Genomic DNA, 143,107 nt, shown 5'->3' with positions numbered 1-143,107 from the left:
CAATGTAATATCCGGCAGAAGCCCCCCGGCCCTTCCTGCAGCTTCCTGGATGGGGTCTCCAATAACGAAACCACGGAGGGAGCATCGAGCTAAAGTATCTCCAAAGAGTAAGTGGCGGCATTTATTTCTTTATAACCGGCAGCGGATCTTCTCAGCGTGTCTTCAGGGGAGTTCTATGTAAAAGCTTTTATTCTTGTTATATTATAAGCAGTGTCCCGGCCCCCTGAGCGGCTGATTTCTGCGCCTCCGTCTCTCCTTTCTCGAGGAACTTGGTCTGGTCGCTGAAGATGGGGTAGAAATGAAAGGAGATGAAGCCGAGGATCAGGTGAAACTCTTCAGCGGTTGTAGTGGTTGCGTTGTGCGGCTTCCCGGTGTTACCTTTTCTCCTTCCTTGCGGTTTCTATAGGATTGGATCCACGGTGTTAGAAAAGCCCCTTATCTGCTCTGTCGTTTGCACCATATGTAGAGGTTTCTGCTGTCAGAGGTACTGAGCTCAATCTTCTCCGGATATATAGAGCGCGGGATATGATATCGCATCCGGGCGCTCCGTGACTTAAATGTACGGCCTCCGGAGTGTAACGAGGCCAGAGATCTCCCTCGTAACCAGCGGCCCTGAGGGCACTAAAGGGGCGATCTGCGTCTGGGTTTGTGGCAGGGGGACGGGTATAATTACGGGGGAGACATAGTTTGTACGGCATCTGTCAGATATTTTTATTTTATTATTTCAGTGGCTGTTTGAATATTGAAGGAAATATAGAAATAACGCCGGTCAGACCCCCATCTTTGAGAGCAGTTCCTTCACTTGTCCGGAGTATGTTCCAAGAACGACTGAGGACTCTCAGAATAGCCTGTGAGCGCCACGATACAGCGTCATGTTCCGGGGCTCCCTGTGAACCGGCCGAGGCATGTACCGGTAGGCAAAGTGTGTGTGCTTTTTGTTTTGGGTGCCGTACATGACGGCAGGGTGGAATAAGTACAGCAGCTCTCACAGAGCATTAGAGCTGAAGTGAAGATGTGAGTGAGGGGAGCTGTGTGAGCGTAAGTGTGTGTTAGTGTATGTCGTTAGCACACATTCATACACGCTAACACCATACACACGCTAACCATACACCAGCACATGCTAACCATACACCAGCACATGGACAATCTAGTGCCGTACAGTCATCCCCACATCCCATCTTACCTCGCATGGAGCCACGAAGTAAAGTGTTGTATTAAAAATACAAACACTCACACTTTGCCTCGCGTACCCCTTGTTTTGATTTTACGGAATGAATTTTGAATTATTTTACAATGGATGCTTCCTTTCTATTCCTTGGTGTCAGCCGGCGACTTGTGATCCTTTGTAACCATCCAGCACCGTAGACCAAGCTGCTACCGGGCACTGGCCTTATAATCCCCCTAATGGAAGGACACACGATGCGCTGCCGTAACTGATCATCGTAGCGCCCCCCCCCCAAAAAAAAAACAACAATGTATGCTTCATTAATACTGTCCAGGTATCAGACACACAGTTATCTTAAGTCCTTTCCTCAATAATGCTCGCCAAGATGGTGAAAGCCGGCTGGGGAGAAGTGCCAACCGCGTCTTGTCCCTGGAGTTCACTGGGGAGGGAGGACGGGTTCCGCCGCTCCTGGAATCTGAGGAGATGGATGGGTTGTCTCATCCTCCTGCTGCCGCTGGGGAGATGTGCCAGCTGCGCCGTCTCCCAGGCACCCGCTGCGCTGTCTCCCAGGCATTAGCTTTGCCGCAGGAGAGTGACGCCACCTGCATCCCCTCTGTGGTGCTCCAGCTGCTGGATCTACCTGGATCTCTGCAGCCATTGCAGGTATCGGGCAGAAGTCAGAGGGTAAGGGATCTGCCGGCTCCGGTGCCATGTAGAGGCCGCCTTCCAGCAGATGCAAGTAGCCCATCTCCAGGTACCATTACCTGTAGCCCATTACTTCCAAGTCGCCTGCCAGGGTCAGATCCTGAGAAAGCGGCAGCATTTTCTCGCAGTCTGCATACACGTCCCAGAATCTGTAGCTCTCGGAGCTACCAAAGTCTTCCTCGTCTTCAAAAGCCTTCCGATCCAATTCAGGGACGCTCAAGTCCCCACCTTCTGGAGAATAGGTGGGGACCTCCACTCCTTCTGGACTGCAGCCAAATACAATGCTTGGTATATGGAGAAACCATAAACCCGGCGGGCAGTTTGGGGTGATGTGATGCAGGGCGATGGCTTGGGGGGGTGATGTGATGCGGGGCGATGGCCTGGGGGGGTGATGATGTGATGCGGGGTGATGGCTTGGGGGGGTGATGATGTGATGGGGGGTGATGATGTGATGCGGGGCGATGGCTTGGGGGGTGATGATGTAATGCGGGGCAATGTTACAGATCTGCTTATCCAATGAAGTCTGTTCCTCAGTTGACTTTCATTTGTCTGTGTGTCCGGGGGGTTATTAAGACCGGGCCATTGTATTGTTTACGGCAGGCAGTGCAAGGAGTCGGGGCAGCTGCCTAGAACCTTTCCATTAGCAGATTAGTCGCGCTGTTTTGGAAATGTCGTTTAATGTGATATTTAATGGCTTCTCGGATTTCCTCGTTAATCCGGAATATTTTGATGCGCTGCTTTCAGTGTCGGTGATATACAATACGGCGTATTTCTAGAATGACTGCCGGCAGCTTGGAGGCGTCACTCGGCACATTAGTGTCGTCTGGAGGGATGGATACACAGAAGGCCGCGGCGTATATCATGCAGGGCCGTCTCCGTTTGGCCGCCATACGGGGCGATACGCAGTAAGTACTCAAGACGCTTTGGGAGGAAAGTCGGCAGGTACACCCCAAAGCCGCCCCCCTTCAAGCCCAGGACTTACAGTTTAGGTAAAAAATCCCCTGCCTGAGGTTTAGTTGGGTTTAATGATCCTCCGGGGCTCTGCGATCCTCAGAAAGCTGCAGCGGCTGATAAAAGCATCACTTCTGTCTCTTAGTTTGGCCGCAGAAGTTCCTTATTTTAACCCCTTGAAGAACGGCCTGCCGGTCTGATCTCCGCTTTCTCCTCCCTGCAGCTCCCGGCTCTTCTCTTTTTCATCCGTATCGAGAGCATCATGGAGCGCTTCCCCTACGAGCGGCTCTACTTCTTTGAGTCGGTAAGCTGCAGTGCGTTGGTGGTGATTGCAGTTCTGCTCGTGATGTTCGGCCTTCGCCTTCACACCGAGGTGCCGCACGTCAGCCGGGGGGAGTTATTCTGTAACCTGCTGCCGGGGGGAGTGCGTGTCGGGGTTAATGGAATCGCTAATGTCTCCTGAAAGTGTTCCACGCGTCTCTGTAATCCAGCATTTCTTCCAGACGCCGGCAGAAAATGCCCCGGGGAGGGACTCGTTGGCTGATTCAGGGGCTCGTCACTCACTTTGCCGACTGCGTGTGAACCTGGCGTGCGCAAAACATTATCCTGCAGCCTCATGAGTAGAGAGGAAAGGGGTTATCCGTCCCACGGGGGCCTCCCGAGGCTTACCTGTACAATGACTCAGCTTCAGTCTGTCCGCCGACGGCTTCCTGCTTCACTCCGGCCCCTCAGCAGAAGAGACGCGTTCCTTTTAACTGCCTCTGAGGATGTAGCATTTATTATTACTAAAGACGGGGCTCCAGAGAACCCCAGAAATCTAGAGCCGTCCCCGTCCCGCTAGCGGCTTTACACGCGGCTTACAACTCCAGAGTCGCATTTTATCTGCTTGCTGCATCTCTTGGGAATTATATTAGTGCCGCTCTGATGCCGCGCGTTTTGTGTCGCTCTTTTCAGTGAAAGGAACATTGGCTTTACGTCCTCTAGAGCGGGGAATAATGTGCCGGCTTCACGTCCTCTACAGCAGGGAATAATGTGCCGGCTTCACGTCCTCTAGAGCGGGGAATAATGTGCCGGCTTCACGTCCTCTAGAACGAGGAATAATGTGTTGGCTTCACGTCCTCTAGAGCGGGGAATAATGTGCTGGCTTCACGTCCTCTAGAACGAGGAATAATGTGCCGGCTTCACGTCCTCTAGAGCGGGGAATAATGCGCTGGGTTCACGTCCTCTAGAGCGGGGAATAATGCGTTGGCTTCACGTCCTCTAGAGCGGAGGATAATGCGTTGGCTTCACGTCCTCTAGAGCGGAGAATAATGCGTTGGCTTCACGTCCTCTAGAGCGGAGAATAATGTGTTGGCTTCACGTCCTCTAGAGCGGGGAATAATGTGCCGGCTTCACGTCCTCTAGAGCGGGGAATAATGTGCCGGCTTCACGTCCTCTAGAGCGGGGAATAATGTGCCGGCTTCACGTCCTATAGAACGAGGAATAATGTGCCGGCTTCACGTCCTCTAGAACGAGGAATAATGTGCCGGCTTCACGTGCCAGTGATGGAGGGTTCCGTCACAATTCTCCCCCCTTCGAATTGGACTGACACAGGATGAGACCCCAAACGGGTTGACTCCGTAGTCAGTCGGTTTACTTGCCCTATCAATGCCCTCCCAAAATTGGTGCTCCTGCTGCTGCTGGGGAGATGGGCCATCTCCTGGGTACCGCTGGGGAGGGATGCCTCCTGCATCCCCTCCCTGGTGCTCCTTCTGCCGTTGAGGCGGGAGGTCAGGTTGATCCGGTCCCGGAATTAGGTTCTGCCGCTGGGGAGATGGACCGGCTGTTCCACCTCCCTGCTTCTGCTGGGGGGGGGGGCCGCTGTATCTCCCTGAATTCCTGCAGCTTTGGTAGGTGCTGGGCAGAGGCCAGCGATGCTCTGTCCGGTTGCCAGTGCTTCAGCTGGGGTTAGGGAATCTTCTGGGTCGGCCTGCCGCTGGGGAGGGAGGACCGGTTCCTCCGCTCCCGGACATGTGAGCTGCCGCTGGGGAGATGGGCCGGCAGCCGCATCTCCCTGGATCCCTGTAGCCATTACAGGTGTAGGGCAGAAGCCAGCAGCACTCTGCCCTGTTGCTAGCTCTTCAGCTGGGTGGGTGCTAGAGGAGACCGCAGTCCCATCCACTACACCCAGAAAACTTTCTTCCTTTCCCTGGGAAGGAAAGCCAATTGCAAGCCCTCCCGGACCAACTTCCTCAGATGTAAAATCAATTAGATCCACAATCTCTGGATCTGGTTGTGGTGTAAAGTCACATAGCTCTGGTATCGGATCTGGATTAGCTGCCCAGTATCCCTGTTACTCAGGGGTGGAGACCGCAGTCCCATCCACCCCACCTGGGTCAACATCCTCAGATGACCACTCGATAACATCCACAAAATCCTTGGACACTGGGGCATTCTGTTGAACGCGGTCGAACAGTTTTTTATATACCTTTTCCAGTTCCCACTCCTGTGTAATTAAAACGTCTAAATCACCTTTAAGTCCTAGTGCATCTGGGAGGTCCCACTCCCTGAAATCCCGGATGTCCTCAATCCGCCACTCCGCTGTACTGCCGAAGTCCGGATCCTCCTTTAGACTATCCCATAATTATCCCAGGCCACCGAAGTCATCGCCCTCTGGAGAACATTCTTTCGCAGTTCCCCAATATGCTTGCTCTGTATACCACTGCAGAGCCCTATAGTGATCTTCCAGCTCCACCTCCTGTTGGACCAGCATGTCCAATTCGGATACCCTTTGCTCCTGGGGTTGCTGTCCCAGGAATGACATCCGTAGTTCCCACTGGTCTCTAATCTTTTGTTCGGAGCTTGGAAGACACTGACCCCGTCGTATAACAGCCCTCTGCCATAGTGACCGTCGAACCAGTTGCCTCAGATTCTGGTATTGTTCTGTAGGCAGAGTAGTGGTGTAGCAGGAGAGGATGACCCGCAGCAGCCCCTGGAATTCTGATACCACATCCATGTCCTCGTCAAGGCGACCGAAGTCTGCCGTCCTGTCGGTCAATCCCGGTAGAAAGAAAGTGTACCTCAGACTAAGAAGCAATCCCACCGCTGCCACCAATGTCACGGAGCTGGCTAGTCCGACCGACTACCTCCGCTGACTTGTGCTCCCTTAGCCCGGGACACACACTTTCCCCGGTTCCCCAGTCACTAGCCCAGACTCAGTGTAGGGTAAAACCAAACGAAGACTGATTTATTTTGGACACACAGAGCTGGATATACCCAGCAAAACACACATTAACATAAAACAAGATATTGGGACACAAACCGCCCCCTTAATCTGCCTCCCAGAGACAACAGGGGCAGTAACAGGATTAACAATAAAATAGGGGGGAGACTGATTATATAACATTAACCTGAAACAATGGCGGTCACTCCCTGGTGGCAGATCCTGGCTGTCTGCTGGAGATAACCCCTCAGCCAGTGATGAGATGATACTGCTGGGGGTAGCCACAAAAGTCTTTACAAGCCCATAGTCAATAGGGAGGAGGCTGGCAGTCAGGCTTCTCCAGTGGTCCCAGTGATGGAGGGTTCCGTCACAGCTATATTATTATTATTATTATTATTATTCTGTATAATAAGCGGTTTGTTATATTATTATTGTTGTTGTTGTCATTATTATTATGTATAATAAGCGGTTTGTTATATTATTATTATTATTCTGTAATAAGCGGTTTGTTATATTATTATTCTGTATAAGCGGTTGGTTATATTATTATTATTATTCTGTATAATAAGCGGTTGGTTATATTATTATTATTAGGTCCATATAATAAGCGGTTGGTTATATTATTTATTATTATTCTGGATAATAAGTGGTTGGTTATATTATTTTTATTATTGTTATTCTGTATAATAAGCCGTTGGTTATATTATTATTATTATTCTGTATAATAAGCAGTTTGTTATATTATTTATTATTATTATTCAGATGTATCTTTTCCCTGCAGTCTCTGGTGACTCTAGTAGATCGGCTCCTCTGTACCTTAGATAGAACGCTCTAGGACTAATCGTCCGGTGATTTTCAGGGTTCTCGGTTGAGCCTGGTTCCCTGTCTGGGCTTCTGCTCTGCTGACCCAGCGGGTTATCTGGGACCCTTTTGGGGTCTGCAATTCTCTCCTCGGTCGCTCGCGGTGGTGGTGTTATGGGATGGGAGGTGAACCGGAGCGTCTGTCGTCCGTCCGTCTCTCATGGCAGCCGTCATCAGCAGCGGGGAGACGGGGCTGAGTTCTGAGCATTCGGTTTCTGCTCGTCTCGTACGTCTGGTTTGGGTTCCTCGTTTTAGGCGCTTGGTTTCTCTGCTGTTGCTTTTTGAAGGTGGATTCATTTGTTGGTCGGAGAGGATTCTGTTGTATTCTCTGCCTGTTTTGGTTTTTCGCAGTCTGGGTGCATCTTGTATTATATCGGCTTCTGATATTCCTGAACCTCTTTTCCGGAGGAGACGCCTAAAAAACCTTTTATGAAACCCAAATGTGCGCAATTCTCAGAATGTCACAAGTCCTTACAGGATGCCAGAAGGAAGCTTTGCCGGCCCGTCCTCAGTCTGAGGCCGACGCGGATCCTGCAAGGAAAAGGAATTAATGGAGCTGGGAGATGCGTCTTCAGAGAGGAAAGCGCTCTTTGCTTTTTCCTGTGCCGTGTATATTTCAGAAGATGTCCAACCCCTTATTTTTCAGGCCTGTTTTTTTGTGCATCGGGTGCGTTCTGATATCGTGCAGGAGTGAGTTCGACCCGAAAGGCGTATAAACCTGTCCACACATTCCAGGCGTTTGCTTCCCTTTGAGGAATCAGATTGGTGATGCACCTAAAGTGGATTTGGAAGTCATGAAAATTCCAAGCGAGACCACCTTGCAGCTAGGAGACGGTTCTCGTTTATCTGACCGGATGGAGGAGAAGGCAGAAGCAGTTATCAAGAAGCCTCCGGGGGTCTCCTCTGCTTCAGGGGGTAGAGCCGTCAGGTCTCGGCTGTCACAGATTGACGAGAACATCATTGCTGAGGCTTCTAACAAAGAGATTCTCAAGAGTAGCGCTGCTGTCAAACTCGCCGCAGACTTTCTGTGACGCTTCTATCAAAGCCATAAGTATGTCTGCCAGGGCTTCTGCTTTCTGTTGCTGCCAGAAGAGCTCTATGATTGAACGGGCCACTTAATTCCCTTTCAGGGGAAGACCTTGAATCCCAGTTAGAAAGAACTACAGGTGATTAGCAACGAATGCCCCAAAGAAACCCAGTGGAGAAAAGATTTCCGCTCCAGACACCCAAAGCCTCGCAGGGACCAAATCAGAGGCCATACCTTTGGAGAAGAAGGAAGCTCGGACAGACTCTCCCTTTCCAAAGTGCCCCAAGATCCTAACGGTTCTGCGAGACGCCACCGCTACTCCAGTAGGAGGAAGACTCCAGAACACAGCAGTAAATCCGGCGCCCGGGGTAGTCGCCTTCTATTACTCAGCGTTGTGTTTCTGATCGCACCGTTTAGAAATCTGCCCCATTCCCCACCCTTTAATCATTTGGATATTTATCGGGTCGCCGGGGGCTGCAGGTCGTTTCCTATCGAGAGCTTCTTCCCTCCCTTCATTATAATATTTTTGCATCTAATTTCCTTGTTTTGGGGTTTTTCTAGCAGTGAGGGCCGAGTTTAGGGTCCGATCTACTAGTATCGCCAGCGGTTTCCCCTCCAATACCCCCATTTATAGAAATGCCCCCTGCTGGGATAGGAAGCTGTGCCCTGCATCTGTGACTACAGGAATATAAATATTGCTGCAGCAGCAGAGATGCAGTTTCTCTGTAAAGCCGTTATGACGAGGCGGCTCCGCGTACAGCGCTGCGGATTAATCCTGCGGTTACCGGATAAACGGCAGAAAACCAGAGACCTGGAAGGAGCTTTTTCAGCGTCTCTGGCTGCAGATTATCGCGCCGGCCTTTGGGTCACGCTGTGAATGGGGTTTCATGCGTAGCAACAAAATTCATTCCAATACAAATGGAGGTCAGCTGGGGGGGCGTCTCCGGCAGACTGTCAGCTCTTGTGCTACTACGCACAGCACGGCCCTCGGCAGTTCTGATTACACAATGTATAGAATGGGGTGTGATGTATATAAAAGTACGTTACAGGAGCAGTGATGGGGCGGAGTTTAATGTATAGAATGGGGTATAATGTATATAAAAGTACGTTACCGGAGCGGTGATGGGGAGGAGTGTAATGTATAGAATGGGGTATAATGTATATAAAAGTACGTTATGGGAGCAGTGATGGGGCGGAGTGTGATGTATAGAATGGGGTATAATGTATATAAAAGTAAGTTACGGGAGCGGTGATGGGGCGGAGTGTGATGTATAGAATGGGGTATAATGTATATAAAAATAAGTTACGGGACTGGTGATGGGGCGGAGTGTGATGTATAGAATGGGGTATAATGTATATAAAAGTACGTTACGGGAGCGGTGATGGGGCGGAGTGTAATGTATAGAATGGGGTGTGATGTATATAAAAGTACGTTACGGGAGCGGTGATGGGGCGGAGTGTGATGTATAGAATGGGGTATAATGTATATAAAAGTAAGTTACAGGAGCGGTGATGGGGCGGAGTGTGATGTATAGAATGGGGTATAATGTATATAAAAGTAAGTTACGGGAGCGGTGATGGGGCGGAGTGTAATGTATAGAATGGGGTATAATGTATATAAAAGAACGTTACGGGAGCGGTGATGGGGCGGAGTGTAATGTATAGAATGGGGTATAATGTATATAAAAGTACGTTACGGGAGCGGTGATGCGGCGGAGTGTAATGTATAGAATGGGGTGTGATGTATATAAAAGTACGTTACGGGAGCGGTGATGGGGCGGAGTGTAATGTATAGAATGGGGTATAATGTATATAAATGTATATGAAGCGGACATGCGCTGCGCCAGAATCTCACGCGTCTTCTTCTTCTTTTCTCGTAGGATTTGGTGAATTCGGGGTCGAGCTCCATGTTTTCCTTCATCGCCGCGGTAACGTTGGCCGCCATCAACCACAAGTCCACCTCGGCGATCGCAGCACCGGTAAGAGAATCTCTTTACTAACCTTTCCCAATCAAACCCAAACTGTACTTTTAACCCTTTGGTTGCTGCGGGCCGAGTTGGTGAACCCGAGTGTCGGTATTATGATTAAATCTCGTAGCCACTAACCTCCTGCTTGTAGCCTGAGAGCCGCGTTACTCCGGCCGCGCAAAAAGAAAATAGCAACTTCTGCGGAAGAGTAATCGCCTTTTAATGGACGACCGTTCCGGAGAATCGACCTCCTTTATCAAGTCAGAAGCAGTGCTGACCACGGAGCGTGTGGGTGAGACGCGGGCGGCAGTCCGGTGGTTAAGGGGAATGATAGAGTCATAAGGGGGGGTAAGGGGAGAGATGTTTGGGTTAATTATGTAGGTTATGTATGGATAGAGAAGGGGAGAGATGTTTGGGTTATGTAGGTTATGTATGGATAGAGAAGGGGAGAGATGTTTGGGTTATGTAGGTTATGTATGGATAGAGAAGGGGAGAGATGTTTGGGTTATGTAGGTTATGTATGGATAGAGAAGGGGAGAGATGTTTGGGTTATGTAGGTTATGTATGGATAGAGAAGGGGAGAGATGTTTGGGTTATGTAGGTTATGTATGGATAGAGAAGGGGAGAGATGTTTGGGTTATGTAGGTTATGTATGGATAGAGAAGGGGAGAGATGTTTGGGTTATGTAGGTTATGTATGGATAGAGAAGGGGAGAGATGTTTGGGTTATGTAGGTTATGTATGGATAGAGATGGGGAGAGATGTTTGGGTTATGTAGGTTATGTATGGATAGAGAAGGGGAGAGATGTTTGGGTTATGTAGGTTATGTATGGATAGAGAAGGGAAGAGATGTTTGGGTTATGTAGGTTATGTATGGCTAGAGAATGGGAGAGATGTGTGGGTTATGTAGGTTATGTATGGATATAGAAGGGGAGAGATGTTTGGGTTATGTAGGTTATGTATGGATAGAGAAGGGGAGAGATGTTTGGGTTATGTAGGTTATGTATGGATACAGAAGGGGAGAGATGTTTGGGCTATGTAGGTTATGTATGGATAGAGAAGGGGAGAGATGTTTGGGTTATTTATGTAGGTTATGTATGGATAGAGAAGGGGAGAGATGTTTGGGTTATTTATGTAGGTTATGTATGGATAGAGAAGGAGAGAGATGTTTGGGTTATGTAGGTTATGTATGGATAGAGAAGGGGAGAGGTGTTTGGGTTATGTAGGTTATGTATGGATAGAGAAGGGGAGGGATGTTTGGGTTATGTAGGTTATGTATGGATAGAGAAGGGGAGAGATGTTTGGGTTATGTAGGTTATGTATGGATAGAGAAGGGGAGAGATGTTTGGGTTATGTAGGTTATGTATGGATAGAGAAGGGGAGAGATGTTTGGGTTATGTAGGTTATGTATGGATAGAGAAGGGGAGAGATGTTTGGGTTATGTAGGTTATGTATGGATAGAGAAGGGGAGAGATGTTTGGGTTATGTAGGTTATGTATGGATAGAGAAGGGAAGAGATGTTTGGGTTATGTAGGTTATGTATGGCTAGAGAATGGGAGAGATGTGTGGGTTATGTAGGTTATGTATGGATATAGAAGGGGAGAGATGTTTGGGTTATGTAGGTTATGTATGGATAGAGAAGGGGAGAGATGTTTGGGCTATGTAGGTTATGTATGGATAGAGAAGAGGAGAGATGTTTGGGTTATTTATGTAGGTTATGTATGGATAGAGAAGGGGAGAGATGTTTGAGTTATGTAGGGATGGAGAAGGGGAGAGATGTTTGGGTTATGTAGGTTATGTATGGATAGAGAAGGGGAGAGATGTTTGGGTTATGTAGGTTATGTATGGATAGAGAAGGGGAGAGATGTTTGGGTTATGTAGGTTATGTATGGATAGAGAAGGGGAGAGATGTTTGGGTTATGTAGGTTATGTATGGATAGAGAAGGGGAGAGATGTTTGGGTTATGTAGGTTATGTATGGATAGAGAAGGGGAGAGATGTTTGGGGTATTTATGTAGGTTATGTATGGATAGAGAAGGGGAGAGATGTTTGGGTTATTTATGTAGTTGATGTATGGATAGAGAAGGGGAGAGATGTTTGGGTTATTTATGTAGTTTATGTATGGATAGAGAAGGGGAGAGATGTTTGGGTTATGTATGGATAGAGAAGGGGAGAGATGTTTGGGTTATTTATGTAGGTTATATATGGATAGAGAAGGGGAGAGATGTTTGGGTTATTTATGTAGGTTATGTATGGATAGAGAAGGAGAGAGATGTTTGGGTTATGTAGGTTATGTATGGATAGAGAAGGGGAGGGATGTTTGGGTTATGTAGGTTATGTATGGATAGAGAAGGGGAGAGATGTTTGGGTTATGTAGGTTATGTATGGATAGAGAAGGGGAGAGATGTTTGGGTTATGTAGGTTATGTATGGATAGAGAAGGGGAGAGATGTTTGGGTTATGTAGGTTATGTATGGATAGAGAAGGGGAGGGATGTTTGGGTTATGTAGGTTATGTATGGATAGAGAAGGGGAGAGATGTTTGGGTTATGTAGGTTATGTATGGTACAAGTCACTAGTCAGACCACACATGGAATACTGTGTACAGTACTGGGCACCAGTGTACAAGAAAGATATAGTGGAGCTGGAGAGGGTTCAAAGACGGGCAACCAGAGTAATAAGGGGAATGGGAGGACCACAGTACCCAGAAACATCATAAACACACGTAAATTTACGTATAAAAGCAGCAGAGGATCCCGATTGGTCAGAAGCCTCGATTACAGTGCACGATTACAAATGGATCTGCATAGGTTGGAGGCTTGGGCTGGGATGTGGCAGATTAGGTTCAATACAGATAAATGTAAGGTTATGCACATGGGGAAGAAAAATCCAGGCTGGGAATATATATAATATGTATTAAATGGGAAAACACTGGGGACGACTGACATGGAAAAGGACTTAGGAGTTTTAGTTAACAGTAAATTTACCTGTAGCGACCATTGTCAGGCAGCTGCTGCTAAGGCAAATAAAATCATGGGGTGCATCAAAAGGGGCATAGATGCCCACGACAAGGAAATAATTCTACCACTGTACAAGTCACTAGTCAGATCACACATGGAATACTGTGTACAATACTGGGCACCAGTGTACAAGAAAGATATAGTGGAGCTGGAGAGGGTTCAAACACGGGCAACCAGAGTAATAAGGGGAATGGGAGGACTACAGTACCCAGAAAGATTATCAGAATTAGGGTTATTTAGTTTGGAAAAAAGACGGCTTAGGGGGGACTTAATTACTATGTATAAATATATAAGGGGACAGTACAGAGATCACTCCCAGGACCTATTTATACCCAGGACTGTATCTATAACAAGGGGACATCCGCTACGGCTGGAGGAAAGAAGGTTTCTGCACCAGCACAGACGGGCGTTCTTTACAGTAAGAGCGGTGAGATTATGGAACTCTCTGCTAGAGGAAGTGGCAATGGTAAACTCAATAAAAGAGTTCCAAAGGAGCCTGGACGTGTTTCTTGAAAGCAATAATATTACAAGTTATGGATATTAGATTACCGTATTTGCTCGATTATAAGACGAGGTTTTTTTCAGAGCAAATGCTCTGAAAAATACCCCTCGTCTTCTAATCGGGGTCGTCTTCTAATCAGACCTCAAATAGAGTCTGATTAGGAGACTAAGATCCAGATCCCCCGCACCGCTGCAGGGGACCTGGATCCTCCTGTCTCACCCCCCCCCCCATCATACACACACTTACCGGTGCTTCCTGCTGTATTGCCGGGGCAGCGGGTTGACGTCTACGCGATCCGCGTAGACAACGTCCGCTGCAGCCGGAAGGAGGTGTGGCTAGCAGCGGGGGTTGTCTGCGTCCGTCGCGCAAACCTTCCCCGACTGTCAGAGATCAGAGTTCCCCGCACCGGTGCGGGGAACTCTGATCTCTGACAGCCGGGGAAAGTATACGCGACGGACGCAGACAAACCCCCGCTGCCAACTCCACCTCCTTCCGGCTGCAGCAGAAGGCGACGTCAACCCGCTGCCCCGGCTGGAAGCACCGGTAAGAGAGGGCTGAGAGGGGAGGGGAGGGGAGAGTGTGTGTGTGTGTGTTAGTTAAATGGGGGTATAGGGTGTGTGTGTGTGTGTGTGTGTGTGTGTGTGTTAAATGGGGGCATAGGGCATTTCTGGAGTGGCGTTAAGGGGGCATTTAATAGAGCACTCTGCCTCCTGAAATGCCTTATACACCTATATGCCACTCTGCCCCATAATATGCATTTTAACCCCCTAAATGCCAGAGTGGCATATAGGGGTATAAGGCATTTCTGGAGGCAGAGTGCTCTATACAATGCCTTTTAACTCCCTTAATGCCACTCTGCCTCCTGAAATGCCTTATACCTCCCTATATGCCACTCTGCCCCATAATATGCATTTTAACCCCCTAAATGCCAGAATGGGATATAGGGGTATAAGGCATTTCTGGAGGCAGAGTGGCATATAGGGGTATAAGGCATTTCTGGAGGCAGAGTGGCACATAGGGGGTCAAAAGGCATACCATGGGGCACAGTGGCATATAGAGGGTTAAAAGGCATATCATGGGCCACAGTGCCATATTGGAGTGGCAAGCCTGGGGGCAGATGTGCGTAACTGGGGGACAGGTTGGAAAATACAAGAAATAAAAACAAAAAAAATATTTTTCTCAATCATAGCTTTTATTAAAAAAAATAGTTTACATGAATTAACATTTACTGGTAAAACTTTTTTCCTTTAGGGTCGTCTTATATTCAGGCTTTTTCTTTTTTTCCTAAGTTAATATTCAGATTTTGGGGGGTCGTCTTATAATCAGGGTCGTCTTATAATCGAGCAAATACGGTAATAGGGACAGAACGTTGATCCAGGGATTTATTCTGATTGCCATATTTGGAGTCGGGAAGGAATTTTCCCCCTGGTATGGGGCAATTGGCATCTGCTTCATAAGGGTTTTTTGCCTTCTTCTGGATCAACACAGTAGGGACACAATATGTATATAGGTTGAACTTGATGGACTTTGGTCTTTTTTCAACCTTATGAACTATGTTACTATGTTACCTGTATAGGAGTTTGCGCCTGTACGGTGTTGGTACTTTCCGGAGAAGGTTCTCTGACTGGTTGCCAGTGCTTCCCCAGCTGATGACTCCAGACAGATGACGTGCTAGCCTCTCGGTGATGTGAGGACATAATCGATTGTTCTGATCAGATCTGTGAATAATGGAAATCTATTAGGAATATATTATATATGAAATCTATAACATTATTTTGGTTAATATAATTGTAAATATGACACTATTAGTTAAAATATTAGTAAATCTATTAGGATTCTATTATATTGTATAATATATTGGTGAATATATTAGCAATATGTTATATTAAATTAGGAATATATTACATTATATTTAGGGCTGCAACTAAAGATTATTTTCATAATCGATTAGTTGGCCGATATTTTTTCGATTAATCAGATTAAAAAATGATAATTTTTCTTTTATTTAAAGTAATGAAGAAAAAAACCTAAAATTTACATTAACGTGTCATTAACACTTTCACTTTATCACAATGGCATTTCTCTATTCACCTTCTTATTTTACTGACATAATAAAAGCTACAAGAACCCAAACACAGTGTTTCTCAAACTAGGTTTTAATACTTTAAAAAGTTATTAGTAAATATTAATTCATATGTAAACTATTTTTTCATATTTAAAAAAAACTATGAGAAAAAAGCCTTCTTTATATTTTCTTTTATTTGCCAACCTGCCCCCCGTTATGCCTTATACCCCTTATATGCCAGTGATATGCAACTGAGCCCCCTAATATACCTTATACCCCCAGATATGCCACTCCGCCCCCCATAAATGCCCTACACCCCCTGCAACCCTGACATTCATTATACTCCCTGATTCACCACTCTGCCTCCCCAGATATGCCAATCTAAAATTCATTATCCCCCCCCCGCCCCCTCGCATACACCACTTTGCCTCTCTCCCCAACTCACTGGTGCCTTGTGGGGGGTGAACCTCCGTTGCTGGCTGGCACTTTCACTGGGGCTTCATAGAAGCCCCAGCGGAAGTGAAGGGGAGTAGCAGAGGTTGTCTGTGCACATCTCACAGGCACCCACCAGCTGACAGAGAGGATGATCCTCTGCAGCGCTGCAGGAGACCTGGATTCTCCTCTCTGTCAGACGGTGGGGGTCTGCACGATGTGCACAGACAACCTCCGTTACTCCCTTTTCACTTCCGCTGGGGGTTCTACGATGAAGGTCATGTGATGCTGGCGCTGGATCGTAGAAGCCCCAGTGGAAGTGGAGGGGAGGGGCGGAGGTTGTCTGTGCGCATCGCACGGACACCCACTGGCTGACAGAGAGGGGATCTGGATTCTAGTGTTATAATCCGATCTCTGTTTGAGGTCGCATTATAGAAGGAGAGGAGTTTTTCAGAGCATTTGCTCTGAAAAAAAACTATTTTTATAATCGATTCGACTAATCGATAATGAAAATATTTGACGACGATTTTAATTATCGATTTTATCGATTAGTTGTTGCAGCCCTAATTATATTGGTTAATATATTGGTAAAATATTAGGAATATTAGATTACATTTATTTATAAGGCAGATTCCGCAGCGCTGTTACAGTCAGTATAACAATATAGAAACACATACAATAACAAACTGGTGCAAAGGAGAAGAGGGCCCTGCTCTTGTGAGCTTACAATCTAGTCGGTGGCTGTGACAATAGGAGAGGACAGCTTGGATGTGGATGAGTTCCAATGATGTGTTGAAGCTGCTTTCTGCAATGGTATTCGGTATGTACTAAGTAACTCTTAGCTGTTCACTCATGAGGAGTCCACTTGGGAAGAGGCCACAGCAGCTACATTTCCAAGCAAAAAATATATTCTATTAAACTGGGAATATAAAACATTATATTGGATAAAATATTAGTTAATATATTAGGGATATATGATATAATCGAAATCTATTACAATATATTGGTTAATATATTGTTAAAATATTATATTAGTTTATTATATGAAATTGGGAATATATTATATTATTTTGCTTAATATATTTGTAAATATTACATTATATTAGTTAAAATATTATTAAATATATTAGCAATATTTTATATTAAATTATGAATATATTGGTAAAATATTAATATAATATATTACATTTGGAATATAAAACATATTGGTTAAAATATTAGTTAATATATTAGTAATATATTATATTGGTAAATATTACATTTTATTTTTTTATATATTGGTAAATATATTAGGAATATTTTTTCTTATATTCTGAATATATTGTATTATATTGGTAAATATGTTTTATTAGTGAAATTAATAGTAAACATATTAGGATTATATTATATAATATTGGAAATCTATTACATTATATTTGTTAATTTATTTGGAATATTTTTATTAAATTGGGAATATTACATTATTTTGCTTAATATATTTGTAAATATTACATTGGAAACATTATATTGGATAATATATTGGTGAATATATAAACAATATTTTATATAAAATTAGGAATATATTACATTATATTGGTTAATATATTACGTTACATGGAATACATTATATTGGTCAATATATTAGGAATATATTATATATGAAATCTATTACATTATATTGGTTAATATATTTGGAATATTTTTATTAAATTGGGAATATTACATTATATTGGTAAAATATTATATATGAAAACTATTACGTTATATTGGTTAATTTATTAAATTATATTTAATATATTCGTAAATATATCAGGAATATATTATATTTGTTAATATATTGGTAAATATATATTTAATTAGTTAAAATATTTATAAATATATTTGGAATATTATATTTGAATTATTACATAATCTTATTTAATATATTAGTGAATATATTATTTAATATATTGGTAAATGATCCGTTTCGTTACATCCGTCTCGCCATCTTGAATGTGGCATGCGCGTAAATACCCTTTATAAGGCAAGGTAATTTCCGCTGGTGCCACTAGAGGGTGTGAAGAGGAAGCAGAGGACGACGCATTAACGATGGACCCCGATCTGCCTCTTGTCTGCAGTGGTGGAGGGAGGTGCACCCCTTCTTCACAGCGGCTGAGTCTGTGAGTAAGAAGCAGGGGGTTTCCACCTCCTACACGGGTAGGTAACAATTATTTAATATATTGGTAAATATATTTGGAATATATTATATTTGGAGTATTACATTATATTGGTTAATATATTGGTGAATATATTATATTCTTTAAAATCCTCAGAAAGCGTTGTACTTCTGATGGTTGTGCCAGTTCCTCAGTACGCGCATCTGTTCGATTTCCTGTTGCTAACCCGGCTTGTTTCTTCGTTATTCCTGATCTCTGGTTCTCTGACCTCGGTTAGTTCTACGACATTCCTATTCTCTGGCACCATGAAATCAGACGAGGCGGCCATCTTTGAAAGCTGTTCCTTCATCTGCCTGCAGTATTTGGAGAGTTTTCACTCCAGGAACAACGTAGATGCAGTTTGGTCCTTTCCACAGGAAAAAAATACTGGGTTTGAAATGCATAAAGTAGCCATTGGGGTCTATTCACTAATGGGGGGGCTGCTTTCACTTCTTCATGGAGGAACCCAACAGGTTTTGGAACCATAACTCTCCTTTCAGTGAATAATTCTCTGTGGCAAATAAACCCAATCATAGGGGGATTCCCTCCCCACCACCCAAGGGGCCGGTTCCTAAGAGTATCAGATTCTCTAGCAGCCCCCTGATCCCCTTATCGCTCTTCTTCACGCCCTGAAGCCCTTACTATGTCATTAAACACACTTTCTCGCAGTCTGGGCTGGAGAAGAAGGTTTGGAGAGTAAGTGTCTCTTGTGTTCTATGACGGTCTTATTACTTATACATTCTTCTCCGTGGCACGAGAGGAACTTGGCGCTAAACAGCCTTTAAAACTTTAAATCTACTAACGATATATCATGTCACTTTTCTCAGTGGAAATCTGTATGTTTGTAACCCACCGATAATCTCCGCATCGTGTTTAATAAATGGAAACTTTATAGTTCTTTGTAGTTTTTAATGAAAAATTTTCAAAATACAACGATAGTTATTTAAAAAGTAATACAATATAAGAAGGGACAAAAACGGTAGAATGTGTGAAATTTCTCAACACGGGACAATACAGAAAAACCCTGAAACACAAACCGCAAGCAGGGAGAGTTAAAGACGCAGCATCACCCGCCGCAGGTATACACAGTGCTTTTTATTATAGCACCTGATGCATCGCTGGGAGTTTACGTTCCGCTGAGCGCTGTGGGAGCCCCGATCAGCCTGATGGGATAAAGAAAGCCCTGCATATTTTATTTAAGGTCAGTTGCTTAAAATTTATCCCCCCCCCCCCAATTGAAATAGACATGATACAGGGGAAGCCTGCCAGGGTTGGCCCTGTATCATGCCTATGTAATGTCTGTACCTGTGCTTTAACTTAAGTCACTAGCCCTGTATAATAAATAAGTCAATGTGCAGGCAGACTGAAGGAGTCCCACTGACTTTATTATACATTACACAGGGCCAGACCTTCATACTGAAACCACAGCTCTCATCACCTCTCCCTTTTGTGGCTAGAGCCATGTGTTCAGTGCTTTACATGTATGAGGGGGTAAGTCTACCAGTGCCAACCCTTCATCATGGATTTTATGAAAACATTATATAAGCGGAATGCAAGGCTAGCCTCGACAAGAACGGCTGAACCAGCCCTGCATTAGGGCTGGCCCTGCACCATGAATAGTAAAATTGACAAGATGGCATTCAGGAAAGCCACGTTTAATATGCATGAACCAAGGCCAACCCTGGCAAGCTTCCCCTGCATCATGCATATTTAACATGGCTTTCCTGAATGCTGCCTTGCCAACCATGGTGCAGGGCCAACCGTACCGAGCGGATCCTGCATAATAAATCAATATGCAGAAATGGGCGTAAAGAAGACCCTCAACCCCATAAAGGCTACTCCTGCCATATGTATGTTTAACATGCATCATCTTTTAAACGGAACACTCAAACTTGCTTTACTTGTTTAGTCTGAACTCAGCGACTTACGCTGGTCACTTAAAACATGTCGCCAACTTTACATAATACCCGGTGCAGGGTTTCTATAGCCAGATCCCCTAATAGGTTCTGCATAGGGAATAAACCCCATACGGCCAGCAGACATTGCAGATTTAATTATCCTGGGCCTCTATGTTTTTAAGGACAAAAAGGGTGGATTACAGTATGTGTGATGCATGTAGTCAGTTATACATCCTACAGGGCTGTTGCCTGGAACGTGACGACTGCCTTATGCTCTGATCTGCTGCCGGTTTGTTGTGTTTGTACCTCATTCTCCCAGTCGCTTACTGGAAGGGGTTAAGTGACATTATACGACAATACAAAGCCAGCTGAGTTATATGCCGGGAGTGCAGACTCGGATACCGCGCCTGCTCACTTCCATGTGTAGAGCCGCAATACTGCGTACAGACAGCCTTTATCTAAAACCCCCAGAATCCTCAGCCAGAATTGGGGCAGCCTGAGGTTTAGGAACCTGCTGTAGATAATAAGTGCAAATGACCCGTCTCCGTCTAGAGCCAGAAATACTATTAAGGCGCTAACACTCCAGAATACTGTGCCGGTGAAATATTTGCTCCCATCCCCAGGTTACCGCTGCTGTGTGTGGGACGTAGCAGTCACTGAAATTCTCACGGGACCCCCGCTGGACGTATCTTCCACATCCGACTACTGCAGCGGCCATCCGGTTTCTTCAGCCTGAGATGACGTTCAAGCGCTTGGAATGACCCAAAGCTCCCCCCAGATGGTTGCAGTAAAGTTCACGTTTAATCCGAGTCTCAATCCAATTCTTCATCTATGAGGGGAAAAGAAAGCGAATCGTGAGACGTGTCTGTACTTTCCTATACATTCTTTAAATCTGAGCCTTATTCTATTTGCCTTAGGGAGAAGCTGCAGATCTGGTAAGGTGGGGGAGTAAGTGAGTGTGCGTGTTAGCATGGATCCGTGTGTAGGGGGCACAGGGAGGCTGAAAGTGATGTGCATGTACTGGCTGCCTGAGCATGATAGGAGTGCGATTGCTAGCAGCTAACATCAGTTACACTCATACCATGCCCAGGCAGCCAGTACAAAAACTTTAAGGAGCGTCATATACTTGGGGAAATACGGTAATTCATTTTTTATTCTTGTTATATTATAAGCAGTGTCCCAGCTCCCTGAGCATCGCACTTCAACGTACCGTCCGATTTCTGCACCTCCGTCTCTCCCGTGGGCTCTCTATTCTCAAGGAACTTGGTCAAGTCTTTGAAGATCAGGTAGAAATCAAAGGCGAAAACTATTGTGGCGACGAAGCCGAGGACCTGGATAACAGAGAAGAAGGACTGTGTTGAACCCTCGATGCCAAGCGGCTCTAAGGCTGCATCGAGTGCTTTACGTCACAGCGAAGAACTGAAAGAGTTGACGGCTGAGACACGACCGTCGCCTCTGCCGCATTTCATGACTTTCACCTTTATTAAATAAACGCTGTATGCTCCGCTGTTTTATGCGACTACTCCTTTAAGGCCACGTACTTTTAGAATTATGTGCTTTCCACGCACAGCATTGTTTACTACATTAACCCCTTAAGAACAGAGTTCTTTTTTACATTTTTGTAGCCTTCCTGACAATGGCTGGTTTAGCATTTTTGCTGTGTTTCTTCTCATTTAGTGTAGCCACGCAAATCATATATTGCCGGGGATTTTTTTTCCCTTCAGGAAAAATAGCTTTCTTCAGACAGACGCTCTAGAGTCTAGACACTCTTATTTGGAATGGATGCCGCCATCTTGTGTGTGGCAGCACCCCTCTTCCACATGGCGTTTTTAAACTCTTCTAAGACCCATCGAACAGGGCCCCTACAATTTTTTTTGGGTGTTGACGAATGGCTTGACGTGAACAAAGTACAACTGTCACCAACTGCGTGCCATCAAGGGGTCAATACTCTCTTGGGGGTGATTAAATGACTCAGATTAAGGGTTAATAAAGAAAACATTACAGATGTTTGTTCGATTACAACTCCCACCATCCCCAGTGTGATGGTAGCCGTCTGAGACTTGTGGGCATACAAGGGTTAATGTGTATTTTGTATTTTCAAACTGATGTTCCTTCTTTGTATAATCCTGTTATGTTTATTGGTGCTGCTTCCTGTCTGTACTGCCATTATCTTGAGCTGATGGTATTGATCCTTTGTTGTGGCGTGAACTATTGGATTGTATTAATTAAATGCCTGAGTTAATTTCCTTATGTTAACTTTCCTTTTGTATACAAAGTACTTGGTTGTTTGTAGTGTTTTACCCACCCCTTGTTTTCCTATATAACCTTGTCTGCCTTGCAATAAACAGAGAAGTCTTCCCCAAGAGTTTGGCGAGCGTCCCTTTCTTGGGAGGGTTGCGGCAGAGTCTTTGGATCTGTCAGCATTGAGCTTAACACTTGGCAGCCTCTGTAAGGGCTGTACTTGGAGGCTGAGGGGTCAATACCTGCCTCCCTATCCAGTGGTTAAAAGACTCGATGCCTACCCCAGCTCAGGTCAAACCTGCTACCGTCTACTGACCCTTCAGCCTCGCTCCAGAAGTTTCCCTTATTGAGACCAGCATCCTGGGGGAGATATAGTCAGACTTGACCCCGGTCTCAGCAACGCTCCTTACTGGACGATAAATCCTGGGGGAGAGGCTGCTCCAGGTATCCGTATCGTCACACCCAGCATAAAAAGGCGAGTATGAACAGCATGCTGCTACTTACTGCGGCTGCTTTGGAAGCTCCACGCGTATATTTAGAAAACGCCACGAGCGAAACCACAAAGTATATGCCGGTGGCCGAGACGCAGCGGATAAAGTCCTGTTACAAGAAGGAGGAAGTGAGGATTAGTGCTGCGGCAGTGACGTACGGCAGACATAATGCCCTCCTGTCTAAATATTTATATATATTACAAAAACGTATACAGTATTTCTGACGAGCAGAGGGATCCTATATAGCGGTGGGTGGGTGAGGGAGGGACCCGGCCAGCCGAGAACATATATAACGGTGGGTGAGGGAGAGACCCAGGTGGCGGAGAACATATATTACGGTGGGTGAGGGACCCGGCCGGCGGCGAACATATATAGCGGTGGGTGAGGGAGGGACCCGGCCAGCGGAGAATATATATAACGGTGGGTGAGGGAGGGACGCAGCCTTGGCAATAAGTGGCAGTCCTGGGCATATGCCCTGGGCTGATTGGCTTGTGGTGGAGGAGGCAGAAAATGTAGAAACTAAAGGGAGCACAGAACTGAGGGTGGGTGTGGGCTGGAGAAAATACGAGCACTTGCAGGACTTCATATTAAAGTACAAACATTTTTATTAAATATCATCTATATTATATATCATATCATATATATATTATATATTAGATATATGTATGTTAGGGATTTTAATGAGACAAAATAGGTAAAACCAATATTTTATCACATACGCAAAATAATGATGCTATCAATTATTGTAGGACCACATCCACAATATTAATATAAAGAGATACCCTATATTTTATCTCCAATCCTAAATCCTTTCAGATTGCCAAAAATTATAATTCAAATTATATATATATCATCACGATAGTCAATCAAAAAATATTATTTATTGTATAAACCAATTTATAAAATATCTATATGAGTCACATAGTGCATAGTATAAAATAGAAAAATTCCTAAAACATGTCAAAATGAATTAATTTTAAAATACAGTATATTATCAATAGTTATCAATATGAATTATTACTTTATGAGTATAACACACACATTAAAAGTAATTTAATAATGTCTAAGAGTATTAGTGAAGTTTCTAATAGATGCAAATAATGTCAAACTTCATCTACAGGTAAAAATACCTTTTCATTATTGTCATTATCACGGGTTATAAGCTGCAGTCTCACAAGCCGTCATATACAATAACGTCATATACCATTTCCCAGAAACAGGGAATTCTATATTGAAGTAGACAAAATTCTACTCTATTCAGAATAATAAAACCATTATATTTACCACCACTTGTTGCTGTGGTCCGAATGGTCCTTGTAGAAATTAATCCAGGTTCAGTGGCAAGAAATTAAGTGGGAAGAAATAGAAATTTCTAAAAGTTATATATGTTAGAACTCCAAGTAACTCTAAGAGTAAAATATGGTGCCAGGATGTTCCAAAATTCCAATTCTCTGGGGTTAATTTGGTGAGTCCGTCAGGGTGTCCAATTTGTATAGGCGAGTTAGTTTTTCAGGGTGAGTCCCCAATTTATTAAAAACATAAGCTCTTAACCCCTTCAATCCCCTATGGACATACCGGGACATCCAAAAAACCCCTAGTAAAAAACCCCTATGGACATACCGGTACATCCAGCCCTTCGTTTGACAGCCTGGACTCCCCACTTACAGCAGAAGCCGGCATCGCCGGCTTTCTGCTGTCCGATCTGCTGTAACAGCTCCCAGGAAAGAAAGAAAGCTGTTAAATTTCAAACTGCCTGATTGCGCGATCGGGCATTCCCTTCCGGGTTGCGTCATTGCAGACCTAACCCGGAAGTTCATCGGAGGATGAGGCAGACGCTGCGATCTCTATGCACGTCTGTGAGGACCTGCATAGAGATCACAGTATGATCAGTGCAGGGGGATTGCGGGGAGGGGAGTGAGAAACCATGTCTCTCACCCCCCCCTCTCGTCCTGAAACAGAAAAGCAGGGGGGGGGGGGAACGTTAATTCATTTAAAAAATAGTAAAAAAATCATTAAAATAATAACATAAATAATACTAAAAAAAATTATAATGTGAGCTGTGATGTCATTGTGACATCACTGGCATGTTCAGGAGGTCCCTAAGAGGACCTCTAACCATTTGTGTGTAAAAAAAAAAATATATAAAAAAAAAATGCTACATAAAAATAAAAAAATATATATAAAAAAGATAAAACATTTTTTTTAAAAAAAAACCTTACATCCCATTGCCCCAGTATAACCCTCCTGCCCCCGTTCAAAACCCCCAAACCCGTTAAGCCATAGGCATAAAAATTATACAAAAAATGTACACCTTATAGCAGGGGCGTCCAACATGCGGCCCACGGGCCAAATGCAGCCCACGGGCCAAATGCGGCCCGCGTGACCTCGAGGTGCGGCCCGTGTGAGATCGGCAGCCAAGATCACAAGCCCTGCTGCTTACTTGTGGGAGGGTCTATTCTCTGCTCCAGTTCTGCTTCCTCTGTGAGGAGAACGAGGGAGGCCCCCTGCTGAAGGCTGTGAGCGGCGTCGAGAGCTGTAGTGAAGGTAAGGGAGGGAGAGGTTGTTTGAATGAGTACGCCTGTGAGGGAATGAATCTGAATGAATGAATTTGTGTGTGTGTGATAGCATGGATGTGTAAGTGCTGAAACCTAGGCATGATGGGACTGTGATTGCTGTTAACAATCCCACTCCTATCATGCCAAGTCAGCCAGTACATGCTGACACCTGGCTAGCTTCCCCCTTGTGTATTGATGCTGCCAGCAGTATGGGGTCTGCACTTACAGCCACCCTGTACCAGCATGTACTGGCTGACTTAGCAATCACACTCCTATCATGCCAACAGCTAACAGCAATCTGCTAACAGCAATCACAGTCCCATCATGCCTAGGTTCCAGCATTTACTGGTTGTCTGGGTATAAAAAGTGTGTTTGCTGTTAGCAATCACACTCCTATCATGCCAAGTCAGCCACTATATGCTGAAACCTAGCTAGCTGCCCCCCTTGTGTATTGATGCTGCCAGCAGTATGGGGTCTGCACTTACAGCCACCCTGTACCAGCATGTACTGGCTGACTTGGGATGATAGGAGTGTGATTGCTAGCAGCAATCACAGTCCCATCATGCCTAGGTTCCAGCATTTACTGGTTGCCTGGGTATAAAAAGAGTGTGTTTGCTGTTGGCAATCACACTCCTATCATGCCAAGTCATATTGTTGATTTTTTTTATCCAGTTCTGGTGTGTTACTTTTAATAAAAGTGTGGTTAACACTAAAATTGGACAAAAAATACAATGCCCAGCCAACCAGTACATGCTGGAATCTGGGTATGCCTGAGATTGCTGTTAACAATCGTAATATATAATTTTTTTGTACAATTTTGGTGTTTAACTTACTTTTATTTAAAGTGTGTGGGGGGGGGGTCATTTTCAGTTTCGGCTAAGTGAACCCTGAATTTTCGGTTTTGGTCCAGAATTTCATTTTAACTTATCCAGAATCCTGAATTTGTAGTCACAAAACTTTCTAGGCCCAGAAATCAGTGAGAGGAAAAGTAAAGGTTTTGTGTCATTTACTTTATTTTAATCTGCATATTTTATTAAAGGCCATATTTTCTCACAGTGAGAAAAGAGTGCGGCCCGCGCACGGATACAATTCTGATGAAGTGGCCCACTGCAGAAAAAACTTGGACGCCCCTGCCTTATAGTATGCTCCCTGGTGCTGGGAAAGTATGGAAAATCTATATAAATTAGGTATTTCTGAAATCAGGACACCTGAATTTATAAACTTGGAGGGGGATTTTCCATCACTTTACCTAATTTTGTGAGGATTCAGAGGGAAAATAGAAAAAAAAAAAAAAATTTATAACATTTTCGCTAGTTTTTACTAAATTTCTCCTTCTACATTTTCAGCTAATCATCCAACTATGGTATCAAAAGAAAGCTCTATCTCTCCTTGAAAAAACAATATATAGTTCACATGGGTACACTATTCACAGGAAAAGAGAATCATCTCTGAACCAACATGGCGTAAAAATGGCAAAATTGCTCCAGGCTTTGAGGTACCAAAAACCCCTGGGATTGAAGGGGTTAAAGACCGGGCTTATTATCATAGCCTCCACCTATTGACTGGAATTCTCCAATCATAATGGTGGGTTTTAACCATTATAATTAGGACTTCTTAGCATATTTACACCGCTGTAGTTTCATTATTTACCTCCAAGAGACGCTCTGGTCTAAAAAATAAGTTAAGACAAGGCTTGACAAATTTGTTGTGAATCTAGGCGCCAGCTACAAAGGATTTTTTGTGGGGGCTCGTTTTTGCGGTTGCTGATCTGCCTGGGCTTCCAAGCAGACCATCAGCAGCAGAGCCCCGTACAAAACGGGAATTAACCCCTAAAATGCGGCGATCACGGCATTGAAGGGGTTAACGCTGCACTTTCGCTCTCATGGAGCGATCAGACAGCAGGGGGATATTGTGTCAGGTCCCCACACTTGTGTGGGGACCCAATCAACACTCAACCCCCTTTCCTGAAGCTGCCTGTGGTAGCTGAAAACGCGATTGAAGGTTTTCCTGCAATCGCGGTTTTAGCCTACAGAAACACTCCGTGGGTGTGATCTCAGGCTCGGGCTGTGAGTGGCTGTGCTGTCTGCCCAGACTCCTGGGCAGACAGCAGCGCCCTCGCGATCACAGGCTGACAAACACCTAGACAAAATTCTGAGTCGCCATGGCGACATGGCGCCTGGGATTTGTCAAGCCCCGAGTTAAGACATTACATGTACGTTTGGCATTTATCCTTGTTCACCCTTATCACTAGACGTTACCTTCTAGGTAGTAAATCAGGTTTTGGTAGTCACCCATATCTCCAGACGTTACCTCCTAGGTAGTAAATTAGGCTTTGGTGGTCTTATGATGTATCCCCCATTCCATTTACATTCCTAAGGATATGCAGTGTCTACTCCTTAACTTTCTCATGTAAGATAATGCTAATTAGATCATATATGTTGAAGCATCTTTATACATGAATGCTTCTTTGTTCTCAATTATAGAGAGAACAAAGACAGAAAGAAGTAAAATTTTTTTCGGCCGAAAATATCTGACAATATTATAGTTCATATGAGTATATTAAAATATGTTAGATATATATTACAATATCATATATATATATCACTAATTATACATTATATTACATATTATATTAGTATATAAATTACAATATATATCACTATATTATATATATATATATATATATATATATATTACATTAATTATATTACATATTATAGTGAGATATATACCGTATTTGCTCGATTATAAGACGAGGTTTTTCTCATCTTATAATCGGGGGTCGTCTTATAATCAGACCTCAAATAGGTCTGACTGCAGGGGACCTGGATCCTCCTATCTCCCCCCCCCCGCCCCACTTACCAGTGCTTCTGAGTCCCCGGTGTGTAGCCGGGGCAGCGTGTAGATGTCTACGGTAAGTTTGGAGGAGGAGGGAGTGTTAAATGGGGGGCACAAGGCATTTCTGGAGGCAGAGTGTTCTATGAAATGCCTTTTAACCCCCTTAATGCCACTCTGCCTCCTGAAATGCCTTAAACCTCTGTATTTGCCACTCTGCCCCATAATATGCCTTTTAACCCCCTTAATGCCAGAGCGGCATATAGGGGTATAAGGCATTTCTGGAGGCAGAGTGGCACATAGGGGGTCAAAAGGCATATCATGGGGCACAGTGGCATTTAGAGGGTTAAAAGGCATATCATGTGGCACAGTGGCATATAGGGGGTATAAGGCATTTCTGGGGCAGATGTGCATAACTGGGGGGGCAGGTTGGAAAATAGAAGGAAATAAAACCGGGGGGCGTGGCTTGGATGGCAGCCTGAGCAGACGTGCTTAGAGAGAGCTCCTTGGCCCGGGATCTAAATCGCACGCCATCCACATCATTTTTGGACTCTTTTTTTTCTCAAAGTGCTCCCTACCTCATGGCGCACTCCCGCTCACGCAAATCTGCACTTATGCCCGGTTTTTTTTAACCTAAAACTCGGAAAAAGCAGTCATCCCGAGACAGCGGCCTACCACGTGCACCAGATGAAGACTCCGAGGCTTCCCAGGGTCCGCACTCACCATCCAGGTCGGATCCACCCTCACCAGCCACACACTTATCATATCCTACCCCAGACGACCAGGATGATCAGCAGCTCACCTCTCAAATCCTCAAATCCCTGCTTCAAGACATGAGGGAACAGCTCAAACGGGATTTTCAAGAGATTGCATCCTCTCTCCGCAAAGACATCGACGACATAGGTGAACGCACTGATCACCTAGAGAGGAAGATGGACGACTTTGCAGAAGCCCATAACGCTCTTTCCGACGGGTACACCACTGTACAGGCAGAGCTGGATGATCTCCGCACTAAGGTCATGGACCTCGAGGATCGGTCCCGCCGCAATAATATTCGGCTGAGAGGCATCCCGGAAGAAATCTCTACGGCAGACCTGCCTCAATTTGTTCAAAACCTCTTCCAATCTCTCTTGGCTGATGAATCCTCTTCACCTGTCAGGCTAGATCGCCTTCACCGGGTCGCCAGACCCAAATCAGTCAAATCCAACTTACCTCGTGACGTCTTGACCCGGATCCATTACTTTGATATCAAAGACAAAATCATGCAGGCTGCACGCCGCAAACCAGAGCTACCCGAACCATTTCGAGATATCTTACTCCTAACGGATCTCTCGCAGCTCACTCTCCAACGGCGACGGCTCTTTGCTCCCATCACATCCATCCTAAGATCTCGACAGATCTCCTACCGATGGGGCTACCCGGTTCGCCTCTACATCCATAAGGACGGTTCCACATCCACCGTTACATCGCCTGCAGACGGGCTCACTCTGCTCGCCTCCTGGGGTCTTCACTCAGACCAAACGCCCTGCACTTCATCTTTACCCACCTCGCCTCATCGCTCTTCATCGCCAAAAAAACTCCACAGAACGCGGACGACCCAAACGAAACCGTGATAATACCGAGCATCTGTGTCTTCCATCGCTTGCCTCCTAGCAACACTCCATCTTCGCAACCTGGGACTCTCCTGCGCTTGAACTTCCACCGGCTCCTTCTCCCACCTGCCCTGCGTACCTACAGCGCTAGATAGTGCTCGATCCCGGATTCGGCTGATTCCCCGTCTCCCTGCAAGACTGCTACGCGGCACATAACTGTATGGTGGATCGTTTGCCTTCGATCGTGTCTTCCGTTCCGGGACTCTATCCCTTCACCGCTCAGCTAAGTGCCTTGCCAGCTCTAAAACTGTACCTACTGTGTTTACCTCTGATGGGGAGCCTTACCCTACACATTTTATTCCTCAGGTTCACTCGCCTTAGTTCTCGGGCCCGATAACGGCTCTCTCCCCCCGACCCTTTAGTGCTACCCACAGCGCTGGCACTCACACTGACTCGTGAATTCATTTGTTTTTGTTTTCTCATGTTAATTTGTTATATGTATAGTTCTTTTTTGTTTTTGTTTTCTTTATCGCATCACACCAATGGCACACAACACACTGGTCAGGCGCAGCTCACCTCTATGAGATTCACTTTATACTCTCCTTTCCTTATTTATGTTGTCCTTCTGTATGCCTTTCCTGTGGGTCCTGAGCGTACATCCAATCCGCCTTGGCTTCACCTTCAATTTCCTGACTTGTCCACATGGCCAGTCTTAATGTCTTGTCCCTAAATGCTAAGGGCCTTAATTCTCCCCACAAGCGTCATCTTTTGTGGGAGGAAGCTAAATCTTCAAAAGCAGACATACTCTGTGTACAAGAAACGCATTTAAAGAAATCTCCCAACCCGTTTCTTTATTCAAAGTTCTTCCCCACACAATTTCACTCCATGGCTTGTTCTAAAAAAGCTGGAGTCTCCGTTCTCATTTCCAGACGCCTCTCATTTACACTCACTCGTAAGCTCCTGGACCCACGGGGGAGGTATGTCATCCTTAATTGCACTATTAATTCTGTTGAGTATACAATTGCCACATTCTATGCTCCAAACTCTGGCCAACTGACCTTTTTTCGCTCCTTCTTAGAAAAACTCGACCGACATACGAAAGGCCAACTTCTCCTATGTGGCGACCTTAATGCCGCTCTGCACCCCCCCTTGGACACCCTCAAACCCCGCAACTCTCCCCACACGCACCACTCTCTACGCCTGGGCCGCGACTTAACAAATCTGCTCCACTTACATCGACTCTTCGACTCATGGCGTGTTTTTCACCCTTCCGATAGGGACTATACCTTTTTCTCCAATCCACACAAATCATACTCCCGTTTGGACTATTTTTTTTTAGACAAGCTCTCCCTTCAGTTGACACTTTCCTGCCGTATAGGCACTATTTCCTGGTCCGATCATGCCCCAATAGTACTCACAATAAAACTGGACCACCCAATAGCAGGCAAAGGCTCATGGAGACTTAATGACACACTCTTACATTCTGACGCTCATAAATCGCAAATTCACTCCCATCTCACACAATATTTTCAAGAAAATCAGTCTCCTGACGTCTCTATCACCACCCTCTGGAATGCCCATAAGGCGGTCATACGAGGTAGACTCATTAGCCTGGCCTCTCATGTCAAGAAACAAGCCGCACTTTCTCGAGACACCCTTCTCCTACAACTTTATGACCTGGAAACAACTAATAAACTATGCCCCACAGACTCTCTCCTCGCTCAGATCAAACGTCTCCGGCTTCAACTGGCCGACCTTAACTCCCAACGCACTTCCTACATGCTTATGAAGCTTAAACAGAAATTCCATGCCAAAGGCAACAAGGCAGACACTCTCCTAGCCCGTAAATTACGCCACGTCCTGGCTCTGTCTAGACCCCCACACATACGTGATCGGACCGGACGACAAATCTCTAATCCAGCTCAAATGGTAGAGGTTTTCGCGGACTTCTACACTCACCTATACAACCTTCAAAACACGCCAACATCTCCTCATCCCACGCCCGCTGACATCACTTCTTACCTTTCCACAGTCACCCTCCCTTCCATATCCCCAGACGTAGCAGAGAGCATCAACACTCCCATAGAACTCCGCGAAATCGAAAGAGCAGTAGCCCAACTCAGGAAACATTCTGCCCCAGGCCCCGATGGGTTCACTTCCTTCTATTACCGCACTTATCTCTCCACATTAGGCCCTTTTATGTTGACCCTCTTCCGCTCTTATATGTCCTCTGGCTTAATTCCCTCAGAAAACCTACGTGCCCATGTTGTTACAATACCCAAACCCAATAAGCCCACAGACACTTGCTCTAGTTATAGACCCATCTCCCTTCTCAATAATGACGTTAAAATTTACGCTAAAATTCTTGCCAACAGATTAAGTCCTCTTCTCCCATCCCTATTACATACCGATCAAGTGGGTTTTGTCACAGGGAGACAGCCCTCTGACAATACCCGGAAATTCATCAATGTGATCTGGGCAGCTAATCGCCGCAAACTCCCCACACTATTAGTATCATTCGACGCAGAAAAAGCCTTTGATAGGCTCCATTGGCAATTTCTAGCAGCGGCCCTCAATAAATTTGGCCTTCCCCCCCTATTCATTCAAGCCGTCTTAGCCCTTTACACCTCTCCATCAGCCTGTATCTCTATGTTAGGCTTCCTGTCTCGCCCATTCCCAATCACAAACGGAACCAGGCAGGGATGCCCTTTATCCCCCCTCCTTTATGCACTCGCACTCGAACCCCTAGGAGAGCATATTCGTATGGACCCTCTTATATCAGGCTTCCCTATGGGCTCCGGTCCCCCTTGTACCCTCGGTCTCTTTGCCGACGACGTATTGGCCTCTATCACCTCACCCATGGTTTCCTTACCTGCGCTTCTACGCCAGTTTGATATTTATGCGGCGGTCTCCTACCATAAGCTCAACATTTCCAAAACACAAGCCCTATGCCTTAACATAGACCCATCCCAAACGCGAACCCTCTCCACACTTTACTCTTTTGATTGGCAGTCAACCTCCCTAACCTATCTGGGCATCCAATTGACCAAAACCGTAGAATCCCTTAACACTCATAACTTACTTTCTGTTTGGCGACAAGTCAAACTGGACATATTGCGTTGGCGGAGCTACGAACTATCGTGGCTAGGTCGTATCAACGCGCTAAAAATGACTGCACTCCCTAAACTCTTATACGTTCTACGCACTGTCCCTATCCAACCCCCCCCCTCTCTACTGCACTCCGTACAATCATACTTCATAGACTTTACTAGACTTAAAGGCAAATCACGCGTGGCAAACAACACTAGATTCTCTCCCAGACTTTGTGGTGGGCTAGGGATACCACACATCAAATCATATCATGAGGCATGTATTCTATCTCCGATCTTGATGTTTCATGCCTCCTCCAATGCACCAGCCTGGATCGCCCATGAGAATGCTTATACCTCCCCTCACTCCATTCCACAACTTCTGTGGACCAAACGTACATTACATCCTCCGTTGCCCCCGCTTCCCCCCACTACCTCATATATGCTCACAATTTGGTCCAGACATTTGCGACGATTTCCCTCCTTGGCTCTACTCTTTCCCTTCACCCCCTTAGAGATACTTGACCTCATGGTCCCTGATTTGCATATCTCCAGCTGGCGGCGCCCGACCCTGCGAACTCTGGGTGACCTGTACCATAATGGTAGCCTGAGACCCTTTGCACATCTCACTCAAACACACGACATTTCGCATCGCGACTTTTTCAAGTATTTGCAAATACGACATGTCCTTACATCTTCTACTTCCCCGATGGCACCATCCCAATACGAACTGCAACCTATTCTCTCCTTGTTCCGCTCGGCTCCAGAGATAAAAGGAGCGATCTCCCGTTGGTATTCTTTGTTAATTTCTAGTTTCTACGCCGACAAACTCCCACATATGCGAGCCTGGGAGAGAGAACTGAACCAAACTTTCCCCTCTGATTCCTGGCTGGAATCGGAAACGATGATGAGAGGAATCCCATTGTTTGAACCACTTAGAATTGCAGAAAAAGGTGAGCTGCCGTTGGTATCTAACACCATCTCGATTATCCCACATGATCGCTAATTACCCTAAATCCTGTTGGAGAGGTTGTGGTCAGGAGGGCACCATGCTCCATATGTGGTGGTCGTGCCCGCTGTTGGTACCTCTATGGCTTCAGATATTTTCCACCATACACTCTGTTCTCCGCATCCGTCTGGAGCCCAGTCCTGAAACCGCTCTTCTCCATATGTTTCCAGACCCTCTCCCTGCCTCCAAACGCAAACTGATAATACATTTTTTCCTGGCTACGAAATTATGCATTGCGAGACGTTGGAAAGCCATTAATTTCGATTATTGACCATCACAGTGTCCTGGAAAAGATGTCTCACAACGCCTCACACACGCCACTGCAATTCCAAAGGGTCTGGACGCCATGGCTCCATTATGACACCAGGGCGCTGACTGCCCCTTAACATTCTCTGCATCCATACTATACCGTGTCTCTCTGCCCACACATACATCGGCCGCGCCTGACCAACTTTCACCATTGCACATGCCGAGTCTTACCACTCGATGTACGCGTATTGGGGATCTTTTTCTCCCTTCGATGTCCTCTGCGACTATGTTGCCTGTGTGCATTCCGCTGCTCTCTAGATCTCCGTTCCTTTCGGACCTGCATCACGTACTTAATTGTGCCATTATATATGTTCTGTTGGAATGTACCTTATGTTTTAGGTTCTTGTTGAATTTTTATTTATTTTTCTTTTTTCCTTCTGTGAGCACTTTATCTGCATCAATAGAGGCGTTATCATCACGTCTTTATCGGCCTTCTTCCTAACGCTGCTCACTTGTTATACATAAACAGCAAAATCTCAGATCCTACTCTTTACATTGGTACGGCTTATACATTCTACGATTTCCAAGGTTTCTGTGTTTACCTCTGCCGGGTATCAACAAAGGACGCCCCCCGGGGCTCCGAGAAAATAAAATAAGGAAGTAGAGGTAAGCTTCAGCCTAACCGCTACCTGAGTAGGGCAGGAAACAACACTGGGGAGGAAGGGGGAGGTCTCCTTTTTTTATAGTATTTCCTGCCTTACCTGGTAGGCGGAGCCTTCTTCTCCTGTGCCACCTGGAATGGCAAGGAAAAAATAGTTTATATGAATTAACATTTAACGGTAAAACTTTTTTCCTATAGGGTCGTCTTATATTAAGGCTTTTTCTTTTTTTCCTAAATTAATATTCAGATTTGGGGGGTCGTCTTATAATCAGGGTCGTCTTATAATCAAGCAAATACAGTATATATATTATATATATATATATATATATATATATATATATATGATATATTATAATATTATATATACACACATCTATATTAGTATTTTATATATAATATAAAACAATTATATATCTCATCATAAACGCTCTGCGCGATGGCATGCCGACGAGCCACTGGCGGGGGTACACCTGCGTCAGAAGCCTTAAATACGTACCCCTGTGATATACATCTTCACTGTGCCAACGTGGTAGACGGCCGCGGTAGAGATCGATATCATATACAGCACTCCGATTACCGAATTCATGAAATCCTAAAGAAAAACAAGAAAAAACAAAGTATAAGTATGTGTGCGTGTGTGTGTTATATACGAGAGGTTTAAAGCAGGGAAGCTGCATTCACCGCGGCCCATCTTTCAGGCACACTAGCCATGTTCACTGGGCAGGTGCTGCCGACTCTCGGTCGAATGGTCTGCGGCACCTCCTTGGTGTTGGGATCAACATTTAGCAGAGGAGGAACAGCCGGTATGCCAATGGCACTCCGAGAAGAACTCTATAGAGCTTTTCACAGAAATGCCACAAACTATCCTCAAAAATAGTGGAGAATAAACAAACCTCTTATTCATACGCTCTGTGGGGGGGGGCTGGTTCTTCGCCCATCTTAGTCTTGGACAGGAGAACCAGGTGAACTTTTGATGGAGTTTGGTGACGTAGAGGAACGTGAGGGAGACGCTCATCAGGCTCTTGATAGAGACGATGGACACGGACAATCCACTGCAAGAAACTCCAGTGATGGCTGTGCAGGCCGCGACCTTACAGATTATCAGCGGAATAAAACACATTAAGATTATTTGTTAAAACAACCATTCTAACATTGCCAGGCCGGCTGAGCATTACAAGCGTTAAAGTCTCACAACAGAAGCTGCCTCATTAGCCTTTTCCCCATAAAAGTACTATGATGTCATACAGCCCCGCAAAGATCTTTGTATCTTATATAGCACCCCGATACCCAATGTCTGGCTCACCAACCCATCCCCCCACACTTACTGTACACCCAGCGCAGGCTCACCAGCCGTGTAAGTTTGACTACCCCCGGGGCCCCTGAAAGCAGACAGCTACCGCAGGGCAAGAGCAGGAATCTCCACAAGGCTTTACCGGCCACCAATCAGCACGCGCGTTAGAAACCAGCCTCACCAGCCACTCTTTGATGACATCACTGAGACTGCTAGAAGCCGCCATCTTGGAATATAAGGCCTAAACATAAAATAAAGACGATCAGGGTAGGATACATTGGCTTTATGAGGGGGGGGGGTGTATAGCTTTATTTAAAGTTCTATATAAAGCCATTGTAGAAAACTATTAATTACAATTTTCTTTACTAAGACACTTAAAAAGGCTCAATAAAAACAAAATTCGGATGGACAGAAGTAAGAATTTTGGCATTACATACGCGTTTCCCGATATATCCCGGCATCTGGGGGAAAGGCAGCAGGCGACACCGGTCCTGGTTACCCCTAGGGCTACACCGGGGGGGGGGGGTAAATACGCTGAGGACAAAAAACTTAAATGATGTACAAAAAAGTAATTTCCTAAAACATAAGAACGTCTGCTGTGTGAAAACGCATAAGCAGATCAAAGACATTGAAAATAGGCCATAAAATAAAAACCATGGCAACGCGGCGAGCTCTTAAAACAACATCTGACACAATTCATATAAAAGGTCTAAGAGTGATAAAAGCTAGTCCTGTTTTTCAACAGGTCGGCTGAGGATGGAAAGCGTACATTAATGAAATGTGCATCAAAACACAAAATTTTACACATTTTGGTTAGAATTTCATTTTTAGACATTTTTATATAATTTCAGCATCACACAAATGTTTTAGAACCACGAGGTGGAGACAACTTGTTTTCTGACAGATGTGATCAAAATGATTTAAATACACAACATTTTGACATTTGTCTGGAAACAGAAAGTGTGAATTAGTCTGTAACAGCAGTTTGCCACGCGGGCCGTTACCAGTGAAACGCATCAAAAACACCAAAACTACAGCAAACGCCATTTTACACAATATTTAACCACAACATCTGAAACATTTAGACAGACGCCAAATATTTCTTTGTGAACTCGCCATCACAAGATGAAAAAGGCTATTTCAGAATACATTCGCTAAAACAGATGTATATATTAGAAGAAAACCAGCCTTTAAAAACCACAAACACAGCCTTTAAAGACGATCATTTGACAAGAAGTTCAAAAAGATTTAGCATGAAATAACAATTTTAAGTAAAATGTAAAAAAGTGAGAAGTCTAAATTATAAACATACCAGCAAAAAACTACAAAAACCCTATTTTGCACAAAAAAACATTTTTATGTTGACTTAATTATACAAAATTGAAAAGACAGAAGAGCAGATAATTCATTATTTGAGCGCTTACCATTCGCAGTATTCTCTCCATCGGCAGCCGGCACAGCGCCGAGTACACCGCCTTGGCATATAGAGGCTAAAAACCAACTATATTTTTTCTCTTTGTACACAGGCGCCAACAAAAAAAAAAAAATACATTTCATTTTAGCCACATAAAGAACTTCAAAACGATTTCACAATTCAGCGCTAGAAATATTAGAAACCAGGAAAGTGGAAACAGCTTTTTGCTATTTTTTTATTTTATTTATAATTAAAAAAATATACATATTATTCAGTTGATAAAACCAAAGATAAGTATAAATCTTTCAAAATCAACTTTTTTAGACACTCCCTCTAACTCATGAAATACCAAAAATCGATCCTAAAAAAATACATTTTGAAATTTGAAAAAAAACAACAATTTAATGTTTTTATTTTAAACGTATTAAATTATTAATGCATAAAATGTAAACCTGGAATCCTTTAATAACTCTCGAGCGTCCCGGTTTGGACTTTTGGGTTAGTAACAGCCTAATTTGGAAAGTTTGAATTTTTCGCAACAGTTTTAGAAATCCTTTAAAAACAAAAACAAAACACAGTTTTCAAACAAACGTATATTAAGAGCCAAATTTAAATAAGGAAAACATTTAACCGGCTCATCAATTTACCGCGCGACTGAAAATAAAAACCATGTTCACTTCATTAAAATGATGTCAGAAGGATTTTTCTCCACAAGAATATTTTTAAACTCACTTTATTGTAGACAAACATTTCATAAGAAAGGCGTAACTATTCGCACAGCATGCGGACCGCGAGAACAGGACGGACAGCATCTAATCCCAATGTTTTATACATTATCAAGAGCTTCAACAGGTTAAATAACCCCGAGAAACAACCAAGAAATATTTCACCAAAATAAAACATTCATCAGAAATCCACCATCATTTCACTTCAATTTTCCCGGCTAACAGCCCAGACCACAAAATCACTTCAACAAATCTCAAAATTGGCAACAAATTGCTTTTTGTCACGTGGAGACATTACCAAAAACAAATAATATATATATATATTTCTTTAAAAAAAACAAAACATGCAAGATTAAAATACCGTATTTTTCGCTCTATAAGACGCACCTGCTGATAAGACGCACCTAGATTTTAGAGGAGAAAAAAAAGGAAAAAATATTTTGAGCTAAAAAATGGGCTAAAATATTTATTACAATAACTGAATAAGCTATGAACACAGTAAGACACACACAGTAAGACACACACAGACACAGTAAGACACACACAGACACAGTGAGACACACACACACACACACACACACAGTAAGACACACACACAGTAAGACACACACACACACACAGTAAGACACACACACAGTAAGACACACACACAGTAAGACACACACACACAAACACAGTAAGACACACACAGTAAGACCTCCCTCCCTAACCCCCCTTCTCAGTATCTCCCCTCTAACTCCCTAACCCCCCCTTCTCAGGATCTCCCCTCTAACTCCCTAACCCCCCCTTCTCAGGATCTCCCCCCCCCGCCCCGGTCACTTACCTTAAACTCCTGTGTTGGAAGCGTGAGGCGTTTGTCTCGGGTGCCGGCGCTTCACTGCTGAGCGCCGGCGTCTGACGTCATATGCCGGCGCCCAGCGTAAAGCGCCGGCACCCGAGACAAACGCTTCCAACACAGGAGTTGAAGCGCTGAGGCAGGCGGCGGTGGCGGCGGCTGCCGCCAGCAAAGGATTCCTGTATATCTGTCAGGCAGAGGGGCCCGAGAGTTGCCGAGCGGTTGTCTTCAGCAACCGCTCGGCACCCCTTGGGCCCCCCTGACTGGCAGAAATCCAGGACTCCTCTGCTGGCGGCCGCCGCCGCCTGCCTCAGTTGCGACCCCGGATTTATCGGCGTATAACACGCAGGTAGGGTTTAAGCTCCGGATTTTAGTTAAAAAAGTGCGTGTTATACGCCGATAAATACGGTATATCGTTGCCCCCCCTCCCTCCCTCCCTCCTCCCTGCCTGCCTGCCTGCCTGCATGCATCTTCGCTCCATAAGACGCGGCTGATTTTTCATCCTACTTTGGGAGGAAAAAAACTGCGTCTTATGGAGCGAAAAATACGGTAAATTCAAAATGAGAAATGTAAAAGAAAGAAAACCTTGAAATAAGGATTTAAAAAGGAAATGTTTCAGACAGAAGAGTTATTGGAGCCATTTTTATTCATGCAGTGGAGACGGACATATTATTAAGTGGTTAATAAAGAAATAATAATAATTGAACCCCTGCCTCTGCTCCGGTCTCCTCCTTACACCACTTCAACAGCAACGCAATAAAAGCTTTTACTCGCTTTTGGAATCGCACACATAAAGCCACATATTATGTACACAGTATCGGGGCTCCCGGCAGAGAACATTTCATTGCCTCTCAGCGATAACGTCAATTAACGCCGACGTAACAGACACCGATCAATACGTTTACCAATGACTACCATCTCCAGCGTACAGCGTACCCCGTCCTCCAACACCGCGACAAAAACGTGGCAAACAATGGCAGTCCCACTGAAGCCAAGAGTCCTTTTAATCAATGCCATCTAAGTAGAGATTCCTTCACAGGCTGGATTAACATTTATTTCAAACGCATCGCATGACATCACAGCGGACAAAGAAAGCAGAAAGCATTTTACTTCCCAATACGCCACCGCCAAGCGGAAGCCGTGGGATCCATTTGCACCAATCACACTCTAATTTACTGCCCTGTAATCTGGATTTCAAAACCACTTCACACACACACACACAATTTGACAACAGGTTGAAAATTTTATTTTTTAGTAACACATTTGGGTATTTGCTGTTTAAAAAACATTTAAGCCGTTGGATTTTTGAACACCAATAAGAAGAAAAAATAAACCCTTTTGTCTTACAAACAATACATTTCAAAAAACCAATTTCCGGAAGATTTTAGATATTTGGGGGGGGGGGGGCAAACATTTTAAAACATAATCTGTCATTTGGTTAAAACAGAGACCAGATTTAGTAGGAATTTCTTTAAATGTTACAATTTTAGACACAGTTTAAGCACAAATTCCAACAACAGGTACACAGGACATTATTAGGTTTAGAGATACAAGAGGTAAGACGGACCCCTGCTCCAAGAGCTTACAATCTAGAGGTAACCTGCATTATTATTATGGTTTTATATAGCGCCATCACATTCCGCAGCGTTGTACAATGGGTAAACAGAACATCATTTGATGTGAAACAAGAGGTAAGACGGACCCCTGCTCCAAGAGCTTACAATCTAGAGGTAACCTGCATTATTATTGTTTTATATAGCGCCATCACATCCTGTAGCATTGTACAATGGGTAAACAGGACATCATTAGGTTTAGAGATACAAGAGGTAAGACGGACCCCTGCTCCAAGAGCTTACATTTTAGAGAAGGGCTTGACAAATACGTTGTGAATCTAGGCGCCAGCTAAAAAAGTTAGGAGCCAGGATTTTTTTTTTTTTTTTTAAACTAACAGTTGGTTAGGAGTGATCTGATCATCAGCCCACTTACTAAACTCACAGCATTTGACCTGGAAGCACCCTGGACTTTCAGGTCAGTGCTGGTTTTTTTTATTTTTTTTTATTATTTTTTTAATAATGTTTAAATGTTGTGTTATACACAATTGTGAAATTGAAGGGGTTAACGCTGCACTGTCGCTCTCATGGAGCGATCAGGCAGTGGGGGGGGTGTTGGGGCTGGCCTCCACACTCATGTGGAGACCAAAGAACCCTCTCCCCCTGTCCCTGAAGCTACCTCTGGCAGCTGGGAAGCAATTGCTGGTCTATAGACCAGCCATTGCAGGGGGTAGTCTCTGATGACTGCTGTAGGCTTCCATGCCTACAGGAATCATCAAAGGGCTTGTGGGGGGGGCTCGTTTTTGCTAATGCTGGCCTGCCTGGAAGCTTCCAGACAGGCCACCAGCAGCAGAGCCCCGTACAAAACGGTAATTAACCCCTAAAATGCCGCGATTGCGGCATTGAAGGGGTTAACGCTGCCCTGTCGCTCTCATGGAGCGATCAGGCAGCAGGGGGATGTTGTGTCAACACTGAACCCCCTTTCCTGAAGCTGCCTGTGGCAGCTGAAAACGCTATTGCAGGTTTTCCTGCAATCGCGGTTTCAGCCTACAGGATCACTCCGTGGGAGTGATCTCGGGCTCAGGGGTGGGCTCCGAGTGGCTGTGCTGTCTGCCCAGACTCCTGGGCAGACAGCAGCAGCGCCCCCGCGTGGTGACGCAGGTAATTTGTTTTGTGGATGTAAGAGGCTGACAAACTCCTAGGCGCCTGATCTAGAGGTAACCTGCATTATTATTGTTTTATATAGCGCCATCACATCCTGTAGCGTTGTACAATGGGTAAACAGGACATCATTTGATTTGAAACAAGATGTAAGACGGACCCCCTGCTCCAAGATCTTACAATCTAGAGCAGGGGTGCTCAAACTGCGGCCCTCCAGCTGCTGCAGGACTACTCAGCCAGCCCCTTAGCTGAAGGAGCATTATGGGAGATGTAGTCCTGCAGCAGCTGGAGGGCCGCAGTTTGAGCATCCCTGATCTAGAGGTAACCTGCATTGTAAAATACAAGCAATTCACTTCAAATGTACAGAAATCAAATGATATGAAAAAGTCAGACCTTAAAACACGTTTATCGGAAGAGAAAACCCAATTTACGTCACACGAGTGATATACGGATTAATAATAGATTATGTCCGACGCTGGGATTAGAATTCTGGAAAGACCATCTGAAGTACCGTGTTTGTTGTTTTTACGACGTGGTAAAAGTGAACATTTATTGGCCGTTTCGATATAAAACCGGTTTGTTTGTTTTTGATAGAGCAGGAAGATGATTTTAAAGAGCGCTGAAAATACGCCGACGAGGATTAAGAACACCAACCCTTTCATCATTTTACGCGTTTGTCATGAACCCAAATCGTAGAAAATGTAGACATCGTGGTTTCCAAAACCCCCCACAATGTAAACCACTTTTGGATCACACATTTCTCCTTAAAACACCAGAATTTCACATTTATTCTAAAACCATGGTTTTAGACACAATTTTCAGACGCTCGAGCAGCATTTCATCCTATGACACGTACGAGGTATACAACGCCTCGTATTTAGATTAGGACGCGAACAATCGTTGGAACACGTGGAAACGCCAATCCTTTAGAGATTTGGTTTGGAAAGAAAGTCACATAATACGTTTTTCAGCAACTCTTGGACACAAATTCTTTAAATATGTCGTCAGCTCTTGGACACGTCATTTTAGACATTCGGTTTTCCTTTAATCTGAATTTCAATTAAAAAAATTGCAGATAATACAATTTTGCGGCTCTTTGAAAAATGGACATTGCTGATTACTAAGGATTTGTTGAAATCACAATTTTCAAAATAAGGTAACATTTGGATTTGCTTGGACTGGTAAAAACACCAAATTTAGACACCAGTTAACCCCTTGGATTATTATACATAATAATTTCACATTTCTTCAAAGACCATGGATTAGAAAGCAGTTTGAGACACTATTTGGACAATTTTCAGACGCTCGAGCACCATTTTTCCTATCACACGTACGACGTATAAAAGTTTTTTATTTTTGGATTAGGACGTGAACAATCGTTTCAATCTACAGAAATGTCAATCTTTTAGACATTTGGTTGTGAAATACGTAATCACGTAATACATTTTTTATATGTTCTTCAACACAAGTTCTAGCTAGAAATCATCAAAACACACAAAAGATTGAAAATGTAACAGGAAATAGCATTTTGTCTAATACACGGTAAAAAAACAAAACAGGTTTAAAAAGTAAATCAAAAAATATAAATATCAAGTCCAGATTTTAGACAGGCATAAAATAATCACTGAAAATGCAGTTTTATAACATTGAGATTGAAAGAAATATGCTTATGAAAAAGATGTTCTATATAATACACAGTATTATAAACACAGCTGACCCAAACATGCATTTATTCATCACTATTTGGGGATAAAAAGAAGAGTTTGAAGTAGAATTAGAAAGCTAATTCAATTACAAACCCGATACAAAACAAATAAAATGAACGTGTAAATATTTGAATGATGTCATACTAATAGAAAAGTACCCGATTCAAAACACACAAATAAAATGAACATGAAATATGTGAATGATGTCATACTAATAGAAAAGTACCCAATGCAAAACACACAAATAAAATGAGCATGTAAATATTTGAATGATGTCATACTAATAGAAAAGTACCCAATGCAAAACACACAAATAAAATGAACATGTAAATATTTTAATGATGTAAAAAATATCATGAAAGCGTAAACATTTAAATGATGTTATACTAATACAAAACACACAACGTCTAGCAACAGCTTAGGTGTAGAATTATTGGGGCAATTAAGTAACGGCAAACAGCCCAAACAATAATTGTGTGTATAAAATGTCCATACCTGGCCAAAGCCGTCCTTCTACAATTTTCTGCCGTCTGCGATACGACTTCCGCTTACAATTTCCGTTACCTGCGGTGGGTAAAATATAAAAAGAAAAATCACTATTACGGAATTAGATGATTTACTTCTTCACGTATACAGCGTGATAATACAAATTCTACACAGAACGTCAAAAAGGAACGACCATCCGATTATTATAATAAACGTCCGATTATTTAATTAGTGTCACAAAATATACTGAGAAAACAATATGGCAGGGGTGTCCAAGTTTTTTCTGCAGTGGGCCACTTCATCAGAATTGTATACGTGCGCGGGCCGCACTCATTTTTCACTGTGACAAAAAATATGGCCTTTAATAAAATATGCAGATTAAAATAAAGTAAAATGACACAAAACCTTTACTCTTCCTCTCACTGATTTCTGGGCCTTGAAAGTTTTGCGACTACAAATTCAGGATTCCCTAGATTTATTCTAGGGATTAACTAAAATGAAAATTCTGGACCAAAACATTCAGGGTTCACTTAGCCAAAACCAAAAATGACCCCCACCTTTAAAACTAATAATAAAAACTCACATGTTTAATAAAAGTAGCTAACACACAATTGGACAAAATTAGCAATATGACTTGGCATGATAGGAGTGTGATTGCTAACAGCAATCACACTCCTATCATACCCAGGCAACCAGTAAATGCTGGTACCTAGGCATGAAGGGACTGTGCTCGCTGTGATTGCTGTTAGCAATCACACTCCTATCATGCCAAGTCAGCCAGTACATGCTGGTACAGGGTGGCTGTAAGTGATGTGCAGACCCCATACTGCTGGCAGCATCACTACACAAGGGGGGCAGCTAGCTAGGTTTCACCATGTACTGGCTGACTTGGCATGATAGGAGTGTGATTGCTAACAGTAGTCACAGTCCCATCATGCCTAGGTTCCAGCACTTACACATCCATCCAGTAAATGCTGGAACCTAGGCATGATGGGACTCTGATTGCTATTAGCAATCGCACTCCTATCATGCCAAGTCAGCCAATACACGCTGGTACAGGATGGCTGTAAGTGATGTGCAGACCCCATACTGCTGGCAGCATCAATACACAAGGGGGGCAGCTAGCCAGGTTTCAGCATGTACTGGCTGACTTGGCATGATAGGAGTGTGATTGCTAACAGCAATCACAGTCCCATCATGCCTAGGTTCCAGCACTTACACATCCATGCTATCACACACACACACACACACACACACACACACACTCATTTATTCATATAATCATTAATTCACAGATTCATTCCCTCAATCACACACACTCATTCAAACACCCTCCCCACCCCCTTACCTGCACTGCATCTCCCTTCGATGCCGCTCACAGACTTCAGCAGGGGGCGCGGCCTCCCTCTGCCTTCTCTGCTAAAGCACAGAGGATGTAGGATGTCACGTGAACTCCGCTTCCTCTGTGCTGTCCAGAAGACCCTCCCACAAGTAAGTAGCAGGGCTTGAGGTGCGGCTCGTGTAAGATCGGTTGCCCTGGCTGCCGATCTTACGCGGGCCGCACCTCGAGGTCTCGCGGGCCGCATGTTGGACGCCCCTGCCTTAATTAAAAAAGATTTCGGGCGGCCCCTTGGCTTGGGCCCCCCTGCCGCCGGGGCCCGGTCGCAGTCGCGACCCCGGTAGATCCGCCACTGAACCTAGGCATGATGGGACTGTGATTGCTGTTAGCAATCACACTCCTATCATGCCAAGTCAGCCAGTACATGCTGGTACAGGGTGGCTGTAAGTGCAGACCCCATACTGCTGGCAGCATCACTACACAAGGGGGGCAGCTGGCCAGGTTTCAGCATGTACTGGCTGACTTGGCATGATAGGAGTGTGATTGCTAACAGCTTCCAGCACTTACACATCCATGCTATCACACACACACTCATTTATTTATATAATCATTCATTCACAGATTCATTCCCTCAATCACAAACACCCTCCCCACCCCCTTACCTGCACTGCAGCTCCTCGATGCCGCTCACAGACTTCAGCAGGGGGCGCGGCCTCCCTCTGCCTTCTCTGCTAAAGCACAGAGGAAGTAGGATGTCACGTGAACTCCGCTTCCTCTGTGCAGTCCAGAAGACCCTCCCACAAGTAAGTAGCAGGGCTTGAGGTGCGGCTCGCGTAAGATCGGTTGCCCTGGCTGCCGATCTTACGCGGGCCGCACCTCGAGGTCTCGCGGGCCGCATATTGGACGCCCCTGCAATATGGAATGGTTTTCTCGGTGTAAGAACACAGTTTTTAAAGCAGCAGCACATGAGCCATTTGAATGTTTGTGGGAAACTATAGAATGACTCAGTCTTAATCACCCACAGTGACCCTCAAACCTAGAAGTGTAAACATTTGACATGAACCCAGAAAATCTGAAAGCCTATACACCGTGTTAACATGTGAAGTCCGTCTGTCGGCCAAACTAAAACGTCTCCTCCGCTCTGTGTGCCCTCTGGTGCCAGCCGCGAGCCAAAATAATAAGCGCCATAGACAGGTCACGTCATCAGATAAACACATACATGTCATCAGATACAAACACATACACGTCATCAGATACAAACGCATACACGTCATCAGATACAAACGCATACATGTTATCTAATATAAACGCATACATGTTATCTAACGTTCGCACAATCCCCAGAAATCACGTTGTCCTTGCGATAAAATGCTCAACTAGAAAACCTGAGCGTGGCCAACTTATTCTTGCCCCCAAAAAAAAACCCTAAAGAAGGGCTCCAGAAACCACGGAGGGGGAACCATCGGGAATCCGGCAGGCTATGTTTTCCTTGTGGTTTAGCAGGTGGTGGTACGAAGCACCCAGCGGGGTCAGGTAGCGCATGTTCTATGACCCTGCGAGGTAGCTTCACGGCACTCGCTTAACCACAACCCCACAGGAAAGCATAGGGTGCCGGATATAAGACCCCAAATAAACATCCTTTAACTTACTGCCAGGGGGGGTAATCTATAAAAACATGATTCGGAGGGGGGCGGGGGCCGGACTCCTAAATATTTTGGACATACACATTCAGATTCCGGGGTATATACATATATATACGTGATATGCAGGGTAATAATAGCCCCGTTATCATCAGCTATAGGGCTGCAAACGCATTACGCCTTCTGCTGCTCTCAATGCTCCATCAAATAAAGGGGTTTTTGGTAAAATTAAAAATTTGCCTTCAGAAATCATTCTCCCACTGACACCGAACACATCGAGCTTACGGAAACTACCGGTAACTCATATATATATATATATATATATATACACACACACACATATATACTCACATACACACACACATAAAGCAGAAGCACAAACACTACAAACATGTGGAAGCGTCTCGGGTGACAGGGAAAGCGACATGAGTGGGTTTTAAACAAAGTCTTTTAATCTCATAACCAGACGGCTAATTGGTCCCCAGATTTGATTGCTATAACAGCGTTAAATATTATTTCCAATGATAACAGCTGTCGGGCCAACACGGTCACCGCCACCACCAGCAACAACTCAGATCGCAGAGCCCGTTCGGAGGGGCCGGCTGCACTCACTCACATATAACTCACACTTACGCTTCTGTCGCTGGGGCACTAAACCACGGCGCGCTCCGCACGGGGAGGACTACAGATTCGGAACTTTTCACTAATCCAGGCTCTGGGTGCTTGCTGCTCTCTTATGGGGTGGAATAAAGATGTTCTTGTAAGGAGGAGCCATCTGCGGAACCCGGGAAGGGGTAGATTTGATCCCTGCAGGTGCAGTGATGAGGAGTAGGAATGGAGGTGGGGCACTGCTGCTCTGTTATTTGGCCTCGCAGTGAGCTGTAATGATGTCACCGCATTACATGCTGTGTCTCTGCGCTCACTATGCATTATACAGGGTGACCCCTGCCAATAATACCCCTCCATGGAGACGGAGGGGGCTGTTACCATCTGTTTAGTAAATAAAGCCCAATCACTGGGCACACAGTACTCCACGGGGGAATATCAAACAACCGTGGGAGCCATAACGCGAGGCAGATCCACGGTGGCTGAACTTGATGTTGGTAGCCGCGTACAGTCAGTTACAGTTGCCGACGTAACAGTTCGGCGTGCATTCGTTTGTGTTTCCGCCCCCTACCATTCACACTAAGGGGGCAGTGCTCTAATACTGCCCCCTCCCCCTCCAATCAACCATTAGGGTGTAGCGTGTCAACATGTCCCCGCCCCCTACCGTTCAAACTCCGGGAGCAATGCCCTGAGACTGACCCCACCCCGTCCAATCAACCATCAGGGTGTAGTGTAGCATGTTGTAGCTCCTCCCCCTGGCCGTCACACTCAGGGGACAGTGCCGTGTGGCTCCTTCCGTTGTCTCTTGGGCCAGCGGCCAGATGTGGGGGAACCTAAGAGAGGCTGAGGGGGACCTCAACATCATCAGCATCACCCTGCAACAACATGAGGAAGCAAGTAAGGCCACAGCAACCCTAGCAGCAGCCCACACACACATACACCTAACCCTATCTATCTATCTATCCCTCTTGTCCATGTCCCTCTTACCCTAAGTGGAGTCGTGACAACCTGGAGTAGGTGTGGAGTTGGGGCTGCAGGGGGCAGGAGGGTGGACAGAGGGGGACCTCAACATCATCAGCATCACCCTGCAACAACAAGCGGAAGCAAGCAGCAAGTAAGGCCACAGCAACCCTAGCAGCAGCCCACACACAAATACACCTAACCCTATCTATCTATCCCTCCTGTCCATGTCCCTCTTACCCTAAGTGGAGCAGCGTTGTCTAAGTGGAGTCGTGACAAAGTGGAGTTGGGGCTGGAGGGGGCAGGAGGGTGGACAGAGGGGGACCTCAACATCATCAGCATCACCCTGCAACAACAAGAGTAAGCAAGTAAGGCCACAGCAACCCTAGCAGCAGCCCACACACACATACACCTAACCCTATCTATCTATCTATCCCTCCTGTCCATGTCCCTCTTACCCTTCGTGGAGCTGCGTTGTCTAAGTGGAGTCGTGACAAAGTGGAGTTGGTGTGGAGTTGGGGCTGGAGGGGGCAGGAGGGTGGACAGAAGGGGACCTCAACATCATCAGCATCACCCTGCAACAACAAGAGGAAGCAAGCAGCAAGTAAGGCCACAGCAACCCTAGCAGCAGCCCACACACACATACACCTAACCCTATCTATCTATCTATCTATCTATCCCTCCTGTCCATGTCCCTCTTACCCTAAGTGGAGCTGCGTTGTCTAAGTGGAGTCGTGACAAAGTGGAGTTGGTGTGGAGTTGGGGCTGGAGGGGGCACAGAGGGGGACCTCAAGATCATCAGCATCACCCTGCAACCACAAGAGGAAGCAAGCAGCAAGTAAGGCCACAGCATCCCTAGCAGCAGCCCACACACACATACACCTAACCCTATCTATCTAGCTATCCCTCCTGTCCATGTCCCTCTTACTCTAAGTGGAGCTGCGTTGTCTAAGTGGAGTCATGACAAAGTGGAGTTGGTGTGGAGTTGTGGCTGGAGGGGGAAGGAGGGTGGACAGAGGGGGACCTCAACATCTTCAGCATCACCCTGCAACAACAAGAGAAAGCAAGCAGCAAGTAAGGCCACAGCAACCCTAGCAGCAGCCCACACACACATACACCTAACCCTATCTATCTATCTATCTATCCCTCCTGTCCATGTCCCTCTTACCCTAAGTGGAGCTGCGTTGTCTAAGTGGAGTCGTGACAAAGTGGAGTTGGGGCTGGAGGGGGCAGGAGGGTGGACAAAGGGGGACCTCAACATCATCAGCATCACCCTGCAACAACAAGAGGAAGCAAGCAGCAAGTAAGGCCACAGCAACCCTAGCAGCAGCCCACACACATACACCTAACCCTATCTATCAATCTATCTATCTATCCCTCCTGTCCATGTCCCTCTTACCCTAAGTGGAGCTGTGTTGTCTAAGTGGAGTCGTGACAAAGTGGAGTTGGTGTGGAGTTGTGGCTGGAGGGGGCAGGAGGGTGGACAGAGGGGGACCTCAACATCATCAGCATCACCCTGCAACAACAAGAGAAAGCAAGCAGCAAGTAAGGCCACAGCAACCCTAGCAGCAGCCCACACACACATACACCTATCCCTATCTATCTATCTATCTATCAATCTATCCCTCCTGTCCATGTCCCTCTTACCCTAAGTGGAGCTGCGTTGTCTAAGTGGAGTCGTGACAAAGTGGAGTTGGGGCTGGAGGGGGCAGGAGGGTGGACAGAGGGGGACCTCAACAACATCAGCATCACCCTGCAACAACAAGAGGAAGCAAGCAGCAAGTAAGGCCACAGCAACCCTAGCAGCAGCCCACACACACATACACCTAACCCTATCTATCTATCTGTCTATCTATCCCTCCTGTCCATGTCCCTCTTACCCTAAGTGGAGCTGCGTTGTCTAAGTGGAGTCGTGACAAAGTGGAGTTGGTGTGGAGTTGGGGCAGGAGGGTGGACAGAGGGGGACCTCAAGATCATCAGCATCACCCTGCAACAACAAGAGGAAGCAAGCAGCAAGTAAGGCCACAGCAACCCTAGCAGCAGCCCACACACACATACACCTAACCCTATCTATCTAGCTATCCCTCCTGTCCATGTCCCTCTTACTCTAAGTGGAGCTGCGTTGTCTAAGTGGAGTCATGACAAAGTGGAGTTGGTGTGGAGTTGTGGCTGGAGGGGGCAGGAGGGTGGACAGAGGGGGACCTCAACATCATCAGCATCACCCTGCAACAACAAGAGGAAGCAAGCAGCAAGTAAGGCCACAGCAACCCTAGCAGCAGCCCACACACACATACACCTAACCCTATCTATCTATCTATCCCTCTTGTCCATGTCCCTCTTAGACAACGCAGCTCCACTTAGGGTAAGAGGAACATGGACAGGAGGGATAAATAGTTAGGGTTAGGTGTATGTGTGTGTGGGCTGCTGCTAGGGTTGCTGTGGCCTTGCTTGCTTCTTGTTGTTGCAGGGTGATGCTGATGATGTTGAGGTCCCCTTCTGTCCACCCTCCTGCCCCCTCCAGCCCCAACTCCACACCAACTCCACTTTGTCACGACTCCACTTAGACAACGCAGCTCCACTTAGGGTAAGTGGAGTCGTGACAAAGTGGAGTTGGTGTGGAGTTGGGGCTGGAGGGGGCAGGAGGGTGGAAAGAGGGGGACCTCAACATCATCAGCATCACCCTGCAACAACAAGAAGCAAGCAAGGCCACAGCAACCCTAGCAGCAGCCCACACACACATACACCTAACCCTATCTATTTATCCCTCCTGTCCATGTTCCTCTTACCCTAAGTGGAGGTGCGTTGTCTAAGTGGAGTCGTGACAAAGTGGAGTTGGTGTGGAGTTGGGGCTGGAGGGGGCAGGAGGGTGGAAAGAGGGGGACCTCAACATCATCAGCATCACCCTGCAACAACAAGAAGCAAGCAAGGCCACAGCAACCCTAGCAGCAGCCCACACACACATACACCTAACCCTATCTATTTATCCCTCCTGTCCATGTCCCTCTTACCCTAAGTGGAGTCGTGACAACCTGGAGTAGGTGTGGAGTTGGGGCTGCAGGGGGCAGGAGGGTGGACAGAGGGGGACCTCAACATCATCAGCATCACCCTGCAACAACAAGAGGAAGCAAGCAGCAAGTAAGGCCACAGCAACCCTAGCAGCAGCCCACACACAAATACACCTAACCCTATCTATCTATCCCTCCTGTCCATGTCCCTCTTACCCTAAGTGGAGCTGCGTTGTCTAAGTGGAGTCGTGACAAAGTGGAGTTGGGGCTGGAGGGGGCAGGAGGGTGGACAGAGGGGGACCTCAACATCATCAGCATCACCCTGCAACAACAAGAGTAAGCAAGTAAGGCCACAGCAACCCTAGCAGCAGCCCACACACACATACACCTAACCCTATCTATCTATCTTTCCCTTGCCATTCCAGGTGGCACATGAGAAGAAGGCTCCGCCTACCAGGTAGGGCAGGAAACACAATAAAAAAGGAGACCTCCCCCTTCCTCCCCAGTGTTGTTTCCTGCCCTACTCAGGTAGCGGTTAGGCTTTAGCTTACCTTTTTTTCTTCTTTTTTGTTTTCTTGGAGCCCCGGGGGGGCGTCCTTTCTCTCCGATCCCCGATAGTGATCCCGGTGGATCCAGGGTGATGCGGCAGCCTCGGAGGATGTAACTCCGCGTCCTCGCGGTTACTCGAGGCTCAGTCCTCGTTATATGCTGCCCACAGCCCAGGGGGCTCACTGGGAGGTGCATCCCCGGGCTCCGGTTCTCTCCGTCCCGGGGAGGAGGAATCCTCAGCGTGAGACACGGCAGGAGAGCGCTCCGGAGGCGCTGCGAGCGGGACTCTATAGCCGGCTGTGCCGGTTTCACGGCACCCGTTTTTTATTATTTCTCCTATCTGCTTTTCTTCCGGCACTGCGTCCGGGGTCACGAGAGGTCAATTGACGGGGAATTTCCGGATGTGACGTTTTCTGGGCCTGGGCGCCTAAATGCCGCTATAAAACCGCCAGAATGGGTAAGATCTTTCCTTGCTCTCGTTCCTGTACTGTATTATTGCTTTTTCTACTCCTTTTTTGTGCCTGCCTGTGCCTGAGGATTGTATATTGCCTTTTTCAAGTAGGTTTTCCCTCCTGGGTTGAAACCATTGCCTATTTCTATTACTTTCTGTGGTCTCATCCTTGTGTTTTTCTCCTCAGTCATGTCAGACAAAAATCCAGACATTCCTCCTGAGGCCTCCCCACATAGGAAGTCTGTGGGAAAAACGAAACACAAAGCCTGCTCTTCCTGTAAAAAGACCCTACACGACCCCACGGCCAAAATGTGCAGCTCCTGCTCTCGGCCTAAAGAAGTTTCCGCAACAGAATTTACCTCCTGGTTGAAGGGAGAACTTCAGTCTACCTTTGACTGTTTTCGGGCCATGGCAAGTTCCCCTCAGGCGCCGGTGCCTCAGCATCAACTTTACCAGCAGGGTCCACCAAATGTTCTTCCAGATGCCATGGAAGATTATTCGGCTCCTTTTTCGGAATATGACTACCAGTCGAATGACCCCCAGTCTTCGGATGAGGAGGGGGAAATTAAAGAGGAAACCTTTTTCTTCCCAATCGAAGAAACAGGGAAGCTCATCTCTGCAGTAAGATCTACTTTGAATCTACAGGATGACATACCAGTCTCAAAACCGGATCCTTTTCAGGGTCACTCTAGGAAACCGCAGACCTTTCCAGTTCACGATTCACTTTCAGCAATAATTACGGAGCAGTGGAGATATCCTGACCGGAGATTCTTCACGTCTTCAAGAATCAAAAAGCTGTTCCCTTTTGATGGTAAGAATTCCGATGCCTGGGAAGTTCCGAAAGTGGGCACCGCAGTAGCCAAGGCTACGAAGAAAACAGCCATTCCGATGGAGGACGCGTCCCATTTCAAAGAACCCATGGACCGGCGGGCTGAGAATGCCGCCAAGAGGGCTTTTGAAGCAGCAGCGGCGAACTTTCGTCCAGCCATTGCCATAGCGTCAACTTCTAGAGCCATTAAGATCTGGCTTCAACAAGCGGTGGAAGACCTGGCAGCTATTCCAGGGACTGAGCAGGTTGCAAGAAACCTGTCCGACACCTGCTTAGCAATTGACTTCATCTCCGATGCCTCCATTGAAGCTGTCCGTGCATCTGCTAAAGCTACGGCACTTTCAGCGGTTTCTAGACGAGCGCTTTGGCTTAAGTCATGGTCTGCAGATAATGCCTCAAAACACAAGCTGTGCAGCATTCCGTTCCAGGGGAATCACCTCTTCGGCAGCGACCTCGACACGATTCTAGAATCCACCACGGGCGACAAGCACTGGTTACCTCAGAGGAAAGGACAACCTCGTTTCAGGTCTAATTATTATAGAGCTCCAAGAGACAGGGAGTTCTACAGGCCCTCTACCTCCAATCAAGACTACCAGTCCTTTCGTGGTAAACCCTACGCAAGAGGTAGATTCCAGAGAGGCAGAGGCAGGGACGGTAAATCAGGAAGGTTCTGACGCCAGCAGGCTCCAAGTAGGGGGCAGGTTAACCGGTTTCTTTCATGCCTGGGAAGAGATCACCTCAGACCCCTGGGTCCTTCGCATCATCAATCAAGGCTATGCACTGGAGTTTACTCACCTACCTGCCCAGAAATTCCTGCTGTCCATGCCTCCTGCAGATCCTTGGGAAAGAGCGGGATTTTTTTCCACACTCAACAACTTAATTCACGAAAGGGCTCTAGTCCCGGTGCCTCATCTAGAAATAGGAGAGGGAACCTATTCCCACGTCTTTGTCGTGCCAAAACCGTCCGGGAAATTCAGATTAATAATCAACCTACAGTTGGTAAATGCCTGTATAAGATACAACAGGTTTCGGATGGAATCCCTGAAGTCCGCCACAGAGATTATTTCATCGGGGGACCTCATGGTCACTATAGACCTGCGGGATGCCTATCTACATGTCCTCATCAGGGAAGACCACCAAAGATTCCTCCGTCTGGCCGTTACACTGCCTCAAGGTGTTCGTCATCTTCAGTTTCGGGCCCTTCCTTTTGGAATTGCTTCAGCACCACGGATCTTCACGAAACTCATGTCAGTGGTCGTGGCCTTCCTGAGGCAAAGAGGCATCAAAGTGGTCCCATACCTGGACGATTGGCTCCTAATTGCAGCCTCGGCATCATTGCTCCAATCCCATCTAGAGTTTTCCCTCAGGACTCTCCACAACCTGGGATGGTTGGTGAACTCTCTAAAGTCAAAGTTACTTCCAAACAGACGTCAGACCTTTCTGGGAATGATCCTCGATTCAGAAGTACAGAAGACGTTTCTCCCGCAGGACAAAATCCTAAGATTACAGGAATTCACACATGCGGTCCTACAGAGCAAGTCAGTGTCCCTCAGATCCGTCATGTCTTTGCTCGGTCTAATGACCTCCTCCATCTCGGCGGTTCCCTGGGCACTGGCTCACGCAAGACCTCTTCAACAGTTTTTACTGGATCACTGGGATCGCTCCAGGACGTCCCTATACAAGAAGGTCCAGCTTTCTCCCTTCGTTCGGGAGTCACTCCGTTGGTGGCTGTCAGCCAAGAAGCTTTCACAGGGACTCTGTCACGGACTGGGTCCAAGCTGATGGCAGAAGGACCCAGCGCGCCCGATGGTTGTTTGCAAGAGTCTCGATGCAGCAGTGGAGTCTGGGGCAGGGCCTGGTGCAGGGTGACCACACTCACCCAGGCGTTGAGCACCTAGGAAGTGCAGCCAAACACCAGCGCCCTGATATGGCAGCAGATGTAGTCCAGAATAAAACGAATCCTGCAGGCACCCAGGAGCAGGCATGAAGCATATCACACTGATCACGAGCAGGATGCTGCAGGCTGGGAGAATGAAGGCTAAGCAAAGGGTTAATGTAGCAGACACATAACACAGCAAAGGAAAGGGAGACCAGGCAAGAAACATGATATAGAATATACATGAGAAGTGGCTAGAAACAAGATATGAATAGAGCAAAATATAAACAGGCACTAGACGAGGAATAAACATAACTAGACAAGACATACATAGTACAGGGCACAACAAAGGACAGGGAAGAAGGCAAGGAACACAGGGGAAGGAGTGAGGAGCCGGAACCCTCGGACGCTTCTCCTATAAGCAAGGATAGGACATATTAACAGGGACATGGGGAGAGGAGAGAGGAACCGGAATCCTCAGATGATTCAAGGAAGAAGGGCAAAGGTACATAAAGACACACAAACATGACTACAGAAACTAGCCTAGGACTACAAGATAACTATTGGAGATTTCGTCACATGATATGGCCATAGTATGCTTAGCCCACCACTACGCCAAAGTACTCCAATGACGGTGGGTCCTAACGCTAATCCCTGCTGACAAGATACAAAACAAACCACACATGTAAACCAAACACAGCACAGAGACATACCTTAGACTGCAGACTGAGACAAACAGAACACAGGTGGGGCAAACCTAATAAAGGAAGCAGAGCTGAAGCAAAGAGTCGGAGCAGAAGCAAGGAATGGAAAATAGAACAAAGCAAAAGGAAATCCAGGAATGGATCAAAGCAAAGCAGAGAAACTAAAGCAGGACAGATATGCAGCTCCGCAGCCTGGGCAGACCGTGACAGACTCCCTTGGCAAACAAGAGATTGGGTGGTTATCTCCACCGACGCCAGTTTGACAGGCTGGGGTGCTGTCATGGGAAGCCATATTACCCAGGGAACCTGGTCTCCTCAAGAATCAAGCCTGCACATCAATCTTCTAGAACTGCTGGCGGTCTGGAGGGCTCTAAGGTTCTGGTCTCCAATCCTGCGGCACAAGTCCATCAGGATCCTTTCGGACAACGTCACCGTGGTGGCCTACCTTTCCAAACAGGGTGGCACCAGAAGCAGACGCCTGCAGACCCTGACTGCTCAGATCTGCCGATGGGCGGAGTTCAGTCACTGTACTCTCTCCGCGGTCCATATCAAGGGTTCACTGAATCAGGAGGCGGATTACCTCAGCAGGAACTCAGTACCTCCGGGAGAATGGTCCTTAAACAAAAAGGTCTTCGCCTTCATCACAAAGAAATGGGGTACTCCCCAGATAGACCTGATGGCCACGCATCTGAACACTCAGGTAAAGGAGTTTTTCTCTCTTTCACCAGTCGGCCGTCCCCGAGGCCTGGAAGCACTCTCGCAGACCTGGGATTTCGATCTCGCATACGTTTTTCCTCCGCTTCCCCTTATCTCCAGAGTGCTCCGGAAAATTCGGGAAAACCCTCAAAAAGTCATCCTGGTTGTTCCTTTCTGGCCTCGAAGAATTTGGTTCTCGGACCTTACCACCTTGTCCATAGACAAACACATGCTTCTTCCTCAGGTGAAGGATCTTCTCGTTCAAGGTCCTGTTCTCCACCCAGATCCCTTCCGATTCAACCTCTCCGCATGGCTTCTGAAAGGGAGATCCTGACCTCTAAAGGATTAGCTGCACCAGTAGTGAACACCATTCTCTCCAGCCGCAAAAATTCTACGACCGCCAAGTACCAGAAGGTTTGGGAAACATTCATCGCCTGGTGCAATGTGCACGAAGTATCCTCTCCATCTATCCGTGAGGTGCTGCGCTTTTTTCAAGATGGCTTTGATAAAGGATTCCAGCCTGCTACTATCAAGGTCCAGATCTCGGCACTGAGCAACTTCTTGGACTTCCATCTGGCTTCCCATCCTTGGATCTCCAGATTTTCTAAGGGAATGTGTAGACTTCGCCCTAGGCTCCGTCCGTCGGTCCCGCCTTGGGACCTTAACCTTGTGTTGCACCAACTCACCACGTCTCCCTTCGAGCCTCTAGAGGATACCTCTCTCAAGCTGCTCACCTACAAGGTTGTCCTCCTAGTAGCCCTCACTTCTGCTAGGAGGGTGAGCGAGCTCCAGGCTCTCTCCAGGGTAGAACCTTTTCTCAGGATTCTGCCGGACTGCATTATCCTTCGTTTGCCTCCGGAGTTTCTCCCTAAAGTAGTCTCTCCCTTCCATTCGGATCAGGAGATCGTTCTGCCTACTCTCTGTCCGGATCCCAAGAATCCCAAAGAACTGGAACTCCACTCGCTAGACCTGCGGAGATGTATCCTGTCTTATCTCTCACGTACGTCTGCCTGGAGGAAATCCGATTCTCTCTTTCTGTCCTTTGCGGGAACCCGCAAGGGCAGATCAGTATCCAGGGCTTCCGTGAGCCGCTGGCTTAAAGACGCTATCACCTTGTGTTACGTCTCTGCGGGAAGAGTACCTCCCTCCAGCCTGAAGGCTCACTCGACCAGATCCGTCTCGACTTCCTGGGCTGAACTCTCCGGGGTGTCTCCGTCTCTCATTTGTAAGGCAGCGACCTGGAGGTCGATTCATACGTTCGTAAGGCACTACAGGCTGAATCTTCATCTCTCAGATGAGTCTCAATTTGGTCGTTGTGTCCTACAGACTGGAATCCTTCCCTCCCTATCTTGCTAATTCTTCTCATGTGCCACCTGGAATGGCAAGGGAAAGAAAGAATTCTTACCTGGGAATTCCTTTTCCTTGTCCATTTCCAAGGTGGCACACTTTTTCTCCCACCCATTAAATTTACTTTGTTTGGTTTTTATTTGTCTGAGTCTTTCTTTTTAACCACACTGGGGAGGAAGGGGGAGGTCTCCTTTTTTATAGTGTTTCCTGCCCTACCTGGTAGGCGGAGCCTTCTTCTCATGTGCCACCTTGGAAATGGACAAGGAAAAGGAATTCCCAGGTAAGAATTCTTTCTATCCCTCCTGTCCATGTCCCTCTTACCCTTCGTGGAGCTGCGTTGTCTAAGTGGAGTCGTGACAAAGTGGAGTTGGTGTGGAGTTGGGGCTGGAGGGGGCAGGAGGGTGGACAGAAGGGGACCTCAACATCATCAGCATCACCCTGCAACAACAAGGGGAAGCAAGCAGCAAGTAAGGCCACAGCAACCCTAGCAGCAGCCCATACACACATACACCTAACCCTATCTATCTATCTATCTATCTATCTATCTATCCCTCCTGTCCATGTCCCTCTTACCCTAAGTGGAGCTGCGTTATGTAAGTGGAGTAGTGACAAAGTGGAGTTGGGGCTGGAGGGGGCAGGAGGGTGGACAGAGGGGGACCTCAACATCATCAGCATCACCCTGCAACAACAAGAGGAAGCAAGCAGCAAGTAAGGCCACAGCAACCCTAGCAGCAGCCCACACACACATACACCTAACCCTATCTATCTATCCCTCATGTCCATGTCCCTCTTACCCGACGTGGAGCTGCGTTGTCTAAGTGGAGTCGTGACAATGTGGAGTTGGGGCTGGAGGGCGCAGGAGGGTGGACAGAGGGGGACCTCAACATCATCAGCATCACCCTGCAACAACAAGAGAAAGCAAGCAGCAAGTAAGGCCACAGCAACCCTAGCAGCAGCCCACACACACATACACCTATCCCTATCTATCTATCAATCTATCCCTCCTGTCCATGTCCCTCTTACCCTAAGTGGAGCTGCGTTGTCTAAGTGGAGTCGTGACAAAGTGGAGTTGGTGTGGAGTTGGGGCTGGAGGGGGCAGGAAGGTGGACAGAGGGGGACCTCAACAACATCAGCATCACCCTGCAACAACAAGAGGAAGCAAGCAGCAAGTAAGGCCACAGCAACCCTAGCAGCAGCCCACACACACATACACCTAACCCTATCTATCTATCTATCTGTCTATCTATCCCTCCTGTCCATGTCCCTCTTACCCTAAGTTCAGCTGCGTTGTCTAAGTGGAGTCGTGACAAAGTGGAGTTGGTGTGGAGTTGGGGCAGGAGGGTGGACAGAGGGGGACCTCAAGATCATCAGCATCACCCTGCAACCACAAGAGGAAGCAAGCAGCAAGTAAGGCCACAGCATCCCTAGCAGCAGCCCACACACACATACACCTAACCCTATCTATCTAGCTATCCCTCCTGTCCATGTCCCTCTTACTCAAAGTGGAGCTGCGTTGTCTAAGTGGAGTCATGACAAAGTGGAGTTGGTGTGGAGTTGTGGCTGGAGGGGGCAGGAGGGTGGACAGAGGGGGACCTCAACATCATCAGCATCACCCTGCAACAACAAGAGGAAGCAAGCAGCAAGTAAGGCCACAGCAACCCTAGCAGCAGCCCACACACACATACACCTAACCCTATCTATCTATCTATCCCTCTTGTCCATGTCCCTCTTACCCTAAGTGGAGCTGCGTTGTCTAAGTGGAGTCGTGACAAAGTGGAGTTGGTGTGGAGTTGGGGCTGGAGGGGGCAGGAGGGTGGAAAGAGGGGGACCTCAACATCATCAGCATCACCCTGCAACAACAAGAAGCAAGCAAGGCCACAGCAACCCTAGCAGCAGCCCACACACACATACACCTAACCCTATCTATTTATCCCTCCTGTCCATGTTCCTCTTATCCTAAGTGGAGGTGCGTTGTCTAAGTGGAGTCGTGACAAAGTGGAGTTGGTATGGAGTTGGGGCTGGAGGGGGCAGGAGGGTGGACAGAGGGGGACCTCAACATCATCAGCATCACCCTGTAACAACAAGAGGAAGCAAGCAGCAAGTAAGGCCACAGCAACCCTAGCAGCAGCCCACACACACATACACCTAACCCTATCTATCTATCTATCCCTCCTGTCCATGTCCCTCTTACCCTAAGTGGAGCTGCGTTGTCTAAGTTGAGTCATGACAAAGTGGAGTTGGTGTGGAGTTGTGGCTGGAGGGGGAAGGAGGGTGGACAGAGGGGGACCTCAACATCTTCAGCATCACCCTGCAACAACAAGAGAAAGCAAGCAGCAAGTAAGGCCACAGCAACTAGCAGCAGCCCACACACACATACACCTAACCCTATCTATCTATCTATCTATCTATCTATCTATCTATCCCTCCTGTCCATGTCCCTCTTACCCTAAGTGGAGCTGCGTTGTCTAAGTGGAGTCGTGACAAAGTGGAGTTGGTGTGGAGTTGGGGCTGGAGGGGTCAGGAGGGTGGACAGAGGGGGACCTCAACATCATCAGCATCACCCTGCAACAACAAGAGGAAGCAAGCAGCAAGTAAGGCCACAGCAACCCTAGCAGCAGCCCACACACACATACACCTAACCCTATCTATCTATCTATCTATCTATCTATCTATCTATCTATCTATCCCTCCTGTCCATGTCCCTCTTACCCTAAGTGGAGCTGCGTTGTCTAAGTGGAGTCGTGACAAAGTGAAGTTGGTGTGGAGTTGGTGTGGAGTTGGGGCTGGAGGGGGCAGGATGGTGGACAGAGGGGGACCTCAACATCATCAGCATCACCCTGAAACAACAAGAGGAAGCAAGCAGCAAGTAAGGCCACAGCAACCCTAGCAGCAGCCCACACACATACACCTAACCCTAGCTATCTATTTATCCCTCCTGTCCATGTCCCTCTTACCCTAAGTGGAGCTGCGTTGTCTAAGTGGAGTCGTGACAAAGTGGAGTCGGTGTGGAGTTGGGGCTGGAGGGGGCAGGAGGGTGGACAGAGGGGGACCTCAACATCATCAGCAGCATCACCCTGCAACAACAAGAGGAAGCAAGCAGCAAGGAAGGCCACAGCAACCCTAGCAGCAGCCCACACACACATACACCTAACCCTATCTATCTATCTATCTATCTATCTATCCCTCCTGTCCATGTCCCTCTTACCCTAAGTTGAGCTGCGTTGTCTAAGTGGAGTCGTGACAAAGTGGAGTTGGGGCTGGAGGGGGCAGGAGGGTGGACAGAGGGGGACCTCAACATCATCAGCATCACCCTGCAACAACAAGAGGAAGCAAGCAGCAAGTAAGGCCACAGCAACCCTAGCAGCAGCCCACACAAACATACACATAACCCTATCTATCTATCTATCTATCTATCCCTCCTGTCCATGTCCCTCTTACCCTAAGTGGAGCTGCGTTGTCTAAGTTGAGTCATGACAAAGTGGAGTTGGTGTGGAGTTGGGGCTGGAGGGGGCAGGAGGGTGGACAGAGGGGGACCTCAACATCATCAGCATCACCCTGCAACAACAAGAGGAAGCAAGCAGCAAGTAAGGCCACAGCAACCCTAGCAGCAGCCCACACACACATACACCTAACCCTATCTATCTATCTATCTATCTATCTATCTATCTATCCCTCCTGTCCATGTCCCTCTTACCCTAAGTGGAGCTGCGTTGTCTAAGTGGAGTCGTGACAAAGTGGAGTTGGGGCTGGAGGGGGCAGGAGGGTGGACAGAGGGGGACCTCAACATCATCAGCATCACCCTGCAACAACAAGAGGAAGCAAGCAGCAAGTAAGGCCACAGCAACCCTAGCAGCAGCCCACACAAACATACACATAACCCTATCTATCTATCTATCTATCTATCTATCTATCCCTCCTGTCCATGTCCCTCTTACCCTAAGTGGAGCTGCGTTGTCTAAGTGGAGTCGTGACAAAGTGGAGTTGGTGTGGAGTTGGGGCTGGAGGGGGCAGGAGGGTGGACAGAGGGGGACCTCAACATCATCAGCATCACCCTGCAACAACAAGAGGAAGCAAGCAGCAAGTAAGGCCACAGCAACCCTAGCAGCCCACACACACATACACCTAACCCTATCTATCTAGCTATCCCTCCTGTCCATGTCCCTCTTACCCTAAGTGGAGCTGCGTTGTCTAAGTGGAGTCGTGACAAAGTGGAGTTGGTGTGGAGTTGGGGCTGGAGGGGGCAGGAGGGTGGACAGAGGGGGACCTCAACATCATCAGCATCACCCTGCAACAACAAGAGGAAGCAAGCAGCAAGTAAGGCCACAGCAACCCTAGCAGCAGCCCACACACACATACACCTAACCCTATCTATCTATCTATCTATCTATCTATCTATCTATCCCTCCTGTCCATGTCCCTCTTACCCTAAGTGGAGCTGCGTTGTCTAAGTGGAGTCGTGACAAAGTGGAGTTGGGGCTGGAGGGGGCAGGAGGGTGGACAGAGGGGGACCTCAACATCATCAGCATCACCCTGCAACAACAAGAGGAAGCAAGCAGCAAGTAAGGCCACAGCAACCCTAGCAGCAGCCCACACAAACATACACATAACCCTATCTATCTATCTATCTATCCCTCCTGTCCATGTCCCTCTTACCCTAAGTGGAGCTGCGTTGTCTAAGTGGAGTCGTGACAAAGTGGAGTCGGTGTGGAGTTGGTGTGGAGTTGGGGCTGGAGGGGGCAGGAGGGTGGACAGAGGGGGACCTCAACATCATCAGCAGCATCACCCTGCAACAACAAGAGGAAGCAAGCAGCAAGTAAGGCCACAGCAACCCTAACAGCAGCCCACACACACATACACCTAACCCTATCTATCTATCTATCTATCTATCCCTCCTGTCCATGTCCCTCTTACCCTAAGTGGAGCTGCGTTGTCTAAGTGGAGTCGTGACAAAGTGGAGTTGGTGTGGAGTTGGGGCTGGAGGGGGCAGGAGGGTGGACAGAGGGGGACCTCAACATCATCAGCATCACCCTGCAACAACAAGAGGAAGCAAGCAGCAAGTAAGGCCACAGCAACCCTAGCAGCAGCCCACACACACATACACCTAACCCTATCTATCTATCCCTCCTGTCCATGTCCCTCTTACCCGTCGTGGAGCTGCGTTGTCTAAGTGGAGTCGTGACAATGTGGAGTTGGGGCTGGAGGGCGCAGGAGGGTGGACAGAGGGGGACCTCAACATCATCAGCATCACCCTGCAACAACAAGAGAAAGCAAGCAGCAAGTAAGGCCACAGCAACCCTAGCAGCAGCCCACACACACATACACCTATCCCTATATATCTATCTATCTATCTATCTATCTATCTATCTATCTATCTATCCCTCCTGTCCATGTCCCTCTTACCCTAAGTGGAGCTGCGTTGTCTAAGTGGAGTCGTGACAAAGTGGAGTTGGTGTGGAGTTGGGGCTGGAGGGGGCAGGAGGGTGGACAGAGGGGGACCTCAAGATCATCAGCATCACCCTGCAACCACAAGAGGAAGCAAGCAGCAAGTAAGGCCACAGCAACCCTAGCAGCAGCCCACACACACATACACCTAACCCTATCTATCTATCTATCCCTCCTGTCCTGTGCATTTATATGCAATCAACGGTTGCTGCTGTATTTATAAACAGGTCTAGGGCAGCAAAGCCCATAAATACATCACTGACCGGTTGGCCTTTCGCTTGCCGAGTACACTCATTACAGCTTAAGTGTTATAAATAAATGCTTGCTAGACAGAAGTAAGCATTTTTAAGCACCCTCCACCTTGTGCAGAGGTGAAAACATTAGTCAGTGCGACTAGGACTGTAAGGTTTCCATTCCTTTCTACGATGAGAAGTGATTTTCTTAAAGCATGCCAGCTATTTCAAGGTAAGGGGCTCAACGCATCTTTGTGCAGCGGCCCCTTGGCAGAATCCAACCCTATGGGAAAGGGCATTTAAAAACGTAGGGAGTATTTTACATTCATTTACGGGGTGGAATACCGCGAGAAGGAGTAACACTGACATAGAGCCATCTTCTTTACCTGCAGCTCATAGACATGAACAAATTTATCCAAGCAGGCTGTCACCATGACCTTCCCCAAGATATTGATCGCCGTCACGGCATTATTGTGCCCTTTATAAACGTGCACCAACTCCCCGGTCTGAGACAAAAAGAAGTGGATGAAAATGAGGATGAAAAGTCATCTAATTATAGATGCCAGCAAATGCCACAACTCATCGGAGATCCGTTCAGAAGGAAGAGGAGCACTTGTCCAAAGGCTCATATCAGATGTTAAAATTTCATCTTACTTACGCAGTTCAAGGTCAAAAAATACACCCACGAAACATTACCGAAGCCAGCCCTTACAAAAAATTACTGCAGTTTTTTGGACATGAAAAAACTGCAATACTACACTTTTACTGCAGTATTACTGCACATTTACTGCAGTTTTTTTTTTATATTGAAAACCTACAGTTGTACTTCAATGTACTGCAGCTTTATTGCATTTGTACTTCCGTACAAAAATAACTGCAGTAAAACTGCAGTACAGTGAAGTACAAATGCAGTAAAAGTGCAGTATTGCAGTTTTTTCATGTCCAAAAAACTGCAGTATTACTTCAGAAAAACTGCAGTAATTTTTTCGTAAGGGACATAGCTTGTAATAATATTTGGCGTTCATGTTATCAGTAAAGCTGCTATGGCATTGTCATTTCTTATCCTATATCGCCCTCGTGTGGACGTAGCTTGTAATAATATTTGGCGTTCAGGTTATCAGTAAAGCTGCTATTTCGTTGTCATTTATTATCCTATAGCGCCCTCGTGTGGACATACTCTGATTGCACCCCGTTTTTAAAGCGCTGCTGCACAGGGTGTAGATTTAGTGTAATCTGTGTCTAGGATGGCTTTTGTGACATTTAATGAGCAGCAATGTCCTGCATATGTTTATTTAGCTGTAATATTATTACCTCACAGACCCGACAAGCGAAATAAAATGAGTAAGCCACGTATATATCATCTTGGAACACTCAGCTACGATCCACCACGTCCAAACAATCAGATCCCGTCAGCCATCTTGGAACACCTAGTTGCGATCCGCCATATTAGAACACCGAGTTCCCGTCGGCCATCTTGAAACACCTAGTTGCGATCCGCCATCTTAGAACACCGAGATCCCGTCGGCCATCTTGGAGCACCTAGATGCGATCCACCATGTTAGAACACCCTGATCCCGTCGGCCATCTTGAATCACTTTGTTCCCGTCGGCCATCTTGGAACACCCTGATCCTGTCGGCCAGCTTGGAACACCTAGTTCCCGTCGGCCATCTTTTAAAACCTAGTTGCGACCCACCATCTTAGAACACCCTGATCCCGTCGGCCATCTTGGAACACCTATAGATTATTTATAGTGTTAATGAGGTTAAGTGTTTGTGTATTTTATTACCTCGCACATACAATTTGTTTGGAAAATTCAATAAAACACAGGCCCCAGTGAATTCATATGAAAGCCTTTGTGCAAAAGTAATTTGTGTGAAAAAAGGGTTCGGGTTAGAGGGTTAGGGTAATTGAAATATACATCATACAGGGAACAATTTGTGCAAAAACAATAAAAAATTCCTCTATAATTTTATATTTACTGATTGATATCGCGCTCAGTTGGTTCTGCTTTTTGTCCACAGGGTGGCAGCATATCACACATCCAGCCTGCAGTGCAGACTTTCCGCCAGCAGATGGCGCACATTTTTTGGAGCTTTACCTTGAATACTGCGTCTGCGTGTGATTTTCAGTTGATCTGTACCTCCTTGGGATATTTATTTACTTTATACCTGCAAATACATGGTGGAGGAGTCCTGGTGACACCTGAAGCTGCCAATCTCCGGTGACCCTGACCAGAAGTGACTGACTGTGTGTGTATGATGATGTGATTTGGCAGAGTCTATCGCAGTCCATGCGGTGTCAAGGTAGGGGGAAAATGGTCTGGTAGGTGCAGGATTAGGTTCAGGATAAAAACCCTTCATGAGTTAGAAAGGTCAGGGTTAGGTTAAGGTGTAGATGCAGATGGCTGTCTGCTGCAGCTTTAGGCTTCATCCTTGATGGCAGCAGAGACTGGCAAGATGGCAACGGAGTCTGGGAGACAACAGCAGAGTCTGGGGACACTGACAGAACGTGGCGGGGTGTGAGAAGACTGGCAGAAGGCTGCAGAGTCTGGTGAGCCTGGCAGAAAGCGGCGAAGACAGAAAAACGGCGGTGGAGTTTGGGGAGACAGGAAGGTGCCATCACAGTCTGGGAGACAGCAGCAGACGCTGGCAAATGGGAGTGGAGTCTGGGGGAGACTGGCAGATGGCGGGGGAGACTAGCAAATGGCACCGGATACGTGCAAATGGCAATGCAGTCTGGGGATGCCGGCAGATGGCAGTAGAGTCTGACGAGACTGGCAAAAGATGGAGTGTGGGTAACCTGGAAGATGGCATCAGAGTCCAGGGAAAAGGCAGCGGAGACTGGCAAATGGCAGTGGATTCTGATGAGACAGGAAGATGGAGATGGAGTGTGGGGAAACTGCCAGGTGGCAGCGGAGAATGGGAAACAGCAGTGGAGTCTGGCAGATGGCAGCAGAGTTTTGGAAGACTGGCAAATGGCAGCATTTGTGTGTGGGGGGGACTCTCAGAGTGCAGCGGAGATGAGCAAAGGCACCGGCTCGATTTATCCAGGGATTTTCTACTCACACAGCAATGCACGCGATCAGGAGCCATAACAGTTTTGTCTTCAAAGGTCTAGCACGACGTCTGGATCCGGGAGACCACGTGATGAAAAAGGCTGATAACACAGAAATAATACACAATGCACTGGTTACACACATTAACACTTCCCTCTCTGGGTTGAAGGAACACTTTAGGGCCCCACCAATAAAAATGCACATCAAAATACTTTGGGTAAGAAAATACATTTTAAATTACTTTCAAAGGAAGAAGAGAAAAAAGCTGTGCTTGCCTACTGATGAAACTATACATCATACAGGGTTGACTCACAAATTGAACTATACACCCGACCTGGCTGGCTCCTTCATTAAAATATACATTATAGAGGGCTGGTTAAACTATGTTTTAGACAGGATTAGGTCACTAATGGAAATATACATCATACAGGGTACAATTTGTGCAAAAACAATACAAAATTCCTATATAATTTTATATTAACCGATTGATATCGCGCTCAGTCGGTTCTGCTTTTTGTCCATAGGGTGGCAGCATATCACACATTCAGCCTGCAGTGCAGACTTTCTGTCAGCAGGTGGCGTACATTTTTTTGAGCTTTACCTTGAATACTGCGCCTGCGTGTGATTTTCAGTTGATCTGTACCGCCAATGCTGTGTTTCCTTGGGATATTTACTGACTTTATACCTGAAAATACACTGTGGAGGAGAAGAGAGATGCGTCACTGTGATGGAGGGGACAGACGGACGCAGGGGGATTGCACAGGTAGCCTGAACACTTAAAAGCCGGTCCTGGTGACACCTGAAGCTGCCATTCTCCGGTGACCTGACCAGCAGTGACTGACTGTGTGTGACTGCGTGTGTGTATGACAATGTGATTTTGCGGAATCTATCACAGTCCATGCGGTGTCAGGGTAGCGGGAAGAGGGTCTGGTAGGACTCGGTGCAGGAATTGATTCGGGATGAGGCAGAAAGGTCAGGGTTAGGTTAAGGTGTATGTGGATGTGGATGTAGATGGTTGTTTGCTGCAGCCTTAGGCTTCTTCCTTGACAGCAGAAGAGACTGGCAGACAGAGTCAGAGAAGACAGTAGTTGAGTATGGGGAGACTGGCACAAGGCAGCAGATTCTGGGGAGACTGGCAGATCGTAGGGGACTCTGAAGAGACCAGCAGAAGTTAGTGGAGCGTAGGGGGCTGTCAAACGGCAGCGACTCCTGGGAAACTGTCAGGCGTCAGCGGAGACGAGCAAATGGCAGAGAAGTCTGGGGAGACGGCAGCAGAGTCTGGGGAGACGGCAGCAGAGTCTGGGGAGACGGCAGCAGAGTCTGGGGAGACGGCAGCAGAGTCTGGGGAGACGGCAGCAGAGTCTGGGGGACGGCAGCAGAGACTGGGAGATGGCAGCAGAGACTGGGAGACGGCAGCAGAGACTGGGAGACTGGCAGACAGCCGAGAAGAGCGGGAAATGGCAGTGGAGTCCGGAAAGACAGTAGTTGAGTCTGGGGAGACTGGCACAAGGCAGCAGAGTCTGGGGAGACTGGCAGATCATAGGGGACTCTGAAGTGACCGGCAGAAGTTAGTGGAGTGTAGGGAGACTGTGAGACGGTAGCGGAGAAGGGCCAATGGCACTGGAGTCCGAAGCGACTGGCAAAAGGCAGCAGAGCGTAGGGGGCTGTCAAACGGCAGAGACTCCTGGGAAACTGTCAGGTGTCAGCGGAGACGAGCAAATGGCAGAGAAGTCTGGGGAGACGGCAGCAGAGACTGGGAGATGGCAGCAGAGACTAGGGAGAGACTGGGAGACGGCAGCAGAGACAGCAGAGCATGAGAGTAGAGAAATAGCTCTTAGATTACGAGACCCCGGGAAAGCAAACATGCCATGTCTGCCCAATAAAGAGCTCACCTGCTCAGTTTAACCGGGAATTTTCTAGTTACGCAGCAACGCACGCGATCAGGAGCGATAACAGTTCTGTCTCCAATGGTCTAGCACGGTGTCTGGATCAGGGAGTCTCCACGATGACAAAGGCTGAGAACACAGAAATAATACACAATGCAATGTTTAAACACATTAACACTTCCCTCTCTGGCAAACTACTTTGGAATTCATTTAATATGCATTCTCGTACCAAAAGGAAGAAGGAAAAAAAAACTCTGCAGGCTTCTGATTACTTATGTATATCTTGCAGGGCTGACTCCTATTAAAGTATACAACATACAGGGCAGGCTCCTTAATTGAACTATACATTGATAGTTAGGTTAGAGGTTTAAATGCAATTTAAGAAAGTTTTACCTCACTGCCTGAGTGGTAGATAAACGGAACAGCCTCCCAGCAGAAGTGGATAATTTACACATGCATGCGAATGTGTATACCGCTCCTGAATCCGGTTTCATTATTGAAGCGGTTTCCGGTGCCGCCGGTATTTATCCTGCAGCCCCTTCATGCGGCCATAGCCTGTAATAATATTTGGCGTTCATGTTATCAGTAAAGCTGCTATGGCATTGTCATTTCTTATCCTATATCGCCCTCGTGTGGACGTAGCTTGTAATAATATTTGGCGTTCATGTTATCAGTAAAGCTGCTATGGCATTGTCATTTCTTATCCTATATCGCCCTCGTGTGGACGTAGCTTGTAATAATATTTGGCGTTCAGGTTATCAGTAAAGCTGCTATGGCATGGTCATTTCTTATCCTATATCGCCCTCGTGTGGACGTAGCTTGTAATAATATTTGGCGTTCAGGTTATCAGTAAAGTTGCTATGGCATTGTCATTTCTTATCCTATAGCGCCCTCGTGTGGACGTAGCTTGTAATAATATTTGGCGTTCAGGTTATCAGTAAAGCTGCTATGGCATGGTCATTTCTTATCCTATATCGCCCTCGTGTGGACGTAGCTTGTAATAATATTTGGCGTTCAGGTTATCAGTAAAGTTGCTATGGCATGGTCATTTCTTATCCTATAGCGCCCTCGTGTGGACATAGCTTGTAATAATATTTGGCGTTCATTTTATCAGTAAAGCTGCTATTTCGTTGTCATTTATTATCCTATAGCGCCCTCGTGTGGACATACTCTGATTGCACCCCGTTTTTAAAGCGCTGCTGCACAGGGTGTAGATTTAGTGTAATCTGTGTCTAGGATGGCTTTTGTGACATTTAATGAGCAGCAATGTCCTGCATATGTTTATTTAGCTGTAATATTATTACCTCACAGACCCGACAAGCGAAATAAAATGAGTAAGCCACGTATATATCATCTTGGAACACTCAGCTACGATCCACCACGTCCAAACAATCAGATCCCGTCAGCCATCTTGGAACACCTAGTTGCGATCCGCCATATTGGAACACCGAGATCCCGTCGGCCATCTTGGAACACCTAGTTGCGATCCGCCATCTTAGAACACCGAGATCCCGTCGGCCATCTTGGAGCACCTAGATGCGATCCACCATGTTAGAACACCCTGAACCCGTCGGCCATCTTGAATGACCTAGTTCCCGTCGGCCATCTTGGAACACCTTTATCCCGTCGGCCATCTTGGAACACCTAGTTGCGATCCGCCGTCTTTGAACACCCTTATCCCGTCGGCCATCTTGGAACACCCTGATCCCGTCGGCCATCTTTGAAAACCTAGTTGCGACCCACCATCTTAGAACACCCTGATCCCGTCGGCCATCTTGGAACACCTATAGATTATTTATAGTGTTAATTAGGTTAAGTGTTTGTGTATTTTATTACCTCGCACATACAATTTGTTTTGAAAATTAAATAAAACACATAGGCCCCAGCAGTGGCGTCTCCAGCTTTCATATTTAGGGGGGGCACATGGGGGGCCAGGGACCAAAGTAGGGGGCCAATTATAAAACAACATATACACTATATATATATATATATATATATATATACACACACACACGTTAGACGTGCATTTTTAACTACATAATATGTATTTATCTCTTTGAAGTAAAGACCGTGATTGAAATATGATTTCAAAATAACAGCTAAACTGGCAGTTATTTTTCATCCTTTAATATTAGCCCCTGCTGACAATATATATAAATATTAGACCCTGCTGCCGATATATATCATTTATTTATAGATAGTGTGTTCGCAGCCATGCCTTTTAAGCGTGTACGAGCATGGTGCTATATAAATCAATAATTTATAATCAGACTTCAACATCGCCGAAGAACCAGCCCGTTTCCAGACATCCGTACTCTTTAGTACAAAGCAGGAGTATTAAAGTAAAAACATCTTATTTTAATAGGTTTTCCTAGCAGGATTTACAAGATCAAAATAAAAATGCCCCCCCCCCCATGGCACGTGAAAAACATATTTTTGTAAAAAAATAAATTACCACCTTCTGTGGGACACTGTTCCATGAATGCACTATTCTTTCAGTGAACGTATCTTTTGATCCTGTCACTTCACATGCACCCGTTAATGTCCTGAGCTCTGTTATAAACTCCTGGCATGCGGTGCTTTCTACTGCTCTATCCTGCCGTGCGCCCCCTCTCTGCGCCATCCCTGCGCCCTCTCTGCATGGAACCAGATCCTCCTTTCCTCGTGCATTTCTAATCCCGCAGCGGAGATGTACGGTGGGGCAGGAAGGTAACTTACCCTTCCGCAGTGCGATGCTTCTTCATGCAGTTCTGCCACTTACTGCAGGATTGTGGTCCCAGGGGGGCTTTGGAGTAGAAGGTGTGATGGCAGCTTACATAGCGATGGCAGCTTACATAGCGATGCTGTTCCCATGGCATCAAGACTCTCCCGTAGTGGCAGTTTTGCACTGTAACCCCCGTTAGAGGTCATTGCAGATATATTCTGCCCCTCCTCTGGCTATCTGTAGCCTCTTATCTCGTTCTTTTTTATCCACGTTCCATCCTCATCCTTCACTTCTTGGCTCTTAAGCCCTCGTGTGCCATCAGCAGCGCCGCTTTCACCCTTACGTCCGCCACCAGGGTCATAATCCTCCCAGGGGGGTCCTCGGCTCGGGCTTCCCATACATTTAATCCCCCACGGGTTGGAGAAAGAGACTGCGGCCAAAAGTCTGGATAGAGAACAATTATTCTTCTCACCGACAAGAGTGATCCATGCGGGGCAGCGATAGAAAGTGACGGGGGCTACAAAGACGTAAAAAACCTTGCGAGTAAGCAGGAGGTTGTCATTGGAATGCTTTATTTATAAGATTCCCGGGAAAGGAAACAATGTATCAAATGTATCCGTAATAAAAGAAATACGTTTTTTATTTGGTCCGAGATATAAACAGAATTTCATTTATATCCGGATCCGATCGTATTTTAAGTGTAACAATTAAAGAAATTGAATGGGGGGGGTTTATGAAGCCGTTGACTATGGGAAATATCTTGAGATTTATGAGGGCCGTTGATTTAATTAGTTAATTATTGTATTGTAAATTATTGTGCATTCAAATATTCCAGAATGGGGCAGTCCCACAAAAAAAACAGATGGAAAGGTCACGCCGTCGAGCCACGGAGGCCGCTTATTCTCTTTACACGGGCCGTTATACCCGGCTTTGTGCGTCACCCCAATGTGTCCATCGTTTGTAGAAGGTAAGAGAAGTAAGGCCAGGGTCCCACTTAATACCCTTCTCCAGTGGGTCCTCAATCTCTGTCCCCCCATCATACGACCAACAGGAGCCGCAGCAGCCATGGGTCGGACACAGAGTCCTATGGAGAACAATGATGTGTGCAGGAAATTGACTCCAATGCCGCGGATGAGCTGTGCATCCAGAGAATGCTTCCCCCTGTGATGCGCTTACGGTTTAATCAAGCGTGTCTCTCCCATTCGTGTAACACCATGGCCCCAATCAATATTCTGCGCAGGAGCGCAGGCGTCGCAGGCGTTAACTGATGTAATGGGTTACAAAGATGTAAAAAGGAACTAAGTGAGCTGCCAATCAGGAAGGAGAGTAATAGTAAATCTATTTCTTATTGGAAAACATTGTGTTCATTTTTATTTTATTTTTTTTTACTTGATTACCTGCCACCTTTAACCCTTCGTTATCGTACCAATGAGTTAGATGACTCCCCTAGTGCACAACGGCGAGACTCTCCTGGAATCCGGGAGCAGTTGACTTGCTGCAATGTTTTTGTACGATTTGTACAATTCGGGTAAAATAAAGTCTCTCTTGACCTATAGGTACAGGAAATGTTTTAGGATAAGCCGTGCTGTGATATAGTCTAGGAGTTTTCAAATAGTTGACGTTTTGAACAATTTAATGACGCACATTTTATGTACTTTTTTGTACGAAGCTATTCATGTACTAAGGCAGATAGGTTTTGTTCCGTCTTGCGATGACGTGGTTATGAAAATGTCCTGTGCCATGTATCAAGTTCCTCTCGCTCCATTACCTTCATTTATTTGGAAGATTTATACCTCGCGGTGAGTCCTAGAAGATTACTTGGATCTGTGCTTCTAATATTTACGGCCTCCATACCCCATAAGACTACTTCGACCCAAATTCCCTCGATACGTCACTGAATGGTCCATGAAACTGGACGGTCACATGAAACTTTCTCCCGCTTTCTTCCGACAATCTTCACATTTCCCTGAATGGAGACCATGGCCAGTGACCTCCAGCTCAAATTTCCCAGAACCTCCCGACATCCCGCCTGCTGGCTTCACGGGCACAGCGGCGGTGGAGATCCTGAAAGACCCCGTCCCCAGAGAAGCCGTGTCGTTGTCCACTCCCTGAGTCGTGCATCGGCAAACCCTACTGATCTCCCGGCGAAAGTTGATGGTGAAGAGGCCGTAGATAATCGGATCCAGGCAGGCATTGAAAAGGCCAAAGAGGAAGAGGATGTGGCTGAGCGATGGCGGGACTTTCTCACGGGTCAACATATCTGGTGAGAACCAGTACCAGATTCCCAGGAGGTAGTAAGGCGTCCAACAAACTATGAAGGTCAAAACAATCACCAAAGACATCTTTAGCGTCCTCATCCGAGCCCGAGGGATGTTGTTATATGAACGCCGGAGATGAATTTCCCTGGAAGAGACTAACAAGAGTGAAACATTTTAGTACAGCTTTTGTAGTTCGTCTACTTGATGTGCTTGGTATACGCGTGTACACGCCACTTGTGTTGTCCATCGGCATACCCCATGTTCACATATTGAAAGCTAATTTGAGAAGGTTTATTACTGACCACAAGACTTCTTCATCTTCTGTGATATCTCCATCAGGATGCGGGAGTAGCAGAGGATCATGATAAGCAATGGCAGGAGAAACAGGCAGCAGAAGGTGAACATGTTGTAAATGGTTTCCTGCCAGTGGGCTCGGAAACTGCCCAGGGTGGCACACTGGACAAAGTGCATGGGCTGCGATCTGCTGACCGTGCGGAACACGAAAAGCTGAAACGGTTAAGTCAACAGTTAGTCAGGCACCAAAAAGTTACAAACAGAAACATGCAATCTGCCGGCGGATCCGACTTTTTCGGCTTGTTGGTCTCGTCTTAGATACAGGAGCCATATGTCTATCCCATTCCTCACTGTATTAGCCTCTACCACTTCTGATAGGAGGCTGTTCCACTTATCTACCACCCTCCCAGTAAAGTACAACTTACTTCCATTACATCTAAGCTTCTGACTTGCAGCTTATACAAAGGAGGGCTAGATACCTCCATCCATTTTATTACACTCATCATTATTTAGGCTCAGCGTAACGGAGTCTCCGCCCTGCGTTTCTTCCATTGGCTGCGTGGTGTTCTCTCTGAGAACTCACAGATTCTTCTACAATGATCTATGGAAATATACAAACCAATCCACCTGGGGTATGGCCAGTAAAAAACTCAGGACCCAGGCCACCGACAGCATGAGTTTATTCTTCTTCTTCGCATCCCCAATTCCCAGTGGGTTCAAGATGGCGGACTGGCGATCCAAGCTAATCACCACAGTAACAAATGCTGAAGAGTACATGGCCACCAGCTTGAGGAACATTAGGATCCGGCAGGCCACGTCACCCGCGTACCACTGGATAGTCACGTTCCACACTGCGTCCAGTGGCATCACGATGAAAGTGATGAGCAGGTCAGCTGTGGCCAAGTTGATGATGAGAATACGAATGTGAGACTTCTTTCTGTACTTGTGAGTGATGGTCCACAGGGTGGCAACATTGAAACACGCCGACGAAATAAAGAGGATACAAGTGATAGTCACACGAGCTTTGGCAGCCGTGGAGAATGTGGGGAGGATAAACTGCTCTTCGTTGAGCAGGGTAATATTAGGCCCATGGGACTTCTCCAGCTCATTGGTGTGGATGCAACTCACATTTAAAGTTCTCGGTGGGCAAAGTCCTTGAGGGATGAAGTCCACCTCTAGTATCTCTCCACCACTCAAGTTCATCTTGGGTCAGATCCCACAGCCACTTGATGTTGAGACGCAGTTCTTCTAAAATGTCCAGAGACCATGCTTCCCTGAACCCGAGAGAGACGTAGCATCTCCTTGTTGCATTAGATGATGATTATGAAACCTTGTCTGCCATAGTTTGGGTCAAGAACATCAGGACATTCATTTTCATAGTGGCTTTCTCAATCAGGGAACAGTTGCCCAATCTCTTTGTTCATTAAAGACCAACCACTAAGCCATCTTAATAACAATCAACTTTAGAGGGCGTTGCCCCATGTCTCTTGGTGGTCTTCATTGTGCGCTCTTCAAGATCTTCTTCCAGAGACACAGGGAAGAGGGTAATCCTCTACGGCTAGGATAACGGGAATTATATGTAACTGAGCGAGAGAGTTCGGATGGGAAACCCCATGCAATTCTTCCTTAAGAGGAACGATGGAAATTACTCTTTCCCTGTCCGAGTCCTGCTTCTGTAAAGGATACCAAAGAGACGTTAGTATTACTGGGTCATTAAAGCCAAAAAGCAAACCCAACAAAATCTTTAGTGACTTAATAATCACCTTAAGGTTTCATATCTAGACGCCAAGAGGCAAAGACCTAAGCTGGAGAGCGGTACTAGCATAGGTATTTACATTGTTTGTTATGGCAGGTTTTCCCCCCAGACTTTTTATGTGGCTTTGTGCCCCTTTGCTGGGGTATTTGTGTATCTGAGTGGGGCATTTAGAAGAATAATGGGGTTTATTTCCCCCGTTTGATTTATAAAGCCGTTTCCTGCTGTTTCTATACACATTATCGGGGCTTTTAGGGCTGTAGAGCCCTGCGATCCCCTCATACCCAGCAAATATTCTGACCTCCTAGAAGAGAGGAGCATCAGGGGAGGAGAGAGAGGCATCAGGGGAGGAGAGAGGGGCATCAGGGGAGGAGAGAGGGGCTGTCCAGGCTCAGGTTTGCCGCGGAGAGACATCCAGCCTGATATATATCCCCACGAGACGTTTAATATTAGGTTGAATTTTCTGGTGACGAGGCTCTGATCTGCCTCCGGTCGGGGTATATTTAGCTCGTCTCTCTGTAGGGGGGGCAGATTACGGTGATTAATGGTGGAGAAGGCTTGATGTTGGCAAACAGTAGCTTGGCAGAACAAGACCCCCCCTCTGGGCCACTGAATAATTATGTTTCATTCTACCTCCTAAGCCAATTGGGCTATTAATCATTGGCACAGAACAAAAGCCTGGTGCTTGGAGCGGGGCCATTATATACAGGGTATATTCACCCTTTGAGCGCCAGTTGTGTGAATAATCCTTTGCACACCAACGGGTTTAAAGGTTCATTCCGAGTGGAAACTTTAAGCAGAATACAACTTTGCTTAAAGAGTAGTAATTCCTTGGAACAGCTTCCCAGCAGTGATAACATTGTGTTTGAGATGCAACCCTGTCCTGGACAAAAGAGGAGACTTTAAGACGTTTTCTCCCCACTGCCAGTGAAAGGGTTAATGAATACTTTTTCCCGGCCGGAATAAATCAATATCCCCTCCATTCCTTGAACCTGACAAATATCATTTATTTATAGATGGCGTGTTCGCAGCCATGCCTTTTAAGCGTGTGCGAGCGCGAGTGCCCGCGCATGTATGGTTCTGCGTTATTCCGTCTATTTTTCCCTTTGGAGGCATTGGGGTTAAGTCGTGTAAACTAGTTTGAGCAAAGCCTTTCTCATATTTTATTCCTTGAGTCCAAATTGTTACGTGGCGCTCTGCTTATCCTGTCCTGTTGACCCGTTGTACAGCGCTGCGGACTATGGCGGTGCTATATAAATCAATAATTTATAATCAAACTTTAACATCGTCGAAGAACCAGCGCGTTTCCAGACATCCGTACTCTTTAGTACAAAGCAGGAGTTTTATTTTAATAGGTTTTCCTAGCAGGATTTACAAGATCAAAATAAAAATGCCCCCCCCCATGGCACGTGGAAAACATATTTTTGTAAAAAAATAAATTACCACCTTCTGTGGGACACTGTTCCATGAATGCACTATTCTTTCAGAACGTGTCTTTTGATCCTGTCACTTCACATGCACCCGTTACTGTCCTAAGCTCTGTTATAAACTCCTGGCATGCGGTGCTTTGTACTGCTCTATCCTGCCGTGCGCCCTCTCTGCGCCCTCCCTGTGCCCTCTCTGCATGGAACCAGATCCTCCTTTCCTCGTGCATTTCTAATCCCGCGGCGGAGATGTACGGTGGGGCAGGAAGGTAACTTACCCTTCCGCAGTGCGATGCTTCTTCATGCAGTCCTGCCACTTACTGCAGGATTGTGGTCCCAGGGGGGGCTTTGGAGTAGAAGGTGTGATGGCAGCTTACATAGCGAGCGATGCTGTTCCCATGGCATCAAGACTCTCCCGTAGTGGCAGTTTTGCACTGTAACCCCCGCTAGAGGTCATTGCAGATATATTCTGCCCCTCCTCTGGCTATCTGTAGCCTCTTATCTCGTTCTTTTTTATCCACGTTCCATCCTCATCCTTCACTTCTTGGCTCTTAACCCCTTGTGTGCCGTCAGCAGCGCCGCTTTCACCCTTACGTCCGCCACCAGGGTCATAATCCTCCCAGGGGGGTCCTTGGCTCGGGCTTCCCATACATTGAATCCCCCACGGGTTGAAGAAAGAGACTGCGGCCAAAAGTCTGGATAGAGAACAATTATTCTTCTCACCGTCAAGAGTGATCCATGCGCGGCAGCGGGGGGGGGGGGGGCAGCAAAGTGACGGGGGCTACAAAGACGTAAAAAACCTTGCGAGTAAGCAGGAGGTCGTCATTGGAATGCTTTATTTATAAGATTCCCGGGAAAGGAAACAATGTATCAAATGTATCCGTAATAAAAGAAATACGTTTTTTATTTGGTCCGAGATATAAACAGAATTTCATTTATATCCGGATCCGATCGTATTTTAAGTGTAATAATGAAAGAAATTGGATGGGGGGGGGTTTATGAAGCCGTTGACTATGGGAAATATCTTGAGATTTACGAGGGCCGTTGATTTAATTAGTTAATTATTGTATTGTAAATTATTGTGCATTCAAATATTCCAGAATGGGGCAGTCCCACCAAAAATACAGATGGAAAGGTCACTACGTCGAGCCACGGAGGCCGCTTATTCTCTTTACACGGGCCGTTATACCCGGCTTTGTGCGTCACCCCAATTTGTCCATCATTTGTAGAAGGTAAGAGAAGTAAGGCCAGGGTCCCACTTAATACCCTTCTCCAGTGGGTCCTCAATCTCTGTCCCCCCATCATACGACCAACAGGAGCCGCAGCAGCCATGGGTCGGACACAGAGTCCTATGGAGAACAATGAAGTGTGCAGGAAATTGACTCCAATGCCGCGGACGAGCTGTGCATCCAGAGAATGCTTCCCCCTGTGATGCGCTTACGGTTTAATCAAGCGTGTCTCTCCCATTCGTGTAACACCATGTCCCCAATCAATATTCTGCGCAGGAGCGCAGGCGTCGCGCTCATTTAAAGACCCCAGAGTGTAATACCCCGAGGGTGAGCTGGGCAGCCGCTGCTCTTAAGATAAAGAGGGGGTCCATCGTATTAAAATAATTCCCTTTACGTTTCGATTAATTGATGGCTTTTTGCTCGTTTTCTCTCTGAAGGCAGACGTCTTTATTAACAGGATTGATATTTTGAAGCGAGCCGCTGCAGATCTTACAGCAACTAGATCAAAGGGATCTACAACAGCCCCTAATTACCCCCCCTGCTCCTCACGCAGCCAGTGACAGGGATAATGCCCACTTAGGGGGTTATTGTAGGCAGGAATTGTATAGAACAATGGGATGGTGGAGAGATGGGGGCTGGGGTGACTTTTAAAATAACCCACGGATTTTTTTAACCCTTAGCTGAAAGCTGGTTATTTGATTTAAAGATGGGGATCTTATATGAACAGATCAACCAACCCCCAACACACGTACACTCATGCTCTCTCTCACATTACCTGACCTCTCTCACACTCCCAATGCCTTCCTACTCTCTCTGCTCCCTGTCTCCTTTCTAGCAGCTCTGCTTTTCTCTTGCCTGTTCTTCTTCTGTCTTCATTCTTCGTCCGCTTCTCCCCTGTATCGCCTCTGCTGATCCGGCCTTTACTCTGTCTCTCCCACCAAATGTGACCAACATGGTCCCCCTATGTCTCGGCTTCTTGCGTTAGGACCCCCAATCCTTCAATCCTTCATATCAAGACAGTCTCTAATGGCTTTAACGGAGCTGTTCCACTTCCATTTTTTTTCTTTCTCTTTAATGCTCTCTGTCTCTTAAAAACTGTGTTTAAAAGTTTATTAAAATACTACAGTTGCTCTAAAGCCCCTCCCCTATGTATTACATCATACCATACTGACCACATATTATAGCCACGTCCACCTGCCATGTCATACTAATCCATGTGAAACAGTGACGTTTTCCAGATTTACACACCGATGGCCAGTGAGTGTGACTGAGCGAGGTGTTCTGCGTGATAGGTGTGATGAGAGTGATTAGAAGAGCTAAAATCAGATACATTCCGGATTAGTGCATAAAAGTCTTGGACCGTTGGAAAAACATTATCTATATTAATCACAGCCCAGCGGCCTCCATCCATGAATAATTGCACATTTAATGTCAGATTATCCTTAGATAAGAGCTCCATGCGGCTCCAAGCAGTCATCGGAGAGCCCGGGTTCTTCTCCGGCCCCCTCTGCCGGTTCTGTGCGCTCCTATTATTAGCGTCCGTGCAGCCCATGAGGATATCAGTTTTCAGACAACGTGACTTCATTGTGAGACTCGTGTGTCCTTGCGCAAGGTGAGGCCAGCGGGCATCCTGAGGCTATTGTCAACCGCATCTCTCCATATGTCTCCTGCTAATAATACAGGGGGCGGGGTTTAAATATATATACTTTTATTATAAATAAGTAACTGGGGACTCAATAAAACAATGCCCGGTCTAACAAAAGTAACAAAGTATTTTCAGGATTTTGAAGAATACATTTTAAAAATAGTTTTTCCCATCATTAGCGGAATAAGAATCGATGATAACGCGCGGATTACACGCTTTGCCTGCCCTCTGGTGGACGCAGGTGGTATGGCATCAAGAGATCCTCCTGGAGACTCTTACAGGTATTTGGATTAAGTGGCAGCCTGTGGCAGAGCCAGCATTACCTGATCAATTTCCATTCATGGCTGCCTAAAGCCAATCACCAACTTAACAATAGGAGAGATATGATGTCATGGGGAGGACTAGTCAGTGAGTTAAGAGGCTGCCGGCATTATATACACATAAGCTGGGTCTCTAATACATATAAATAGCTAATTTTAATTTTACTAGATGCGTCTAGTGACAGATATGCTTTAATAGTATAATATAACCCCCAAAAACTACCCCCCCCCACTTGCCCTTTGGTCAAGCATCTTCCTGGACTCTCAAGGAGGGCTTCCCGGCTGGGATTAGTTGGAATAAGTTGATATCTTATGTTTCTTGTTGTCATTAGACCTTGAACAGCTCAAGCAAACTGATTGCCTCATTTTGACTCTTTGCCCCGTCCAGTAAATATTGACAATGGCTGTAAAAATTTAACCCCCCCCACGCGCCCCCCGCCTGCCCCGCGTTCAAATCCCAGCCGGTCACAGATACACAGAATGATTCATAGGGTCCCTGAACAGCACCGCTGATATAACGTGTTATTCTCTAAATAATACTGAAAACTGTTATTAACCCTTACAATGAGAGAGGAATTATTTCCATACACACTGCGTCCTCCCATTATACCGCTAGACTGTAAGCTCCTTGGCAGAGGGTCTGCCATTATACCGCTAGACTGTAAGCTCCTGGGACAGGGTCTCCCATTATGCTGCTAGACTGTAAGCTCCTTGGGACAGGGTCTCCCATTATACCGCTAGACTGTAAGCTCCTTGGGACAGGGTCTGCCATTATACCGCTAGACTGTAAGCTCCTTGGGACAGGGTCTCCCATTATACCGCTTGACTGTAAGCTCCTTGGGACAGGGTCTGCCATTATACCGCTAGACTGTAAGCTCCTTGGGACAGGGTCTGCCATTATACCTCTAGACTGTAAGCTCCTTGGGACAGCGTCTGCCATTATACCGCTAGATTGTAAGCTCCTTAGGGCAGGGTCTGCCATTATACCATTAGACTGTAAGCTCCTTGGGAAATGCTTTCACAACCATAACTGAAGCTTTCTGTAGTCGTTGTCCTTAGTTTGTTGGGTAAAGTCATCGAGTGGCCATAAGACTCTTTGATACTCGGCATTCTGTGTGACCCGCTGTGTGCTTCGTGCGTCCGTCCCACCTGGTTCTGTGAATTTTCTCCGGGGCATGTTGACACCGAGAGGACTTGATGTTTTCGTTCTCTAAGTGACCTCTGGTAACTCTCACAACAGCTTTGTTATTCTGACATCCGGAAACTGCGTTGGTCAAATTCTGGAGATAAACAAACAGCGAGATCTGACCTCATTCCTCCTCATACACTTCATTCACTTCATTCACACTCGCAATATCTTTGCACAACTTTTAATTCAAAATATCAGAAGACCTTCATAGATCCCTGGTGAGATCTCCCCTAGAGTATTGTGATCAGTTCTATAGAGCAGATCTCGAGGAGGACAGAGATCTAGTGATCCCACTTCATAGATAACGATTGATTGGGATCGCTTTTCTTACAATAATTAGAAATATGAGGTTGCGTTAGAGACTCTCGGGCGAGGAGAGGGTCACAGCGTCTCATGTCAGGGATCTCTGATGATGGATCCGCTGTGTGGACAGAAGAGAAACATAACAAAAACCAACAATCAATCAACCAGTAAAGACAGATAGTGGGGTCCGGGGGGGGGTATCTTTTTTTTTTATCTTTGTTACTCATTTGTGAGTTTGGGACGGAAGGTAAAGCTCCCATAAATCATCCCCTAAATACGCAGCTCATCAGTCACACGTCACATAAAGCCCATCTCGGCAGGCAAACCCCACCGGGGTGTCCTTCTCGTTGGGTCAAACATCAAACATGGGGTGAAGTGGACTCATTCAGTGTATTTTAGGCAGGGCTGTGCATTTTCTCTGCTAGGGCAGTTTTTTTTTGGGGGGGGGGTTCCCCTTTTTATTATCAGGACACACTTTCTAGGTTCATGAATGCTGGAACCTGATTTTAAGTAAACGTCCGGGGGTCAGACATGACATGTGGCGGGTTCCGGATCGGCGTTATACGGCCCTGGCGGCCCCCCCGTCAATAACCTTTGCTCTCACCGCACCTTTGGAATCGATCGCAGGATACGGAGAAAGAACGGTGATAAGTGTTAATGGGAACTTGCCGGCCTGACCCTTGGTCCAGAAGTATTAGAGATAAACGCAACCAAAGGACATGCGATAGGAAAGTGAGAACTGCCGGGGGAATTAAATCCATTGGGGGTCTCGGGGGTAGATTTACCCCAACTGGTAAAGCATAAATGGGACTCTTTCTCGTCCGTTGGGTTTTCTTGATGCTTTAAGAGCTGAACCCTCATGCGGTTCTTCCTCGTCTCCTTCTGTCTGTACCGGCAGAGCCATACCAGACCTCACCTACGGAGAACCCCATCTCTAGAGAGACAGAGATGGGGTTCGGAGGCAGGGCTTCGGAAATAGTCTACATAATAAAAATGATCCGACGGAGGGTCCTTAATATATCCGGCTTAGGGGAGAGAAGAGATAAGAGAGAGAGGGGATGAGAGAGGAGAGAGAGAGAGAGGGGATGAGAGAGACATTTAAATACATCGCTCTTCAGTATGCGTATGTCTGTCTCATACACAGTGACGGCTGTTAGTCTGTCCGTCTCCGCAGCGTGAGTACTGACATCCCCCGAGTACAGACAGCGATGCGCGGAATCCCCCGAGAGCCCTCTCCAGTGCACGCTCCGCAAACTGTTAATAAAGTGCTGTTTAATATTTAACCAAAACGCCCTGGAATTGTTGGGGGTGCCGACAGCCGCTTCCTAGAGAGATTTGGAATATACGAGGGCCAGAAATAACAGCGCGCCAGCCGCGCAGAGCGTCGCCGTTTGTTGTTCTTCGTGTTCTTTCTGTTTTTCTTGTATTAAACGTGTTATTCGCAGAGCATTCCTGCTGTGGAGAGAAGGACAGGGAGAGGACCATCTGGTCGCCATTGACCGTAACTCTCCCCATTCTCCACTAGCCCCGATAGTAGCCGCGGTAGATTAATAATCATCAACACCATTCATTTATCTCTGTGTCCTGGAGATCTGCTCAGAACCGATCACAATACTCCAGGGGAGATCTCACCAGGGATCTATAAAGTGGGACCACTAGATCTCTGTATTCACCTGGAGATCTACTCTGTAGAACTGATCACAATATTCTATCGGGGGATCTTACCAGGGATCTATAAAGTGGGATCATTAGATCTCTGTATGCTCCTGGAGATCTGCTCTATAGAAATGATCACAATACTCTAGGGAAGATCTCATCAGGGATCTATAAAGTGGGATCACTAGATCTCTGTGTCCTCCTGGAGATCTGCTCTAGAGAACTGATCACAATACTCCAGGGGAGATCTGAACGGGGATCTATAAAGTGGGATCACTGGATCTCTGTGTCCTGGAGATCTGCTCTATAGAGGGCTTTATTATTTTATGAAAATAATAAAGTCTACTATATTTCTTTTTTTTTATAAAACACGTGAAATTAAAGAGTACATAAATTCCGCAGCAGATTCTTGCAGTTCAATAAACAGGTTTTAGATAAAAACTCCCATGACTCTGAGCCAGCGTACCGAAAAATAAAATAAAATGAGTGGATCTGCTTCTTTCAACAGAGCTCACTCAATACCAAGGTTAGACAACACGACATCAGCAAATTCCCCGTGAGATAAAGCGGCCACGTAGGAGGACCTTTAGTCCTTCCAGGTAATCAGTGTGTGCTCTTCAGGAAGGTGGGGACCGGCGGGGATACGAAGAGGGGGGCCGGCTGTGCCCTGCCGCATATAAAGGGGGTCCGGGCACTGAGTGGAACACAACAGCTGGATTACTCAAGACACCCACAGGTAAGACTGCCTTTTACTTGTTACTTGTATTCACTTGTTTTCATGTAAAATGTTCAATTTATTTTTATTTATTTCTCTTTTTAAAAAAAAAAAAAAAAAAAAAATGTTTTTGTGGAAAACAAAAATCTCCAGGTTTGGAAGAAATTAAGTGTAATTCGTTCAGCTGTGGAGGTGGGGGGTTTATCTTTTTCACGAATATTTTCATTTTTTTAGACTAACTTGCGTGTAAGTTGGATGCTGCAGATGTGGCTTAACCAGGGAGGGCTGCCAAGTTATTTTTGTAGATTTAAGATAAAAATGTTGGTTATAGATTTTAATTCCAGCCAATAGTTAAAAAGTACTTGTACTCAGAGATCTATAACTTAATGTGGACAACATATACTTCTACAAGGTATTGAAGTCTAGAATGCAGACTTCTCCATTATACCATGTTCTAGAATGTACAGAACGCAGACTTCTCCATTATAAAAAGTTCTAGAATAAACAGAACGCATACTTCAAAATGATAGCCCTTAAGGACAGGACACCGATGGTTTATAACACCGGAGGGGTAGTGAGTGTTCCTCATGTTCCGCATCGAGTCGCTGAGTTGTTTTGAGGGTTCTGTAGAGCTGGAATGCGTTTGGTTTGACCCCAATCTAATGATAGTCTCTCTGTGTAATTCCAGGTCTTCTGATCACTGCTCACCTGTACAAACATGAAAGTCCTGGCTTTGGTCGTTCTTGTCATCGCCGTTAGTGGCTTGGAAGGTGAGCTTGGGGAATTGGTCTTTGGAGGCTTCTGGGGTGTTGAGTAACAATTAGTAAAATGGAAGCACCTAAGCAGCTTCTGCCTCCTACAGGTCATCTGTTACAGTCCATTCCTTGGTCTAGAAACTGACCTACATTCCTGGGTATTTCATTGTTCATGGGGTATTTTTTTTGTCCTCTGCAGCTGGTGTTGTCAAACGAGAAGTCCCCAATCTAGACCAGATCAGCCAACTCTTCCAGTCCTGGGCTGACACCCTAAAGACCAGCACACAGGAATGGGTGGCCAAGCTCCAGAACGGAGAAGTCCAAGCCCAAGCTGGGTAGGTCTCACACCAAGTACCCTGTCTTAAAGGTTCTTCATCTCGGGAGTACAGGAACCTCTGTTCCTGATGGAAGTCTTATCCTAACACATAAAGGTTTTATTTTATCAGAAAATATTGAATATTAAACAGATTATATGTATATAATAGAAATCCAAAACCTTCCGGCAGATCGGCCCCATCCGGCCCCCGTCTAATCGGCTGTTTCTCCTGCTTTAAAGACTCAAACCTTAACCAGCCGTTGGTCTCGTATTAGATTCAGGAGCTATATGTCCATCCCATGCATGTTTAATACCCTCACTGTATTAAACAATAGCGATGTGACGGAGGGTTACATAGGATGCAAAGAAAGAGAAGACGGTAAGGACAGGCAAGGTCTTGTAGTTGGACGTGCCAGCGCATGATGGGAATTGTAGTCATCGTGTGCTGAAGTGTCATAACAAGCCAGCAAGTTTGGTCCCTTATGAAGTAGAAAATTATACAGATCCACCATTGTACGATCCACTATATAACCTTTATTTCTCCCCTTCCAGGGAATATTTGGAGCAGACCAAAGCCCATGTGGAGCCCATCAAGACACAGCTGGAGAAACTGTTTGGCGACCTCATAGAAGCCAGCAAGAATGCCATTAAGAACTGAGCGGAACCCAATCACCCCGTTACCCGAGCTCGTCCTTTGTAATTATTGTCTTTGTACCAAAAAAATTTCTCCCCGACTTTTTACTGTCATCCCGTTCCTTATTTGTGGAAAATAAAACATTTGTGTCCACAACAGACACTGGTTTGGTTTTTAACAACCTGGACGCCCTTATTATATATATATTCAGTTTATCAGTCTGGATCCCCCACCACAAACATGCATGCAAAAAAAAACAATTGTTATGAAATATTCCATGTGTATCATAAAGATATTTGAAAAATATATATATATTGAGCAGCCAATCAGAAGCCAGAGCCAGGTGTACGCTGGTCGGTAGATCCAGTGCAAGGGAAACCTCTTAAAATCATATGAATAAATGCTCAATGTCATTTTTATCAATGGCTTTGTTTCGATAAACAGTTAAATAAAAAATACATAGAAAAGACAAAACAACGGCAAATAAAGGTGCTTCGTGGGGAGTAAGAAGGTGGAACCCGAGATAGAGCCTGGAGAAGCCAAATGTGATACAAACGTGGTGTAAATGTGATTAGAGGACATAATATGGAAATAGTATAACTAGTCCTTTGTATAGTGATGGGACCATTACACTGTCAACGTCCCACCATAGTTCCTTGGCCACAGTTTATCTTGTATCTGTGTGCATGGTCTCCTTGGTGATGGCGTGACGTGATGACGTGGTGGTACAAGGTGAAGGAAAGACTCTGATGCATCTCTTTTGACTGGCAGAGAACACATTGGTCTGCAGTGGGACTTCAGTTGGTCTATAGAGAGGCTCCAGTTGGTCTCCAGTGGGACTCCAGTTGGTCTATAGAGGGGCTCCTGTTGGTCTATAGAAGGGCTCCACTTGGTCTATAGAGGGGCTCCAGTTGGTCTTTATATTACCGATAATTACTATTCTATTCATGTCATTGGGTAACGATAGCGAGGTATCGGAGTACCCCATGTGCCATATGAAGTATTTCGGGGGGTACATATCACAGGCTTTAGACCCCTGTTTTAGGCATCAGGAGAGCAGATAGCTGTAGGACATCAATGAGTCTATGAGTTGTGCTCTCAAACGAGGGGTTGGTGCCTCATTGCACCTTCCAACTGAGTTAGGAGGTTGGTGGGTACATGCAGATGATTCTGGAAGATTGGCTATTGACTATGGGGGATGGCTAGTGCATGCGGAGGACTCTGGATGGATGGCTTGTGCATGCAGAGGACTCTGGATGGATGGCTAGTGCATGCAGAGGACTCTGGATGGATGGCTTGTGCATGCGGAGGACTCTGGTTGGATGGCTAGTCCATGCGGAGGACTCTGGATGGATGGCTAGTGCATGCGGAGGGCTCTGGAATGCTGCAGTGGAATTTATTTGATTTAATAAATAATTTATTTGATTTAATATATGTTTCTTGGGGGACTCGAGGTCATTTGTCACACCAGGAACTGGCTTGATCAGACCTGAGACCACTGGGTACACCACGGCTAATATGTTAATAAATGCTTAAATAGACTAGCACCTCAATGCAGGCAGTGACAGCCTGCCCACAAAAAAGATGGCCGCTGTGGCCTCCTAGTGACAAGAATGACAACCATTTCCGCTTGCGGACACTCTTCCCGTGTTCCAACATGGTGGATGAGGCCACTCGCCGGGTGGTGTCGGAGATTCCGTTGCTCAAGACCGGGGCCAGCCCCAGGGACAAGGATCTGTGGGTGCAGCGGCTGAAGGAGGAGTACCAGGCGCTGATTAAGGTCGGGGAGTTACTCGGTTATCTGGCTCCTGGAAACACGGGCTGCGCCTCTGGGGTTCCGCTGGTCTGAGGGGTCTCTGACTGGGGTATATGAGGGGCAACAGGGCTGTAGCGTAGGGAGACTGCACTTAGGGGGGGGCAGTCTGGGAATGAGGTGTGTCACATAGAAATGGGTCCGGGTGTGGGAAAGGTTGTGCTGACGTGTTAGAAGCTGTTCACTGATTGGCATACGTTTGTTTTATATGGAGATGTGCCCGGGGGGTGCCTGGCATTGTGAGCCCGCCTGTGCCTGGGGGGTGCCTGGCATCGTGAGCCCGCCTGTGCCTGGGGACTCGTGCCAAGTGTGGTGGGAATCTATGTGCCGGCTGTGCCCTGAGCGCCCTGCCAGTGACGCCTGTCCCCCGGAGCCCGCCTGTTAAAGCTCCTGTTCCCTCCGTTCTCGTTCACTAACCCCACGTCCCTGTCTTCCTTCACAGTACGTAGAAAACAACAAAAAGGCCGATAATGACTGGTTCCGACTGGAGTCCAACAAGGAAGGCACAAGGTACCGGCGTGCAGCCGCTAAACCCTTCCTGACGTCTCTGCCGCTAGCCCCCGGGCCAAAGCTCATCACCCGCAGCGTGTGCCCATCACATGTTTACGTCATAGTCACAGTAACGCGTCCGTCACATGACCTCCCGAAATACTGCGGCCCGTCCGTGCAGCCTGCGAGTAAACGCAGACGAGACTCGCCGTTGTGTTATACGATAATAATAATAATGTAACAATAGAACAATGTTTCCTGACTGAAAGAACGATAATAGCCTCTTTCATCCTCAATAATTAGGGTTACGTTTATTTATATAGCGCCGGCAGAGTCCGTAGCGCAGAGCGTCTCACGTGTTTGCTAACTAAATATATTTGAAAGTGTTTTTGCCTGGTCTGTAAGTCGCCGTTCTGGTGCAACAGACTACTGGTTGCTACGGTGATTGCACTATAAATTATCTTTGTACGTGACCCCTAGTGTTCCCCAATCCCGTTTTGCTTTCGTTTCAGGTGGTTTGGAAAGTGCTGGTACATCCACAACCTCCTGAAATACGAGTTTGATGTCGAATTTGACGTGAGTGTTCATTATTAACCCCTACGACTAGCCGATCTTTACGGCTACCCCCTGAGGGCACAAGGGCTCGCCCCAGCAGGGGCTGGAGGGTAATAACGCGTTGTTAACTGTCTTCTCTGCCTGCAGATCCCGGTAACCTACCCCTCTACAGCTCCTGAAATCGCCATTCCAGAGCTTGACGGCAAGACTGCCAAAATGTACAGGTATGGCCAGGCGACTGCTATTCCCATCAGCCAGCGGCATCGGGGACATCTCCGGGCATTTTCTACCCCCATTAGTTATTACGCTTTTAACTGATCTTCTTTTTTTCCCATCTCAGGGGTGGAAAAATCTGCCTGACAGAGCATTTTAAACCGCTGTGGGCACGTAACGTTCCTAAGTTTGGGCTTGCGCACCTTATGGCATTAGGGGTAAGTATAATTTCAGGAGCTCATGGATATTTTTGTGCTTGTTCATTAGTATGAAAGGTTTTAGGTCCCAAATAACCATTATTTTTTTATTTAATTTTTTACATGTTTTATTTAATATAAGTGAGAATACAATATTTTTATATGGAAATACAAGCACGAGGGCCCCGGGTGATTTTATGCCCTTTCTTTATGTCTCTCAGCTGGGTCCGTGGCTGGCAGTCGAGATACCGGATCTGATCAGCAAGGGGCTGGTGGAACACAAGGCCAAGTGATCGTCGGCTATCGAGAGATCTTTGCGCCAGTCATTATGGATTCGGAATAAACGGGGTCTCCAGCCCTAAAATATCAGGCTGTGTCTGGGGGATCTCGTCACATGTCACTGTTCATCCAATCTGAGTTCCATGACCAATCAGGACTGACAACACCATTATCTGATAAATATATTTATACGAAAAATACTTTCATTCTGAGTGTCTTTTTTTTATCAAATATGTATAAAACCACCATGCAAACCATAAGCTCGGTTATAGATAAGGACATTGAGCTGGTACATGCCCGATATGGGAGAGATATAATTTACTCATCGTGTGACTGCTATTTAAAGTCTGATCAAGAGTTAATAAATTCAGCATACGGTAATTGCTCTGGATCATTTGGCCTTTCGAGATGTTGGCTGGGGGTGATGAGTGTTGCAGGCTTAGGTGTACATGTTAAACACGTGGGTTTAAATAGGTTTGGTGTTGCCAAGGTCTTTACAGCAGTAGCAATAAGATGACTTGTGGGTGATCTGCCTTAATCAACGATGGCTACTGAGCTTTCTGGGCATGCGTCATCAGAAAAGCGTCCTTTGGGTACCATGGCAATGGTAAAGTGGGAGTGGGCGTGGCCTGAAGACCTCAACCACATGCGTACTAAAGGTGCTGAGGCCATACTGGGGAAGGGCAAGATGGCTACGGATGCTGCTGTTGCTATGAAGCCGAGGAGAGGAAGGCCCTGAAACCAATACAGCCCCGGGCCAGCAACACAACTGATACAGGTACGTGCTGTGGGGCAGCAAGGGGTGTGCCTTTATTACCGAATAATCATGGCCACCTATACTCATCACAGGGTGCCCATACCCGGGTCTGCCTCCTTATACTCATCACAGGGTGCCCATACCCGGGTCTGCCTCCTTATACTCATCACAGGGTGCCCAGAGCCGGGTCTGCCTCCTTATACTCATCACAGGGTGCCCAGAGCCGGGTCTGCCTCCTTATACTCATCACAGGGTGCCCATACCCGGGTCTGCCTCCTTATACTCATCACAGGGTGCCCAGAGCCGGGTCTGCCTCCTTATACTCATCACAGGGTGCCCATACCCGGGTCTGCCTCCTTATACTCATCACAGGGTGCCCATACCCGGGTCTGCCTCCTTATACTCATCACAGGGTGCCCAGAGCCGGGTCTGCCTCCTTATACTCATCACAGGGTGCTCATACCCGGGTCTGCCTCCTTATACTCATCACAGGGTGCCCATACCCGGGTCTGCCTCCTTATACTCATCACAGGGTGCCCAGAGCCGAGTCTGCCTCCTTATACTCATCACAGGGTGCCCATACCCGGGTCTGCCTCCTTATACTCATCACAGGGTGCCCAGAGCCGAGTCTGCCTCCTTATACTCATCACAGGGTGCTCATACCCGGGTCTGCCTCCTTATACTCATCACAGGGTGCCCAGAGCCAGGTCTGCCTCCTTATTCTCATCACAGGGTGCCCAGAGCCGAGTCTGCCTCCTTATACTCATCACAGGGTGCTCATACCCGGGTCTGCCTCCTTATACTCATCACAGGCTACTTATAGCCAAGTTACGTACAGCCGTTAATATACAGACTATACGCAGAACTGTCATATTATACGTTGCCCATATAACCCCCAGAGATGCATTTACAACATTGCCTACATGTATACGGATCACTTGCACCCCTATAAGCTCCTCTGAGATATATATATATATATATATACACGGTATATATATATAATATGAGGCTGTTTGATTAGTTTAAAGAGCATTCTTGGCTCACACAACGCTTTCATCCGTGTTGGATATGCACATGTGTATGTGGCAGGCGTGCAGAACACCTGGTCTCAGCTCCCACCGGAGCCACAAGGGTTAAAACAACACAGAGACACTAAATGGGTGAGGAATCCCGCAGGACGGGCCTTTTCACTAATTGTGTTTATTTAAATCCCGGTCACGGAGGAATACCTCTGCTCCTTTTACAGACCGGAGAAATGTGAGAGTGTGAGCGCTGTCCGGGAGAGGCTGTCTGCGGAGTCCAGGCAATGAGGTACTGGCCGGGGGTGCAAAGGGGTTAGCCGGGCAGGGATCTAACGGGGTATTATGTGCCGGTGCCCGGTATGCCTGACACTTTCCTCCTATTTATGGTATAGGTTTGTTGTTTTTACAACAATAATAAAATATTATGATTAACATACAATGTCAATGACGGGAAGTTACTATGGTTACGCTGCAGCCAGTAGGAAGATGAGTTCACGTCCGTGCTCACTGGAGCTCTGTGTCACCAAAAACAGCTTCCCCCAGAGATTGGTAGAGCAAATTTAGTCTAATCTATAAATAATAAGTAATGTAAAGTTTTGTCTCCTTGTAAATTGTCACTTAACCCAAGAGCAGGCGCCGGCAGGCTGTTCCCATGGAAACCATAAATGCTTTTCGTGTGATTAAATCTTCAGGGGGAGGAATAAAACGATGAACCGGTTTGAAATGCGTTGGCTCTGTCGCTCTCCGATACGGGGGGAGGCTCGGGAACTATACGGAAAGCTGGCGGGAGCGATCATCCTGCCCGGGTTCTCTCCCCCGGCGCCCTGTTTGTAGCCAACGTTCTAGGTGCTAGGTTCTAGGTGCAAGATCATTTACATTTCAATGAGCCGTGGGTCTGTTAGGTGCCGGCCCACCTACGGCCCAAGTGCTTCTTTTTCTCATTCTGAAGTCTGTTTTGGTCTATTAAGTCTGGATGCGTCTCTTCTTTTGGGAATGATTGTCACTCGATAATCGTTCTGCTTTTCCTGCAGAGCCCCCCTTTCCGCTAGACCCACAATGCCTCAAGCGTGCGACCCCCGGCTCGGAAGAAGTAGGGATACGGCCGTCATCACCACGCAGCCCGGCCCTGCCGGCAAGCTTTTGACTTCTTACCGCACCATAAGCCAGGACCGCCAGAGCTCGGCTTACTGCGCCAGCGTCTTCAGTAATGGAGTGTTGGCGGCTCCCAAACTCCGTCCCCTGCCCCCCAGACCCACCGTGGATGAGAAGGGCAAGACAGACCGGGGCCGCAGCGCTCCAAGGGCCGAATCTTCTGGGGCTAAGCGGGGGCCAGTGAAGGCCAACCATACGCTCGGGGTGCCCACCACAGCTGCCGCCACTAAAATATCGAACCAGACTCTTCAAAGCAGGGCAGGGACGCTTTCACGTTCCAAATCAGTGAGTCACGGAGACCTAAGTGCATTAACGGACAAGATGGAGGGGATGGGCAGGGGTCTGACTCGGGCTGGGGGGCGAGAACGCAGTGCCTCATCCAGCAGGAAGCCCCCTCTGGACCCCAACGTCTTAACGCGCAGCAGCTCCCTGAAAAGAGTTAATGTGCTGCCGGTGCTGGACACGCAGCCGAAACACAGCGGTCCCTCCTTGGAATTATCACGGAACGACAGCAATAATAAAACGGCTTCTCTCGATCCCAAAGAAGAGAAGAACCACTCTCAGAACCCTCAGGCCTCCAACAAGTCCCCAGTCAGCAATGGCACCGGCCTCCAAGAGAAGAGCCCGACTTCCCTGGTAAGTAGAGACCCCTTCCGTCTCCTGAGACTGCTTAAAGGGGACCCCCCCCAGTTTAATTTCCTTAAAGGATAAAGGGAACATGTATAAATTATACCGGGTTTTAGCTTATTGGACTCAAATAATGTCCATAGGTTAATAAATCTCACCGTGTGTGCTGCCGGGGGTTTGTATACATCTCCAAGGTCAGGCAGGATTAAGACGCAGCACACGCGGGGAGTACCAGCGTCCCGTGTTACCATGTCGGACCTCTCGGCTTAGTTCCTCCTCCTTCCCCGGCTCTTCTCCTTGGAGGAAAGCAGCGTGACACCGCGGCTAATTAATCCCCAGGAGATGATCTCGCTCAGCCACCTAGAATAGTCCAGAAAAAAAGCTGATGCTAGCGGATGAGACCGGGAGTCCTGGTGGAGGGGAGCGGGTGTCCCTTTAATCCCCGTCAGTGTCAGGCGGGATACGGGCAGGAGAGGACTCGCAGGTCCCCTCGGAGAGCCGCGTCATGCCTGGGCTACAGGGAGCCGCGTTGGCGGAGCTGCCACAGAAACTGCAGCGCAGTCTGGCGGACAAGAAGGAAGCCCAAGGGAAGGGGGCCGACATCTCCGAGTCGGTTGTGCACACCGCCATGATGGGCCTTCTGCTCATGGCAAGCGAGGTACCCGTCACTGAGCCGCCCGGGCCGGGTCCTCCCTAGTCTCCCCGTAGGATGTTCTCGCATCACCATCTGGGGTTCATGGAGATAACGCCCTTGTTTTTGTTTCTCGCAGCCTCCTCGAGTTCCTGTCCTCGGCTCGGGGCACGTGGGTCTCCGCAATCTGGGTAACACCGTGAGTATACTGACGGCGCAAGCTGGCGAGACGTACCTGGCGACGCTCACACTCTAGTGATAAAAGATGACGATATATAAATGTTTTTTTCTTTTAATCGTAGTGGGGGGGTTAGCGAAATGCGCGGGGAACTCTTGTGTGGTAAAGCCAATGCCGCTCTCGCCCCGCAGTGCTTCATGAACGCCGTCCTCCAGTGTCTGAGCCGCACCAGACCTCTGCGGGATTACGTCCTCAGACACGAGTACCGGCAGGAGCGTCCCGGCAGCTCCAGGAGCCAGCGGGAACTCACAGAGGGTAGGTGGGGGCGTACGCTGCATGCATAGGGTTAAACACGCCACTCTGGGACACGAGGTGTTAATCAGGTGTTGCCCCTCTTTCTGTTGCCAGCCTTCGCCGATGTCGTCGCCTCCTTGTGGACCCCCGAGGCCTCTGACGCCGTAAACCCGTCCCGGTTCAAATCCGTCTTCCAGAAATACGTTCCGTCTTTTACCGGCTACAGGTAAGGGAGGCGCGTGGATACGTAACGTACAGTGTGATACCGACTACCCAGCCGCTGCCGGGGATGGCCCGGTGTCTACACATCGCCGTAGCCAATGGGAGTCTGTGCTTGCGCAGATTACCCAGAATCCCCGGCGGCCTGGCGCTTTTACCCCCCACGCGTTTCTACTCTTCTTCCAGTCAGCAAGATGCTCAGGAATTCCTCAAGTTCTTCATGGACCGAATTCATGTGGAAATTAACAGGAAGTGCCGCAAAACTCTCAGCATCCTCTCCGACGCCAAGCGCCCCGTAGCTCTCGAGCCTCAAGACTCTTTCAGGTAACCAGACTTTGTCACAAGAGCTTGCGCTTTTGAGCCGGTAGCGATTGGGTCACGATGGTTATCTATGACATCATGAGTAAGGGTTCTTCCTCCCCCAGCGTATATTTAAGGTATAAAAGCCTTTTTGGATAGATTGCGGGTACAGCGGAATGAACGATGGAGCGCTCTAAGTGGGCGTGGCCTGGTGTCTAATGTGTATCCGCCCCTTTTCCGACAGTGATGATGACCGAGCCAATCAGATGTGGAAGCGTTACCTGGAGAGAGAAGACAGCAAGGTGGTGGGTGAGTGTTTGGGTGAACCGTTGGCTGTTACGTACCGCCAGGCCGGGGTAGATGCAGAGTATTATATGTTATACAGCGTGGGGTATGTGAGCTTTACATGGCAGATTAACCCTTTTCTATCCATTTATTGCCCGTCCAGATCTGTTTGTTGGCCAGTTGAAGAGCTGCCTGAAGTGCCAGTCTTGTGGCTACCGGTCGCCAACCTTTGAAGTCTTCTGTGATCTGTCTCTGCCCATCCCCAAGGTAGAGGATCATATTTTCCTTATGATGGGGGAAGTAATTCAGCGTTACACGGCGGCGCGTCCTGAATATGGTGCCAGCGGGGATCCCCATCAGCTGTCCCATTGCACGTCCGTGTAATGAAAGTAATTTGCACCTGGAAAAGGTCGTCAGCCAAAACTAACGCGTTTCACACTACTAAACACGCGTGAAACCTGTCACCCGGATACACGCACCTGTGAGCCAAGCCCCAGGGGGCAGCCATATCGACGCGCCATTGGCCCACCGGGTTTCTCGCACCTCGGGTCCGTGTATATCGGGCAGAAGCATGCGTGCTGGGGGAGACGGGGGCTATGTGCTAATGGTGACTGATCTGGCTGTATCACCATAACAAGACTTTGCCTTGGTTGCTATGGCGATACTGCGTATTTATTCTCCTCGGCTACGATGTAACGTCTCTTTTGCCCCCTCTCGCTCTCCGCAGAAAGGATTCACCAGTGGCAAAGTCTCCCTCCTGGACTGTTTCAGCCTTTTTACTAAGGAGGAAGAACTCAACTCGGAAAACGCCCCGGTAAGCGGCCCTTGGTGGTCCCCCCCGGCAGTTAAAGTAGATCCTGAAGGTTTTTCCCACGGTTAGATGGTGGAGTCTAATCGGGTTTCCTGATCTCCGTGTATCTGGTGGCGTAATAAAGAGCGGGTTTGACGGTCACTTGGCGGCTGTCTCGGCGTTGTTGATGAGAGCTCCGGACCATCGGAGAGAGTCTGTGTAATGCGATGGATTCCAAAAGCCTGTCGATTAGAGCGTGAATATCAGCAGTCTCCATGTTGCATTCCCTCTCATGCGTGTTTTTGTTTCCCAGATCTGCGACCGGTGTCGGCAGAGGACGAAGAGCACCAAAAAGCTCACCATCCAGCGATTCCCCCGGATCCTCGTGCTGCGTATCCTTTTACCTTTCAGATGCCCTTTTCCCGGGGGGGCTGGGGGGGGTAACTGCCGCGATTTCCTCCCCGTCCGCGTTCTCCTCTCCTTAACTCAACGCCATTCAGATCTGAACAGGTTCTCCACCACGCGATTCTCCATTAAGAAATGCTCCGTCTTCGTGGATTTCCCTCTGAGCAAGCTGAACCTGAAAGAGTTTGCCAGCGAGAAGGCGGGTGAGTGGCGGCTCGGCGCCCCCGCCGCGGGTGAACGCTGGGCGCGGGGGTCACAGTACAGCTGCTGGCTGAATGGAGCGTATGCGCAGCGCAGGCTCGTTCGCTGGGGCTGCTGTCCGGGGCTTTGGCTATCGCTGGCAGGGTTTGCCCCGATAGGATTAAGGGAAAGCGCGTGTAAGGTCACCCGACGAGTTAGCCGACATCGCAGCCGGCAGTACAGGGTAAACGGCGCGTGCGAGCGGGCGAGACCCCCTTACAGCGGCCGGCCTGAGGCTGGCTGAGCAGAGTGGGAGTCTTTTTTATATGATCTCTTTAGAAGGGTAGAAGCGGATCACGTGACCAATGGATCGTTTCCCTCTCTCTCTCTCTCTCTCTCTCTCTCTCTATAGGAAACCCCGTATATAATCTGTACGCCGCGTGCAATCACTCCGGCAGCGTCCATTACGGACATTACACGGCCTACTGCAAGGACCAGACGGGGTGGTCCGCCTACAACGACGCCAGGTGAGGCCAGCGGCGCGTGAAGCCTGCTTCCCGACGGGCGCAGGAAGGTGACGTTCGCTTTAACTGCCCCCCCAATACTTCTAATACCCCCCTCTCCATCCCCAGGGTGTCCGCCATCAGCGAAAGCCAAGTGGTGTCCAGCGAAGGTTACGTTCTCTTTTACGAGCTCGAAGACGCCTGCTGGAAGTAACCCTTTACACGACGCCTCGCTTCTGGGTTCCTCCCCGAGCTTGGCTACCATTAACCCCTTCAAGGAAGCGCTGCCCCGGCGGGGTCATGTAACTGCCTCTGATGGACGTTCCGGGGACGTAAAAGCCGCCTCGTTACCTCAAGGACAGCTTGGAATCAAAAGCAATAACGACACCAGTCGGTTTCACAGCTTTTCTGCTCCACGTTTCATTTTATTTATTATTTTTTGGGGTTTTGCGTCTCGCAATACAACCCATTAAACCGGTTGCAGAGACGGCGCGGCCGCTGACGGACATCGTGACGTCTCGCTTCTTCTCTGAACCCTTCCATGTTCATTTTTGAAGGCTCATTTGCTGAAATTAAGCGTGTTTTAGGGTTTAGCGCTGGTGATTATTTACATTTTCTGAAATATTTTTTCATTTTTTTAAGGTATATTTGTACGCGAGACAATTCCTCGCAGAGATGGTTTTGTAAATAACTGAAAAAAATGGAATTTTGATTCTATTAACAGTAAAAAATAAAATAAAATTCTTTATTCCTGAGATATAAGAGGAGACCCGGCGGGTACAAAATGAAGTCTATAAGTTCCCTACGAGTGCGCTGGAGACACAGGGGAAGTCAACACAGACTCGTAGCTCTAATCACTCTGAGAGGGTGGTAGATAAATGGAACGGCCTCCCAGCAGAAGTGGTAGAGGGTAATACAGTGAGGGGATTTAAACATGCACAGGATAGACATACGGCTTCTCACCTGCAATGTCCGCAGTATGGCGTTTGTCCGGTTGTAGGAAGGACGCTAGCCGGGTGAAGGGTTAATCGGGGTCTTCGGGACGAGAGCACGTGACCCACCATGGCAGGCACATTGTGCAGGTGCTAATCACACTTTGTCCAGCAGGGGGAGCACATCAGCAAAAAGCTGGCTCATTACATAGCATTCCATTTCTATGGCGCCCGCAGATTCCGTAGCGCAGTTACAACAGAGGCCTGAAAATATTTCACAGACAATGAGATAATTTCATGTCTGCAGCAGACTCTGCGTATAATGGTAGAGCGTACAGTGCCCGGGCCGCAGCCTGCCAACGGGGGCTCTCAGAAGCTACAGCCAATGGGAACTAGACTTTCCGCTCCGCTGAGGGGGTTTCTGTCCACTTTTTCTGTTACTGTGTCTGCCCCCCGGCCTTGGAAAGGAGGTCCCAGATGCATTCATCTGCCTTGATCCAAGGAGCTTACAGTCTAGCGGTATAATGGCAGACCCTGTCCCAAGGAGCTTACAGTCTAGCGCTATAATGGCAGACCCTGTCCCAAGGAGCTTACAGTCTAGCGGTATAATGGTAGACCCTGTCCCAAGGAGCTTACAGTCTAGCGGTATAATGGCAGACCCTGTCCCAAGGAGCTTACAGTCTAGCGGTATAATGGCAGACCCTGTCCCAAGGAGCTTACAGTCTAGCGGTATAATGGGAGACCCTGTCCCAAGGAGCTTACAGTCTAGCGGTATAATGGCAGACCCTGTCCCAAGGAGATTACAGTCTAGCGGTATAATGGCAGACCCTGTGCGCAGTATGGTGTAAAAGCTGCAGTTGCTTGCGCTGTTTGTTTTGGGCTGTCTCGCACGGTTTCATTTTCCTGTTCCGTTGGACGCGGTCTCTGCCGAGATTACAGAAATCGCATCCATTGCATTCAGTATAACCGTCTGTGTGCCAGAGCAGAATGCATCGCCCTCGTTCCCTATCTGCCGTGGACTATGACTCCCACAATCCTCATGTGCCAAGCCGGAGCTCTCAGTGCACAGCAGAATGGTTATTACTATTTATTGATTTATATAGCGCCATCATATTCCTCAGCGCTGTTGCATATACTGCTGCGCATTTGTTGGTGCAGCGAATCATATGCAATAAATACCCCGGGTCGCCCTGGGCCGAGTCACCTTTTGCCACTGGGCTGGTGTGCGTTATAGCGGCCGATCAGAAAATGTATTGCATTAATTTTATAGCAGGAATGGCAGTAATGCACCAGTGAGCATGCGCGTCGCATTGTATGTGCAGCAGGCTGGAAAACATCTGTCGCCTTTTTTTTTTTTTTTTTATGTATGATTTAACCCCCCCCCCCACCCCGCTTCGGGGTGATGAGATTGAGTGATATCTGGGGACAGGCAGAGTCCCTTTAACAGCAGAAAAAAAAGGATGAAGAGGAGGAGTAGTGAGGCTGAGCAAGGGGGAGGGCAGAGTGAGATCACCACGAGAGAGGAAGGGAGAGCCACGATGGAGCCATGACAGCCCAGATCTCAAGCGGTTTTTAAGAATTGAAAGAGCAGGACCCCCTCGGCAGGTAAGACGTTCCGCGTCCTGACTACCAGGGATGGGCCGGGATGGACGCCTGCTGCATGAATACAGGTGCCCCGACACACCTGTGTGCTGAGCCTCCTGCGGACTGGAAAGGGCTCCAAGTCGCCGGCTGAAACCCGATACCCAGATGTCACGGTGCCGAGGCGGCCAGCATCCTACCTGCACAGCCCTCCCGGGAATCTGGATTGCGGCTCGCTCTGCAGATTGCAAGCTCTTGTGAACAGGGGCCCTCTGGGCTTTTGCCAGTACCTATTGACGTCGTCGATCACTGTTGTACTCTGCGCCAGAATAGGTGGGTGCTTTACATAGAGAGAGAGGGGAGGTATTTATCCGGAGGGGGTGATTAGAAATGCCCTGGCTTATAGCCCCCTGTGATTGGGGCTCTATCCGCTGAATGGGATTTTACTAGCCCAGCCAACAAAAGGTGCTTTAACCCTGTGAGTGCTGGCGGGGGTTTACTGGGTAGTTCTAGGCTACCGCCAATCTTACCCAAACTGCATTTATGGAAAGGCAAAAAATAGCCCTTTTGTGTTGTTTTGGCTGTTTTGTGTGTTTTCTGTTAGCGGTTTGTTGCGATTTGGGCAATAATGTCCACAATTTGTTTTTTCTGCTCTCCTGCACCAAAAATTCAATATTTTAAGTGAAAAACACCCAGATAATTGCCTTTATTGTTGTTGTCGACACAACCGCAGGGCCCGCTCACGTATGCGGTGCAGGACGGGGTGTACTCGGTACTGCTGTACAGTAAGTGCCGGCGTTTAACCCCTCGGGCTGGAAGGGACGCCTGCGTGGATCCGGGGTGCGATCCGGGGTTACGTGGCAGGTATGAAGGGGTTAACGGTGTCATTTGCGTTGATAAGGAGAGGAACTCCTCTTTTTGGTGCACTTTGTGCTTTCTTTGGCCGGCTGTATGAAGGGGTCACGCTGTGCCGTGCGCTGCTCCCAGCTTTATTTCAGGACATGCGCATATAATATGAGTCCGTGCAGCGTTACCGAGCCGGTCCGGCACACGTGTTCTTGTCGTGTTGAATGCAAACACACGTTGCGCGAGGTATGCGAGCCGGAGACCGGTCGGGGACAGTCTGTATTGGGATGGAGAACATTTCATTGGGGGGGGGGGACATTCCTTCTGCCCTTAGCCAGGCATCGTGTCGGCTAAGACACATTGGAATAGGGTGCCGCTATAACTGAGAGTGAGCATGTGCTCGTTTTATATTTTCCTTTACTGACAGGGTGGTAGATAAGTGGAACATCCTCCCAGCAGAAGTGGTAGGGGATAATACAGTGAGGGGATTTAATGGAAGAGCATTATAGGGAGCAGTTGCTGGAGGTCTCTCGGCCAGCCCCAGACTAAGATTTCTAATGTATGTAATTCTCGCCGCTGATTTGCTGTGCGGTGTGGTTGTGGGAGGCAGAGGGTTAATCCCATCACACCCTGACATTGTTGTCCCCGGGTCGTGTTACTGGGCCTGACTTGCCCTGGAGAGGCACCTGTTGGGGGAGGGGAGGGGGCTGGGAGCCCCAGCGAGGGCTGCTGTAAACAGTACACCTGTCCAGGTAATCCTGCAAAAGTAGCATCAGAGGCCCTGAGGACGAGAAGACGCGCTAAGGGTTAACTGCAAACATACGATCATTCTTTCTTCTGGAGGTAAAAACCTGCAGATAATATACATTAACAACAATAACATATATAATAACACAGAATAACAAATGTAATATAACAACACATGATAACATATTTAATAACACAAAACATAATATGTAATATAATAATACACACTAACAACATATATAATAACACATAACAAATGTAACATGACATATATAATAACACCAAACTTAATATGTAATATAATAATAATATTATTAATAATAACAACACATACTAACAACATATATAATATAAAAACACATACATATATAATATAATAACAGATAGCAACATATATAACACATAACATAATACATACTACCAACATATATAATTCATAACAAATGTAACATAACATATATAATAACACAGAATGACAAACGTAATATAATAACATATTAACAAATGTAACATATATAATATAACTGAAAACAACATATCTAATAGCACATAACATAAAATGTAATATAATAATATAATAACAAATGTAACATAACACATAACATATTACGTAACATAATAATCATACATAATTATAACATATATAATAACACAGAATAACAAATGTAACAAAATAATTTATTATAATTGGGTCATATGTAGTAACATATATGATATATAATAATAATTGTGTAATATACATATATCTTATATATATTATTATGTATAGCACAATTATTGTTATATATGTTTTTATGTATATAATATGTGTGTATAATATGAATGCTGTGTGCGGCCCCATGTGTTTTGCGTGTAAACACCTCGCTGTATGTACTATAAACCTTGTCCGTTTGCACCATCGCACTTTGACTTTATACGGAGCATTCCACAGTCCCAGACAAAATGCCACCATCCTCATGATCCTCAGCCAAAGCTTGGCTGGGGGTGACCGGAGTGTGCCCTGTTTTCTGATCTAAGACAGATGGGGCTTCCTCTGTAGGGTCTTTGGGGGCAGTTACTTATCACGATGTTTGTGCCCTGGCTAGGGCAAAAAGAGTTTGCTGTGTGAAGGCCGTGTCGGTCGCTCTGCATTGTAGGAGAGGAGGCTCGGGGGTTAACATGTTCTACTTTACTGAGATGGTGGTAGATAAGTGGAACAGCCTCCAATCAGAGATGGTAGATGCGAGAGACATCTGTCCCTTACATATTCCAGGGAGAAAATTCACCAAACTTTAACCTTTCATCAGCATAAGGGGCGAAATGGTACGGCACGCCAAACTGCCGACGCGTTTTGTGGCCCAGACAGTTAATGGTCCTTTGTGGGGCTCGGTGCTGTTGTGCTGTGGAACGCGTTGGGTCGGTTATCGGGGACATCAGCGGATTCATCCTTCTCCGTGATGACTTTCTGCAGGTGAAGATGATCCGCCGTGCCTTAGAACGCCCCTGTACCCTGGCTATGCTGATTGGCTTCCAGTTCGCCTTCATGGTGTACTTCTCCTTCGGCGGCCTCCGAAGCCTGGCCTCCATTTTCGGACGTTCCCCGGAGCCCATGTTCGACTACTCGCGCACGCACGACGTCTACACCAACCTTACGCTCTTGCAGGGGCTGAAGCTTCCACCGGTGCCAGCAGGAGAGCGTCCGCGGAGGTGCCCAGAGAGGTCTCCGTACCTGGGTGAGTCCATGTCTGTACCTTCTCAACCCCAAACATTCACACGCTCTGCGCAGCTCTGATTGGTGATCACAGTAGGGACACAATATGTATATAGGTTGAACTTGATGGACTTTGGTCTTTTTTCATCCTTATGAACTATGTTACTATGTTACTAATATAACCACTCTTTTGCCAAATAATCCGATTTCTTCGGATTTTTCCTTGTCGTTTTCGTTGGCCGCTTATTCCCGCACACGGCTGTAGACGTTCCTAACGACCTGCCTTCTCCGTGTTTTCGAACAGTGGGTCCCATCACCGTGAGCTTCAGCCGAGCCCCATCCCTTCAAAAGATAAAAGAAAAGAACCCCTTCGTAACCCAGGGAGGCCGATACCGGCCCCCAAATTGTGAAGCCCGGCACCGTACGGCTGTGATCATTCCTCACAGGAACCGGGAGACCCACCTAAGGCACCTGCTCTATTACCTGCACCCGTTCCTCCAGAGACAGCAGCTTCAGTATGCAATCTACATCGTCCACCAGGTGAGGAGGACATGTCTGCTTGGTGTCTACCATAGATCTTCTCTGTCACCTTCCTCCGATGGAAGTATCATTGCTTTGTGGTTTGGTTGGGCGCTGGTGGACACGTGTGAGATGTCCCGTGTTGGTAGACGTGGTCGGGGGTTGAAGCTTGGTTGACCAGCGGCCTGTCGCTGCAGGAGTGTATCCACGCATCTCTCTCCTTCTTCTGTGCCTGCAGTCCGGGAACTCCACGTTCAATCGAGCCAAGCTGTTAAACGTTGGAGTCAAGGAAGCCCTTCGAGACGAGGATTGGGACTGTTTGTTCCTACACGATGTGGATCTGATCCCGGAGAATGACCACAACCTCTACGTGTGTGACCCTTGGAGTCCTAAGCACGCCTCGGTCGCCATGAACAAGTTCAGTTACAGGTACAGGTGGACGCGTCTCTGATATCCTTTCATCCCGTAATCCTTGTGGCCTCCACTCTGCGTCTCTTTCTTCTGCAGCTCCTGGACTCTGCCTCTGCTCCTGTCTCTCTATCTTCCCATCTGTCTCGTATGTTCTTCCGCTGTAAATCTTCATACCATCTGCTGCCGACACCACCCACCTCACTAGATTCCCCATCCTGCGTATTCAGATTATGTGACCGCTGTTTTCTCCGGCAGCCTCCCGTACCCCCAGTATTTTGGGGGTGTCTCCGCCCTGACTCCAGACCAGTACATGAAAATTAATGGTTTCCCCAATGAGTACTGGGGATGGGGCGGCGAGGACGACGATATCGCCACCAGGTGAGATATACCCATTTATCTGGTATGTTCCATCCCCGCTCCCCACCTCCTGCCCCTGGGGGCAATTCAAACCCCTCTTTCAGCACTCGTTCCTTTTCATTTGTGATGTGACCGCGTGTACGAGGCGTGACGGGACCGCGTGTACGTGGCGTGGATCTTTTTGGTTGTAGAAGTCTCGTGTCCGGATCGTATGTGTCTCACCTCTCTGTTTTTCTCTCTCCATGCTGTCGCTCCTCACGCCGGGACCCTGCATGCATCTCTCTTTCATCCGTGTTCATTTTGCATGATTTCGTTGTCTTTTATTATTTCTTTATGTTGTAAATCAGCAGCTGTCAACAGGTAGGTGAGCGCCACGAACGGGGAGCAATGCATTGTGGGTCCCCGTATTGACCGTAACTCACATACATAACACGTTGGCGATCCGTTAATTGCCCTTTTTCCCCTAAAAAAAAAAAAAAATACTTATAGCTGTTTTTTTTTGTGAGACGCATCATTCCAAACCCGTCACAAAAATAATCCTTTAATCCGGAGCGAAGGATTAATGTTACAAAGACCGGAATCGGGGCCCCCGATCTATCCGGAAATTCCGGAATATTCCCGGTTAAGGGGCCCGTGTAGTCCGGGCGTAGGTGAAACACGCGTCTGTTAAATATCTGAATCACGCAGGATCATCACGCTTCGGAGGCTGTCAGCTCCGTGACGCGGAGATTCTACCATCACGCCTGTCACTGCGGCTTTAATTGGCGGTTTCATGACGGCTCACGCGGTATATGCGACACGTATGTTGTAAGGGAGGCCACCGGGTCGCGCGTAAAACTTTTTCACAAGGTTGTAAAGTTTCTGTAAAATCCGCTAAGCAAACTCCACGCTTACAAAGGTTGTAATTGAAGACTTAACCCTTTCCCCGTACGCTACGGTTCGCTTCTATGCGCTAAGTTCACCCATGTAATATGAGAAAGATATATGTACGTTACGGGAGTGGCCATCTTTACTTCCTATTCTTTGGATCTGCTGAATTATTCCTTCCCTTTTAGGTTATCTCTTGTTAAGTTGCAGGTTGGTTCAAGCGGTCTATGGGAAGGGTGGGTGGCGGAGGAGAAGGGAGGGAGCTTGGTTATCGGATGAGCTGTTTACCCCTTGGCCGGGTGCAATTGCCCCTAGGGGCAATGCCCCTCTTTGTGTGTCGTCTCTGATTGGTGCATCTCTCGTTGTCGCGCAGGGTCCGTCTCACTGGCATGAAGATCACCCGCCCCCCCGTATCTGTCGGCCATTACAAGATGGTAAAACACAAAGGCGACCAGGGCAATGAAGAAAACCCCCACAGGTGAGAAGCCGCGTAAGGCTGGGGGGGGGGGGGATTGGGGGGGCGGTATCTGGGTAGGGGCCAGTGCATGTGTTGGGCCCCTGGGAGCCATTAGCTGGAGCCTGTGTTTGTATGAGGGGTGAGAGGCTCCATACTCAGGCACCAGGCTTCGACTGACCCATTTTGGCCAACAAAGAGAGAGAGAGTAACAAAGAATTAAACATCCTACACTGGTTTCTCCATCACCTTGCGATCCGTTTCACCAAAACGTTAACTTTTTCACCCAGGTTTGATCTGCTCATCAGGACGCAACGTATGTGGACCCAAGATGGGATGAACTCTCTGTCCTACACGCTACTGTCTCGCCAGCTGGAGCCTCTGTACACCAACATCACGGTGGACATCGGAGCGGACCCCCGGACACAGAAACCTCGGAGAATTCGTGGGCCCACGCCGCCGGCGGTCAGTCGCCACGGCAACGACTCCAGCACCGGCGCGGCAAAAAGAAAGGAAACCGCGCGGGTCCGGTCTCCATCGCAGCAGTCGGGTCCAGCAATGGCTGCGGCGAATCAGTTCAAGAAACCTGTCATGGTGGCCAAGGGAGAGAACGGCCCCGGCGGGAATGGAACAGGAACCGCTGTGCTCTCCATGGGCTCTAGAAAGAAAAGGTCCGGAACCTACAAACCGGAGACAAAAAGGGTATTAAGGTCGGATAGGAAGACCGAAGAGGAGAATGAAACCCCAAACCCTCTGGTCCAAGGTGGGGGGTCTAGGGAGCTCGTGGAGGGGAGACCTTCCAACCAAACCGCCGGGGTCAAGACCCAAGGCTTGGCGTGAGACCGAGGTGCTAGACTCCAAGAACTCCCGCCGGGCATGGGATCCGGAAATATCATGGCTTCTCCTTCCGTGGAATCCCCTCTTCTTTTGAGGTACAGAACGTGCCGCGTTCCTGTTGTTTTGGGCGGTTTCCATTCAGACTGAAGAGTTTGCGGTAAGTAACCGGACTCCCTTCCGTTAGGAGCTGGCTCTGCCCGGTGGGTCTTTGAGGGAACACCTCCCGGGGTCTCTCCTGGCCGTTTGGGGGATGTCCTGCCCCGTGGTCCCTTAATTAATTAACCATTCGATCGTCCACGTTGAAGAGTGCCTCGCTACTGGCCGAAAAGTCAGGATTTACTGTGAAAATTGCCATTAATCAAACCCTTCAACCAGTGGGATGGTGTTGCCTTTCTCCCCCCTCTTTTTCCTCCCCGGTGCAAAGCTCCGTGTGACTCCAAGTATTGTACATATACGTGTGGGTATATATGGATCTATTTTTTAAAGAAGTAATTTATTTTGCTGTGCTGTGCGCGGTTCTATAGAAAGATATTATGAGTGGAGAAATATTCAGCCTTACACCAATGTGTATATATATATATATTTTTGTTTTGGTTGCCGTGGATACCTGTGAAACGATTAAGGAATATGGCGTTTCCGAGTCAGTATTTAAATTCAACGATTCCAAGTGTTTAAACGCGTATTCACCCCAAACGCTCAACCGGAGATCTGCCTCATCGGAGCGGTCCTTGCGTACGCCCCGGGGTGTGAGACGTCACAGATCGCTCTTATTTATTGAAGGCGTGATTGGGGCAGAAGGAAGATTTTTCTTTGACTTTGTTTTAATGATAAAAAATAAACGATTGCTGACGAAGTCACGGAGGGCTGAACACGGCCTGTTCTGTGATACGGTTTATGGAAAGACGATCTGTCTCTAGAAACGAGGGCTGGGGTGGAGTCGCTTGCTGCCTGGCTGGACACCCCCCTGATCCCCCTCTCTCCTCCCCTGATGCCCCTCTCTCCTCCCGTTGCTCCTCTTTTCTAGGAGGTCAGAATGTTTGCTGGGTATGAGGGGATCGCAGGATTCTACAGCCCTAAAAGCCCCGATAATGTGTATAGAAACAGCTATAAGTTAAATGGGGTTACTAAACCCCATTCTTCTAAATGCCCCACATTACACAAATAACCAGCCGTAGAGGACAAAGTCACATAAGGCTGGATAAAGCCCCAGCTACGCCACTAATCCCCCCCCCCCCCCCCCGGCAAAACTAAACTGCCCCTTCCCGGCTGTATAAAGTGTTAGTTGACCTCTATTGAGAATACCCCTAACGTTCTTTTAGAGAGTCCGACCTGCCTGCCTCACTTTTTTCCACTAGGGGGCATAAATCCTGGCCCCGGGCTTCTTGCACAGACACAGGTGGCTCCTTAATAGTCGAGGTGTGCTGGCTGCTGATTGGCCCTCCTGTGCTTGTCTGAGGAGATCCTGAAGGCTCCACCGCAGGAGCACGAAACTCAATTTGATTTAGGATGTGCCTCTAACCAACTACAATAACAAACTGAGCAGCCAATCAGGATGAAGAGACCAGATGCATGCTGGGACAAAATGCCTGAACCTTTAATTATTATAGTTTGTTTTAAATGTACTTTTATTTGTGAATAAGTAACAGGGGAATGTTTTGTGGGTCATGGATCCCACCTTAAACCTGTGAAGACTTCCCGTTTCATTTTATTGTTTTTGGAATTTGGTGTCAGATGTGGAAAAGAATAACCGGTATGTTATATTTATACTATTTAAATCCGCTGAGTCGGCTCAATGTAACCGATCAGTCATCTTTCTCCGCTTAGTAGATCTCCCCCTGTGCGCTTCTCATGGAATTAAGGAAATGACAAAAATACCAAAATGTATACATTGCATCCTATGTCTGTGCAAATCCCCCCCCCCCGGGATAGTCTTCTGCCCCAGTACCACCCCCCCCCCCCCCCCCCCATTACACTCCTATACCTCAAACCAGTGGGACCAGCTAGCAGGACCTCTTTCCAGTGCATGGCGTCCTAGCAGCATCTCCACCGACACAGAGTCAGAGGGGCCACCGTCTGCGGCCTATTTCTAAAAATGTCATGTTTAAATCCTATATTATTATAGAATAAGTCTGCGCACGGACTGAGGGAGAGGGGGTAGGGAGCATTAGCCTCTCTTCTCAGCAGTCAGTCTCACTTATTTTGATGGTGAAAATCAGCCTGTAAACAGTTTTTTTCCATGAAATCTGTTAATTTGCCCGTTCTAATGAAATAAAATGCTCGACAAACAGGCCTGCAGAGCGTCCTTTTATTTGATCTCATATGGCATACGATGCATTTCTGTTATGCTCTAAATCCATCATATGTTCTACAATGCGGCAATAGTCTGCAAGGATCCTCCAGATCCCGAAGGATCCCATCCGTTGGTGGCAGCGCGTCTACCCGTCGGTTCGTTAGCATTAAACTGCTATAACGCCGCGCTAAGTCCTCCTGGGCATTGGGAGATAGCAGAGAAGTTGTTGGTGCGCATGACCCAACTGGGATATGCAGGCTTGAGGTCAGATGAGGTCTGCTAGTCCTCTTGCGGGGGTCTTAGCAGGTTCTCCACAGCCTTTCTGGCATGAAAGATGCAGTCGTTGACAGAGACGCCCTGGTAAGAAGCTCCAACGAGGCTGAGAGGCAGATCGTGCTGGCGGAGAAAGGCATAGATGCCCGCTGTGGAAGACATGAGAGTAAGCCACAGGATCGGAAAAGATTCACGTTGTCTCACTGATTTATCTATACATTACACAGGGCCAGCTCTGTAGGGTCAGCTCGGCTAAGCCGTACCTGTCCGCTTCCAGTGTCCCAGAGTATACTGCGGGATGCAGTCCTGCAAGAAAGCGGAGTTGGTTTGCTGGCGTCATTGGGTTCATACATTTGTATTTGATGTCGCCCCGTTAAAGAAACAGATTCCCTGCTCACCGGGTTGAGATTGGTGATGGCCCGGCTCGGCGGCCCCCGCACCCCGAGCTGTGTAGACGCTGCCTCTGTAGCCAGGCAGAGGAGCTTTTCCGAAGACACAGTGGCCGGATCGCCCAGGCTGCTTTCAAACCAGGCACCCCCCAGCATTACCTTCCGGGGCAGGAAACAACAAGGGCCAAATAATTAGCACTGATACCCAGGGTAATTAACCTACATTTACAGTCCACATCCAGCATGGATCCGATGGGGGGGGCTATTTACCGTGAGTCTGGTGGAGCTGGATCCGTGCCGGTCGTGTTCAGGAAACGCAAGGGAATCGTAGACTATCCCCAACACGGCGGGGTCCTCAAAAGACGGGATCAGGTGCCCAAAACCCTGAAAGAGAGCAACATGCCAAGGAATGAAAAACTATTGGGGGTAGATCTTTCCGACCGGTGTCTGCGGCCGTACCTGGCGTGGAGGAAGACCAAGACCAAGTACAAGAGGGTTGGCATCTCCATAAAGTACGTGCTAGCTGAAAAACCCCTGATCAACACAGACGCGTCGGTGAAAAAGGCGAAGGAAATTATTACCCCTCCAAGTTTTTATTAAATCACGAATGCAAAGCTGTCGGCTCAACATGTAGCTTTGGTGCCAAAAGAAAGCCGTTTCTTTCCTCCGGCACTTAAGGTACCAAAAGCACATGGGACTGAAGGGGTTAAGTTCTCCCCCTCCCTTAGCAATCAGCTGAATAGAGGAGAGCTTATAAAGGGGAGGAATAATGATGCAGGCGTCTAACACGTAGTCCACCCCAGCACAGGCAGTGAACAGCGAGAAGCACTCACCGCGATAGGCAACACGTCTCCGTCGTACTCCAGATTCACCACGGCCACCGTGGCGGAGCGGATCTGGCCGAGGATTTCCGCCATTGGCGCAGCCGATGATGGAAGCAGCTGGCCGAGAACTGGGAAGGTAAAATTTGTTTGGTTTTTAGGTACAACAGTCTTCCTCCTGAGGAAAGCAGTCCAGCATGGATATGCGAGAAACCACCGGGGCGGAATAAGCAGTGATTTAATGGTTTTACTGCCTATCTACCCGCCCTAGAGGGGGGGGAAAAAAAACCCAAATCAATGGCTGATTGAATAGGAACTAAAGTGGTCAGGGAGTTAAAGCCTCCCAGCGTCCCAGATTTCTCTGCTTTAGATTGTAAGCTGTAGGGATCAGGCCTTCTCGCTGAACAGCACGTGGTGGGGAAAGGTGGCAATAATATTATATTACCTGTAGCAGGGAGCGCGCTGATCACGTGATCAGCTGTCACATTGCCGTCCGAGAGCTTGATCTGAAACAAGAAAAGGTTACATCGATAGTGTTTGACGCACGGAGCGTTTAGTAAGAGCCCCCCCGTGACGTACCTTCCAGCGATTGCCAGGGGTCCGCTCTAGAGCCTGCAGGGGGGTGTCCTTGTGAATCTCGACCCCCTTCTCTTTAATGAAGGTCTCTAGGGCTTCGGAGAGCGTCTGCAGACCCCCGCGCAGGGACCACTGACTCCACTTCTCTTTCTTGGATCTCCTGATGAGCTCACAGTCGGCCTGAGGGCTCTTATCTGGAAACACAGGAGGTGTCAGAGCTCTTCTTTCCGTTTGCGTATAGACTATAACCGTGCTACGTAGCGAGCGGCTCCCACAATGCGCGGCTCCTCACCTCCGCCGGTTGCCATGCCGAGGATCACCGACCGCTTCCTGCGCTCGGCTTCGTACAGGAAGGGGAAACAGGAGCGCACGCTGAGTCTGCGGCAGTCGCCGGCAAACACCCCCCGGCACAAGCTGTCTATGACGATGTCGGCAAGCTGGAAGAGAGATGGTGTGTCACGTTCAAGGGTCACATGATCGCGGATAATATCCCATGGGACCCCATGATCACACGGCAAGGAGCACCCACTGCCCCTTAATTACCTACCCCAATCATAACGGGAGTCGTTGCGGGGTTAATGATAACGTAGGCAGAATTCCTCTGGTTTGGAGACTCTCCCCGCCCGGCTTTAATCTCAATCCCCGCCTTCACAGCCGCTGCCGTAAGCAGGGCCGCCGGTTATCAGTGCCCTGCCGGGGGCAGATAACACGAGCTCTGTGGGCCCCTGGTGTAAATTAAAATGAGCTCCCTTTACAAAAGTGAAATCTATTCCGCTTTACTCCACAGCCTCGAGACCGCCATGGCAGGCGCCGTATACATAGAGACCGCGTCACGGAGGAAGAATACAGAACGGACGCCATTATTACACGCGGTAAGCAATTTACGAGAGCGCTCTGTATTGGCTTCCCGGAAGTCACCGGCCCCGCTGACTGCACCGGACCGGTGGTCGTCATGGCAATAAGATCTTACCTCTTTCCCGAAGCGGCGGGTGACGAACGCGTGGATGCTTTCATCCTCCAGAGAACCCTTAGGAGACGCGAGGTCCCGCAGGCCGCAGAGGAATAAAGGTTCGGTGAACGGAGGGATGGTACGCAGGACCCCGCTAAACAGAACCACAGATAAAAAAAGCCAATTAATAGCAATAAACGGGAAAAAAAAAGCCGGCAACCAGAAGCAGAGCCAGGTGGATGAGGTCATCAAAGTGACATCACGTCGTCTGACTACAGGTAAAAACATTCAGCCCGCCCAGTCGGCCCTTCCGATAAGAAAGCTTTCTCTCTTATATGATAATTTACAATACAAAAGTAATTTGAGTAACGGAAGCTGCGAGTGGGGTTCAAACTCTCGTCTCAACAGTTTCTCCCGGTCAGTGGCCCCCTCGGTCACTTACCCCAGACTGGACGGCAGCTTGTGGAGGGTCTTGTTAACGTAAAGGTAGCGGTTCGTGGCCGCAGGGTGGCTTCTGAACACGGGGAGGATTTCGTTTTGTAAGCCCAGCTCTGAAACCTGGAGAAAAGTGATGTCATCGCTACTGTACAGTTACACATCCCCCTGTCCGCCCGTGGCCCCCATTAAGATCGGCGCGTAGACTCACCATACAGAGGGTGTTCCGGCCAACCACCCCCGCTGGGCGAATACCCCGGGGCCCATGTTCAAAGACGGCGCCATCGTCCGTCCGCGTAGAGCGCATCCATCCCCCCAGCCGGCTGCTGCCCTCCAGCAGTATGACCTGTGAGAGACGCGTTATATGCCGGGGTCGCCTTATATAAAGGGTAAGTGGAACTTTGCCACAAGGGAACGCATTAAGCACCGTCAGGGATCTCACCTTTGACGCAGCGGCATCCTTGACGAGGTGGTAACAGGCAGTCAGCCCGCTGATGCCCCCACCTGCGACCACCACTGTCCTCTGCATGGCGTCCACACGGCCTGCAAAGAACAGAATATTATTCCAGCACCCGGTCGGATGCGGTGTCACTTGTCCCATCAGTCATGTCTCCCCAAACACCTGCCTGGCAAACTTTCCCATCTCTGCTGGGAGTCTGCACAATGCCCCCACCACACACTATAAGACGATTCCCTACCCTACCTCCTGGATCATTTGGAATTCTTGCTCTTTCCTGTAATGTAAACCCCGTGCAGCGCCGGCACTACGCCTGAGTATGAGTATGAGTATGAGTAATCTACAAAGCTACTTTATCCGAGTTAACCTTACCTTCCGCAGAGAGGAGACCAGAGAGCCACACAGCACAAGCTCCTTCCACATGCCCAAGGAAGTGGCGTGAGGATGGGCGTGTCCAAGAGCAGACAGCCTATCAAGGAGAGGGTTTGAGAGACAGACATTTTATAGGGGAGGTGGCTGACAGCTGCAAAACAGGCCCACTTATCAGTTAACCGTTGCACTGCCTGAAGAGACGGGATTGTTGTTACTTAACCACTAGCACTCCTTCCCACTCCCATCTCCAGGATGTTACCCCCGCTGTACCCATTCCCTGCCCCGATCTGTCACACTCTACCCTACATGCCCATTCCCTGTCCCGATCTGTCACACTCTACCCTACATGCCCATTCCCTGCCCCGATCTGTCACACTCTACCCTACGTGCCCATTCCCTGCCCCGATCTGTCACACTCTACCCAGTGATGGGCACTTTCATCTAGGGGACAGCCTCTCCCAGTGATGGGCACTCTCATCTAGGGGACAGCCTCTCCCAGTGATGGGCACTCTCATCTAGGGGACAGCCTCTCCCAGTGATGGGCACTCTCATCTAGGGGACAGCCTCTCTTTGATGGTCACTCTCATCTAGGAGGAACAGTCTAATATATATATATAGAAAGGCTTGCTCTTGGATCTCTCCCAGTACCTTCTGACACTGTATCCATGACAACCCCTAACCGGAAGCACGCCTTCCGCTGTCAGGCTGTGGAGGAAGTGGCATAACCCAAACTTCCTGGGTATGGCGGCGGCTCCCTGATTGGAGAATGAGCCGTAGGGGCGGGTTGTGGGAACCGGAAGTGTCTTGCTGACCATGGCTGTCTGTGTCAGGGACCCCTGTGGGCTCCTGTGTATCCTGCTGACCTATCTGAGCCTGGGCTATGCCGACTATGTCATCCTCAAACATATCCTGCTGCACTCCTACTCGGAGAGGTGAGGGGCCCTGGGGACGGACAGGGGAGAAGGTAATATGAGGGATAGGGCTGGGCTGGAGGGGGTAATATGAGGGATAGGGCTGGGCTGGAGGGGGTAATATGAAGGATAGGGCTTACAAGAGGTGTGAATGTGGTCTAGAAAGCTAAGTGAAGGGGTGTAAAGGGTTAAGACGTGTGGGGTTAGTCATGCTGGGAGAATAATGGGTTAATCAGGCATGTGACGTGTGACGCCTGATCTCCTTCCTCCCGTGTACCCAGCATCTGGTGCCCGCTCCACGCCGCCGGATTCAATTTAGTCGTGTTCATGCTGCTCGCCTGCCACACCAGGGCTGTGCTCTCCGACCCAGGTAAGGCACGTATACAATCTATAGGATAGAGGTAATAGGGGACCCGTCCTCTGCGCTTATAAAACAGATCTTATAAACAGATCGGAGCCGTACGTTCCGGTAATGGTTGTAACGCGGAGACGGCTCGTACCCCTACGCTCTCGCCCGTAATGCCGAGGCAGGAAACGCTCGTAGAATCCCAACGATAACAAATAAAAGCTACAGCTGTCGTCGCTGCCTTTAATTTCTTCTTCTAGTCTGCGTGTAATGAGTTAACCCCGATATGTTTGCTTGGCGCAGGGACAGTACCGTTACCGGACACCGCCATCGACTTCTCCGACCTCCGTTCTAACACGCCGCGCAAGAGCGACCGGGTAAGAGGCTCTGATTGGACAGCCGTCCTCTGGAAACGCGAGCTCTGTCGGCAAGTGGAGGTTAAAGATAAGACTGAGCCCTGTCCTATTTACTGGGGCAGGTTTGAGTGATTAACCCTTCGTAAGAGCCCTGCAATGTTTAATAGAGGCTTGTTTCGTTTATTCCGACAGGGCAACGAGGATTGGACGGTGTGTAACCGCTGCGAGACCTACCGGCCCCCGCGTGCGCATCACTGCCGAATCTGCCACCGCTGCATCAGACGCATGGATCACCACTGCCCCTGGTACCATCTGATCTCCCTATTAACCCCCTCCCTTCCTCTCCCTGTTTCAATCCCTAATAGCTTTTATTTTTTTTTCCCCCCCAGGATAAATAACTGTGTGGGGGAATTAAACCAGAAATACTTCATCCAGTTCCTCTTCTACACAGGTATGTCCTTTTACTGACATCAGTCCATCTGTCCGTCCGTCTTAACTCTCTCCTGCCCCTATATATATATTTTTTTGGGACAATTAGCTGAGTGCTGTGGCTAGTAAACAGTAAACCGATCCAATATGTCCATTGTAGGACTGACCAGCTTGTATGCAATGTGCTTGGTTGCCGCCACATGGCTGTGGCCCCCCAAGAGAGGGACGGTGGACGATGGAGACAAGGAAGGCCCTGTTACCAACCACGTGCACATGTAAGCGAGGGCGCGGGGGGTCTGCAGCACACGTAGAGGAGCAGCTTTAGGTATTTTAGGACGGGCCGTGCTGTGCGGGGGTTCCGATCTCTGAAAAGCTCCTGTGGCCCCAGCTCCGATCGTTAGGGCAAAGTCTTTAGGAGCTCCTTGCGAGCGCAGAGGCTGGTGTTTCGTTGGTTATGGTGGCTCTGGGCTGATACCAGGAACCAATGGTCTCAGGGAAGGGCTTGGGGGGATTTCTGATTGACGCACAATTGTATTAATCCGCTAAGCCCCAGTAACCCCTTCTCTAACCCGTCTTTTAGAGCGCACTGCATCCTCCTGCTGGTGGAATCCGTCCTCTTTGGCCTCTTTGTAACCGTCATCTTTTATGATCAGGTAAGCCCAGCGAGCGCCATGTTTCTGTGTAACGTCCCGGAAGGCTAGGACTGCATGCAGCTCCCGCTCGTTTGTCTTTTTCCAGATTGTGTCCATCATTACGGACGAGACTCCGATCGAGCAGCTAAGGAACCGGCTCCTTAAAGAAGCCCGCAAAGAGGTCACTCACACTCGCAAACCAAAGATGGCCCTGCTCCGGGAGGTGTTTGGCAGAGGTGAGTCTCCTGCCCCACATCCCCAACTCCTCGCTGCGACCCATTCTGATCTTCTTACACTCATTTTTTTTTTACAGGTTACATGATCTTCTGGTTCTTTCCGTGTAACAGCCCCCCTACCTCAGGAGGTCCTGCCTACAGCTACCTTCCGGACTATGATGTCTGAAAGCGCACTTAGTCTACCAGCCCCACGCTGCGTTGCCAGGGGATCTGCGAGTATTATCTGCACACACGGCCCTCTCTAACGTCCTCTCCTCCAGCCTCGTTTTATCGTCTCTCCGACGCTGGGGCTTTTGGAAATCCTCGGATTCTCACTTCCCCTCTTGCAGCGTTTTAGTTTGGATCGGTGATGTACGTGGAGCACCTTTCCACCTCTCTGTGGCCTTCTGCACTCACCAGGTAACCCGTCTTCGTCTTGGTGGTGGCGGGAACGGCTTCCACCGGCAGACTTCGCGAGCCTCCCCCTGAATCCTAGGACTGCTCTACATCAAACGACTTAAAGCAACCTCGTGTCCAACAATATGGGACCGAGCCCTCCGACTAGCAGGTTGGATCGGAGCTGGTCGCCCCAGCATTGACTAGCATCACAGACATGGCATGATTCTGTTAACCAAAGCCCGTTCGGCAATAACCGGCGGACTTCAAACCACTCGGTACCGGTGGGGGAGCCGGCACGTCCCCGGCTGCACGGACGTTCTCTGTTACTTTGTTGCAATTCTTCTTTTGTGTGTGTTTTTTTTCTGTCGATATGTTGCGTTTTTTTGGGGTTTTTATCTGTAATTTGTGCTGAGGCTTTTTCGTTTCACTTCCCGTGTTACCCGTCTCGCACTCTAATAGGGAGATATGGCTGCGGCACAACCCATTCCGTTATCCGGGAGACTCTCGCTGGCAGACGCCGGGTCTCTACCGCTGCCGTCTCAGCTTTCCCTTTTCAGCAAAGTATTGAGCGACTCTGGTGCTGGCTTCTAGCACTTTATAAATCCGGTGTTAATGACCGAATGTTCCCGTATCCCTCCAGCAGGGGGCAGTACCTTCCACCCCTTTTAAATCACTGCAACTTAATCTATTTCCCCTACCCGCCTCCCGTGAATGTGTTTCATAGCCACGTTACACGTCTCCGGCAGTACGGCCTGTCAGTGTACGAAACACGGCGTGGCCTCTCGGGATGGCTCTACTCCCATGGCTCTCAGGCAGCCTCTTGTGCCTATCCCTCTTCCTTCTTTGGGTCGTATAAGGTATTGTACTGATTGCACTAAGTCGCTTGGAGTGTGCACTCATGCGCTGCTTAATCATGGAGACGTAATGATTTTGATCTCATGTACCCCATGCATTTCTATCGAAGGTCTAATGTAAGACGTTGTGGGTGTGGCTACAATTTTTTTAGCCACACCCACTCCTCATGGCTTTTCTGACCCTGGGGAACTTGGCCTGGAAGGTCCTTTGGAAATATTTTATATATTTTTTTTATTATTGGCTTTTAAGGGCCTTCCAATAATTTATTCTTATTTCCTCGATTTTATCCTCGGTTTTGGGTGTTCTTGGCTCGGCTTCTGTGACCCAATCCCTGACCCTCTCAGGTCTCCCCGTGCAACATATAAAAGGTCATACTGGAACTTGTTGCTGTAAATATATTTATTGCTTAATGGTTTTTAATGATATAAATACTGTACATTTCTGGTGTAAAATTAAACTAAAATGGTAAAATCAGATTCACTCTTTATTGCCTTTTGTATGGTTAGCAGACAGTTACAGTAACCCGGGGTAAGACCAGCAGGGTATAATGGGAGACCCTGTCCCAAGGAGCTTACAGTCTAGCGGTATAATGGCAGACCCTGTCCCAAGGAGCTTACAGTCTAGCGGTATAATGGCAGAGCCTGTCCCAAAGAGCTTAGTCTAGCGGTATAATGGGAGACCCTGTCCCAAGGAGCTTACAGTCTAGCGGTATAATGGCAGACCCTGTCCCAAGAAGCTTACAGTCTAGCGGTATAATGGCAGACCCTGTCCCAAGGAGCTTACAGTCTAGCTGTATAATGGCAGACCCTGACCCCAGGAGCTTACAGTCTAGCGCTATAATGGCAGACCCTGTCCCAAGGAGCTTACAGTCTAGCGGTATAATGGCAGACCCTGTCCCAAAGAGCTTACAGTCTAGCGGTATAATGGGAGACCCTGTCCCAAGGAGCTTACAGTCTAGCGGTATAATGGCAGACCCTGTCCCAAGAAGCTTACAGTCTAGCGGTATAATGGCAGACCCTGTCCCAAGGAGCTTACAGTCTAGCGGTATAATGGGAGACATTTTTCTGGCACACAAACTGTTATTGTTTAAACATCCTGTGTTTCCTTTAGCTTTCCAAGTTGTTTTATTTGGCAATGCCACCTCTGCTGTTAGGCGGGTACTCCCTGGCTTTCAGATTCCGTTTGAATTCCCAGCAGGCGGCGGGTGAGCTGGCAGCCGTGTGTACCCGTTAGCGGCACGGCCTGGCAGCGGGGATGGGTTTGTTTGGCTGGGAATCCTCTCTGTTTATCTAATGGGTCTGTCTGGGTCCCAGGCTCCCGTTTAATTAAACGCAGGGTATTGTCCGCCTAAATCCCTCCGCAGCTACTACTCTGTAAATTCAGCCGTTACTCGCACGGCGGCCGCAGCCAAGCATTAACCCTTTGAATGGAAATCATTTGTTATCGCAGATGTTAAGCACGGCGTGGTGGGTTTATAACGAAAGGGTTAAAATCGGTACTTTAAACATAAAGCACATGTTATGTACACGGGAGAGGCGGCCATATGTATGGCATTAAAGAGCATCAACTACTCCTTAACTCTTTGTTAACCGCATCCAATCACAGAGAGGGCCGAGGAATTTCCTAGTGTTTATTATATAGCGATGCATGTGTCTGAAAGCACTCATCGTCGTGTGCTAACCTCTACCGCTTCTGCTGGGAGGCGGCTCCGTGACTTTGCAGAGAAGGATTACATGCCACGTGTCGTCGGCGGTGGCGGCCTCTTTACAATCTGAGTCAGATGGGAAAAAAATACCTTATTTTTTCTCTCCAGCTTTTTTTGGCGCATGTTTAAAGTTCTCGCACACAAACAGAGATATGTCTTAATGTGCTTAGGGTTTGGGGCCCGTGGCATGCAGATCAGGGGCCGGTGCTTTGGTGGCAGGGCGTGTGGCCCGCGGCCCCGTTGCCTGTGGCTAACTGGCCATAATTAGTACACAATTAGTACTGAATAATTACATTAAGGGGGCCGTAAGCCTTGGCACGCAAACTTCTCACACTTCACTTGATCTGGACCACAACTCCCATCATCCTACCCCAGAAATGACTTACTGATTTAACCCACGATATATAATGGTCCATGGTTGCTATGGCGATAAGACCAGTTTCAAACCAGATTCATACATAGCTCGCCCCATTAATATACATTTCCCATACCATCCGGGAAAGACAAAACTCGCGACTTCCTCTTATATAAATAGCTTTAAATAGTTTTGTGCATTTTTACAAAAAAAAGTACATTAGTATAAAAAAAACCCAACAATATTAAACACAGAGCTGAGGGTTTATCTCCCAACCTTACAGAGCCACTTGGAATCCGCGTTCGGTCCTGAGATGCCGCCCCGGAGGCTGCGTTGTACGTTTGGGGTCACCGCGGTAGTTGGGTTACCGGGTGATTTGACTTCTCGTTTCGTCGTAGGCGGTGTCCGGTTCGTGGGAACCGCGGTGAACGCCGACGGGCGCTACAGGTATTTCTAGTGCTTTTAATGTGCTTTATTGAGCTTTTCATTTCACTACATTTTTTTTTCTAAATTTACTTATTGGGCATTCTTGATACTCCGGCCGCTAATTACCTAATTAATGAGCTATCCTGGAGTCTCGGTTTGCGGGAGATAGGTAATCAGTGGAGAAACTATATTTTGAGTTAAATTTAGGCTTGAATTCAAAGAAAATGTGTCCCGCCCTGATGATAATTAACAATTACGGAGCTTTCGGTATTTGCCACTAATGCCTCCTGGCTGCCCATCCGACTCTCCCCCAAAAATCTAATCCGTTACCCTTATTACACCTATAAATGAACCCCTTTAAAACGGGTCTTCCTGCCCCCCCTTCCCCAAACCCCCGTAGAGGTTCTTTGTCCTCATCCAAACTTTTCTACCGCCCATTAAGTACCTGCTGCCGCCGGCGCCGGTTATTCAGGGAGTTCTGATGCTGATCCTTTCTTAATTATCTTTTTTTTTTAACGTTTATAAAAGGGATTCGCACGATGCTCAGCGTTTCGATTAACCCTCTAATTGCACGTGACGTCCGATGGAGCGGTGGACTGTGGCTCATCAATGAAAAGCACCCGAAAATGACCGCGACCGTCTCTTTGCCGGAGCCGCTTCGCCACGGTATGACATGTCATGAATAAATAATAAAATAAATAGCGTCATACGATAACGTTATTGCTATTAGGAGGTCGCACGCGGCGGCTGGCCGGCGGCTTCGATGGGACGGGACATATCGGTAAAGCACCTCGAGCGGAGCTGGGCAAAGTCCTGTTTCTGTGCCCGGTTCTGCCTCTTATCGACGCAGATTTGTTGTGATAGCACCATGTTAAGAAGAGATTCTCCTTCTGATGTCATAATAGCGGCGAGACCGTGTTTGTAACGGCGCCAACGATATGCACTGAAGCGTGATTTGCAGCACCGTGTCTCCGGATCTAGATCTATTCTAATTCGATCTAGATTCCTGAGTGAAATGGTTCTGTTCTGTAATGAAGCCTCTTATCTCCCCGACGCAGCGCTGAACATAACGGGAGCTATTCCCAAAAGCCAGGCACCTCCTGTCCATCGGACAGCACCATGCCCTGAAAACTGTGCTCTTGGGCCTAGCTCCCGGGCATCATTTTCTGTAAGATTGTGTCAATATAATAATTCTATGTAATATTTGCATGTCTATATTAAATAGTTTGGGTTTCCAGACCCTACTTTCAGTCCACAAGGAGGGAGTCGACTCCTCCGCTGAGTTGCTTGAATGCCTCGTTAAAGGATGCTTGTTGAGCTCCAAAGTTAAGTACGTTTGGGGTTTTCTTTTTACCATGGACCCCATGAGGCATTTGACATTCAAAGTCCACCAGGAAGAGAATGGCTGACCAAAGAAGAAAACGATGGAGAAAGAAAGCCACCGGTGGTGGACCTGCCATCATCAGGGGCTTGTTTGAGACCAAGCAACGTCAGAAATGTCTAATCTGATCAAGGAACTGGCTGGAATCAGCCTTTGGCAGTCAAACGGCACCAGTTACCTTACTGTCTATTTACGAATAGTACCACGTGCGTCTTGTGGATTGCCCATCGATTTGACGTCTTGTTCCGGCCTGTATTTCCATTCCGTGGAGAATACGGAAAGCCGTTGGCAAACAAGTTCTTAATTGTTTCATTGTTCATGAAATTGGAAAACCTACGAGGCTTCAGAGAGGAGATGTCTGCAGAGAGTCTCAAATTGAGATCTGGGCTGCTTGAGAGATGCCCCCCCTCCCCAAAGTGCTTATACCCAGATCTCATATTTTTTATAAAGCTTAAGGGTTTCTAATCACAAAACAATTATTTGTAGCTTTTGCTGGTTCTCCTCAAAATTTCCAAAATCTGGGCTCTCCGCTTCATCCAGTCCTCAGCCGTTTTTTTGGGTTGGGTGGAACGGGTGGTGGGTTTTGGAACAAAAAAGGTGTATTTGAGACGTGGAGCTCTCTGGTCACTGACGACCAAAGCTTGGATGGTCAACGATTGTTTGAGAGGCCCACGTCCAACGATTGTCTCCGTGGATTTGGTGGCCCCGCTGTACCGCACGCTCACTCCTCCTCCTACTTGGACGTCCAGCTCCGAGGGCACCAAGATGTAATTGCCGTTGAGCGCATAAGACCCGTCTTGCCTCTTAATGGCCAGATAGACGCCGTCGCTGGTGGAAGATGAGCCGCTGCTCTGCCGGATCAGAATGTTGGTGGCTCCTGCTGGGATGGTGATCACGTCGTTGTAGCCATATCTGAAAGCAAATTTGGACAAAAGGTTAGCAACCCAGTAAACAACATTTTCAGATCCATAAACATAAAGGCTTTTAAGCTCCCCCCCCATATATACTTTGTATTTATTATCGCTGGGATGTTTGCTTTGCGGAAGGACAACCTCAGAGATAAACAGTTTTCCCTGTGAATATAAATAACGCTAAAAATATAAACATGCAATTTTATGGAACATTGTGGCACCCTGTCCGTACTCCTTGTGTTACTGTCCCCGTTGTGCTTTGTTGATCGTTCTAATGCACTTGTGTATTTGGCTGTAAAGTCAGATGGTAGATCCTGTAGCAATGAACGTCGGATCCAAACACCACCCAGAAGAAACCGGATCCACCTCAAGATTTATTACCTGGGTTTAGTGAAGGATCCATAGGTCTTTGAGCAGGTGGATCCATTCCCGCCGCATACCATACACTTATCAAACTTCTTCTTTGATCCGATGACCCGGTCGCACCCTGCGTGGACACAGCGACCTTGAACACACACCGAGGTCGTGTCTGGAGAACACGGAGTACCGTCTGCCACCTGCCGATAAGAGAAGAGAGGTCTCTGCATCAACGAGATATCATTACCTGGAGCCATTACATTTTATTAATAGAGTGCCAGCAGATTCCGTAGCGCTATCATAACAAATCCAGCATTCTGGACAGATTTCACTTTAGTTTTTTTGTGTCGAGACAACTTGAAGGGCTTTATCGCTCCTCGGCCTGGGATGTCTTAAAACTCAACTTTTCTTAGATGCGCGTATACGAAGGATTCTTTGGCAAAATGTGGACATTAATAAGAGGTCTGCTTACCCTTGGTTCCAGTACGTAGTAATACCCCAGAGGACGAGACTGGCAGGTAAGTTTACACTGGTCCTTCTCTGCAATGCCACTGTACCTCGGCACCCAGTCCATCGGAGATGGGAAACCCTTGAAGAGATCCGTTCTGTGGTTGTACACGGCACACTGCTGTTCCCGGTACGTCAGAGCTGCGTCACAAAAAAGGAGAACATTTGGTTATCTCTGAACGAGGATAATCTGCCAGTTATTACTTTGTGTCCTATGGACAACTTAGACCTTGTAGGTTTTTTGGGACATGTATAACGTGTATAGTGCTTTACATGCACTTTGTATGTTTATAGACATGAAGCGGTCAGCGTCCTCGATAGATCACTTTGGACCGCCATCCCAAATAGTGTTGTTATTAGACATTGGAATGGTACACATCCATGTATTGAAATTGTTTCTTCAGACTGACAACTGCTCGGCCTTGGAGATGTACTGGACCTTTGGAGATAGGACGCTAGACCAACAGATATCAAGCAACCCCTCTTGGTCCTAACTGTCCAGGCTTCGTAGATCATGAGAAACTCACCCGTGCTGCCAACACACTCCTGTGTGTTACAGGAACGGTACTGGGTCCTCTTCCCCTCGCAGTACTTCCCCCCATTCCTCGGGACAGGCTTGTTGCACTCACGATGGGAGAATTGCACTCCCCCTCCGCACGTCCGAGAACATTCTCCATATGGACCCCAGGAGCCCCATCCTCCGTTAACTGGAGTCTACAAAGGAATTCAAGTAGAAGATATTACAAATGGCATTCCCCTTGCCGTACAATGCTAGAGAACAAAGTAGTTGGGATACTAAGCAGAATCCAAGAGGAAGAACTCACGTTGAAGGCTTTCATCTCAACTTTGCTGATGCACCGTCCGTTCATACAAGTCTTTCCAACGCCGCACTGAGTTCCATCAGCCCAGGGGAAATGCTTGGTCTGGCACATGAAATGCCCGTCGATTCTACCCGTACACCACAAAGACGAGCAGGGAGTGTGGAGATTGGGGCAATGCCGAGAGTCTGGGCCAAAAGTCAGCTGGCACTGGCGGTCGGAGTCGTAATCGTTACCCGGGAAGGGCACGGGTAAACGCAGAGGAGTTCGAGGTTTGTCAAGAAGACAGTGACCTGTAGAGAAGGACATACTTGTGATAGAGTACAGAAAGTTTTGCCCAAACTTAAATATAACAAAAACTAAATACAACAATAATTAGAAAGGCTTTTAGCAAAGGTGTCTACGTAGGTTGCAAGTTAACAAGACTGTTAATAAAGTCTTACCATGCCCATTGTCCAAGAAGTCGGTGATAAACTTGGCGCTGCAAGGAGACCATAGCTCTTCAGGGTCTACATATGACATCACAGGTGCCATCATGTGTCTGGTGTTGCTGGCGGGCCGGTTCAGTTCCACACAGGGCTTAGAGTTGTCATGCAACATGTTAAACACGTGACCTACAAAGAACACATGGAAATGTTGTAATGATCATTCTCTCATGGACTATATGGAGGCCATAGATCATTATAGATTAGTATAGATTATGGATGCGACTCAAGTGTTTTATCTTCAATCTACTTGAAGCTCTTTGCAAGTGAAGGTAACCTGCACGTCTCTAAGCCCTGCCAGACTCCGATTCCCACCATCCCTGTAACACTGAAACATCTTGCGGGCTGGTTATTTTCTTACCAAGTTCATGTGCAGCTGTGAACGCAGACTGTAAACCATCATCTTCCACTATGGAGCAGCTCCGGGATGGATCGCAGACTGTGCCAACGTCGGCCATCCCGAGCGTGTCGCATGTGGACAGCCCGCATAGGTTCTGAAAATAAAAAATGACATGTGGCTTAGACTCAAAACGCATTCACGCAAGCTGGAGAAAACCATTGTGTTGGAAGGTTGGAACAAACTCCAGTCTACATACCTGCCTGGTGAAGAGTATGGCCGTGTCAAAGTGTTCCGAGTCAGAGTCATTAGGTTTGTTCAAGCCTTTCTGCCACTCGCAGAAGTTCCTCAGCATCTCGGCAGCGTTGGTGGTCATCTTCAGACCCGAGTAGTTGTTGTGTTTGTCAGCCTTCCCTATTACCACCAGACGAGTCACCACCACATTGACCGGGTTCTTCAGGCTTGGGTGGCGGAAAAACTTTGCCGTGGCGGCCATGACAGTCAGCAGGTAGCGTTTCAGGCCTGCCCCGTGAAATGTCGCCATGGTCTCGTCTGCCACCACCAATGTCTCCACGTAACGAGGGACGGAAGCAAAGCGCTGAAAGAAAAGGGGAAAAAAGTTGTGATTCTGTATATCAGACCAAGAAAAAGAAGACAACAAGTGGAGATTGACGGGCTCATTAGTGTAATAAAAAAACATTCCATGACATCACCAAGCCAAACTCCCAAAACGCGTCAAAGAATGAAATTCTCGCAGTCCGGCCGTGTTACTGTAACTGAGCTTTGAGATGTCTTTCATTACCTCCTTCGAGGCACATATGTGCGGATTTACGAATCACACCCTGGGCCTCTCGCTCGCTTTCTCTACATGCCGCTTCAGCCTCGCCGGTTCTTCCGATATCTGTGATATTCATTAATGTATCTTGGCCTCATCCATCATCCCGAAATGTGCTCACAATTTACCAGGTGAAACAAACTTCAAAAATGAACTAATAAGCGGGGTCTGCTGTGAATTTACGCCGGACTGCAATTGCCCTGGTGAGGTCCTTTGGATTTTTGGTTTGGGGGGAAGGTTGGGGGTTTGCGTAATCTATCCATGAACATGTACAATGTATGCTGCGTTCTGTCACAATGGCTGCAGTGTTTAGCACACGCTTGGCTTCCAGTAGCCTGCAACCGACCTGCAGACTTCGAGTCCGGATCGTGACTGCTGGACGATTCTAGGCCATTAACTCTACCTAGCTGCCCCGCAACGCGTCGCATCGTCCCCTCCGTGACTTTTGATGCGGGTATCGCTGTCCGAGAGCAATTAGGCTTCTGTGTGAAGACTTAGAAAGTTCCCTGGAGTGATCAGAGCAAGTTTGTACTCGCAGGGTTTTCAAACACTCACTAAGTGGAAGGATGTTATGTTTTTCAGCGGGCTGACGTATCGCTCTTACGGGGTGTTCGGTTACATAAATACGAGTACAAAAAAGCAAAAATATATATATAGTAGGGTTTGATGATCCCCGACTTATTAAAGGTTCTAAGTTGCAGAGATAATTTACAGAATACTTAATGCAGCCGTGTGCTGCTGACATTTTGCAGAAATGAGTTACGGTCGTGACGGAAAACCTCCTAATCCTGAGAATTTTAAGGGAGGACTTGGCTATCCGCCGGGTTCTTACGAATCGGTATAAAGGTTACTTTTCTGACGACGTGCCTTTCTCGTGCGTAATGAGTTCCGTGTACGTAGGAACGACGAGGGAAAAACACCCAAACAAAGGATGGTGTTTCCCGTACCGTCGCATCCCAGCGTTTTATGATGACAGCTCTCTGGAATGGTATCCATCTGGACTCTGGAGGTCTGTGTTTGGTTCTCTGAAAGCTTGCGCAAAGCCGGTATTAATGGGATGTCCTCCTCGTGCTGAATAAACTATGTGTCATGGACAGCAATGCGTCTAGTTTGTGTGTTTGTGTGTGGGGGAGAAGAGGCTTTAGAGAGGAACGCTACGTACCGAGTCAAAAATGTTCTCAGAAAAGCTCCAATAAACTACGCATTGGTTTGTGCAATATTCATGTATCATCGTCGTATGTGTCGGACTTCTAAGGATTGGGGCAAGATGGAAGGGACGGCGTTATTTTGGAATCCACGCTCATCTTTTCCATGTCACGGAAATCCCGGCTACACGCTCGAAACAACTCCTGAAATATGGGTTTTTATTTGAAGTCGTCTCAGTGAGAAACCCATCTGGCTGGAGAAAGCCGGAGATCCTATCTGGCGGCACGGTTACAGAGGCTCCCTCGTAGCCCTTTTCATTTCCTGAAGTATTCCGGCCCCGGTTACGCGGCATTGTCCCTCATCACAGGATTTCACGGGCGAGCGCTCTGGATGCCGTTCACCTATTGAGCATTGTGCTGTAAGCCAAGCCGTGCCAGTTCTACAAAGACTACATTCATTCATTCGTTGTCTGAGGGGGCAGCGTAAAGAACTCGGTGTCGGAGCCCTGTGTTTGGACCTCTCGAGTGATCCTTGGCGTGTCTCCACGCACGGTTGTCTTACCCTTGCTTTGTCTAACGCCAAGCCGGGCACTGGCACAGTGTCCGCCATCACGCAGTAGCAGCCCGCGTGCCGCGGGAGGATTTATCGGTGAGGGCTTCATGGCTTACGTGCCAAAGCCTCGAATGCTGTAGTGGGTTACTAATACAACACACGTTTGGGACACCAAACGGTCGTATTACGCTTGAAAGGAGATGGGTTTTTTTTCTCCGACAAAAGGGCATTAAGTGCCAAGGCGGTATCTTGGCTTCTCCGCTGCTCTAGACGGCGGCTCCGGGAAAATCTGTTGCCACAAATTTCCAACACCGTTTTACATTGTCAAGTCTTTGGGAGCGAACCAAGGAGCTAAACGCGGTCAGATCTCCAAGATCGACTGCCAAGGCTTGGGAGAAAAGGCTGTCGGCTTGTGCGATTCTTCCGCTTTTTAAAGGGCGAGGTTTGGAGATGCTTTTCGCTTACTTTTTTTCTTTCCAAATGAAACAGCTGCGGAAGACGTTGCATTATTAAAACGTCCCGAACGCGATGGGAGACACTGAAACCCAACTGATAGATAATATACCAGTAACTTAGTAAGTATCTGGTTACACTCACGCTGTTCAAACGACAAATCAGCGTTTAATTCCAAAGCAGCGCATGAAACCGGGTGATAAGAGAGCTTTCAAGCCTCTCTTTCCCCAGTCTACCTGCAGTGAGTTTTATGATGTCATTATTGATGACATCATATGTCCCCCCCAATTTGCTTTCTTGTTCATCTTTTGGTCCCAGGACGTCTACATGCGCCTATATCTGTATTAAATGCACAGAAGTGTTAGATGGCAGTCCTGATGTTTTAGGCACCTGTATAGAGTCTGTTAGAGTCGGTAGCAGAATGTCCGTGACGTTGAAGAATAGACCTGGTTAAAATAAATGAAGCTTTTCCACTTTGGTTCATATATCTGGACTTAAATGGAAAAAGTGTGTGATTGGAAAAAGGATGATTGTAGGGGAAAAAAAAGGTTTGTGGTAAAACCATTAGCCAGCATAACCTTGAATTCTTTGGCTGGGGACCAGAGAAATCTAGTCTCCTGGAAGCCGGTGAGATGTCAGATTTCCATCTTTTACCAGCCCCCACAGTTGGTCCAGACAGAAACCAGTGGGAGGCATCCATGCGTGGGTCTGATACCCGGCACAGTGGATATGCTTCTTCCACTCCTGAGTGGGATGTACACTTTACCATCCTTCCGTTAACAGAAACCTAATAGGGGCAACCCCCATTTACTTCCTCAAGTCTTTTACCATCTGCTTTAGAATCTCTACAATTAATCGGATATTAGAAAAATGTTACGAAGGTTCTACCGGGGTCACGTCAACAAAACGAAACATCCAGAGCCTTGACAATGTGAAAAGGCACGAGCTGTAATTTTAGCTTTTATGTGGTTTTATTTCGGAGTCATGTCTGACTGCCAGAATTTAAATATATAATGAAGCCAGTCATCGGAAGGTCGGAAACGTGGGGGATTAAATGCAAATATATTCTTGGGAGTCTGAAATGATGGATGAGAGTTCTAAAGCTTCGGAACACTAAATTTCCTTTCGGGTGAGGCATGTCCCTGTCGATTTATCCGTCCGTCAACAATTGTTCCTTGTTCAAGTTTGGTTTGTTGAGGGCCCGCTTGGTTCGGCCGGCTCGGGGCGTACAGTATTGAAATGTAAAGGGAGAATTTCAGCGGATTCGATATCAAACGGAGCGTGGCCGGAGCCGGCAGTCATGCGTTCCACCGTGTCATTACAATGACTGGCTGTTCCTCTCGTACGTTAAACTAAGTCATTCGGGGACTTCAGAGCCTCCATACATTGTAACGTTTGACGTTTGAAACAGCTTCTCGAGGAATGTAGAACAGGTTTGGACAAGGAATGAGAAGGTTTATTAACATTTAATCGGGACTGGATACACTTTTGCTCAAATATAAATCTACCGTGGCCCAGAACAAGAGAATTCTCAATTCTTTACCTCATTTATCTCTCCGTATGAGTTTCTACTAGTGACAATAGAATATCATAGGGTTACGCTGCTAGGATCAGCTGCTAACAAATTACATTTTCTGTAAAGTGAGTTTCAGGGGGTCCTGTTGTGTATTTCCGAGTGTCGCCTGCTCCCCTCCCAGTCTGGCACTCAAAGGGTTAGATGATACGGCGTGTGATCCACATTAACCTGATGAGTGCCGGGGCAGAGTTCACACCTCTGGCTGGTAATGGCCTTTGCCATAATGGACCTCGTCGTTAAAGATCAGATGAAGAATACACGACCTACGAGCTTCGCTGGGTATGATGCCAGTATGCTGGGCTGCCCCGTGGATCTCCCCAACTTGACCCCCAGGTAGGCGCGGGGCCCCAAACCTGCTAACGTTGGTCACACATTGCCATATCTTAAAACTGGGAGCCAAGGTGCTTTTATTTTCTACCACATCTGCCGGCAAACGAGAAATGACATATCACGCGTAGTGAAAGTGATTTAACACCGTCCTCGTCACAGTTTAACGCAGGCAAATGGTTTGGATCATTTTTATCAGCGACGCAGCTTGCCTTTCCTATCTTAGTTCATACTAAACGGTAATGATCATTGGCCGTGTTTTAACAAAATTTTGACATTTGTAGTGCAAATTCTGGTGGAAATGAGACTTCCTTGCGGTGTCAGGTGCATGGAGTGCGGGTCATTCATCAAGCAGAGAGCTGTTTGTCGGGGACACAGAGGAGCCATCTAGAATATCGGTGTATTTTGCTTTTCAAAGGTCTGGGACTTAATGGGGAAAACTATAGTTGGTTAATTAATCAAACCATCCAAAACCAATAGCTTTGTGTGTGTGCCAGTTTCTACTGTGAAATATGACATTTAATTTGGGGAATTCCACGTCATAAATGTGCCTGCCGACCATTATTAGAACTGTTACTTTATTCTAATGAAAAACATTGTTTCCGAAACCCTCCCCTGGTTCCTACCTTGGTTCTTCTGCTTGAAGTGGCTCTGTTCTTCGCGTTGTTGTCGTTTTCGCCTATGTTCCCCGGGACCGTGACGGAAACCTGCGGGCCCACGTTGCACATAGGTCCATTGGTCTTCTCTGGGACCTTCCAGCGGATGATGTGCGCCCCGACGCCCTCTGCGCTGTTTTGACCTCCGCCTTCCAACGGCTGTATGTGGTATTCAGCTCCCCGGTAGTGCAAAACGCCCAGAAGCGAGGCTCCGTTGTAGTTCACGGCTGCGATGGATTCGGGGTCGGAATTGACAGCTCCCGTGAAGTAACTGCCAGATTCGGAGAGACCGCTGGCATCTGACTGTCCATTTCTGCCCAGATACTGCACCGTCAGGTCCTCTGAGAGGAAGCTTGGATCCCTCTCCAAATCCAGTACCAGTTCTTCACCAAACGCACGGAACCGGAAGATCAGGTGGCTTTCGGAGGGTTCCCCGTAACCATCCCCATGCCCGGCACGCTGCTCCTGACTCAAGCTGGAGTTTAGTCTTTCCGGAAACACAATTTCCTCCTTGTAACTGGCTTGGGATCGCTCTCCAAGAGTAATTACCACGTGCACCCAACAAGCAGCAAGTGCAGCGAAGCACAGCATCATTCTAGAACAGGACATCTTCGTACAATAATCTAAGAGTTCACAGCGAAAAGTCCCAGTGTCTAAGTAGAATTACAAACACATTTTGAAATTCTGAAAAAAAATAATAAAAAAGTATTCCTTCCAACAAAATGTCGGGAATTCTTCCTTCCGCCTGAGCCGTGGCACAATTTCCTAGAATGTCACAAAATCGCGTTCCAAAAGAAAAATGAATAAAGTTTCTTGCTCTTAAAGTCTAAAAACTTTTCTGAAACGACGTAACTAGGTAATTCTTTCCTAGAATCCAAGAAAGCGAATGTCCGGGCGGATTTTATTTTCCCTCTTTCCTCCTTTCCTTTCTTTTTTCTCTTTTCTTAGAAATCAAGTTCTTGCTGAACTTCTGCCACGCTTATTCTTTTTCTTGTCTCCAGGATAATAAGTTATTCCAAACCAAACCCCCCCAAAAAAGACCAAAAAAAAACAACCAGCAGAAGAATTCCAAAAGGAATAATCCAGATAACGTTCTGATCAGCGTATAAATTCTCTTGAGGTAAAATGACAGAGTCACTGGAAAATATTTCTGTTGCTTTGGCTTTTCCTCCTTCTTGAAATGTTTCCTCTTTGATAGCTTTCTCTCTCCCTTCTCTCTCGTCCCCTGAACTGACTGTTCATTGAAGCCGAGTGCTGTATTTAACAGCTGTCCCAGCTACTCAGAGATTGGCTGGATTTCCTTTTTTTTTTTTTTTTTTTTCTAAACTCTTGTTTAACTCAATTGTCGAGCTGCTCGCTCATTTTTTTTTTTTTCTCGAAAATCGTTATTATAAATATTTTTCCTCCTCCTTCCCTCCCTGCCCCCCCCTAGAGGAGCTGGAAAGAGGCGCTTTTTTAAATTATTTTTTTGATTATTTTATTTTCTTCAGATTGAAAGTTTAGAAGTGGCAGCAAAAAAAGAAATACAAAATTTCAGCCAACCGGCCAAATTCTGACACAGCTGTTTTATGTATTCCGCGTCGCTGGTTTATCAGCTTTGTTTAAATACAGTCATCCAACTGTCCATAGGTTTGTTTTGCAAATACTTTATAGTGACAATTTTAGAAATGGGGGAAAAAATACACATGGGAAAAAAATTATATTATTTTATTTAATTAGAATGTTGATTCTGCTCGTGAGGTACCGCGGGCAGCTTTTGAATGAATGGGGTGTTATGATTTGGGTGGCATTATTGAGGACATATTGAGATTTCTGCATATAGAGCTATAATTTAGTTTTTCACCTGTAGTAACACAACAAAGATTGGACCCGTTGTCCTTCAATGGCAACAGAGAGTTTCTGGACCTTTAATCACTTTCATTAACGACAACGGTGACTTGCAAGGCGAGAATAAAAATTCAGCAGAAGTTCTAAGGGTAAGACACGATGGGAAGCCGCTTGGGAATATGTATTGTTTGGTGACAAACGTGTAAATCAGATCTGGCAATTCCATTGTGCGTGGACTGGTCTATTCACAAAGGCTTGTTGGGCAGAATCAGTTTCACCCCACAGGAGGAGGCAGGTTAACCCAGAACAGGGTCTGTCCGGCTTAAGGACCGGCTCCACTGCCGGCACGACTGCCAGTTCTACTAACAGGTCTCACCCACTGACTCGCAGTCAGCTCGAGGGCAGCCAAGCTCAGCTCTTTGGCAGATCGATGGGAGACGCGCAATGCGCTACTCAGCAGAAACTTAACGTAAACCTGGGACTTGAGCCTCGTTTCACCAAATAAGGGCCTCTAATATGAAAAACTTTTATTAAATGCAACTCCGGCTTGAGTGCTTCTTCTCACATTACCGCTGCACCATTCCGAGAAATATTTTTACATCACGCTAACCTTTTGAGATGGATGTGAGACTAAACAGCCAAGGAGCTTACACTCTAGTGGTATAATGGCAGACCCCGTCCCAAGGAGCTTACACTCTAGCGGTATAATGGCAGACCCCGACCCAAGAGCTTACAGTCTAGTGGTGTTATAGTAGACTCTGTCCCAAGGAGCTTACAGTCTAGTGGTGTAATAGGAGACCCTAGCCCCGGGAGCTTACAGTGTAATGGTAGAATGGGAGCCCCTGGTCATTTCACAATAGTAGTACAGTACTCAGTCTAGCTGAAGGTACTCACAGTATCGCTCAGTATAGCTATGTGTCACTTTCTCCACTAAATGTGTAAGCTCTTGCTGCACTGTTACCTCATGTCACTTCCTTTTTTTTGGGTGGTTTTGTGTTCTAATCGTTCTGTAATATACGCTGTAGAAGAGACAGGTGAGAGTGTTGATCACACCGCAACATACACTGTTGCGTCCTGAACGGGAAATAAAGTCTACAATGGAGCCTTTGAGATAAAAATGTCCACCGGACAGTTGGTCTCTACCTGCCTTCACAGCCCACCTTTCCATCCCTGATTTGGGGAGGTTTGGGATTTACCCTGAAACTTTTTGGAACAGTCACCTTGTGTTTTTAGAATCTGATCTTAACTTCCAGAGCTCTTTTAAGACTTTTGAGCTCAGGCTATGATATATGTTTGGAGGTTTTAGACCAGGTAGCAGAAGAGGCTAATGTGAGGCTGGGAGAGGCTAATACTGTTTGCTCCGGTTTGAGTATTTGGGTTATACAGTTACATGGTATACGCTATTAGCTCATTCAACAGCAGAACTGTTCTTCTATTGTTTGCAGCCCGTTCTGGAGCAGTCTGTGCATCTCAAATTGCAAATAAGAGAAATGTTAAGGTGCTTTGGTCCTAGGTACACCTAAAATAGTCTCCATGCTGTCCCAGCATGCATTGCTCTGCAGGGAATAAATGGCGGCAGGCCGGGAGAGCTGCCACTGCGGGCAAACACGGGGCAGGGATTAATGGGATTAGGTAAATTAGAGGACTATTTAATTGGGCCCTTTGGACGCGGTCTGTTATCACCTTATCTTTTTACTTTGTTTTCCAGACCCAGCTGCTGATCCTTCTGTAATAAGTCATGGAAGCCGAGGCCTTCTATCTTCAAGCGCAACCAGGATCCAGAAAGGACAAAAAGATGAAAAAAGGCCACCGGGCATCGTTATCGTCCCTCCTGCCCTGCCTTCCCTAATGCCCGCTCCCTAGTCCATCTATCCCTTTCTCCTTAATCCCCTGCCAAAGAGGTCTCAATCTCCACCAAATGTTCCACCGATGACTCGCCTGTCAGTGGTAATGCGGCTTTCCCTCCCAAGGTTGCCAGGAAACACCCTCTACGGTTCATCGAGGGCCAGAACTGGGCACTGACTTTGTGGTTGGGCCCGGCAATGCCCCTCCGATGACGGCAGTGGTCAATGGCAAACACCGACATTGTAGTCAGGCTTGTGGCTCAGGGCGATACGAGGCTTTTGCCAGATGCAAACAGCTTGGTGGGGTGGCTCAGCTTGCTGTTTCTTGGGCTAGATGTGCTCCTAGCCGGCCCCTCGGACCCACGTATCACGATGCAGGATGATCTGGAGTGCTGACTTACACTGAATGTGAGGTGACTCAGGGGAGAGGGAATGCCGCTTCGTTGGGGGGGTCTCAATAACCCATTTTCCCTATGTTGTTAATAATAAATGAGACTTCATTTGCCATGTTCATGTTTCAGTTTGTTTATTGGTTGTTTTTGAAAGTATTTAATGGGGCATATGCCCCTTATTTCCACGTGGACCTGCTACAAGCTCTGAAACAACCATTGGAGGGGAATGTGCTGGGAGAAGAACGCACTTGGATTTATGGTAAGATTCTCCTAAGGAGGTCCACATGATTCCATATTACTGCCCACAAAGTTAACCCCATCCCACCAGTAAGTGTGAACATCTCGTTTATTCCTTCTGTCTGATCTACTAAATGTTGTAGCTGTCCGTGTATCTATGATACATGGATACGGTGAACGGATAGTTAATTGTATATACATTGTATCACTGGTTATGTGTTACTTTTGTTGAGTTGCTAGGAGCTCCGACGTAAGCCGTCATTCCGACGCGTAATGAATTCATTTTCTGTGACTGTTCCGTGTTTTCCCATCTGCCTGACAAGACGAGGAAAGTCCTGCAGCTGAGACGTCAGAGCGAGCCATTCCCAGGCTGTGCTAACGGGAAGCACTAACTCACAGCTTCCCATGGCCCCCAGGCCGTCCCATTCCCTCTACTGCCTCTAGCCGGACGTTCGGGGCAGAATCTCCATCTGTCGACGTGGATCTGTCTGTACTCCCTCTCTGTGTCATCCTGCGATGTGTAATAGCACATCCTGTTCTCTCTGTAACAGATAGGTGCTGCTTATGTTGTAATCTGCTGTGACGTCACGTGTATAATCTGTACCATATTCTCTGTTGGTAGGTGCTATATAATGTATTCTTCTATACATCTTATGTTGTGTATGAGCCTGACAGCTCCCTTTTCCTCCGATAATCATCTGGTCTTTTTTCTTAATTATGTTGCCCTATATGATCTTTACCATTTTCCCTTCTTCCAACCTTTTTAGTATTTAGAAACAGAATCCCCTCTCCCTGACCCTTTTCATCTGGGGTGTAGCGTTTTATTGGGAATTGTTACCAGGCGCCGTTATTTGCAGAATTTGAGCATTTCCTTCATGGCTGCCCTCATCTCACCTCTGCTCCCCTAAGATATCTTTGTATCGAGTTTAAGATTTAAGCTAGAACTTCCACACCATTACTATAAACAGGATCTGCATTCTAGATGGTTATTGGGACTCTCACACCTTCCCCTGACCCCGCTCTTCGTTTAGCTCCAGATTACAGCCAAACTTGCATTATCTTGCTTACTCTAAAAGTTTAACTTGTTCCTCTCCAACCCTCCTGACGCCATTCATTAAGCACCAACTACATCGAACTGTAGTGTTTTTGTAACTTAAAACAAGCGAGACTTCTCAATTAGTTTCAGCCTTCTTACCAGCTAATAGACATCTTCAACGCATCGGTCCCATGGGATCAACTAAAGCCTAATGTTTCCTCCATCTGCTTCTGAGTGTCGGGAGCTCCATAACTCAGCCATAGCCTTCTACTCTTTCCAACTCATAATAGTTCCCTGGTCCATCCATACCTTTGTTGTCTTGCCACAAGCCCCCGAGCTATCTTTTTATTTCTTCAGCACTTCTGACCACCATAGTGGACCAATGTCACTGACACCCCAAGAGACGTTACTTCCGTTTGACTCACCGGAGAGGTTCACAAAGCAGAAAAAACAACTCACAACTCATCCTACTGTAATATCCAAGGTTAAAATGTATAGAGAGTGAGTTATTTGTACGGTCTTTGGTGGGGAACGACCTAGTGGCATCCAGTTTAGATGAAGAATGAACGTAATTCTGGTATTTTGGTTATGTGTGGCTATTCCCTGATCTCATTTGCCTGGTTATTCTCCCCTCCAAGACTCCCTTTTTTATCTATACTCCTAAATTTTCTTAGTTGGGAAGGAACTATTCATCATTCTTGCATACCACAACCTTGAGCCCTTACTGCCTTGTTGGAGAATGTTTACAAACAGGCGAGCTGGCAGAGTTCCCAGACAGTTATCATAATTTACACCATACATATGGACATACCAGTTGATAAAGTAAATGCCCTCATTGGTGCTTCCTGTTCTGACACATTGCCCCAGTCCACAAGACTAGTTGCAACCAGGAAAAGTTACGTTGTCTACCCTGTGAGCTCTGGCAATAAACTGCAGGATTAGAAGCTCAAATTGCAGACAGTTTGTTGGTACTGGGACCAAGTCAATCACTATTGGACAACTTCACGGTAACCTGAGGCTGAGGACACGTCGGTATGTTTGAGTTTGGGAGGGGGTGGCACTGGTAGATTCCTGGGGAGACTCCTTACCTGTCTCATTGGGGGGCAAAGGGTGAACGGGAAACCTCATCTGGTCTGCCGGAACCAGACTCCCATGCTACGGACACTCGTAGTCCCACCATGTCGCTCTTTTCAGGTTTGCTTGTGGTGGGCAATACTCCAGAGGAAGTTTCCGACGCTGTCCCTAAGGGTCCCGACGTTGGATCACGTTGCTTTTTGGACCATAACATCTTCGGATCCTAAACTCTCCATTAGTACCCCGGGATTGACACCCCTCCCTCAGGATCACCCCGAACTAGCGACTCTTTGTCGAGTGGGCATTGCTACCCGGTAACAGCAGGAGCACAATGGAAGGGATGCAGGCGGCATCGCTTCCTAGCGGCTGAGTGAGTGTCTGAGAGATTGCCCAACCGGGTCCTCTCCCTAGCGGCAGCAGGAGCACAAGGGAGCGGATGCAGGCGGCATCACTCCCTAGCATCTGAGTGAGGGCCTGGGATAGGGTGCAGCCGGCCCATCTCCCGAGTGACAGCAGGAGCACAAGGCAGGGGATGCAGACGGCATCACTTCCTAGCTGCTGAGTTAGTGCCTAAAAGATGTGCCCTGGAGGCTGAGTGAGTGCCTGAGACATTGCGTAACCAGCCAATCTCCCCAGCAAGAGCACCAGGGAGAGGATACAGGGGGCATCATTCCTCAGCCGCTGAGTGAGTGCCTGGGAGATGGCGCAGCGGGCCCCTCTCCCCAGCGGTAGCAGGAGTCCCAGGGAGGTGATGCAGGAGGCATCAATCGCTAGCGGCTGAGTGAGTGCCTGAGAGCTTGTGCATCTGGCAATCTCCCCAGCCGGAGCACCAGGGAGATGAAACAAGCGGCATCAATCCCTAGCGGCTGAGTGAGTGCCTGAGAGATTGCACATCTGGTAAATTATCCCAGCGGCAGCAGGAGCACAAGGGAGGGAATGCAGAGAGCATCACTCCCTAGTGGCTGAGTGAGTGCCTGACACATTGCGCAACCGGCCAATCTCCCCAGCAGGAACACCAGGGAGGGGATACAGGGGGCATCACTCCCCAACTACTGAGTGAAAGCCTGGGAGATGGAACAGCCAGCCCATCTCCCCAGCTGCAGCAGGAGCACAAGGGAGGGGATACAGGCGGCATCACTCCACAGCGGCTAAGTGAGATCCAGGGAGATGGCACAGCCAGCCCATCTCACCAACGGCAGCATAAAGGAGGGGATATAGGCGGCATCACTCCCCAGCGGCTGCTGAGTGAGGGCCAGGGAAATGGTGCAGCCGGCCCCTCTCCCCAGTGGTAACAGGAGTCCCAGGGAGGTGATGCAGGCGGCATCAATCCCTAGCGGCTGAGTGAGTGCCTGAGAGATTGCACTTCTGGTAAATCTTCCCAGCGGCAGCAGGAGCAAACGGAAGGGGATGCAGGCAGCATCACTCCCTAGCGACTGAGTGAGTGCCTGAGAGATTGCGCAACCGGCCAATCTCCCCAGCAGGAACACCAGGGAGGGGATACAGGGGGCATCACTCCCCAACTACTGAGTGAAAGCTTAGGAGAGCGCACAGTCGGCCCATCTACCCGGTGGCAGCAGGAGCACAAGGGAGGGGATGCAGGCGGCATCACTCCACAGCGGATGAGTGAGTGTCTGAGAGATTGCCCAACCGGGTCCTCTCCCTAGCGGCAGCAGGAGCACAAGGGAGGGGATGCAGGCATCCCACCCCAGCGGCTGAGTTAGGGCCAGGGAAATGGTGCAGCTGGCCCCTCATCCCAGCGGTACCCGGCATCAATCCCTAGCGACTGAGTGAGTGCCTGAGAGATTGCGCAACCAGCCAATCTCCCCAGCAGGAACACCAGGAGGGGATACAGGGGTCATCACTCCCCAACTACTGAGTGAAAGCCTGGGAGATGGAACAGCCGGCCCATCTCCCCAGCTGCAGCAGGAGCACAAGGGAGAGGATACAGGCGGCATCACTCCACATCGGCTGAGTGAGATCCAGGGAGATGGTGCAGCTGGCCCATCTCACCAACAGCAGCACCAGGGAGGGGATGCAGGCAGAATCCCTCCCCAACTACTGAGTGAGAGCCCGGGAGATAGCGCAGCCAACCCATCTCCCCAGTGGCAGCAGGATCACAAGGGAGGGGATGCAGGCGGCATCACTCCCTAGTGCTTGAGTGAGTGCCTGGGAGATTGCGCAACCAGCCCCTCTCCCCAGTGGCAACAGGAGCATAAGGGAGGGGATACAGGCAGCATCACTCCCTAGAGGCTGAGTGAGTGCCCGAGAGATTGCCCAAACCAGGGGATACTGGGGGCATCACTCCCTAGCAGCTGAGTGAGGGCCTGGGATAGGGTGCAGCCGGCCCATCTCCCGAGTGACAGCAGGAGCACAAGGCAGGGGATGCAGACAGCATCACTTCCTAGCTGCTGAGTTAGTGCCTAAAAGATTGCACAACTGGCCCCTCTCCCCAGCGGCAGCAGGAGCACAAACCAGGGGATACAGGCGGCATCACTCCTTAGCGGCTGAGTGAGTGCCTGAGAAATTGCGGTAGTGGCCAATCTCCCCAGCAGGAGCACCAGGGAGGGGATGCAGGTGGCATCAATCCCTAGTGGTTGAGAAAGTTCCAGAGAGATTACGGTAGTGGCCAATCTCCCCAGCAGGAGCACCAAGGAGACAAGGGAGGGGATCACTCCACAGCGGCTGAGTGAGTGCCTGAGAGATTGAGCAACCGGCCCCTCTCCCCAGTGGTAGCAGGAGCGCGAGGGAGGGATACAGCCGGCCCGTCAACCCAGTGGCAGCAGCAGCCCCTAGCGGCTAAGTGAGAGCCCAGAAGAGAGCGCAACCGGCTCCTCTCTCCAGCGGCAGAAGGAGCACAAGAGAGGGGATGCAGGCGGCATCCCTCCCCAGCGGCGGCATGAGCACCAGGGATGGGATGCAGGTGGCATCACTACCCAGTGGCTGAGTGAAAGCCTGGGAGAAGGGGCAGCTGGTCCATCTCCCCAGCGGCAGCTGGAACATCAGGGAGGGGCTGAGTGAGGTCCCGGGAGGTGGTGCAGCCGGCCCATCTCCCTAGATGCAGTCAGCATCACCAGCCAGCAGATGAGTGAACTCCAAGGAGAAGGAACAGTCACCACTTCTCCTCAGCAGTGTGTATGTTCATCAGGAGAGGCAGAGGATGACCTTGTGAGTGTTGCCCTTGTAGGGGCAATTGGGCTAGGGGACCAATTTGGACTGGATGGACTAACTTGTGAGTCAATCCATCTCCTCCTGTGTTAGTGTCCTGAGGGGATGTTTGAGTTTGGGAGGGGGGCACTTGTGGATTCCTGGGGAGACTCCTTACCTACCTGCTCAGTGCGCTCTAAGTCACCCTGTGCTCTTTGAGGGGCATAGGGTGAATGGGAAACCCCATCTGGTCTGTCCTAAGCAGACTCCCGGGATAGTTTCCGGCGCTGTCGCTCAGGGTCCCTATGTCGGGTCACGTTACTTTTTGGGCCATAATATCCTTGGACCCTGTGGTTTCCATTGGTACCCCAGGATTGATCACCCCTAAATAGTGACTCTTTGCCGGGTCGGCATTATTGACTATAGAAGTGTATGGCAGTGCCGGGCTGTCTGGTGTTTGATGAGATTATACCCCTAATCATATCATGTGTTGTGTATAAATATCTGTGCTGTCTTCAATAAACTGAGTTCTGTTTTACCACTACATTACATCTTCACTAGTGCTTGCGGAGAGAATTACAGAGGATTAACTTGTGAGCAGCTGAGCATTCACGGCAAGGAAGATCTCAAAGGCGGATCTACTCAGTCCAATTATGGGTCTCCATCACATTCACCCCAGAGGATTTCAGTTCCCCTGTGGATAATCATTAACTAAGCTTAACTGGGAGGACTTGTATAGCCACCTTGTGGTAGCCATCAGTGGACCTTGGATGGAAGGCAACAGGCTTTGTAGTGTGGAGGCACCATCTCAAGTTGAGAATAAGAATTAAAATTTGTAGGGCATCGAGTCAATGCACCAAACTAGAACCCAAAAATGATCACAGAGTTTATCTTATCTTGTTCTGAGAACGCATGGTGTACAATGGCACCAAATTCCGAGTGTAGGATCTTGGAGACACTGGGTATCGGGTTCTATTGGATTTATGTTGACTGCTGATCTGGTTGGTTTGCTGAGCTTGTCTTTTGTTATTTTCTCTTTGCTTTTATTTAATTTCCTTGTTTGCGACATCTGATTGTGTCCCCTTTCTCCCCACTCATGTGTTACTATTTGCGGCTTTGAGTGTTCTCCCACATATCTCGCCTTTGTAGCAAACAAAAGGGAAGAATGGGGGGAGGAGGAGCTCAGTGAGCTAAAAAGGGAGAGGATTTTTTTTTTTATGAAATTAGTTTTTTCCCTTTTTCTGCCTTTATGAGAGATATCTGTATGTCAGCGGACAGGAATTATAAAGCTCAAGAGAGAAGAACAGTGGGAGAGGACGTCTCATCTATTTTGTTACAGAGATACCTTTATCCCATACAGGAACAGTGGGAGGAGGACCATGGAGAGTGAACAGGTGAGAAGAACAATTGGAGGAGGGGCTCGGAGAGTGAACAGTAGGGAAGAAAAGTAAGAGGAGGAGCTCAAAGAGTGAACAGGAGGAAAGAACAGTGATAGAAGGAGCTCAGAGAGCGAACAGGTGGTGAAAACATTGGGAGGAGCTTAAGGAGCAAACAGGAGGAAAGAACGGTGGTAGGAGGAGCTCGGAGACTGAACATGAAGGAAGAAGAGTGGGGGTAGGAGTTCAGAAAGTGAACAAGATGGAATAAAGAGGGAGGGGGAGATCAGAAAGCAAACAGCATAGGAGAAGAGTGGAGGGAAACTCAGAGAGTGAACATGAGGGAAGGGCAGTGGGAGGAGCTTAGGGAACGAACTGGGGGGGAATGGTTGGAGGAGGAATTCAGAGAGTAAACAAAAAGGAAGAATGGGGGAGGAGGAGCTCAGTGAGCTAACAGGAGGGGGGAATTATTTTCTAATGACATTTGTATTTTCCTTTTCCTTTTTTTTCTAATTTCTGACTTTATGAGAGATATCTGTCTGTCAGCGAACAGGAATTGCAAAGCTCAAGAGAGAAGAACAGTGGGAGAGGACATCTCATCTATTTTGTTACAGAGATAACTTTATCCCATACAGGAACAGTGGGAGGAGGTCCATGAAGCGTGAACAGGAGAGAAGAACAATGGGAGGAGGAGCTCGGAGAGTGAACAGGAGAGAAGAACAATGGGAGAAGGGGCTCGGAGAGTGAACAGGAGGAAAGAACAGTGATAGAAGGAGCTCAGAGAGCGAACAGGAGGTGAAAACATTGGGAGGAGCTTAAGGAGCAAACAGGAGGAAAGAACGGTGGTAGGAGGAGCTCAGAGACTGAACATGATGTCAGAGGGAAGCAGGGAGGAAGGGCTGAGATAGTGAACAGGAGGAAAGAATGGTGGGTGGAGTAGCTCAGTGAGGAGGGAAGAGACCCAACAAAAGGAAGGAATGGTGGAAGGAGGAGCCCAAAAAGTGAACAAAAGGGAAGAATGGTGGGAGTGGACGTCTCATCTACTTTGTTAGAGACATCCCTTTATCTAATTCATGGCCGGACTGGGAATTAAAATCATCCCTGGAAATAATTGAATACCAGCCCCATATTTCACGGTGCCATTTTTGAGCACACTGGACATGGTCAGTTTTACCTTGCATTTTGAAGGTATATATAAAAAAAACATATTAGTCATAAATTAAATACATATAAAAACACATAGTTCCTAATATCACTGTGGCCCATGACATCATTGGGAGCACCTGAGTGAGAGTATGAAATAAACAGTTTTCATATTTTAAAAGATGACTGAAAACAAGCTTTTTTGAAACAAATTACTTTCACGGTGTTTGCCTTAAAGGTAGATGTATGTATGTGTAAGTACATAGCGTGACAGTTACTGTATATCTATATGGTTGATAATGGCTGTATGTTTCACAGTGGGTGCACATGGTTATGTATGAGTCAGGAGCAGGCAGGGATCATATTTCCATAGAGAGAACCAGAGTCCAGCTGCTTGGTGGAGTAATGGTAAAGTGTACCACCTAGGTGCCATACACTCTGTGTTTTGAATCCTGCCGGCTTCTGTATTGTGTTAGCAATTATTGTTATGTATAGATACTATGGTGTTAGAGTGGCCGTATGTATTGTTTTAGGGTGCATATAAATATCTCAGGCATCATCTTTCCACGATTGAGGACTGGCCCCAGCTACGTGGTGGTTTAACGGTAAGGTGACCTACTTAACATACAGTTGATCATTTGTTCAAGCCTTGTTGGGACCTGTATCGTGGAAAAGTTTTAGAATCTGTTTATATATATATATTTTTAATATATGGTATTGAAAAATCCAAACCCTTTTTGACTGGTGGCATAATGGAAATGCGACCCCCGAGGGCCTCTATATTGTGAGTAAGTATGTTGCAGTGTATATATTTATTTATATATGGTAATGCTGTATCTAGTGTTTTAGAGGCTGTTTATCGTGTTAAAGTGTGAGTAATGTGTTAGAGAGGTTATATAATAGTTTATGTCAATAAGGAGAAAACAGGGTCATATATCTATGGTGATATCCCGAAGAACCTGGTTGTTTGATGGTGTAACGGTAATGTGACCTACTTGTTATATAAGGCGTTCTTGGTGCAAACTTCAATGGCTTCTTTATTGCGTGTAAGTATGTTGCAGTGTATATATTTATTTATATTTGGTATTTCTGTATCTAGGGTTTTCGAGGCTCCTTTATTGTGTTAGTGTGAGTATATATTGTTACAGTTGCTGTGTGTGTATATATGTATGGTGTATGTAATGTTTTAGAGAGGGTATTTGTCAGTGAGGAGATAACAGGGTCATATATCTATGGGACAACCTCAGTTGTTTGATGGCGTAGAGGTAATGTGACTTGCATGTCATGTGTGGAGTCTTTAGTTCGGACCCCAATGGCTTCTTTATTGCGTGTAAGTATGTTGCAGTGTATATATTTATTTATATTTGGTATTTCAGTATCTAGTGTTTTTGAGGCTCCTTTATTGTGTTAGTGTGAGTATGTATTGTTACAGTTGCTGTGTGTATATATGTAGGGTATATGTCAGTAAATGTAAGTGAGGAGAAAACAGGGTCATGGCGGCCCATCGCTTCCTATTCCCTGATAGAGTAATGGTAATATGCCTCGCTTGATGTGCAAAGGGTTGTCGATTCATATCGCGTTACACGTTTTAGTGTTAAAGTGTAAGTATGTATTGTTATAGTTACTTTGTGTGTGTATATATATATATATATATATATATATATATATATATGGTGTTAGCAATGCATAATTTTAAAGGGCAT

At 47.5% G+C, this 143,107-nt stretch overlaps 7 protein-coding genes across 7 annotated transcripts; 4 read left to right on the top strand and 3 right to left on the bottom strand.

Moving 5' to 3' along the window:
* Positions 1–73,097: 73,097 nt before the first annotated feature.
* Positions 73,098–74,933, bottom strand: LOC149280475 (putative gonadotropin-releasing hormone II receptor). Its single transcript, XM_089500474.1, has 3 exons — positions 74,358–74,933; positions 73,739–73,943; positions 73,098–73,591 (listed from the first exon to the last, which is right to left on the bottom strand). The coding sequence occupies exons 1-3, from the start codon at positions 74,931–74,933 to the stop codon at positions 73,098–73,100; spliced, it is 1,275 nt and encodes a 424-aa protein (XP_089356600.1).
* A 12,393-nt stretch (positions 74,934–87,326) lies between these two features.
* LOC149280474 (ubiquitin-fold modifier-conjugating enzyme 1) lies at positions 87,327–89,229 on the top strand. Its single transcript, XM_089500524.1, has 6 exons — positions 87,327–87,449; positions 87,925–87,992; positions 88,484–88,547; positions 88,674–88,750; positions 88,867–88,957; positions 89,158–89,229. The coding sequence occupies exons 1-6, from the start codon at positions 87,327–87,329 to the stop codon at positions 89,227–89,229; spliced, it is 495 nt and encodes a 164-aa protein (XP_089356650.1).
* Positions 89,230–93,278: 4,049 nt separating this feature from the next.
* LOC149280473 (ubiquitin carboxyl-terminal hydrolase 21-like) lies at positions 93,279–96,772 on the top strand. The gene is made up of 12 exons (XM_089500473.1): positions 93,279–93,431; positions 93,544–93,603; positions 93,774–93,897; positions 93,991–94,102; positions 94,282–94,419; positions 94,640–94,704; positions 94,844–94,947; positions 95,408–95,494; positions 95,784–95,862; positions 95,971–96,078; positions 96,468–96,582; positions 96,688–96,772. Exons 1-12 carry the CDS (start codon positions 93,279–93,281, stop codon positions 96,770–96,772), a joined length of 1,230 nt encoding a protein of 409 aa, XP_089356599.1.
* Positions 96,773–102,120: 5,348 nt separating this feature from the next.
* Positions 102,121–105,802, top strand: LOC149280472 (beta-1,4-galactosyltransferase 3-like). Its single transcript, XM_089500472.1, has 6 exons — positions 102,121–102,376; positions 102,659–102,894; positions 103,112–103,302; positions 103,540–103,662; positions 104,882–104,986; positions 105,253–105,802. Exons 1-6 carry the CDS (start codon positions 102,121–102,123, stop codon positions 105,800–105,802), a joined length of 1,461 nt encoding a protein of 486 aa, XP_089356598.1.
* A 2,566-nt stretch (positions 105,803–108,368) lies between these two features.
* Positions 108,369–112,061, bottom strand: LOC149280471 (protoporphyrinogen oxidase-like). Its single transcript, XM_089500471.1, has 12 exons — positions 111,975–112,061; positions 111,744–111,878; positions 111,540–111,655; positions 111,119–111,251; positions 110,441–110,585; positions 110,152–110,342; positions 110,018–110,078; positions 109,585–109,703; positions 109,022–109,135; positions 108,761–108,910; positions 108,626–108,668; positions 108,369–108,511 (listed from the first exon to the last, which is right to left on the bottom strand). Exons 1-12 carry the CDS (start codon positions 112,059–112,061, stop codon positions 108,369–108,371), a joined length of 1,437 nt encoding a protein of 478 aa, XP_089356597.1.
* Positions 112,062–113,174: 1,113 nt separating this feature from the next.
* LOC149280470 (palmitoyltransferase ZDHHC3-like) lies at positions 113,175–115,437 on the top strand. Its single transcript, XM_089500556.1, has 9 exons — positions 113,175–113,293; positions 113,554–113,642; positions 113,922–113,995; positions 114,167–114,279; positions 114,364–114,425; positions 114,564–114,678; positions 114,984–115,056; positions 115,142–115,271; positions 115,349–115,437. The coding sequence occupies exons 1-9, from the start codon at positions 113,175–113,177 to the stop codon at positions 115,435–115,437; spliced, it is 864 nt and encodes a 287-aa protein (XP_089356682.1).
* A 5,410-nt stretch (positions 115,438–120,847) lies between these two features.
* LOC149280469 (A disintegrin and metalloproteinase with thrombospondin motifs 4-like) lies at positions 120,848–129,940 on the bottom strand. Its single transcript, XM_089500470.1, has 9 exons — positions 129,302–129,940; positions 124,046–124,384; positions 123,811–123,943; positions 123,408–123,578; positions 122,971–123,257; positions 122,674–122,860; positions 122,112–122,287; positions 121,664–121,839; positions 120,848–121,283 (listed from the first exon to the last, which is right to left on the bottom strand). The coding sequence occupies exons 1-9, from the start codon at positions 129,938–129,940 to the stop codon at positions 120,848–120,850; spliced, it is 2,544 nt and encodes an 847-aa protein (XP_089356596.1).
* Positions 129,941–143,107: the final 13,167 nt, after the last annotated feature.

Source organism: Sceloporus occidentalis, unplaced genomic scaffold (genome assembly GCF_023333645.1).
Source record: "Sceloporus occidentalis isolate IW3139 unplaced genomic scaffold, rSceOcc1.0.p SCAF_155, whole genome shotgun sequence".
NCBI lineage: Eukaryota > Metazoa > Chordata > Lepidosauria > Squamata > Phrynosomatidae > Sceloporus > Sceloporus occidentalis.
Note: the sequence above shows the minus strand (reverse complement) of the source record. Positions and strands in the feature narration are given on the sequence as shown.

Coding starts and splice junctions, on each gene's coding strand:
- LOC149280470 (XM_089500556.1), top strand. CDS start 113,175: ATGGCTGTCTGTGTCAGGGACCCCTGTGGGCTCCTGTGTATCCTGCTG. Junction 115,057..115,141: donor CCGTCATCTTTTATGATCAG/GTAAGCCCAGCG, acceptor GTCTTTTTCCAG/ATTGTGTCCATCATTACGGA. Junction 115,272..115,348: donor CCGGGAGGTGTTTGGCAGAG/GTGAGTCTCCTG, acceptor TTTTTTTTACAG/GTTACATGATCTTCTGGTTC.
- LOC149280475 (XM_089500474.1), bottom strand. CDS start 74,933: ATGAACTTGAGTGGTGGAGAGATACTAGAGGTGGACTTCATCCCTCAA. Junction 73,944..74,357: donor TTTTACTGGCCATACCCCAG/GTGGATTGGTTT, acceptor TAACCGTTTCAG/CTTTTCGTGTTCCGCACGGT. Junction 73,592..73,738: donor GAAGATGAAGAAGTCTTGTG/GTCAGTAATAAA, acceptor CACTCTTGTTAG/TCTCTTCCAGGGAAATTCAT.
- LOC149280471 (XM_089500471.1), bottom strand. CDS start 112,061: ATGCAGAGGACAGTGGTGGTCGCAGGTGGGGGCATCAGCGGGCTGACT. Junction 111,879..111,974: donor AGGATGCCGCTGCGTCAAAG/GTGAGATCCCTG, acceptor CGTCTCTCACAG/GTCATACTGCTGGAGGGCAG. Junction 108,669..108,760: donor CCATCACCAATCTCAACCCG/GTGAGCAGGGAA, acceptor GCTTTCTTGCAG/GACTGCATCCCGCAGTATAC.
- LOC149280474 (XM_089500524.1), top strand. CDS start 87,327: ATGGTGGATGAGGCCACTCGCCGGGTGGTGTCGGAGATTCCGTTGCTC. Junction 87,993..88,483: donor TCCAACAAGGAAGGCACAAG/GTACCGGCGTGC, acceptor CTTTCGTTTCAG/GTGGTTTGGAAAGTGCTGGT. Junction 88,548..88,673: donor AGTTTGATGTCGAATTTGAC/GTGAGTGTTCAT, acceptor CTCTGCCTGCAG/ATCCCGGTAACCTACCCCTC.
- LOC149280469 (XM_089500470.1), bottom strand. CDS start 129,940: ATGTCCTGTTCTAGAATGATGCTGTGCTTCGCTGCACTTGCTGCTTGT. Junction 124,385..129,301: donor CTTCAAGCAGAAGAACCAAG/GTAGGAACCAGG, acceptor CTTTTCTTTCAG/CGCTTTGCTTCCGTCCCTCG. Junction 122,861..122,970: donor TTGAGATGAAAGCCTTCAAC/GTGAGTTCTTCC, acceptor ATTCCTTTGTAG/ACTCCAGTTAACGGAGGATG.
- LOC149280473 (XM_089500473.1), top strand. CDS start 93,279: ATGCCTGGGCTACAGGGAGCCGCGTTGGCGGAGCTGCCACAGAAACTG. Junction 94,420..94,639: donor GAGCCTCAAGACTCTTTCAG/GTAACCAGACTT, acceptor CTTTTCCGACAG/TGATGATGACCGAGCCAATC. Junction 96,583..96,687: donor TCCGCCTACAACGACGCCAG/GTGAGGCCAGCG, acceptor CTCCATCCCCAG/GGTGTCCGCCATCAGCGAAA.
- LOC149280472 (XM_089500472.1), top strand. CDS start 102,121: ATGATCCGCCGTGCCTTAGAACGCCCCTGTACCCTGGCTATGCTGATT. Junction 102,377..102,658: donor AGAGAGGTCTCCGTACCTGG/GTGAGTCCATGT, acceptor GTTTTCGAACAG/TGGGTCCCATCACCGTGAGC. Junction 104,987..105,252: donor AATGAAGAAAACCCCCACAG/GTGAGAAGCCGC, acceptor TTTTTCACCCAG/GTTTGATCTGCTCATCAGGA.